Below are 138,642 nucleotides of genomic sequence, written 5' to 3'. Positions count from 1 at the left end.
GAGTTAGGAAGATCTCGCTGCCTTACCTTTCCTCCATCCTCAGAGATAAAGGGCATTTGCTTTGTGTCTCCAAGGGCCTTAGCCTGAGTGTGTTTCTTGCCCATCCCTTGTGGCAAGCCGGAAGCAAAACTATCCCCATGCTTCTCCACTATCAAATGACTGCAGGGCACTGAATTTTCACCCAAACTTTAGGGTTCCGGTCCTTTAGTCTTTTAACTCCAGAGTAGTGTTTTGCATCTGTTCTGGAGTGGCTGTGGATTACTTCACTTCAAGCCTGTTGACAACCTTGGAGGATCTTGGAGGATGCCACCATCTGCCTTCCCCAGCCTCTGTCAGAAGCTTCCGAGGGGAGGTAATGGGAAAGGGCTTACAAGTGAGTCCTTCAAGATTCGGCAAGAGAAACTCTGCCGAGTTAAATAGAGTAAGTTCTCTACTTTCCAGTTATACTTGCACATGCGTGTGCATTAAACAGATGTCAGCCTGTAACACATGCCACAGATTCAAGTTGAATCACAGATCTTAAAATTATCAAACATCTAGAAGAAAACACAGGCAGAATAAAATTCAAGTATAGTTGGATCAGGCAAAGATCTTAAAATACATCATACTGAAAGCACAGTCCGTAAAATTAATCATTGATAAATTTGACACTAAAATGAAAACCTCTGTCTTCCAAGAGACACCATTCAGGAATGAGAGGACACCACATGAGAGGAGGAGACAGAACATGTGCATGGCAGAGATGATAAAGGACTTGTATACAGAATGCAGAGATTATTCAAAAACACAACAGTAAGAAAACAAGCACCAAAGTGACAACAAAAACTGTAAGTGCAAATAACCAAGTGTAATCAAACCTTACAAAACTGGGAGGCAAGCACAGGCAAAGAAATTTATTATAAGAATCACTAGGCGCCTGCCAATTGTTAACAAGATGCCACTATGCCTCTCTTAGAAATGCTATCATGCTGATCATTCCAAGCTATGGTGAAGACATGGGATAAGAAGGACCCCTTACAGGCTGTGGGGATAAATATAAAATAGTGTGATTGTTTTGGAAATTCGTTTGACAGTTTCTCAAAGTGCTAAGCGTACATTCACACGACTTAGCCACTGTGACCCAAGACATTTCCTCAAGCAGACGAAAGCGTGTCTGTGACAAAGACAGGTACACAAACATGATTAACAGTTTTATCTGTAACAATTGTCCTTTGACAGGAGAATGGACAACCAAGGTGAAGCATGCTCATGCAAGGTGAAGCAGGGCCATGCAAGGTGAAGCAGGGCCATGCAAGGTGAAGCATGCTCATGCAAGGTGAAGCATGCTCATGCAAGGTGAAGCACAGCCATGCAAGGTGAAGCATGGCATTCCACTGAGTAACAGAAAGGAGTGAACATGTGCATATCTCAAAATAACTGCTCTGGGTGGAGAAAGCTTATCAGTATAGAGTGTGCCTTTCATTGTTACATTTGTAGACGCTATTAGAAAATGTCACTTAGTTTTAGAGACCGAAGTCAGACCTGTGCTCGCACATGCTAGGCAAGTGGGTGTCACCACACCAGCTCCTCAGGCCCAAAGTTAGAAGTTCCGTAACTAAACAAGTGAAGATGTTTGATTTGTGTCTACAGATTCCAAGGCTTCATCCTGACATTTTCATACATATGTGTCACATGCTCTGCTCACTGTGAAAATATTTTATAGATGTGGACTATTGCTAAGGCAGAAATTTAATATTTGTACTAGAAAACTGGGGAAAACAAAAGTTAATGAACTGATGTAGTGAGGAGCTGCAGGCAGGCCTGCTTTTCATCCCGCCCGGCTCCCGGCCGCCTGGCTAGCTTATGCCCCGGAATAACAACACACAAACTGTATTCATTTAAACACTGCCTGGCCCATTAGTTACAGCCTCTTATTGTCTAATTCTCACATCTTGATTAACCCATTTCTAATAATCTGTGTAGCACCACGAAGTGGTGTCTTACCAGGAAAGATTCAGCATGTCTGACCTGGTGGCTGGCTTCATGGCGACTGTCCCAGAGAGGAGAGGCAGGGCAATTGCCCAAGGCATCTGCCTCACTCCCAGCATCCTGTTCTGTCTACTCCACCCACCTATGTTCTAACCTATCAAGCCAAGCAGTTTCTTTATTAATTAACCAATGAAACAGCAGATAGATAGAAACACTCCTACATCAAACTGATATCTAACTTACAAAGGAGACAAGGGAGACTAGAGAACATCCTACTGTAGAGTAGAGGGAGAGACAACAGCACGGAGTGGGAGTGAATACTTTACAACACTAGCATACATCAGGGAAAATACTCAGTTATGTTCACGTGTCAGTCGAGGAGTGAAATGGGAAAATCTCTACCAAGATTTGTCAAGGAAAGAAGGTGTGACCACAAATCAGATTAGAAAAAAAACAGACTTTAAGGAGACAAGTGTGGACAAATTTATGTGAATAAGTTTAAAGAATTAAGATAAAATAGGCAACAACTCAGAGACAATAGAAATAAAATACTGTTTAAGGATACATATAAAAACTCATATTTTAAAAAATTCATCACCTAATAAATTAGAAAAAAATTATCATCCAATGACTTAATAGGTTAGTCAGACTCTACCCCCCCCTTAGAAATTCCATAACCAGATATGCCTTTAAAAATATGAATTCTCATCTGGTGTGATGGTGCATACCTTTAATCCAGCACCCAGGAGGTAGAATGAGGTGGATCTCTGTCTCAACAATATCAAAATAAAAATAAATAATGCCAAAATAAAATAAACAGAGAGTACAACAGTCTTAAACAAAGTATTAAAGAAACGTATTCACGTGTAAGAGAAATCTCTCACAACTGAGTTCAGATCACGATGGTGAAGATGAATTACAACTGGAGAATTAACGTGACTCACTGCACGAGCAAATGAAAAAAAGTTATTTCTGTTAGATGCAGAGAACAAACTTGCTATGACTCAGCCCCATTCACAATCAAAGTTATTGGCTACCTAGACATAGAAGGAAATGTCCTTAAACTAACAATGGCATTCGTGCCTAGCTCTAGCCAACTTCAGCCTTAATGAAGAACGAGTAGACGAATTCCTATTATAATCAGAGTTGCGCTGAGATCTGCAGGTCCTGGCCAGGGCAGCAAGACAAGAAAACTAAACAGAAGGACAGAGTGGATGGAAGGAGAATAGAAAAAGAAAGGAAGGAGAAATCCTTGCCTTTGGGATAACACAACCCTGTGATAGAATCTGACAATTCAACTTATCAGATACTAAAGGATTTTCTTAGTTCAAAAACAACACACGGGTGTATATGCAATATTTACATATGGTTTTATTCACCGGCAGCACTGAGTAGAAGAGATATGTTTGGAAGGAGCTACCCCTTACCAAGTGTTCTATTACTCACGCCACAACAATTGCTGCATCAAACCTCAGCCAGTGAAATTCCTTTTGTTCATGTCCAAGCTCAACATGGTTCCAATTGTGGCAGAGTCATAAATTCGGTCCCCTCTCCTCTCCCATCTTATGGCTCCACCTTCCCCTAAGCATCTTGAAGTCCCCACATTCATCTGGCAGACAGGGAGGGGCTTGGGGGCAGAGAAACCTATCACACTCCCAGGGACCATGGCGATACCGAGACACCTAGACACAAGTTGAGCTCTCTACCCCTAGCTGAGCTGCCCTTTTTAGTACACTTCACACAGTGGAAGAGGCTTGGAGACTTGTGCTGGCTGGTGAACCACACTGTCCCTTACGAACTTTATGCACAGCGGGATTGTTTCTTTGGGGGTAAGGAGAACAGGATCTTGCTCAGGCTGACCAGGTACTACTACATAGCCCAAGCTGGTCTAGTACTTCAAACAATCCCTCTGCCTCAGCACATCTGTCAAAACAGAAAATATTTAATTTTATTGGTTAATTTAATTTAATTGGCAATAAGTATAACAAAGATAATACAAAGTATACATGTAAGTATAATAATACTTTCTTGGTGGCTGGGCATGGTGGTACAAGCCTGTAGTTGCAGTCCTAGGGCGGTGGATGCACGGGGATCAGAAATTAAAGGTCATCTTTGGCTGCAGAAGGAGTTTGAGGCCTGTCTGGAGTGTTTGTCTCTCAAACAAACAAACAAACAAACAAACAAAGTCCCCCTCCCCCCAAAGCCCCACCAAACCAGTTCACACCAGAGGAAGCCAAACAACAGCAGCAACAAAAAAAACTGTTGTTAGGAGCTAGCGACATAGATCAGTGTTGTAGTAACTGCCTGGCTTACACAAGGCCCTGGACCTGATCTCCCATCATCACATTAAAAAAGAAAGTCATTGAAAGGCACAGAAAAAGAAAAGATAAGCCACAGGCGGGAAAATGAAACAACCAACCATGTTAACCGACGATCCCTTCATTGTCCATACTTCCTGTGAAAGTCTAATCAAAACTGCATTCTTTTCATGGAGCCTGAGAAACCAGTGGTGGGATCCAGCTGGAAGACCCCAGGAGGAATGACTGCAGGTGCCTGGAAGAGGGATGGTTGGCGTTAAGCATCGTAATTACAGAATTCCTGATGGCACAGGGACAAGCACATAGTCACGTGGACATGACGTATTCCAGAAGTGTCATTGCAAGTCAGTGTGAAAGGACAGATATTTTTGGTTATTTGAAGGGAGAAAAATGAAATTCATTTTCTGCCCCATTAAAAGGTAATTTTTAGATGAATTAAAAATCCAAATATAAAAAAACAGGGCTTATAAATGTGCCAGGAGATTATCTATGTCACATTGAGACAGAACATAATTTTAAAATATTTTTAGATTTATTTGTTTTTATTTTATGTGCATGAGTGTTTTCTTGCACGTGTGTATGTGTACCATGTGTTTGTCTGGTGCCCAGGGAGGCTATGGAGGAGTTTAGGTTCCCCGAAACTGAAATTCAGAGCTTTGTGAACTACCATGTGTTGATGGGAACCAAACCTGGGTTAAGAGCAGCAAGTGCTCTTCACTGCTAAGACATCTCTCCAGTCCCAGGAAAGGAAATTTTTAAGCAAGGCCCAGAGAGCCCAAATTTCAGAGAACAACTAAGAATTTTGACTATATTCAAACTTAGCATTTACTTTGCCTGAAAAACTCAAAAGCAAAGCAAAACACACACCACATGTTGAATAAAAAATACTTAACCTGTAACCCCTGCCTAAAAGAACTACTATCCAGATTACAAAGGAAAAAACAAATACCACAACTGAACAAAAGATTAACAGAAAGGAACCCAACTGGAGAAATGGTCTCTTTCTGTTCACCAAAAAGCAAACTAAGACCACTGGGAGAGGATCTTCACACTGATCAGCAAAAATGTCTAATCCAACCCTACCAAGTGGGTGAGGACTTTAAAGGATCGCTTTTATCACAGCGGGGAAGGCACAGGTTAAAATCAATTATGTTTATACAGTCCCACAAAACCGGACTTCTACCCGTTTCTTGCCTAGCAATTTCCACTGTCAAGTAGGGAGCCCAAAAAAACTGGCCACAAAGAGAGAGGAGCGAAGAAGTTCCCAGACAAACCTGGAACCACCCCAGTGTTCACCAGCAGGGAAATGGATGTACTAACTGCAACTCATTTGTGGTACCTGCACCCATGGGAGTTAAAGCCAATTGTCTAGCCTGCTTATCAACACGGAGGAGCCCTATAAAAATGATGCTGAATGCAGGAAACTCTTGATTTTTACTTTTCTCCGTTGCTATGTCTTCCCCGGCAATCGGGTTATAATTCAGGCCACATACAACCTCTATCTGCCTCTGTCTCTCTCGTCTTTCTGCCTCCCCGCCTTTAATATATAAAAATCTTCCTATGGTGTCTCTCCATGTTATCGTGGACATTATTTTTTGCCCCCCCTTCTATCATCTGTTCAGTATTTTAGATTCAACTCTGTTCATTTCAAACTTCCCACCAAGGCTGAATCCCAAGCTCATCTCCCCTCCCTGTGTGGACCTGTCTGTGACAGGGACAGGCTTGTTGAAGGGGCGGCTAGGATCTGCTCAGATGCATTCTGCCACTGCGTTTATCACTTCCTCTTTGCACTTCAAGCCTTGCTCCCCTCTTCAGGCTCTGAATGTGCATGGCTTATTCTCCGCCCCACTCACCAAGGCCTTGGGAGGGCAAGAAACTTCTGAGTTTAGTCCCTTCTGGGTGGGGATAAAAGGTTGTCCCTGGCCTCATTCTGGGTCTGAGAGGCTTTGGCCAGTGTTGGTGGTACTGATGATATGGTGTCTCCAATAGTTGGTGCAGGAGGTTTTCTGGTCAGCCTTCCACTGCTACTCTGTAGCTGAGTTCAAGCCCCTCTGGGTCTCGGTGCTTTGACCGAAGGATGGAGGAGTCCTATCCCACAGGCAGAATCTGAAGCTTGATGGCAACAGCTCGCAGCACAGGTAGCATAGCACCTGGCACATAGCAAAAATGTTTCTTTTCATCCCTGCAGCGTCTTCGTGAGTGGCCACACCTGACAATTGCAGGGTCTGTCAACAGTGGGTGGGAGCCTCCATCCCTGGAAGGAACTGTGCAAGGCAGAGCAGAACTAGGGATGGAGCCAGAGGAGCAAGGACCACTTAAGCCTAAAGAAGGCACCGGCGGTCTCTAGTGTCTTCCCTGCTTGCAGGGCAAGTCCAGGGCAGGGAGTCCCAGGACCTGCATCCTGTGACGAGCCTTTGAACAAGATCATCAAGGGACCAAGGTGCTCAGCTACTGCCACGTCATAAGAGAGTTGGGTCCGGTGATGCCAGGTGGCTGGGGACTCCTGCCGGATCCCACTCGACATCTGATGTCTGCTCTCCTCTTGCTCATTGCAGTTTCTCTCACTCTTGTCCACCTTCCACCGTGATGATACCTTTTCCTTCCTGCCCACAAAGATGACAAGGTCTTTGCCATCCTGTGACACAGCTTGGCCTATTCATTTCTTCCTATGTATTTCTCCACCCTGCCTGGCCAGTGGTGATGATGTGACATCTCCATGGAAACAGATGTTGATCCCACAGTTGCTTAGCGATGTGCTGCAGAATGATGTAATCCAAGCTCTGGTTTCCTGGCGGAAGAGGGTTTTGACATTCTTTGATGTGTCTGTACTACCGGGGCCAGGATGAGTCGGCACTTCATCCCTCCCTTGCCTCAGCCCTTTTTATATAAGAGTAAAAAGCAAAAGGAACTAGAATTTACCTACTTGGGAGGAATAGCATTAGAGAGAGAGCAAAGTGTTAGGAGTCAGAGAACTGGGTTTGAAGCAGGGACAAGATGGGAAAGGTGACAATATTTCTCTACAGGATCACAGGATGGAGGTGCCGTGGAAACTGTCCAGTGGGGAGGCTGAAGCCAAACATGAAGGCTCTTCTTCTTCCTACTCCATCAACAACCATTTTGACAGCTATAGTGGGGGAAAACACTGCTCCCCACAGAGCCCCCACCATGTTTGGGAGGCCTGGGATAAGGATTCAGATACAATATCCAAGGGTACTCAACATTATAAAACAGGTCATCAGACAGTTAAAATTGTGGTAGTTGTGGTCGTATTCCCCTGAAACAGGTCTACACCACAATCCCCCAAACATGTAAATGAATTTTCCCCCAAATAAGGCTGCTACCTGACTGCCTTTCAGATGAAAAGGTTGTATTCTGGATGAGGCAGGGTGATCCATGAAATCTCAGGGTCCTGTTGTAATTTGAATGTGTGTGTCCCCTAGTACACTCCATGTGTTGAAAGCTTGTGGCCATCCTGGAAAATAGAAACTTTATAGAAGAAGCAGGGTCTGCTAGAGGGTTCTTATGTCCCTGGAAGTGCTGCCCTCGGGAGCATGGAGGTCCTGAAGTGAATTCTCACTAGAACCAGTTATAGAAACCTGCATTCGATCTCTAAATTGTCAGCTTTGCTGTTTGGTGGTGTGATTTTTTTTCCCCTTACATACATGTTCCTGTCACCTACCATGACATTTCCGCTAGAGCCATGGAATGGTGGTGCCATGCCCTGGAACCTCCAGAACTGTGAGCTCGACCATCCTCTTTGCTTATAAAGTCCAACTGTTCATTACAGTAACAAAAAGAAACTGATGTAGAGCCTTTCAACTGAGAGCTATATGTTGAAGAGAACGTTACAGCAATGAGAGTGGAGAGAGACTAGATAGTCCCCTAGCTTTAAAGATGGAAGGAGGCATTTAAGAAGGAACATAGCATGCCACTAGAAGATGGGAGAGTTAAGAAAATGGATTCTACCCCCAGGCATCCAGACAAAATTGTACCCTGCAGGACATCCAGGCTGGCTTCTGACCAAGGAATTCTAAGGCAATAAATAAATTTGTGTTATTTTATTCTTTATTTTTTTAAACAGGGAGTTGTTTCTTCCAAACAAAATAGTCATTCTCTACTGAGGTTCCAGAATAGCTGTGATCTGCAGGAAGATAGCTCTTCAGGCCTCTGCTTGAGACCAATAGCTACAGTGTAACTTCTAGTGTCCAGTTAAAGCCATTTGTTATTTTATTCTCCTAAGAGATCATGGTGTCTTGTTAAGTCCAAAGTGTGCAATAATAATAAATGGCACAAGCCTGTGGGAAGCCCATGGCAGTGCTACCCAATGGCTGGCCATCTGAGGGGTCTTTCTGCCTGCCTCAGTCAGATCTGGCCCCACCACCAAAGAAAACAAGACATGTCCTACCCCACGTTCCTCCTGCACTACACCCTGTAGTGAGGAGCTGCGGGCAGGCCTGCTTTTTGTCCCGCCAGGCTCCGGCATGCCCAACGTTGGGCGCCATTCTGTAGTGATGAGCTGTGGGCTGTGTTCCTGCCACCCAGCTCCCGGCCGCATGGCTAGCTTATGCCCCGAAATAACAACACACAAACTGTATTCATTTAAACACTGCCTGGCCCATTAGTTCCAGCCTCTTATTGTCTAATTCTCATATCTTGATTAACCCAATTTTAGTAACTTGTGTAGCACCACGAGAAGTGGCTTACTGGGAAGATTCTAGCCTGCATCCATCTCAGAGAGGAGTGTCATGGCGACTGCTTGAGGCATCTGCCTCACTTCCCTCTTCCCAGCATTCTGTTCTGTCTACTCCACCCACCTAAATCTTGCCCTATCAAAAAGCCAAGGCAGTTTTTTTATTGACCAACGAGAGTCCTCCATCAACACTCTTCAAAGTACAGAAAAGCTCAAATGAGACCAGCCCAGACTCGTACCATGTCGACAAATTCAACACTCCTATTAGCAGGAGAAATGGTGGGGGAGCTTTTCTGTGTCCCACAAGATGGCAGTTGGAGCCATTTTGGACTTTGAAATGCCCTTACTTGTTGACCCTACCCCCAACCAACAGGGTGGCCTTTGTCTACTCACAGAACTTTGTAGTGTCTAAGGATTCTGCAGGTCTGAGCACATTTTGCCTCCTCCAGGAAACCTTTCTGTGGGATGATGGTCTTGTACCCTGTAAAGATTTGTAACTTGTATTGGTTTAATAGAATTCTGATTGGCCAGTAGCCAGGCAGGAAGTATAGGTGAGTCGACCAGAACAGGAGAATTCTGGGAAAAGGAAAGGCTCAATCTGCAGTCGTCACCCAGATGCAGAGGAAGCAAGATGAGAATGCCTCACTGATAAAAGGTACTAAGACATGTGGCTAACACAGACAAGAATTATAGGTTAATTTACGATGTAAGAGTTAGTAAATAAGAAGCATAAGCTATTGGCCAAACAGTGTTGTAATTAATATAGCTTCTATGTAATTATTTTGGGTCCGAGAGGCCAGGAAACAAATAAGCAGCCTCTGCTTACACCTTTCTCAGTCAATATTGCCCACATTCAGCTTTTTCTGGCTACAAAGCTTTTACACAGTAGTTCCTGCTCAGTGTGGAGTGATATGTGAAGATAGTTTAATATATGCCCCTCTATTCACGAACTGTTTCATGCCTCTAGGCCACAAATTGGAGGTATATAGAGGCAAGCCCACTACCTCTGTTGGCCAGTGGTCATCAGCTGGTATGTTCACCAACCTGGAGGGCAGATTCCAGCTACACCTGGCATAGCTTGCTACCCAAGGCTTCCATTCCCTGCTAAGTGCAATGGCATTTTTGACTTCATGCTTTTAAACTTCCCCTGGGCTTCTTTCCTGGGACTGTTGGAGCACCCATGCATGGGCTCAGTCCGGTTGTAGCCTCTGGCACACTCTGGCAACACAAGAAACTGAAAGTCCAGTGACTCAGGCTGGAGAGATGGTTTAGCACTAAGAGCAGAGGACCTGAGTTCCATTCCTATCACCTATGTTGGAATGCTCTGGAGACCTGATGTTACTTTCTGACCTTTGCTGGCACCCACACACATGTGTGCACATGTGCTCCCCAAATACATAATTAAAAATAAAAATAAGTATTTAAAGTATGTGCATGTATCCCCATACATGTATTTTTTTTAAATCATAAAAATAAATCTTTAAAGTTCAGTGGCTCACGGGATTTGACCTTGAGAAGGCCCTTCTGGAGCCTCATCTGATCTCAATCTGGGGGGGTCTGTTAAAAGCTTTACTCTAATGGCTATACCTGCTTTTAGCTGCTGGTCTAGTGACTATGCAAATCCTCTGGACTTTGAGAGCCTGCTGAGCTCACTGCCTATCTGGACTCTCTCTTATTAGTGACCCTTATGTGACTGACATCCCTTTTCCAGAGACACCTACTGATCTACCTGCCTCAACATGCCTTGAGAAGGATTCCTCTGAACCTTTTGTATTTCTCCCTAGACAGATATCTCATCCAAGTTCAAAGACATGTTCATCCTCCAGCTGCCTCTTCACACTGGTTCCCAGCCTCCCTCTGAATCATCCCTATTGATCAGGTACTGAGACCTCGAATTGAGCCGGTCACGAAATTGAACATGAAATTGAACCTTTAGGAAATGGTGTCTGTGAGTGTCCTCCCACTGTGAGAGGCTGGATGAATCTGCTGTTTCTGGAACCATGTTCCGATCTCCTCTGGCCTCCCAAGCATAGAGAAAGACTCCATGTTTGTCCTCATGCAAAGGAGCCGCAGTCACTTCCCAGGTCTCCTACTCTGCTCCATGTTCTGAGCAGAGTTTTGAAGAGTATTGAGATGGCACATGTGGTGTGCAAAAAGAAAACAACCAAGTACGGTGGCCTGCAGGAATGGCAAGCACCTGCTAACTGAAAGATGCACACATCCCAAGAGCACCATAGCCAGCAAACAGCCTTCATTTCCAGGCCACTCAGGGTGTCACTGGTTGGGGACCACTTGCTAATTCATTCATGGCATTCCTGGGGACCATGCAATGCCACCATCTGGGAATTGGAAAAGATGGGAGTAGATGGTTGGGCCATCTCTCCATGTCCAGAGACAGATCTTCATGCTGTCCAGACGGTTGCTGAAGCATCGTCCATATAGTATGTCATGATGCCGTTGGGGAAGTTTGCTCCAGTCTGGAATCTTCTAAGTAACTTGGCACAATGATGCACCATGCATCAATTTTTATATTAAATTGTACCTTGTCACATTCTAGAGAGAGATTTTCTGTTTGTCTGCCCAAAGGGTGACATCAATTATAGATTATAAATAATTTCTTTCCCAAGTATCAAGACTTTTTCTTTTCCTTAGGAATATATTTCCTAACTTCAATGCTGTTTTGTGGGAGGTGAGGTCTTTAGTAGGAATGATTTTTGGTTCCTAAAGCTGCCCTGGTTTGCCTTTATGGCTTCCCTTCCAACAACTTGTCATATTTCAATGACCCTTATTCTTTTTTTTATTGTAAGTTGATGGAGGAGGGTCATCTGTCTATGTGTTAATTTTATTGGTTAATAAAGAAACTGCCTTGGTTTTTTTGATAGGGCAGAACTTAGATAGGCGGAGTAGACAGAACAAAATGCTAGGAAGAAGGGAAGTGAGGCAGACGCCATGCCTCTCCTCTCTGAGATGGACGCAGGTTAAGATCTTTCCTGATAAGCCACCACGTCGTGGTGCTACACAGATTACTAAGTATGGGTTAAAGCAATATGTGAGAATTAGCCAATAAGAGGCTGAAACTAATGGGCCAGGCAGTGTTTAAAAGAATACAGTTTCCGTATAATTATTTTGGGTAAAGCTAGCCAGTGGCCGGGGCCAGGCGGTGGGAAGCCGCCTGCAGCTCCCTTTACAGTAAATTTTTTTATTTGTTTTACATCCTGACCACATTTTCCTCTCCCCACCTCCCTCTGCCCATCCCATCCACTCTTCCTCATCCGTGTTCAGAAATGGGCAAGCCACCCATAGACACCAACAAAGCATGGCACATCAATTTGAGGTAGGACCAAGGCAACTCCTTCTGCATCAAGAGTGGGTGAGGCAACCCAGCATAGGGAATCAGTTCTCAAAAGCCAGCTAAAGCACCAGGGACAGGTCCTGATCTCACTGCTGGGCACCCCACAAACAGTTCAAGTGACACAATTGAATGACCCCTGTTCTTAAAGAATGTTTTCCCTCGATCTCTTTGGTTTAAGTTCTTAGGTGTTTCACCTTCAGGATGATTAGGGGAGGTCAAAGAACACACTTTCTCTAAGTCAAATCTGGACTGTACCAGTCTCCACCTCAGTACCCTTTCTAACATGCAGTCTGCCGGCTCTGCACAACCCCCCTGGATGAATATTCTAGTGAAGCAAGGGACCTGGAATCTGTGCTTCCCATAAGGTAACCAGGACTGGTTGTGCACTGTGGAGTCTAAGAACTACCACCCAGGGGGAAGAACAAGGGACACAGCCTGTCCCCATTCCCACACGGCTGCCTCTTCCTATACATCTCAGTTTACAGGTCAGCACTACAAGAATAGATGCTGGCTTTGGGTCTCTTGTGGTAGCTGTATGTTATGTGGGTTTCAGTCTCTTTTATGCCACACAGAAATTTGGTGGCTCTTCTGAAAGTGAGCTGCACTATCAGAGTTGTATTCCAAGGGAATGAGATATGACTAAGAAGATAAACTAAATTGGAAAAAAGGGTGCTTGAGAAATAGAAGCTTTCCCAATTTTCCACAGATACATACACACACACACACACACACACACACACCATAAAATATGATGACATTTCCATTATATACTGGGAACACCAAATAAAGCCTCCTAAGTCCTAAGGCTACATACAAATGCTGGCCTGCAGGGCCCGGCTCCCCAGGCCTGATCTGTTGTGTGTGTGTGTGGGGGGGTTATAGTGACCCAAATGGTACTCACTCTAGCACACCTGTAGCCTGCTGGTTGGAAGCCCCTAGATTCTGCCACAGCTGCAGCCGGAAACACTTTGTAGGCACACGGAGGAGGAAAGGCACCAGATACTGAGACCTAACAACTGATTTAAGGTAGGGAAAAGATCTGGGGTTCCTGCAAGAGACTTGGATCTCTCACTCACTCCTTTTCCAGTCCTGGCCAATCGCAAGACATCACCTGTCCCCACCCTATACCCAAAGGCCCATGGTTATAATATTTGCCCTCAGGTATGCAGGACAGGCAACTGCCTTTTTCCATATTACCCGTGCTCTTCTTAGTGACGGCTATTGAGTAGTCTGTTTCCCACCTCATCTTCTACCTGAGGTGGGGACGTAAGCTGTGCGGCTTGCTCCAGGCATGACTGGGCAGGACATAGGGGAGTGTTTATTTCTGGCTCTTCCACCCCAGACCTAACTCAGTGTTTCGAGTGTTTCTACAGTGCTCCAACACTCGGCTCATCTGTTCCATTTCCACTCAATTGCTCAGAGTCGGGCAGGCTTCTCCACTGCAGTTTAAGCAAGATGGTGTGCCTGCATGTGAACATCCCAGCCACTAGGTGGCAGAGAAAAACACGCTGACTCCTCCACAGACTCTGGTTTTGTTTTGGTCCAACAAATGACCACATTGCTTAGCTCCCTAGAACTTGTACCCCACAATCCATGTGCAAGTCTTTAAAGGCAGCAACAGGATAGAGCCGAGAGACAATCTCGCTTTAAACCCAAATGGATTAGGTTTTGTGTTTATTCAATTTTAGAAGGTCTTTTTAGAGTTGAAAAAAAGAAACTACTTTTTTTTTTTTGCAAATTTTACAGAAAACACAGACTATATAATTAAGGGATCCTGAAGATTGGGTCTCAGTGCTGTACCTTAAAATGTGCCTCAGCTTGTTAGGGACGATGGGTCACTGGTCCCTTCTGTTGGTGTCTTGCCTGGCACATACATATGCAAAAGAGCTCCCTCTCCTCACATCTGAAGACAACAGTCATCCCACGGCCCTTGAAGCCCTTTATAAATGTCAAGCTAATTATTAGATAATTAGATAATAGCTACAGTGTGGACCATCTGGGTGAGACATGCTACTGCTACCAAAATACGCTGAGGATGCCAAGTATCATGTTTGAAAAGATGGAGAAGCCCGGAAGAGGAAAGGCTGGTGGTGGGTGGTCTCTGTTAGGGAGGGAGATTCCTGAGAGGGGAGGGATGGAGGTAGGCAAATGGAGAGGCAAGGCTCTTCCCCAGAAAACAGCAGCTGAACATGTCAGTAAGCACATCTTAGTTCTTTAATTTAATATTCAAAACAAATTTATCAGGACTAATTTGTAATTAGCAGATAAACACCCAGGCAGAAATGCCTTGCTAATGGGAGGGGCTGTTCCCTGCTTTTAAACCTAGACCTTTTTGGTTCCTGTTTCCTATTCCTAACTGCCAGGAAGCCCTGGTTTTCCTGGGATGTTTTTAAAAACAATACATGAGGGGGCTCATAAGAGAGTCATGGATGAACTCACTCAGCCTCACCTCAGATGGAACCAGTGTGAGCTTCCCACTGTATCAAGTCCTTGAGTCTTGCTTTACATTTCTTGGACTCAAGACCTCCAAATAAGCCTCCTCTTTGAGTTTCCTGGTCTCCAAGTCTATTCTCAGAATGACTTTAAGGTACCAATGGGATGTTGCATTTAACCCGGCCCTGCACCAAGCAGATGTTACATTTGACCCTGTCCTGCACCAAGCAGATGTTACATTTGACCCTGCCCTGCACCAAGCAGATGTTACATTTGACCCTGCCCTGCACCAGTGTTGGTGTTGCTTTTGACCCAGTCCTGGGAAGGTGCCTCCAAGACTTTTTATTGCCACTCCGTGGGCCCAAGACAAAGTACTGGAGAGGAGCCGTGAGCATTTGTCGTCCACCTCGCCCCAGCCTCTGGAGTGAGGCTGACTAGGATATGCAAGCCCACTAGCCATAAAAACATCTGAAGCTTCTTCATCTGAGGCCAGACATGACCCTCAGCTTGGAGCAGCCCCAGGCTCCAGGCTTATCCCGAGATCTAGACCTGAAGTTGGAAGACCAACACCTTCCACTTCAGGGACTGGGCATGAGGTTCACAGCCACACTGTCGTGACATGTGTGGTACTGGGGAAAACCAAGGCGTGCGTGCGACCAACTCCTCTGAGACTCTGAGGTATGGGAAAAGTGGGTACTCTGGTTTCTTCTTTGAGGGGTCTTCTATGAAGCTGAGTTCCGAGGTGTTCAGAAACTGTTACCTGATTTTATTAGGCACCAGCTATGTACCATGTACTTCCCACTGTCCGGAAACAATGACTTTTAGTCATTTGTAACATGGTGAACCGGTGGGGGAAAATGAGGCTAGACGTCTTTCCAACTGTGTGTTTCGATTTAACCCTTGTTGTGTTCCCTTCACCATGATCCATCACCGTTCTCAGCCCAGACAGTGTGGTACAGCCACAGCTTCTGCAGGGACGCAGGACTCAGGTTTCTGGGCTCGCTTGTGGAGGAATTCGCTTCTGCCCCAGAGTAGTGTGGGGCTAGAACATTTCCATCAAAGACGACCTGGGAGAGCAATTCCAATATGGGAGCGGGAGATGGAATGACTTGATGTTCAGCATTCGTAATAAAAATAACATGGGATTTGTGTCCCCACACAGAGTGCTGCGTGTTCCACTCACAGTCCTGCCTAGAGGCTTCAGAAGGGTGAGCAGTGTCCAATTGCAACATCTGAGATTCAGAACCATCGATCAACGCCTGGCATGCTATTTCAGCCGGGTATCTTGAGTCATTACTTGGAAGCAGGCAAGGGGCTTGGACCTTGGTGACCCCCAGATGCATTCAAAACCTGGAAGGGCAGGAACGACCTGTCCATGCATTCATGTCGTCTCTGTTACACGTATGGTGCTAAGCATGCAGCAACATTCTAAGACCTCCCAATAGAGCACAGAGAGCACTGTCATCCTCATTTTACAAGTGGGTAAACTGAGGCACGGTAGGCCAAGTAATACTACACTAATATCCACATCATCAGCTCCAAAACGTGATTTGCTGAGTTTACATGGAAGAAAGAGTGTTGTAGAGTCAAGTGAAGGATCTTGAGCTGGGAAAAGCTGTGCATGGGTCCAATGTCACCCATCGGGTCTTCTGAAAGGGTAGCTGGGGTTTAGAATTAGGGAGATATAGCCATGGAAACTGTTGTATCAGTGATACAGGATCAAGGGGGAGGAGCATGAGCAGCTTATAGATGCTGGAAAAGGCAACGATACAGAGCCTTGGAGCCAGAAGGCTTATGGTTTTAACTTAGTGAGGCTGCATTTGGTTTCTGACTTCAGAACAATGAAGTGTGCTGTTTTAAGCCAATGGCAGTTTATGTCAGTCCCAGCATCTGTGAATCTAATACTCAAGGCATGATGTCTCTCAAGGCCACAGAGCTGGAGGGACAGAAATTGAAAGAGAACCCATGTCTTTCTGTTTCTAAAAAAAAAAAAAAATGTTACGGATTGATACTTATATTCCTTGAAAACCCCTAAGTCCCAGTGTAGCCATACCTGGAAATAGGCCTTGCAGGAAGAGCTCATGTTAAACGAGGCTCTAAGACTAGGGCTAGATCTGATAGGATTAGCGCCCCAGAAGAAAAGCTCCCAGAGTCTTTTCCTTCCTATACTATGTGTGGACAGAGCAAGAGGGTAGTAGTCTGCAAGCCAGGGAAAGAATTTGCTCTGGAAAGTGCTGGCATTTGACCTTGGGTTTCTAGCTTTTGGAACCATGAGATAAATTCTTACTGCTCAAGCCATTCAGTCTATGGTGCTTCATTATGGCAGCCTGACCGAACGGATCCAGATGTTAAGAAACATCTCGTGAGAGTTCAGAACCTGAAGCCAAAGGTATGATGGCCTGGGGAGGGGGTAGGAAAGGTGCCCCCCAAATCCCAGCACACAGGAGGGGAAGTGCACACAAAGTCCCAGCCACGGCCAAGAAACTACTTGCAACTGGTAGCTGCCGGGAGAAGGGGGATCATCCTCCTTCAGTGGAGTGGCACTGGGTATGTCAGGGCGGCTCCACGCTCAGGGTTGACCGTCTGCATTTTTTTTTGTGTGTGTGGCTTTTCTCTTTCCTTCCTCCCTTTGGGGTGGTTTGTGGAGAGTAAGAATATGAAGTTGAGTGGGTGTGGAGGTTATGAAAAAGGAAAATAACAACAAAAAGGAAAGAAGGAAGGAAGGAAGGAAGGGAGGGAGGAAGGAAGGAAGGAAGGAAGGAAGGAAGGAAGGAAGGAAGAAAGGAAGGAAGGAAGGAAAGAAGGAAAGAGGAAAGGAAGGACAGAGTCCCAGCCCCGGCTGGAGGGACAGATACTGAGCATAATGGTGAGGCCCTGGATAGCTGCTCTACCCAAAAGTCCCAGCTGTGTCGCTCAGAACTGCAGATGTCCCCGTTGCTTCCTCCAGGAGGACCCACATTTACTCCGAAGCTCCTCTTCCCAGGGGGACTAGGATCAGTGTTGCTCCCTGTGACTAAAGCTGGCTCAGATTCTTATTGATGGTAGGTTAGACGGCCATGCTGCTACTGGGAGTAGTTAGGGAGAAGGAGGCTTTCTTTGACCCCTGCCAGAGACAAAGTCTCCCTCTAACATCCCTGACCAGACTGTGTGATCATGGGTAACTTACTGAGTCACCTAGTCCTCAGTCTCTCCATTCATAAAACATGCAATGACAGCATCTCTTTCCTAGGGCTTTTGTCAGCATCAGAGAGGAAACTGTTCATCCTGACTTGATCTCCCAGCCTCTAGCCCTGGCAGATGCTTTCCGAGGCCACCTCTTCTACTCTGGGCCCATTTCCCTCATACTAAACCAGCAGTTACCTCCGCCCCTACTCCTACTCCTATAAACACAGCCAGGAAGCCCACCCTATAGGATGGTATACCCACATTCAGTGTTCTCCTAATTCAGTGGTTCTCAGCCTTCCTAATGCTGTGACCCTTTAATATAGTTCCTCATGTTGAGGTGACCCCCAACCACAAAATTATTTTCATTGCTACTTCATAACTATAACTTTGCTACTGTTATGAATCATAATGTAAATATCTGATAGGCAGAATATCTGATTAGTGTCCCCATGAAAGAATCATTCAAGCCCCCAAAAGGGTCATGACCCACAGCTTGAGAACTACTTTCCTAGTCCAACTTCTCTAGATACCCTCACGGACAAACCCAGAGATGTACCTCCTAGGCTATACACATTCAGCCATGTTGACAATGGAAACTATTATGTATATACACACAAGTACGTATATATACATATAAACAAATAGACAAATATATGTGTGCATGGACGTATACCCTTTTCTCTTGACTGCTGTAGTTACGTCCCTGGCACAGTTTTCTGCTGCTGAACAGAATATTCTCTGAGCATCGTTTAGGTTCAGTTGTGAACTCTTCAAGTCTAATCAACCTTGAAACCAAGCCATGTGATTTCTCCAACACTGTTCTGTTTTTGAAGACATTTTTTGACTCCTCAAATTCCTTTGCTTTTTCTGCATAAAAGTTTAGCATCATCTCGTCAATATTTATAAAAAATTTGCAGAGAGGTTTGCAAATACTCTAATTTTATTGGAACTAAATCAAATCCACATGTCAGTTTGGGGTGAACTGACATCTTAGCATTGGATCTTTTGACTCAATTCTTTTATGTCTTTCAGGAGTATTTTTAATTTTTACCATATGCATATTGTATATACTGCATAGGTTATGCTAATTATGTAAAGTGTTGAACGTTTGGTCTCCCTTCTCAGTCTGGCTAGGGACTCTGTCAACTCTACTCATTTTCTTTTCAAAGAACCAGACCCACCTTTCTTTCCTTCCTTCCCTCCCTTTCTTCCTTCCCTCCCTTTCTTCCTTCCTTTTCTCCTTTATTTTGAGACCATAACCCACTATAAACCCAAGCTTGCCTCAAGCTACAATCCTTCTGCCTCAGCCTCCTGGGTACTGGGATTACAGGTGTGTTCTGCCGTGCCCAGCTTCATCCTGTTTTTATTCTATTGCTTTTATTCCACTTTTTCTACTGTTTTTGTTGATTTTTGCCCTTTCCTTTCAGACTTCTGCCCTTCTTCCTGTCTTGGATTGTGTTTGTTCTTCTATTTCAGTCTCCTAAGGTGAAAAATTGGTCATTTATTTTCTGTCTTCTTCCTGGCTTCTTTAGAGCCACCCGTTCCCCTCAGAGTACTGTCTTAAAGGTCTCACATGAAGCTAAATATTCTGTGGGCTTTGTTTTCATCCACTTTAAATTATTTTCCAATTTCCTGTTACCTCCTCTTTGACCCGTTGGTTATTTAGAAGTGTCGTTTGAAACTTCCCAAATATTTGGGGATTTTTCAGATACTTTCTGGCTTTGGTCCCTAGTTTAACTCTGCTGTGGTCAGAGAACATATTTGGTGTTATTTAAATTCCTTTAAATGTGTTAGTATTTTTTCCGTGTTTTAAAGCCCTGGATCTGGTTTATTTTGGCAGTTGTTTCCATGTGCTTTTAAAAAAGTGAGTACCCCACTGTTGCTGGGGGTGGGGTGTTCTACAAGCATCCCTCAGATTAAGACGGTCTCTAGATCTCCTGTGTTTCTGGAGAATTCATTATTTCCAGAGGACCATGGCGGCTGTTAAGCACAATGTGGAGTTTCTATCTCCTTTTAGCTACGTCAGGTTTTCCTTTAGCTATTTCAAAGCACTGGCATTAATAGATGCATGGGAAGGATTGCTATCCTATTGGAGAATGACCCTACCATCCCTGGTTCTGTCGTCCTCCACTGCTAGTGATATACTTTCTCCTGAAGTTTATTTTTCTTGACATTAATGTGGGTGCTCCAGCTTACTTTCAAATGCTTTTACACAATATTTTTTATCAGTTTAGTTTGATCTATGCCTTTTTATTAAGAAATGGAATTTAATTTTATTTCTTACAATTATTTAATCTGGGGTTCAGTGGGTAAAGCGCTCATGGCTGTTTATATACCCAGCATCCACATAAAGAGCCAAGTATGACTTGTGCACATTTGTAACCCTGGTATTGGGGTGGAATGGGGCAGAGACAGGTAGATTCCAGGAACTTTCTGACTAGCCATTCTAGTAATTAGTAAGTTCCAGGTAGAGTGAAGAGGCCTTGTCTCCAAAGGGGTAGGGTTGGGTGGGACTACCTAGCCCTAAAGCTAGGCCTGCGAAGCTTCCTTTCTAGTTGTTGATCAGGGGAATCCAAGAGACTTTTTTTTCTTTTTCTTTTTTCTTTTTTTTTTTTTTTGGTTTTCAAGACAAGGTTTCTCTGTAGTTTTGGAACCTGTCCTGGAACTAGCTCTTGTAGACTTGGCTGGCCTCAAACTCACAGAGATCCACCTGCCTCTGCCTCCCGAGTGCTGGGATCAAAATTAAAATATAGCCTGTGGCCATTGCCCTTGGTTGTGTCCCAGAACTTGAAAGTAAGACTCCATTGCTGAAGACACCACACACGTCAGACATTGGGCTTGGAGGGAACCATCTGGAAATGACCCAGAAGTCTCCTCCTTGAGGACTAGTTCCACAAGGAGCTACTCAAACTTCCAAGATAGAAAAACAACTGCTGATTCCTCCCAGCTGTGATGCCCTAGAACCACAACAATGGCCAGATTGGCAAGATATCCTGAAAGGTGCATCAGTGGCTCTTACCTCTTGGAGTAACAAACAGCTGTCTAATGGACGTTAGGTTCACTCAGTAGGAGGGGATTTATGCCTGCCTCTGTAAATCTAGCCAGCTACCCATGGATGTTAAGGCTGTGAACCTAATGAAGTATTTATCACTGCCACTTCCCTAAACCAGCTATATTCTAAATACTCATCCTTAAACCCACAGATAGGTAGCTCTCACCTCTCAACAAAGAAAGTTCTTTTTGCCAAAGACAGGCTCCCTTACAGAAAGTCACAACTGATCAAAGTTCAAATAAAAAGCTGTGGGCTCACCAACCTCAACAATACATCTACAATGCAAACCCTATCCCTAAGACTTAATGAACATTTTAGAAGAGTCAGCCAGAAAGATGGTAAGAGCCAGAAGACCAGGATGTCTGGTTGTGAGATATGTTTTCTGTACATGACATGGAAGCTGTGCCCATGAAATCTCAACAATTCGGTTGCTTAAACAAGACCTGCACATTGGCAATACCACTTGACATGCCAAAGTAGGTGGGAGAAATCTCATAAGCTCTTACCCTTAGAAGAAGAGCTGTAGCCAATCCATGACTACTGAGAGGAGAGTCAGTCTTCTCTAGAGACAAGACCACCCCTGATAAGTTATCCAATCCCAAGCGTTCAGCCCTAAACACATATGCATGCAAATGAATGAATACACCACATGGATGATGCAGGCTATTTGTGCATGTGTATGTGTGCACACATGCACACCAATAATTGAAGGTCATGAATTTAAGAGGGAGTGAAGGGATATGGGAGGAGCTGCAAGGGGCAGAGGAAGGAAGTGATATAAATAGAGTACTTCATGCATGAAAGAAAAAATAAGATGGAGAGTGGTAGAGGAAGACACACAACTTCGACCTCTGGTTTCTACACATCTGGATATACATACATACACACACACACACACACACACACACACACACACACACACAAAGATCTCTCTCTCTCTGTCTGTCTTTCCATTTTCCTTTCTGTCTCTCTATCTGTCTCTCATTGTCTCTATCTGTCTGCCTCTCTCCAGTTTTGCAGTTGCATCTTTAAAGCAATTCTTTTCTTCTTATGTCTATCTGTGTGCTTGTGTGAATTCTTGTGTGCAGGTGCCATGGAAGACAGAAGGCGGCATCGGATCTCTTGGAGCTGGAATTGCAGATAGTTGTGAGCTGTCCAAAATGGGCACTGGGACTAAATTGGGTCTTCCAGAATAGCAGCAAACACTCTTAACCACTGAGCTACCTCTCTGGTCTGCCATGGCATCTTTTAATTATCATATGCATTCATTTGCTAGAACTGTCATCACTGCCACCGATGAGGTACCTTAAACAACATCACTTAGTTTTCTTAGTCCTAGAGGCCACAAGTTCAGAATAAAGATGCCAATGGCCAGCAAGTATTGCTTTTTCCCGAGATTCCTCTCTGTGATATGGAGATTAACGCTAGAATCTCATATAAGTTTATTTACCTCCAAAAGCCCTAAACACAGTCACATTCCAAGGTGATATTTCAGGAGTTCTCAACCCATGGGTTGTGACTCCCTGGGGTCGAATGACCTTTCCACAAGAGTCTAAGACCATTGGAAAACACAGATAATTACACCATGATTCATAACAGTAGCAAAGTTACAGTTGTGGCGTAGCAACGAAAGGAATTTTATGGTTAGGGATCACCACAACATGAGGAGCTGTATTAAAGGGCTGTAGCATTAGGAAGATCAAGAAACACTCATCTAGGTATTAGGGGTTCAGTATATAAATTCTGGAGCTTTGCAAATCAGTCCACAAGCCATAACATAATGATAGATACGTTTGAGTTAAAATCTGTGCTCCTGGCTCCTGGTACTAGTTTTATATGTTCCATTTCTTCAGTTCACATTTTTTTAGATTGAATATTTGTTATTATTCTCCGGTATCCCCACTATTGGGTTATTTATTTAATTTAAAATTTACTTTTATTTGTTGCCCTAAGTTTTAGAATATCTTCAGAAGTCATCCTCGTGCTTCACTTAAACGTGGGGCTCTCACCACAACGCAGTGCTGACTTCCACATCCTTTGGGCCGGTGCTGTCTTATGTTTCACTCCCATGGGCGCGGCAAGACCCAAGACATGGTGACTCCTTCAACCCTTTCCAGCAGTTTAAGATTCACCTCCGTGTTTGCCTTTTCTGTGCCCCTTGCGTTCTTTTGTTATTCTTGGCTTCGGCTTGTTATCATAAATTTTGTCCCCAAGAACGTTTTATTATTTCTCAGAGTGTCATTGTGCTGGCAACAGAGTCTTTCAGCTTTAATTTTCACAGGCGTAGCTTTTGCTGGACATTTGTGATGGAAAGGTCCCATGGCCTGGAGTGGAAATCTGGGTGGGCAGTCTCCACCCCTTCCCACATCCTCTTTCACAATTGTATAGATGTCATTCCGTGGCCATCTGGCTTGCTTAGACTTTGCAGACAAGTCCTCTGTGTCCTGTCTTTTGTTGTCTTTATGTTCTTTGTCATTTTCTGTCGATTTTCATGAGTTTGTTTGAGAATATTGATTTCAATTCTTTAAGTATAACGTGGTCAAATTTTCCCCTCTTCTTTCTCTTGCTCTTTTTCCTCTTTATCCTTCAACACCTTGTTTTCTTCTATCTTAGTTTGATAGATCTGTAAGGATTAGTATCGGTTACTAAGTTTTTCATTATCCATATAGAAATACACGCATAAATTATTTCTGTGTGCATGTGTGTGTGTGTGTGTGTGTCAGAGGACAACTTTGTGGAGTCTGTACTCTCCTGTCACCTTTACATGTGTATGAAGCTCAGGGCATCAGGCTTGGATAGCAAGCTCTTTACACGCTGAGCATCTCATTGCTCCCAGTCAACATGTCTTAAAATGTTCGCACTGCTTGCTCTTTCTGTCCACCTTCCAGTTCGATGTTTGGCCTTTGGACATTGTCCCCACTAGTTTTATTTCTGTTCTGTTTTCCTCTTTGCTTTTCAGTGTGAGTAATTTCTATTGCTCCGTCTTGATTCAGCATTTCCTCTGCTCCCTCAAGTCTGGTGATAAGACTTTTGGTGTCATTCCCTTTGTTTTCCATTTCTAGTCTTTCTACATGCCCCCACCCTCACCCCCCACTGCCTGCTGCCTACAGTTTGTATCTCTTTTCTTTTGTACCACCTGGAGCACACATATTGCCCACTTTTTTTTTTTGCTAAAAGTTTTAACACATTACCAATAGTTATTTTAAATTTCTTCTCTGATAGTTTAATATCTACTTAATTTTTAAGTTTAGTTCTATTGATGGATATGTCTGTCTGTCTGTCTGTCTGTCTTTCTATCACCATTCTTTTTATCTATCTATTATCATTTATCTATCATCTAGTTATCTATCATTTATCTATCTGTCATCTATCTATCTATTTATCATCTATCTATCTATCTATCTATCTATCATCTATCTATCTATCTATCTATCATCTATCTATCTATCTATCTATCTATCATCTATCTACCTACCTATCTGTCATCCATCCATCTATTTATCTATCAAGTTTATTTTTTCTTCATGGTGTGCTTTGTAACCGCGTTGCTGCTGTTGAAGGCTGAGCATCTTTTGTAGAACACTATGGACTGAAGTAAATACCGGGAGCGGCCAGACCTCCTTACATTTTACTGGACCTTCTTTATGGAGAGTTGAACACTCTCACCAGGAGTCAAGATGTGTTAAACTTTGTTGCTTCTATGGTTACCCCCAGTGCACCACAGATTTAATTTTTCTCACGTTGTCTTATTGGTCAGAAGACTTTTCTTAATGTCAGTTCTATCTCAGCTTTAGGGCCTTCCTTTGGCTTACAGACCAAGAAAATTGTTTGTGTCTTGTGGTTATTGTTGCTTTAGGTCTTTAAAAAAATCCTCTAAAATAGTTTGCTGCTACTCATTACTCAATGGATTTTAGGTGGGAGTTAGTGCTTGGGAAAAGAGAGACAGTTTGGTTGCTGTATTCTGGCTTCAGTCTTGAACAGAACTCTGGCAGTTTGTGGAGATATATCTCTCCTACATATGCAGATCTCTATCTGCATGTGTTTCAATTCTCAACCAGGGATGGAGGATTTTCCTTCTGCCCGCCCCCTTCCCCCAGCTGCAACAGGTGCCCAGCATGTTTTAAAGATTTAAAGTGTGTTGCCTTTCCCCAGTGACCTATTTTTCCCCAAAGGGTTAAAGGAGGGTCTTTTTAGAATTGCTTCAGCACTGCCCCTCTCTCCCAGATCTGAACTAGGAGAGAGGCTAGTGTGGGTCTTACCCACCCTATTGGCTCTTATGAGCACTTAAAGTGGTTCACAGAAGAGAGACAGCTGGGATTCAAGCCTGGGTCCTCTAGAAGAGCAGCCAGTGCTCTTGACCTTTGAGACATCTCTTCAGCCTCTCTTTCTAATTAAAATCAGGAGCCTGGGAGCTGGAGAGATGGCTCAACAGTTAAGAGCCCTTGTTCAGTTGCCAGCACCTCCATGGTGGCTCACAACCATCTGTAACTCTAGTTCCCGTGGAATCTGATGCCCTTTTCTGATATCCAGCATGCATATGGTGCACACACACACACACAAACAGGGGAAACACTAATACATATAAAATACATCTAAAAAGTAAGTTAAGGGCTTTTTTAATGGCTACAGAATATTCCATTATATGAACGTGCTATTTATTTGGAAACACACTGTAGTCGCCCGCTCTTGATGGCCATTTAGATTGGTTACTGGCCTTGACACTGTTTACAAATGGTGTTGAAAATCATTTACCTTATTACAGAGATTATGTGTGGCATATAAATCTACTCATGCTACTCTTGAACCTACATACAAGTGCATTTGTGTTGCAGTCATTGCCAAACTCACCTCAGCAGGGGCTGCACCCAGTTCAATTGCCCTCCACAGCACAGGAGAATTTGCCTGTTCTTGCCCTTTCAGCAGAGTAGAATGTCCTCCTCCACTGATTTAATAGAGCCGAAACAGTATCTCAGTGTGGATTTTATTTGTATTCATCTTACTAAGAGTTAAACCGGGCTTCCTGATGTAGGCTAAAGAAACACTGGCATTCACCCTTTGGTTCTTCAGAAGTTAGAGGGGCCTGGGATGGCTTTACAGAGCTTGGGAAAGACCCTCCCTGGGATCAAGCTTTCTCCAGCCCTCTACATTCTCTAGATTCAGACAAGAAGAGTGGGGCTACTGTGTGACGCTTTAGTGTGTGCAAAGTATTTCCATTACATTTTGTATTTATTGAATTTTATCGAACAATTTTGAAATTTTGAATATAAATTTAAGCACAGGCATTAAGGGGGAGACAGATAGTTGAAAAAGGGAGATTGCATATCCAAGATAAGAGTATGGAGAAAGAGAGCGAGAGAGACACACACACACAGAGAGAGAGAGAGAGAGAGAGAGAGAGAGAGAGAGAGAGAGAGAGAGAGAGAGAGACAGAGAGAGACAGAGAGACAAAGAGAGACAGAGACAGAGAGAGAGAAAGAGACAGAGAGAGAGAGAAAGACAGAGAGAGAGAGAGAAATAGAGAGAGAGAGAGGGAGAGAGAGAGAGATTCACCTCTGTTACATTGAAAACCCAGAAAATTACTGATAGACACAATGTCGCTTTGAATTACTTTGAAGGCTGATCAGGGATGAAGTCCCCTGCTGTATTCCTTCCTCCTGTAAGGGTCAGTCCCTTAGTGACCAGAGGGGTGAGCAGTTTTGGTGGAGATGGGTGAGGTTTTAGGAACTGAGTTAAGATACTTTTCCGGGGGATTTGAAGCATGGACTTCCTCATGGTCCAGTCTGAGCTTCCTGGACAGGCCAGCTCAGGGTAGATCTCTAGGGTACAGTGGAAGCTGAGTTAGTGTCTTCCTGGAAGGGGCTGCCCCTGGCTGACCAGGGCACACATTTGTGCTGTGGGCTAGGCAGAGGATGGCTCCAGACAATGCTTTGCTCTGAGGAGTGGGAGTTTCACTTTTATTTTATTTGTCCCATAAAGGAAAGGAGGAATCTGTGAGTAAGACGGCAGTGGAGGAGATGAGGGACCAGCACTGGGTCCCAGAGCAGAGATAAAGTGCCTGGACAGGAAGTCAGGGCGTTTGCATAAATCTGAGCAGGAGAGTCGAGCTCCCTGCTACACAGGGCTTGAACCAATTGAATTTTATTCTTCAGGGGCAGTTGGAGCCCCATTAATCTGTGGGTTACAAAATAAACACTAACTGCCCTGTTTGCAGAACCATCTGAGCAGCCTTCCCCTTCTCCCTCATCTGAACATCTCCCCTTAGTGCAGCGTGAGTTGGTATGAATGCAGGGTGGCCCCAGGTCAGTGTCTGCCTCCCCAGTCCTGTACCCTCACCTCTCTCAAGGCATTGAGCTTCAAGTCCAATGGTGCCTGTGCCTTGCATATCTCTTCTGTTCAAAGACAACATTGTAACTGTTAGTCTGTCCAAACCCTTTCTGCCTCTGTGCATCCAAATCATTATGGGCACAGAATATCTAGAAACTGCCTAGCAACGGCCCATACCAGCATGTCTTTCAGTGTGTCTTCTGAGGAGCTGCGGTCCCTCAGAGTTCCATATTTCCAGAGGCAGAGAGGGAAGAGAATGCTGGAGATCTTCGAGGGATGAAAACAGCAGCTATGGATGCTCTAGATTAGACATAGTGTCTTAGTAGTTCTATGGCTGCAAAGAGACACCGTGACCATGGCAGCTCTTATGAAGGAAAGCATTTAGTTGGGGCTGACTTGCAGTTTCAGAGGTTTAGTCCATTGTCATCACAGAAAGGAGCACGGCAGCATGCAGGTAGACACGGTGCTAGAGAAGTACCTGAGAGTTCTACTTCCAGATCCACAGGAAGCAGGAAGAGAGGAACACTGGGCCTGGCATGAACCCTTGAAACCCAAAGCCCACCCCAGCAACATTTGTCCAATAAAGTCACACCCACTCCAACAAGGTCATCCCTCCTAATCCTTTCAAATGATACCAGTCCCTGGTGAGACCAAGCATTCAAATCATGAGCCTGTGGGGGCCATTCTTATTCAAACTACTATACACAGCTGACTCCAATAGTTTCCTGGGAAACTATTGTTTCCTCATAAATGACCTTGGTCTTCATAGCTTTGTTTCAAAATAACACGATAGCTCTTCTCATTTGAGGTCCTAATTTCACATATGAGTATCCTGAGAGCCAGTCAGAGCACAGTGGGGAGAGAGCTGTGCCTTCTTCTCCAACAGGCAGTAAACCCACACACAGGTGTGAGGTTTTGCCCTAGGCCGCTTTCATGGGAAGAGAAAGGAAGGCAAGAGTGAGAGCAGCTATGATCACAAGTGGGCTTCAGCCTGACCAGCTGTCCCCAAAAGCCCCAGCGCAGACCCATGTTTGTACATGTGGCTAGCTGAGACATTCCCCAGGAACATTCAAGGCGAAGGGATTAGAGGCTGAGTTTCCAATGCAGTGGCTAAAGGGTTCAGTGGGTGAGGATGCTCAGCAGAGCACTGAATGGATTTCCCATAATCCATTTTGGCTTTTGGCAAAGATCATTTTGAGAATGGAAGTGGTTTTCTTGGGTTATTCAGGGGTCCAGTTTTCCCACGGCTGTGCCAAGCCTCTGACTGCTCCATGTCCTGCATGACGGGACATTTCCAGGAGCTGGTCCTTCTGCCTCACTACAGAAGTAGTGAAGGAGGATGCTATACTCACAGAGAAGACCGGCATGGTGAACAAGCAACCTGGCCAGCAGTCTTGGAGATGGGACTTGTTTGGTTCCTGGTTCTCCTTGTCAAGGGGTGCCTCCTATCAGAAATCCCTCTCATTCCTCATTAAGCCAAAGCACGTGAACACTGTTTGAGTAAAATGCTCCCTACATCTCGAGCATAGTTAAGAACCCAACAAACAGTCTTGTACTTGTTGCTCTGGTCCCGCCAGCATTTGTATTTGTGTTTGTGAAGCAGTATCGCCTATGAAGCAAAGCTCTGGTTCTGTGGCCCACGCTGCCATCTGGAGGTCATGGGGGGAAAGAAATAAAAACAACCGAAGATAAGAAAATGCGGGATGTTGATCACGCTAATAGACCCCGCGTAGTTATCTAGGCACGGGCCTGACGCTTGGCATGATTTGCCCCACTTAATGATTCAAGTCAGCCTGTCACTAACTGAAGTGACACTGCTCTGTCACTCTACGTATGGGGGCAGAGGCGTCACAGCCACCACTTAGTCTTTATGCCCATCTCAGGTGGAGAGCTGTCCTCTCCACTACTGAGATATAGCCCCATGAAGCCAGAGATGCTAAATACCTCCCCAGGACCACACAGCAAGTAAAAGACAGATCTAGGATTAGAACCAAAATTCATGTTTGTTCCTCGACATTGTACCTCCCCCAAGAAAAGCTTTGGATCCCGCCACAGCAGTGATTCTCAACCTGTGGGTCATGACCCCTTGGGAGGTTGAGTGACCCTTTCACAGGGGTCACCTAAGATCATCAGAAAACACAGATATTTACATTATAATTCATAACAGTGGCAAAATTACAGTTATGAAGTAGCAACAAAATTAGTTTTACAGTTGGGGTGGGGGGAGTCTCCACAACATGAGGAACTGTATTAAAAGGGTGGCAGCGTTAGGAAGGTTGAGAACCACAGCTCTTCAGACTCTGGGCTAACGTAGGCATCTGGCAGGAAAGACAGGTGTGGCCAAAAAGAGAGACACAAGTGAGATCAAATGTGTGGTAGAGGAAGCATCCGTGCCGGTCCTGGCCTCATGCTGCCCTCATTGCAGAGACTGGAGACTGACCTGTAGTGAACAGAAACTGATGGTAGATCACAGCCATGCTGTCCCCAATGCTATCCAAGTGTGATGCAAACACGCACTGGCATTCACAGCCCCACAGCAGCGCAGATTCAGAAGGCAAGTGAAGGAAGAAGCCTACCACCTCCGGGGCAGGTGGTTGGTGCGGGAGAATTGTCTGTATTCTGTCAATCATGGGTGAGGGGGTAGGCAAGGACTTGGTATTCTCTGGTGGCGTCTACTCCTTGATTCTTATACCTGTCCCCATCCCGAAGGCTTCTTGTGGGGGATGTGATGGAACCAGGTGTCCCCCTTGCTGTGGGGACATCTTGACTTGTAAGAGGATGATAACACACCATTCAGCTTCTGTGGATTACCCAGTGTTACAAAGACCAGGCAAGGCTGTTTGACAACATTGTCTTATATAATTCTCGTATTAACCTTCAGAGGTAATATCTCTCCAGATGTACACTGTAAAGAATACATTTTTCCCTGTAAGGTTTTAGGTTTATAGCGAAATTAAGCAGAAAGTGTAGACTTCCTTCCCATGTCCCCACAGCCTCCCTCAACATCAGCAGCTCCCACTAGAATGGTCCTTTTGAGGCAATGGATGGACCGATATTGACACCTCATTATCCCCCAAAGTTCATAGATTCTGTTGTGGTTCACCCTGGGGATTAGAGTCACGTGATAAGCAGTTGTATGTTTTAATGTCTATTTACAGAGGAGGGCAGCGGGGACCAGAAGTTATGATGTAGGTCACACAGTAGGAGGTGGCAGGGATCCCAGGCTGGATCTTCAGAATGTTATACCCAACGATGTGGCTTCCTGATGAGGGTCACCATGTGACAGGCCTAGGCTGGCTGCTGGACAAAGCTGCCACCTTGGAGGACCACAGTCTTGTGGGGTCACAGATGCACCTAATTTGGCTGTCTTTTGTAGTAAGTGGTCTTTTATTTGTGAGCCCACCGTCACTGGGGTTTCTCAAATGGAGCATGGACTGGAAGAAAGACAGAATCATTGGAAGGTTGGAGCTGGAAGCATTCCTGCAGTGACTCAGGACTCCTGATCCGATATCATAACTGTTGTGGGATATTTTACTCTTTTGACCTTTTTAGGGGGCCCGCCACCCAGCTCCCAAATAAATCACACATGGAGGCTTATTCTTAGTTATGAATGCCTGGCGTTAGCTTGGCTAATTTCTTGTCAACTTTCCTTAAATTATCCCAAATGCCTTTACCTCTGGGTTTTTCTCTTTCTCTACTTCTTTACTTTTTACCTTTCTTTACTTCTTTCTCTGTGACAGGCTGTGTAGCTGGGTGGCTAACCCCTGATGTCCTCCTCTTTTTCTCTTCCTGCTCATGCTTTTTCTCCTTTTATACTGTCTCCCTGCTAGCCCCGCCTATCCTTGTTCCTGCCTCGCTATTGGCTGTTCATCTCTTTATTCAGCCCATCAGGTATTTGAGACAGGCACAGCAACACAGCTTCACAGAGTTAAACAAATGCAGCAAAAACAAAAGTCACACACCTGAAAATAATATTATACAACACATAATATTGGTGGGTGTCTTTTTCTGTTGAGTTGCATCCCTGTCCCATAAGAAGGCTGTCTGGCCCTCATGTCCAAATACCTGGATGATTCGGGGCATAGGGTAAATATTCTTTCTTGCTCCTCTAGGGCATTTCTGGGTGCTCTGCCTCCTGGTGGGAAGTCTAGTCATTCACACCTGCAAGTGCTCACCCCATGTGGACTGGTCTGTGGGCAGCCAGCCTAGACTCGCCTTTTCTCAACATCTGTGCAGAGCAGTAGGAAGTGTGGCTTTGCAGCCGTCACCCATGCTCCACCATTACAGCTCCAAGCATGTGTCCTTAGTTGATAACTGTGGTATAAGTCTATGACGAGTGCTTAGGGATCAGAAAATACAGCATGATTCTTATTACTCCGCAGGTGTGTTCAGCAACACGCAGCCCTCATCCCTGAGCAAGATGCTCTCCCTCGGAGGTACCTCCCATCTAGAAAGTACGCCAGATGGGGCTGCCAGACAAAAGCCAGGGTGTCTCAAGGCCCAGTTCTTTTGTTTACCAGTCTGACAAAGAACAATCCGTTTTGCTTCCATTAGAGTTGTTACAACTTTACCATTCGTAAAACAACCACAGCCCCTACTGGATTCCCACTGCAGACACCAGCTATCGCTACCAGTCTCCGCACGAGGTGCCTGCCGTCTTCCCCTCCTAGAACCCATGGGTAATGCTTTACTTGCCTCTTCTAGCCCATTGGGGAGTGATGATCTTTCCTAGGGTGCAGCAGTGACTTGTGGGTGGGGCTAAATGCAGATTCCAGGCTTCCATCAGCACCCCAGGTCTATCTAGAGCAGGCCTAGAACACTCTTCACAAAGCTCCCCAGTGACTCTGGTTTGAGTGTCAAGTGCACCCTCAGGATGGCTGCCTCATGGTCTTTCTCTCCAAGGAGAGTCAAGTTAGGGCTGGGAGAATTGGGAAGGGAGGAATAAAGTCTTTTTCATTGGTTGCTCCAACTTTAAGAATGTTACCGCCCCAAATTCTTTATAGGCAGAGGCACTGCTGGCTGGGTGTAGCAACGCACACTCCAGATATCTGCACATATTCATATCATATCAGTTTAAACATCAGTTCAGCAGCTGTACGCTCACGTCAAGTTATTTCTCTTAGTTGTTAGTGTTTTTCCAAAGCTAGAATGGCTTGAAATAGCTAGTTCAAATATTTATAAACAAAGTCATGATAGATTCATGAGAGACATACAAAGCACAGGGCCTAGTGTTGCCTTGCAACCCTAAAGTCTGTCCTGTGATGCCGGACTTTGACACACCTGTGTACATGTCTCCTTTCCCTACTCATGCAATGCCCATCTTCATTACTAGAGGGAGCCAGTGAGACATTGCAAGGCTTAGCATAATAACCATTAGCTCATGGGAGTATCAGGTTCCAGCTCCAGTGAGTGTCTCCAGTACACATCAGAGAGCCTCCCTGGCTCCAACTTCATTCCCTTGAAGAAATCAACTGCATTTTATTTTGGTAATTGTATGTGGCATGAATTAGATTTCCCTCATTCAAGTTGCCAGTGTGACTTTTGTTCCCAACAGGGACTCTGACAAATACACAGCAGGTGTTTTGAAATGGCAGTACTGGCTCTCACCTTTGGAAGGTGATTTCATGACAGAAAGTGGCCACACACTGCCAGTAGCTATGGCGACTCTAGAATGTGTATCCTCAACCAGAGCCAATGACCGCTTCCTTCTGGGAGGGCTCTTATGGGTTCCTTCTATGCAGGACCTCTGCAGTAGTCTAGGGATAGACTTATCCCAGTTGTATCTGTTGATTTCTCACTGCAGCATCTGGCATGTGGGATGGAGGGAAGCCTTTCATGCAATATCTTCCCTTAATTACCCAGCTCTACGGTTCTGTTACACAGCCATATGGAGGTGGGTATGGACAGACATGATGATATAGGCAAAATCCAGGGTCCCCATGCTGGATTGCGGGTTACTCCTAACTGGTAAGAACTCTGTTTTATACACATTGGAGAATCTTGGGGAACAAGGGAAGGATTTAGGGGTCATGCCAAACTAATCGAAGAAACTGGTTAAACCCAGAATGAGGCACAGTTTCAAGACCTAGCCTACATTAGCCCCGTCGTGCTCACACTGTGAGGTAATGCTGTTGGGTTCAGCCATGGCTGGGACTGGACTCCTAGCAGCCTCCTTACTTGCTGGACAGAACAGTGGGGCCGGAGAGTAATTAGTAGAGATAGCCACTAGGTGTCACTGTCTCGCCAGCATCTGTCCAGGAAGCTAAGCTGGCTGATGGCCAGCTCCAGGTAGCTGGAAGGGGTTTGTCATTTTTATGTTCATGAACATCCAAGGCAGAGACACATCTGCCCCCACACTGTGGGGGCAAGAACACTGTTTGTCTTACTGTCCCGGACAGTGTTAGTCTCGGGCTGTTGCGGTGCCAGTTTTTTTTTTTTTGTTGTTGTTGTTTTGTTTTTGTTTGTTTTTTCTCTTATCGGCTGCCCTCAATGTGGACTGCTGATGAGACTATTAGGAACTGGCTTCTTAACACTGTCGTATGGAAGAGACCTTAGTCGTATGGAAGAGACCTTAGTCGTATGGAAGAGACCTTAGTCGTATGGAAGAGACCTTAGAGTCCTAATTTTTGAAGAAGAGGCCCAGAAGGAGAAAGCTGCTCCTCTAAGACATAGAGTTGAATAGGGAAAGAGTAAACCTGAGCCTTTGGCCGGGAGGTTCAGCTCAAGGCTCTGTCTACTCACCGTGTTCCCTGTTTTACACTCCGCTCTATCAACTGTGCTCTTAACATCCAATGAGGAAATGTTGTAGGCTGTGCTGTTTGTAACTGAACAGAACTGGACACGGGTATAGACGTAAGAGGCCCTAGCATGTGATCGACATACAGTGCATATATGAGGGGGCACCATGGCTAGGCAGCAGGTCACTGCCCCTCTCTTTGGTCAAGGGTGTTTTGCCAAGACCACCCACTCTTTCTGTAAAAGAAAAAGGGTTCAAAGATGATGCGGCAGTTTCATAGACAATCCCATACCAAACGGAAGTGGTATACACATGTTCAGGCCCAAGCAGGTCCTGAGGGCACACGCAATCACATGAAGATGTTGCCCAGACACCTGTGGTTTCTACTCCTGTTACTATGCCTTCTGCTCTAAATCACGCAGCTATAGCCTCATAGGGTGTGTTCTATGGTCAGTTGACTGAGACAGAGAAGACCGGGGCCTGGCTTACTGATGGTTCTGCACACTATGCAGGCACCACCCAGAAGTGGACAGCTGCAGCATTACCACCCTGTCTGGGACAACCCTGAAAGACGCCATTAAAGGGAAATCTTCACAGTGGGCAGAACTTTAGGAAGGTAGAAGAGTGGAAGCTGCAACTGTGACCACCAGGGGGCAATATTTCATCATGTTCTGCTTGATCAAGGACAGGTTTCCCAACACTGAAGACTCTAAGGGACCAGAGTGTTTTGATAATGTTCTGGGTGAAGAAAATGAAAAGGTCTATCAGTCTGGACTTGAAATCTGCCTCTCAAAGGTATCAACCCACCTGTCTCATCTTAATGGAGTTGGTACGTCTGTAAAACCAAAGAAGCGTCCGTGTGTTCATCTACCTTGCGTGGAGACATTCCGGGATCCAGAGTTATTCAGGCTTATACTCAGAGCATTTTGTGGTCTCAGATGGAGTGATATAGAGTTCCATGTATGCGGGCTACCCAAGTCTCAGGAGAGCAACCCAATGTGTCCAAACCCATTTGTAGATAATGACCACATGTCACAGTGTCAAAAGGTTGGACGCTGCTGCCCGAGGTTAGAGTTACTCCCGTCCGTGCACCCCCAAGCCAGTCTTCCTTTTCCTCCTCTGCCTTCTACCTGGTCTGCAAAACTGGGCCCCACTGCCCATTCCGCATCCGTCCTTTCTGATGCGGCCAGATCTGCTCTGCCGCAGCCGTGAGCCACCGTTGCACCCATTATTGACCATTCTGCTGGGATATTAAGCACTTTGGGCTTGGCTGGGCAACCATTAATCAACAACCTTGTCAGAGTGATGGATTCTGTTAGAATTATTGCTTAATTAGCTTGTTTAGGGCAAGAAAATCAACCAGGACATTAGTTCTCTGCAAGCCAGAAGGAAAGGGGAAAGAGTCTTGGTGTTAGGGACAGTCACACTCTCTGGGGTAGCAGCCTGTGTCTTGAGCAGGGTGGGGGTGGGGCCTCTGATCAGAGAGAACCTTATGCTTGAATTCACCGGACATTTCTGCCCCCTCTGGCTACTACAGCCGGGAGAGACACCCCATCCAGTGGCACTGAAGAGCAGGGGTTCCCGATGTGTCATTCAAGGGCCACATCCATTCCCCGGGAGGTTTTAAAATTCAGATTCCAAGGCCTGGGTTAGAATTTTCTTGATCAGAATCTTTGTTTTGTGGTGAAGACGAGTTATTCCAGATGGGTTTTGTTCACAATACAGTGCGGAAGCCTTGGCCTTGAAGGTTCGAGAGTTAAGTAAGTCTGGTGGGTGAGTGATGAGCAGATCCACATTTCTTTTTCACATGGGTGGGGGAGGGCTTCACCTGCAGCGTGCCTACAGCTTTCATGCATGTCTGTCTCCCTCCCTCATTCTGTCCTATTTCTTCCAGCATTGCTTATATTGCTCTTGCCTTGCTTCCTTGGCTTGACTAGCATTTTTTTTTCTTGAGTCTCCCTTCCAGGTCTTTCCACCCTCTGTTTCTCCTTCTTTCTCTCCGTCTTCCCTTCCCCCGGTGCAGGTGACTATCTCTTGGTACCAGGCACATTTTACACCCCTCTCCGTAGTCTTTCCAGCTAGAAGGGGCTGGAAGCCTGAAACTGACTTTGCAGAGAGTTCCAGATACATTTGCAGGCCCGCTGTTGAGATGCGCTTATGTGGTGTTTGGAAGGCAGAAGAGGAAGTCACATTACCCAGGGAAGCTGAGTTCCAGAAAGTAGCTGAAATTGTATACTCAGTGATTTGTTTATTTTGGGGGGGTGGGGAGAGGGACTCCTTTAGCTTGCTTCTCCCTAAAACAGAAATGAAGCTGAACTTTGTTCTCATCGCCTCCAGGTCCATGGATGATAAAGGCAGAGGCAGTTGCAGAGGCTTTGTCACCAGGGTACTGTGACAATCTGGCTGTGATTAGATGGGACACACGGGACTGTGAGTACCTGGAGTTCCTAGTGCATCACACCGTCCTTGCATCAGGGCCTTTCTTGACCTTTGAGGAGGGACACAAAGAACCCTGAGAAGGTACAGCAGCGATACACTTGAGCTGGCCTGTCCCCTGCTGGGAGACTGGGGTAAAGGATCACCCAACTCTGACACGAAGGGTCTATATGTCCTGTCATGGCCACTGTAGCCTCCCTGAGTCCTCTGGAGCTCTGTGTTGCTTTGTGTGTCAGCATTTCGATCAATTGACCAAATAACCTCTCCCCTTATATCTTGCTACTTTAATGAGAAAAATTAAAGCCTGGCTCCCAGATAGAGCCTCAAGGGGAGGAACCTGACCTGAACAGTTGTGGACACCAGTCTAGTCACTGCAAAAGAGGCTCAGTCAACCCCCATGGGCTGTTCACTGTTGACCCAATGGCTGTAAAATGAACTGTTCTTTCTTGGTTCCTCAAACACAAACAGACTCAGAAGGGGCTCGGGGCAACATGTGGCCAAGGCAGCCAAGAGTGCAGGTGTGCTGGACTATACAGATGTGCAGAAGAAGGTCCCATGCTTCAGTCTTCTGGGGTTTTCCCTTGTAGCAGAGCTTAAGTTGACCCCCGGGCCTGATATTTTTTCATGTTAAAGATCTTATGGAACAGGGCAATTCTGCCCATTAGCTATTTCATTCTAAATTCCATGCAGGAGCACGAAATGACCAAGAACACCCAGCAATGCGCACATTGGTTGCCTGTGTTATTTATGTCCTGGATGAGGTCACTTCCAAATGGTGACCTTGTTCTTGGCATGAGTATGTGTGTGATGGAGCAGTCCTGCCCACGCCATCTGTTTTCTAATGGGGTCCTTCTCACAAAGTCACACTCGGGAAGGCTTCCATCTCCCTGTCCTTCCCACACACACTTGCTGTTCCTATTGCCGTTTAAACCCAAAATGTCTCCCTGAAGCTCATGTGGTGAATGGATATTTGTTCTCCAGCAGGTGGCGTTGTTCTTGGAGGTTGTGGGCCCCTCGGGTGGTGGGGATGTAGCTGATAGGTGGGTTTCAAAGTTTATATAGCTTGGCTCTAGGTCTTAATATTTCTGCTTCTTAGTCCACTATGGTGTGAGGAACCTGTCTCACATGCTCCAATCACTGTGAACATTGTTATCCCTTTTCCACCACAGAAGATTAAAATCTCATGCTACACTACGCCAAAATAAATCTTTCTTTCCTGAGGTGGTTGTATCAGGTGTTCTGCCACACAGATGAGGAAAATAACCAATACTACCCCGCACTTGGGGATGCTTCCAGAGTTGAGCTCTTAGCCGACCTATACTCCAGAGTATGGTCTGGCCTGGTTATTTTCTGAAATGACCATGACCAAAATGACCCTTCTGAGAGACCCAAGGACCACACAGTGAACAAGGAGGAAGGCGCCTCCTTCACTGGCTGGACTGCCCTTTCCCCAGCTGTACTTTTAAAACCAGACCTAAGATTCTACTTTCACACCAAGAATCCCTTGTGGGAATACATTTTATTTAACCATTTAGCTGTGAAATAAGTAGCACATAGGTACAAAAAAATGTGATTACTGGCAGATGACACTGAACAGACCATTCCTGGGCCACCAGTCTTTTTCTTTTTTTTTTTCTTCAGGAAATGGATCCAGAGAGATGGCGGGAAGTGATGGAGTGGATTACAGGCTTCTTCCTTTATCACAGCAGACACGTCCCGCTTCGTTTTCCCGGAAATGGCTTCCGATGTCTGAAAGTGCCCGGATGATCTAGTAGCCTTGCGTTTATCAGAGCCTGACTCAGCTAGGAACTCGGCCCAGTCTCTTGCAAGGCATCTTTGACTCCATTTCAAATGCCAAGGTTTAACTGCAGACCCACCACAAAGGTTGGCACCGCTCCATGGAGGAGGAAGTCAGTTCCTTCAGTGGCCACCAGGAACTTGTCCTAGAGAAAGACATGGACACTTATAGGCAACAGGACCAAAGGGAACAAAGAAACTGTTCCTTTCTTCAAGTAACCTTGGAGGCCCAGCCCCATTCCCGCTGTGTGGACCAGTATAGCAAAGCAAGCCTGGGCGTTTCCTGCGAGAGTGACTGGCCTCTCACATGGTCCCCCCAACAGATGGGATGCTCTTCTCTTTAAAACCCCAGAAGCCTCTTTTCATCTGCTCTGCTCTGCTCTGCCTGCAGCTGGAATCCAAGCCACAGTTCACCTGGCTCCGTGCGTGCCTGCAGCACCATGACAGAATCTTGGAGTTAGCGGCTGTTTTGTCTTCCCCAGGGCAGACCAGAAAGGCAGCTCTGCCCTCGGCCCTCCGCGTGCCCCAGTCCGCTGGCTGTGGACTTCCGCAGATGAACGGCTTTTCTCAAGTGTACGTGGCTCACCGTGAGTGACAACCCTGCATAGCTATTTCTCCTGCAGCTAGAATTTGTCCCCGCCCACGGCAGCTAGGAGCCCCAGGTTTCCTTCCCATTTGGTCTCTTCTTTCAAGACCTAAACATTTGACTTTCAGGCTTCTTAGATTTATCTTCTACTAAGAATTCAATTTAACACATATAATTCGAAAACTCAATCATTACCACAAGCCATGAAGGAAAAGGGGCAGACGACTGTGTCCTTTCCTGTCCTCAATTCGCCTCAGACTTGCTTTGGAAGCGCCTCTCTCCATTTCTAAATACTCAGCTCAGACAGCCGCTCCCTCGCTTGTCAATTTTAAATGCCCATCGATTTCTGTGATGGAAGACGGGGCTGGGTGTTCCTCGCCCACTTTGATATTTCTATCTTCTCTTTCATTCTCCTAATATATTTATATTCTGCTTTTTGTTAAATCAATATTTAATTTCTACTTTATTACAATTATATATGTACTGTTCACCGCTGGGCGAAGAAATACTCTCGGATCACATTTCCTTTCTTCTGTAACTTTTTGTTCTTCCAGGAGTTACTAATTGCTTCATTTTTTGGGGGGTCTGGATAGTCTGTCATTATCTTAATAATTCTTCTTAAAGTCTCCAGCAGAATTTCAAAGCGTTTTGCAATGCGAAGCCATCCAAGGCACTATTATGGATCGCTCTTACCTCAGTTCACCCCTCTGCGTCTCCAGGGACGGCTTGCCCTCTGCACTGTGTCTAATTCCACTAACTGTACTTGTCTACTGGTGAAGCTCAAGAGTCCGGATTCCCACCCCTACCCCCCCACCCGACTCTGCTCTTGGAGGGTACATGTTCGTTTCTCTTAGTTCATTTCTCTTGCAAAGCCAGCTCAGAAAGCTAGATGCTGTGTTTTTTTTTTTTTTTTTTTTTTTTTTTTTTTTTTTTTTAGTAGGATCTGGAGGTCTCGTATTACCAGTGGGAAATCCAGACTCCTAACTCTTAATATGACCTACATGGGAGAGTTTGATCCAAACTTCGGATGGTCTCATCTGTTGTGCTGCCAGTCGTCAACCCAAAGTCTAGCCAGTCAGCTCAGAGGGATCTCTTGGTCTGAAGGTTAGGAGAGACGGATTTATTGGGGTAGAAGCAGACCCACTCTGAGGAACAGTTGGCAGCAATCAGCAAGATCAAGGTCATTGCTGCCCGGTTTTCACGTTCCCAGAGATTCAAGATTGCTGTACTGTGGAAAGCTGTACGAATGCTAACTTAGTTAGAAGGCGCCATATCTCCTGCTATATTGTCAGTACGTCAACATGGATGCAGATGGCATTAGCTAGGTAAGTTCTCAGCAAGACACGATTCACGGTGCGTTAAACCCCTAGACTCTGAAATCAATTGAGATCAACATGGCCTCCCTTGTCTCAGGGCACCACTAGCATTTCTGAGCTTGATAACTTAGCCTAAATGTCGCCTGCAAAGTGACAGTGGAGGTACATGCCTTCTTCAAAAACAAATGGGTTTGGGGGGAGAGCAGAGGAGTCTTTCCGCCTGGCTGTGCTTACTCACACCCTAATCTAAGTCAGAAATGAGTGGGGGGCCTGGAGATGAGGGAAGAACAGAGGAAAACATGATTCTAACAATGGTAGTACAAGCCAACCTATTCAACAAGTCTAAGGGTACATGAAAGGCTTCTTGTATAGTTTATAGAATGTGACCCAGAAACAGAATGGCCTGGCAACAGGATTTCATTTCTTCCTTCTCTGGGGAAGAAGCTCATTTAGTAAACATCATAAATCCTTTGCTTATTCCAGCAACAATATGGCTGAATAAACAAGACCTGAACAGTGGCTATACCAGTGGATGCACTAGCATGGAAGTGGAGACTTTCCAGGGAGGACTACAGGCAACCAGTGACTGATGAGGAAGGGGCAACTCTGCTCTCCTAGTAATGAGCTCCCTAGTCATTTATCCCTGAAATCATCCACTCACAAGCAACACTCAGCAGACTCAGCAGGTTATAGTTATATATTTGTGCATTTATATGTGCATAAATATTTGTAATTATAATAAAATAAGAAGCGCTCAATTTGAGAAGGAATGAAGAGGGGGCCATGGGAGGGATTAGAGGGAGGAGAGAAAAGTGGGAAAGAGATGTAATTATATTTTAATTAACATAAAATCTAGTGAAAGCACAATGTCTTTTGAAACCTGGGAAATGGTTACTGAGTGATTCTCTTTGCCCACAGTTTACGTTGTGCTGAGGTTGCCACAATTAAGATACAGGCAGGCTTAGCTTATGTCAAGGAATGTGGCCATTGAGCAAAGAGCTATAAGTGTATTAGCCAACTACAAACAGATCCTTAACGACTACGAACAGTTCCTTAACCTGATGGGTGGAATCTATTAAAAATTCAAAGTTAACTGGGACTATCACACCCCTTCTCAGGGGTCATCGTGGAAGAGAGAGCAGAAAGAATACAAAAGTTGGAGGTGGTGGAACACTATTATGAATCACTGTTTTCTAGACTCGACAGGGACGTTGTTCATACGAACTCACAGAAGCTACTATGCAAGGTCAAGGTAGACAAGATCTCAGCATGAAATGGGAGGTGGTCACAAAATCCTGCCCCTAGCTAAGGAGCTATTGGCAATTGGTGAGCGAGGGACTCTCTCAGTCTGCTGAGAGAGGGAGTGTCTGTTTTCTTCAGAGATGTGGCCCCTAAGAGGATAGTCAGGTTCCGGCAGGTGGTCTTATACCCAAGTACCTACAGACAGCACTAAGAAAAAAAGAGCACATTAACTTTGAAGGGGAAAGTGTCTTGGGGAGGCATAGGAGGAATTACAGGGGAGAAAATGGGGGATAGATCTGACCAAAACACATTATACGCATGTATAAATTTTTTCAAATAATAAAAAAGGAAAAATCCATCATGCACACAAATGTGCATGACTCTGGAATACTCATTTCTGAATGAAATTTAGATGCAATGTTTTCTGAATACTAAACAGACTGTCATCTAGACATGAACACAATACAGTTCAACCACTGCACACATAGCGGAAAAAGTACCATAGTAAAGTAGGAAAATTACAGACCTAGCTTTTAAATCCCCCCATACTGTTAACTAGTCTTGCAGCCCTGAGCAACATTCTCAATTATAAAATGGGGACACCATCATACACTATTTGTTGTAACATTAGAAATACTACATTCCCACTCCCCTAAAACAGTACCTTAAAATTTAACATCATATGGAATAGTAAAAGACTGGGCTTCTTTGCCAAGATCATGAACATAAGGATGTCTGGGGGTTTTGTTCATTTTTTTGTTTGTTTGTTTGTTTTTAAATTTCTGTTCAAAATTGTAATAGAAGTCCTATCCTGGATAATAAATCAAGGCCTTAAAAAAAATCCCCAAACCAAAAAAAAAAAAAAGAAAATGAAATCAAAACAAAAACCCAAAATGATAAACAGATACAATTTGGAAAGTAAAAAAATGAAACTACTTTCAGATATGATTTTATATCTTTAAAATCCAAAGGGACCCCTTTAAAACCAGAGCTAATGAGTGCGTTTATAAAGGGTATAAGATGTAAGATCAGTATACAAAACTCAACATATTGCTAAAAACTAGCAATGAATAGCTGAGAAGGGGTAAGAAACCAGTTTTGCTCACAATAGCATCCGAAGGAACACACAACTCAGGAATCAGTTAACACAGGCACACAAACCTTCCATACTGAAAACAGAAAGGCATCTCTAAGAGGAACTAAAGATTTAAAATTGAGGTGTGTTCTGTATCTACAAATTCAAAAACTCAATGTTGTGAATATGATATTTCCCAGTTAATTGAATACTTGCTGTGATCCCTCTCACTCCCACAACCCCAGGACAGGACTGCAAATATTAACTAAATCCTCACAGTAGGATGAGCTGATGTTCAAAGACAGCAGGATGGGAGTCTCTTTAGCCACGGGTGCAGAGAAACCCAGACGACCACATGTGAAAGAATAAAGCTAGACTCCCGTTATATTCAGGCAAAAATTACCTCAAAATAGTTCAAAAACCTAAATGACAAAGGATAAATTATAAAAATAAAAATGTTACAAGAGACTCAGGAGTAAACATTTGTGACTCAAGACTGGAGATCTGCACTCGGGAGGCAGAGGCAGGCGGATCTCTGTGAGTTCGAGACCAGCCTGGTCTACAAGAGCTAGTTCCAGGACAGGCTCCAAAGCCACAGAGAAACCCTGTCTCGAAAAACCAAAAAAAAAAAAAAAAAAAAAAAAAGACTGGAGATCTTGACAGCTGCCACCCAAAGTATAAGCAACCAAAGAAAAATGGGCAAGGGAGGACCTCATCAAACCTAGAATCTTGTGAACTCCAAATGATACCACCCCAAATTGAAAAGACAAAAACAAAGCAAAACCCCACAAAAATACAAAGTGGGGAGGATCTGGGAGGAACTGGGAGAGGGTAAATAGGATAAAATATATTAGGTGAAAACAATTTTTAGTTGAAAACTAAACAAAAATTAAAATTAAAAAATTGAAAAGATAACTTTAAAGAACAGGATAAAAGCTGACAGCATATATGATAAGGGACTAGGAACTAAAGGATGAAAATCACTCTTACAACGCAGTGTCAAGAAGATGTTCGTATATTATAATAATAATCAACTGCAAATTGCAGGAAGGATTTGAATAGAAGTCTCTAAAGAAAACATATGATTAACCTATAATCAATGGGAAAGAGACTCAGCATCATTTGATATCAAAGAAGTGTCAGTCAAACCCACAGTGAGGTACCAGTTCACACCCAGAGAGACAGACAACACCGAATGCTTCTTAAATTCTATCCACTGCTGGCAGCATCATAAGGCAGAGTTACCGTGTGATCCTAAGGCCCAATCCCTAGCTATATAGCCAAGTGCAGCGAAACACATCCACCTCGAGCCTGGCCTGCAAACACTCCCAATATGTTAATTAATGATAGTCTTCTCAAATAGGAATAACTTCAACATCTACCAGTTGCTGAATAATGAATCAAATATGGCATAGCACCAATGAACTCCTACTTAGAACTAAAGTGGAATGAAGACTAAGGCATGCTTCATTGTAGGTGAACCCTGAAAACATTGTGCAAAGTGAAAGACACAGTTACTAAGGGCCACTTGTTTCACGATTCCACTTGTATGAAATACCCAGAACAGGCCAATCCACAGAGTCATGATGTAGATTAGTGCTTTCCTAAGGCTAAAGGTTGGATGCGCCTGGGAAGCGACTGCTGGGTGAGCCTCACATTTCCTCATGTGGAGATGAAGGTCTCTAAAATGATATGACTGGAATGGTCCTGCAGGCCTGCAGTCATGCTAAAGCCACAGATGCAGCACTTTCGTGTGACGGTGTCTCCTCACGTAGCTCTGGCAGGCCTGGAACTCATGACGTAGCCCAGGCTGGATTGAAATGTACGGTCCTTCCACCTCTGCTTCCTGAACTTTAGATTTCTAGGTGTGTACCACCATGCCCAGCTTGAACTCCATACTTTAAGGGGGTAAACTTTATGCTGTGTATTGCATTTCTCTAAAAATGAAAATAACTGGGGGAAGGGTATGTGAGAAATTTTATGGGAGTTGACAGTCGGGCTACAGCAAGAAAGGGTAGGTGTTGCGCTACTAATAGCCAGGGCAGAGCAGATAGTAAGGCCTGAGAGCCAAGGCTGGGAATAACAGACCGTAGAAAGCAATGGTATTATCCGTGCGTGGTGTATGTAGATGAAGGACCAAGGTGTGGTCAGAGGGATGGGCAGGGGCACATAGTACATCGATCCAGGGATCGATGTTAAGGACTCTAGAATTACCTTGTATGGCAAGAGGAGGATATGTTGGAGGGTTTTTAACTTGGGGAATGCAGTAAATTAATTCGAACTTTAAAAGCATAGCTCTGGCTTCAGGAAATTGATTTGAGGGATATGAATGGATATAAAAAATAAGCTCAAAAACCAATGCAAAGTTCAGGGAGACAGATGATTTCTCAGAAATCCAGACAGGAGTGGTTTGAGGAGAGAGTAGGAAGCAGGTTGTGGAGACAATGAGTTCCTTTATGAAGTTTGGCTGTATTGGGAGGAGAGGGGTGTTAACAACCGGAAGGGATTGTGAGGTGGGAGAAATTCAAAGGATGCATGTGCTTGAATGAGGCAGAGAGGGAGAGAGTAGGAGAGAGGGAGAGAGAGAGAGAGAAAGAGAGAGAGAGAGAGAGAGAGAGAGAGAGAGAGAGAGAGAGGGAGAGGGAGAGGGAGAGAGAGAGAGAGCAGTTTAGTATTCAGAAAATAGAGGAGAAAATCGTTCAATCAGTTCCTTGCAAAGGTGATGGTAATGAGTCACGGAACACCCCCAGAGGGAGATGCTGTGTAACAGAAGAGGGGGAAGGAGGAGGGGGCGTTTCCAAAGCAGGTGGATTTGTACATTTTCAGGCAGAGCTGCTTCATCTTGCCACCTCCATTTCCTCATTGCAGCTCATGAGCCACGTGTGAAAGCATATGTGTGATATTGTGATGTCAGAGAGTGGCTATGGACAAGGAAGAGGGTCCACTCTCAGGGTCATGACGGGCATTAATGCAAGAGATAAATACATATGCATCTCCTATTATACTCCCTCCCTGTACATTCTTCAGAACAGGAAACTGGAAAAATTAGTGAAAAGAGAATTGGGACTCCCCAAAAGAGACAAGATAGAGAGAATTCCAAGACTTCAAAAGTTCAAGGATGTAGACCCAGTGTGCCAAATTAGCTTCAAGATATAATTAAAGAGTCATTCTTAGCATTAAAATCCATGCAGACAGTGACAGGCACAATAAAATTGGAAATGATCTGTTTTTAAAAGGAGCGAAAGGGGAATTCAATGCAGCTGAGTAAAATTGACTCTTGTCAATCTGTAATCACTAGTAACGATCAAATGTTCATCAGGAAACATTGATGCTCAAATATTATATCTTCATGCAGACACCTTTCTCGCGGTTTCTAGGCACACACATGATTCATAGGTTATACAAAGACCATGTTCAGAAACAACAACATTTCAGAGGGTGTGGGGGTGAATTTTGATTATCAACTTGATTGGAGTAAGAAACATCTATGGGATTAGTGGAGTGCACTTTTGGTGTTTCCAGAGAGGGTATTTCATAAAGAAATGACTGAGGGGGTAGGACATGTTCCGAATGTGTTGGGGAGGTACCATACCATGAACAGTCCCACACTGAATAAAAAAGGAAAAAAAGGGAAGAAAACCAGTTCTCATGGGATGTCCTTCTCTATGTGTGTTGCTTTTATTGGTTGATGAATAAAGGTCTTTTGGCCAATACCTTAGCAGAGTAAAGCTAGGTGGGAAATCTGAACAGAGATATATGGAGAGAGTAGGCAGAGTCAATGAGATGCCATGTAGCTGCTGAAGGAGGAAGGTGCCACATTAGCAGTAGGCCACAGCCTCATGGCGATATACAGATTAATAGAAATGGGTTAATTTAATATGTAAGAGCTGGGTAGGAATATGCCTAAGCCACTGGCCAAACAGTATTGTAATTGATGTAGTTCCTGTGTGATTATTTATGTCTGGGAGGCTGGGAAACAAAAAAGATCCATGTTTAGAATCAGTTGAGTATCCTGCCCATGGATGCAAAGCACCAGCCACCCTGAGTTCCCTTTACCATGCTTTCCCTACCATGACACACCATGTCCTTTCAAACAGAAACAAACTGTAGATGGAGGACTTTTTTTTTGGCTAGCTGGGTCCCACTGATGGGTTCTCTCCACCCATTGGGTCCCTGCAGTCGCTTATGAAATAATCACTCAGAGGCTAAATACTAAATATAATTGTTTGAGCAATGGCTTAGGGAGTTTTCTGGGTAGCTATAACTATAGACTAACCCATTTCTATTCATTTATATTTTACCATGAGGCTTGAGGGCTCGTGGCTTGTTACCTCACATCTTGCTGACCCAGTGGCTACATGGCATCTACTTGACTCCACCTTCTCCTCTCTGTATCTTTGTTTGGATTTTTCTGCCTAGCTATATTTTGCCTGTCTATGGACCGAAACAGCTTTATTCATCAACCAATGAAAGCAACACATATACAAAAGGATATCCCACATCAATGAACCTTTTCTTCTGTTAATTGCTGTTGTCAAGCATTTTGTCACAGCCACAAGTATATTGTAGAGAGGGCTTTGACCACAGTATTGTTCCATGAAGAACCAACAGCGATAACTAAGTAAGAGAGACTTTGGGTCAGGCAACACAAGTGTGTTGAAGGATCTCTAGGTCTGGAATGTCCAGTCTTTATTTCTACAGTGTTCTAGGAGGTAGAGTTTCTATGGAAGTGTGTTAGAAATTTCCAGAGACTTAGATGCTTGTCTCTAAATAAGGAATCTATAGACTTGAAGATTCCCAGAAAAATGGGAACATAAATTCATACTCTCGTCAGAATTTTAGAACACTCAGTCAGAATTCGGCTATGGCAGGACTGGGCGATGTGATAACAGACCTGTAACTCTAGTTTGTTCTATAGAAGTCAAGAAGAAATGGCAATGTGCTTGTTGATGAGCACAGACTAGAAGTGTCCATGCTGATGGCTACACATGTCCACTTCTGTCCCAAGCCAACCAGGCAATGGTAGAGCTGGGGTGGCCAGCTCTCCTTTTCCCCAAGGGCAAGTGCTGGCGTAGCTCGGCAGGGTTCCGTTTTCACCCCTTCTAGTCCCTGTCTGGGATGAGTCACCACCCTTTCTCTTTGGAACGTTAATTAAATGTTGTAAATCTCTCATTCATGACGTTCAGGCTGCGCTCTTCATGAATGTGTCCAGATAAAATCTGAGTGTTTGGCCTTGAAACCCAGGAGCGCTGATCAGCAAGGCCTTGGCTCATCAAATAAGCTTTCGGGCGTCTCTGAGAGGCTGTCCCCAGGAGTCTTATGTGTCGTTTAGAGAAGGGGGACAGTGTTCAGAGGAAGATGAAAGGACTCTACTGCTCCCATGTCTTACCTGGTCCAGAGGGCGTGGCTGGACTCCTCACCTCAGCCATACATGACCAGGTTCATCCACTGAGAAATAAGCATCGTCATTAGAATGGCTGTCTCTCTTTCTCTCCCCTCCCTTCTATCTGGTGTGTACGTCTTCATGTATGGAGATTCATGTATATGTAAATTATGTGTTTGGGGGCAGATGTTGCTGCCAGGTGTCTTCCTTACTTTTTGAAATGGAGTCTCTCATTGAACCCAGAGTTTACCAATTGGGTGAGGCTAGCTGGCCAGCAAACTCCTCAGATCCCCCTGTCTCCACCTCTCCAGGGCTCTGGGATTGTAGGCATGCACTACCATGCCTGGCTTCTTCTTTTTTTTTTTTTTTTGGTTTTTCGAGACAGGGTTTCTCTGCAGCTTTTTTGGAGCCTGTCCTGGAACTAGCTCTTGTAGACCAGGCTGTCCTCGAACTCACAGAGATCCGCCTGCCTCTGCCTCCCGAGTGCTGGGATTAAAGGCGTGCGCCACCACCGCCCGGCCATGCCTGGCTTCTTATGTGGGTGCTAGGGTTCTAAACTCAGGTCCTCATGCTTGTGTGGTAAGTACTCACTGACTGAGCCCCAACCCTGTGTAACCAATTCTTAAAGCTGGCTCATTTCACGTGGATCAGGGCAAAGATATACCCCTTCCTTAGAAGGTCACAGTTCAGTATCAACAATGCCTTTTCCCAGCTCACTCTACCCTCAGTGTTCTGCCATAACACGTCTTTCTTCTACTTTCTAGGTAACTCCTCTACGATCCTCCACTCTACCAACGGAGCAATTGAAGGGCATATATTATTTTCTAAATAGCCCAGCAGGGAGATGTGTATGGGGCTTGACCAGCTGACTGGTTAGATGGCTCTAAAATTCAGGCTTAATGTACAGTGAGCTTGGTGGGCTGTTCTTTACTTCTCTCTTGGATTTATGACTCCCACATAATCCTCTGCTTTATTAAGCTATTGGAAAAAAATAAAATCTCTCTGCCAAGATCCTAAAGCAGCCTGGCAGCCTGCAATATATAAAGGCAGTAATTGGAGGCAGCTCCCATCCTCCCCCCACCCCCAGCCTGGCTGGCCTTTGACGGACTATTCAATACCCTGGGGAGAAAAATGTCCCTTGGAACTGGATCAGGAGATTGTAGCCTGGGACTGTGCCTGGCTCTGGGAGGGGAAGGTGCCTCACCTCCATTTCTGTCAGGTAGACTCCTTTGCCATCCCTGGAGAGGTTTCGGAATGCCTCTAGGATAGAGGTAGAAAGGTTTTGATCGGCTGAGAGGAGATGGAAAGTCTTCACTGTCCCCAGTGGGTGATTAACTCTGTTCTCCTGTTTCATGTAGCTCTATGCCGTGGGGGTGGCTTAAGGGTCTCCCATCAGGACAGTTGTGATTATCCTCCTCTCTCCCCTTCCAGATTCCATGTACCTCGACCCCTTCCACTTTGTCTTGTGTGTGTGTGTGGGGGGGGTGTTTGTTGTTTTGGTTTTTAAAACAGGGTTTCTCTGTGTAGACCTAGCTGTCCTAGAACTCACCTTGTAGACCAGGCTAGCCCTGAAGTCACAGAGATCCACTTGCCTCTGCCTCCCAGAGTGCTGAAATTAGAGGGGTGTGCCGCCACACCCAGTAGACTGATTTTTCTAAATGAGCACAGCTAGGGGTCTCCCCAATCTACTTCCGGCTTTGCTTTTACCCTTCTCAAGGTTCTACTCTGTCAGTCTTTCCTCGGAGCCTTGGGCTTTCCAGAAGGAACCATGGCTGTGGAGGATGCAGGGCTGTTTCTGGACCCCACACTACCATTCCCTCATTCCTAGCAGCTGTTTGGAACTGCACTGTAGCTTGGGACTTCGCACAGAACAAAAGCTATTCTGCTGAAAAGTGTGGGACCCTCTGGCCTCCATCTTTGGAGTTCTGTGGCTTGAAGAAAGACCTTCTGCTCCCAGGTATTCACTTGGGTGAAATTCTTTCACTAGGGACTGAAATCCTTCACTGCATAACTAAAGAGTAGATTTGATTCTAAACACAACCTGGAGAAAGAGGGGCAGGGTGACTTAACTGAACCTTGTTCCCGAGTCAGAGCCTGAATAGGACGAGGAGGTTAAAAGAGAGTTGGGATTGTAGGGACAGAAAAGAGTGTGGAAGGGAGGGTGAGGACATGGATGATGGCACTTTTATTGGTTATCGGAGGCTGGTACCCTCTGGAATTTCCAGGTCCTTGTGTCCAGGAATTGAAACAAACAAACAGAAATAGATAGACATGTGGAGAAAAGCAGAGGCAGAGACCCTTTAGTTGAGAAAGAAAACATGCCTGTCATGGTCGGTGTTAACTGACAACTATGACAGAATCTAGAATCACCAGGAGAAATGGGCCTCTGGAGGATTACCTTGACTGTATTCACTGAGCTGGGAAGACCACCGTGGGTGGCACCATCCCCTGGCTGGGATCCCGGACTGTGTAAGTAGAGAAAGGGCATGCATTTGCCGCTTTTGTTCCAGTTATGGCTGTGATATAACCAGTGTCTTCAAATTCTGGCTAACCTGTCTTCCCTGACTCTAACCTGCGACTATGAGCCAGAAAACAAAACAAAACAAATAAACCAAAACAAAACCTCATTTCCCTCAAGTTGCTTTGGTCAGAGTATTTTATCATAGCAACAGTGAAGGAAAGGAAGACAACTTCCAAGAGAGGAAGCAGGCCAGAACTTGGAGGAAGGTTAGAATCTCAATGGCATGGTGTTAGGAGGGTGGTAGGGCATGCTGTGTCATTTGCATAGCACCAGGTACCACACAAATTTGCATGCTATGGGCTTTTTGTTTTCTTTTCCCTTTGAGAATGTACTGTCCGTTCTGTTGGCTTTGGTTGGGGAGGGTCCCAGTCTTTCTCTTGACCAGCTGGTTTCTCAGATGTGTTAACCTCACAGCAGCCGTGTCGGGGGCTTGCAGACCTCAGTCTCTACCCTAATTCTCACCACTACGGACAGTCTCACTCTTAGATCTGGGAGTCTCAGGCAGGACACCAGCCTGCCTACTCCTGAGTCTTCACCCAGGTCCTGGGATGTCAATGCTTTCCTGGCTATCTGTTGAGCTCATGGGTCACTGGGAAGGTCTACAGAAAGCCCCCAGGGTCACTCACTTGCCATGGTTTCCAGCCGTATCAGGAAGCAGACGAGGCTGGGGAAGCTGACTCGACCAGCGTTGTCGCTGTACCGGAGTGTCATGAGACTCAGCAGCTCGTTGCCGATGAAGATTCCTGAAAGGAAGTCTGGGATGGAAAGGAGAGTCGGTGAGCTAAGCGGACACTGGAGATGGGGTGGTCCTCTGCTTCACAAGGGTCAACAAACCTGTCACGAGGGTCTAGCAGCCTTCTACCACATCCCCTGATCAGTCCAGTAGGTCAGCCAGTGCCCCCTCACTCAGGCCCTGGCCTTTTTCTCCTGATCGCTGGCTGCTGTGTCCTAGTGTCGCAAGCCTGCAGCTCGGCTAGAGGCCAGCTCAAGGAACTCAAGACACTGACACGTTGTCTTTTCCAATAATTAGATAATCCCCATGCAGCATGGAGCTGCCAGGACACCTAAGGGCTGAAGTCCAACCCTGCCTCTGCCAGGTTTCTCTCTTCTGGTGATCAATTAAACTGTCTTCCAGCTAGATGGCATGACTCCCTGTAAGCCCCGTATAGTGGTGCTGCTAATGTAGGCAGGTGTGGTCTCCCTGAAAGATGGAGGTTCAGTTCTATGGTGCCCATCCAAGGAAAGGCTGGGACACAAAAGGGAGACCACAACTCAGAAGGCTGCCTCGACTGGGCAGAAGATAAGCCTCTTGCCCTTGTCATCTTGCATCTCTAGTTATAAGCTCCAGGGAGTTGCCAGCCACACAGGTGACAAGTGCAGAGTGGCCAACAGTTATCGCTCTGGTGAGCAGGCAGACACTTGAAATCTATGCAGGGATGAGCTTGGTGGCTCATGGGCCACATGTAGTTAGAGTCACACTTGACTTCTTCAGTAAAGGTGATAACATAGGAACCAAATGCCTTCAGTTGGGGCTTGAGTTTTCCTGACAGCAACCTACCTAACCTCTGAGCTTCTGAGCTGAACTGGAAGTGGTCCCCACTTCACCCCCTTGTTTTATTCTGGGTCAGTTAGGCTGTTTTGGTGATTCTGTCTTTAATTGGTTCTGTAATGGTGCTCCAAGTGTGGCCCTATGTCAGTCAGAAATTAATCCCTGGAACTTGCTGGAAATGGAGGGAAAGCTGCGCCTTCCTAGTTCTCACAAACCTGGCAGGGCACTGTGGGGCAGCTCAGCTGAGTCTCTCAGCTTTCTGCTATGCTGAAGACCCACGACACTGGGACGCACAGTGACTGTCATAATTAAGGGGAGGAGCTCTGCTCAAATGGAGAGCCGTGTCTTGCATTTCTACCCCTTTCTGTACCAGGAGTGTGAAAAGAAGAATTATGGAGGCGCTTTTTCCAGAGTTAACCTGGGGGAACACGAGTCTACGGTTTATTAAGGAAGGTGGCCATTTTCTTACATAACCTTTGTGTGATCTGTCTTCCTCACACGCATGGAAGAAGCAATGTTTCCTGCCCTTCCCAGTTTGCGGCCAACTGGAGACAGTGGAATGAGACGATGCGAACAGTTTGTGGTGACCTATGAAGCACTCTGCACCCTAAAGTGTTGTTATCATTGACCCAGGCCGGAAAGCTCAAGCTCGGTGTAATTTAGCCATGAACTTTATGTGAAGAGAGAGAAGTGAGAGCCCCAGCCTGCTGTGGATATTTAACCCCGACAGCCCAGACAGTGAGCTGGAAGCTGCTGGAAGATGAGCTCCATCCCTCGTAGCTCATCAGTCCTGTGGTCCTCCCCCACTCAGTAAGATCGGGTTGGAGGGAAATTGGTACAGGACTGCTCAGGCTACAGCGGGGCGGGAGGCGGGGCTCGTATCTGAGTTTAGAGTGTTGGGAACCTGTGAAGGTCAGTGTAGGGAGGGGAGGACCCACAGCTAGAGCTCTCCTTTCTCCCAGCTGCCCACCCTCACTGTGTCAGCCTTGCTGGGAATGCTGGGAATACAGGACTTCACGCATGCCCCACGGCCCCCGGTCATCCAGGAATCACAAGCCCCATGTTACCTGTACTCTCTATGACCTTCCACAGGTCTGAGCTCAGGAGAACTCCAGGGCTCCTCTGCATGTTCTGGAAAACATCCTGATGGGGGTGGGGGAGGGAAAGAAGCAAGAAGTCTGTGAGGACCCAGAGGAGGTGAATGGGAGAGGTTTTGTAAGTCTCTTCTCCATCCCCAGAAGACACCTTACTAACGTGTACAAGAAACCAGCTTACAAGAGAGATAGAGGGGAGCATGGGGCAAATGAGAATGGCCACATCCTTTAAGTCAGTTATTCTGGTCACATCTGGACCTGAAGCTTTCTCTTCTCACTCCAGACCCATGGGAAATTTGGCTCTCTTTGGGAAAGCACAGGCTTCTGTCTAGACCAGTAGTTCTCAGCTTCCTAAAGCTGCAACTCTTTAATACAGGTTTTATGTTGTGATGCCCCCAACCATAAAATTATTTTCATTGCTACTTCATAACTGTAATTTTCCTGCTGCTATGATCGTAATGTAACTGTTTTTGGAGACAGAAGTTTGCCAAAAGGGTCATGACCCATGGGCTGAGAATGGCAGCTCTACAGAGTTTGTGTCCAGCAGTTAAGTGCACAGATGGAACGGGTGATCATCTCTCCGAGCTGAAGAGCTGAAGAGCTTTCCAGTTCAGCTCTTGACCAACTAGGGAACTAATCTTCACCAAGTTACGTCACCTTTCTAGGCCTTGGTTTCCTCATCTGCAGTACAGGGCTATTGACAGTGCCTGCCTTCTAGGCTTGTTACAAGAAGCCAAGGAGCAAACACTGATAAAGTACAAATCATGAAATGCTTGTCGTTCACTAATACCTAAGTGTGCAGGCTCATCTATGAATCCTCTCACTTGCCCATTAGAGAGAGCTATATAGAAAAAACCAACAGCAGGTTGGGGCTGGGTCCTGGTCCCAGCATGGCTTTAGCAGCCACTGCTAGCCACTCTTGCTTATACTGGAGACGTTTCCTCTCTGCCGAGTGTTCATTGGAATCCTGGCCCACGGCACACCTCCTAGATGAGGTCTTGGATTAAGTGGGCAGCTGCCCAGGACTGAGCACAGAGCGCCTGGCTGGAGTCCATACACACTGCTGCCTCCTGGGAGCTTTTCCACGTCCAGAGAGCAAATCCCAGGTATGCAAGACAAGACCAGCTGGGGTGGGGAAAATAACTATAGGACGACAGCTTGAGAACCTCCCCCTGGGCTTATTTGGTTATTGATAGGTTTGAAGACAGACTTCAGGTGATTTCCATTACATTAGCTCATTCATTTAGTCGCTGATTAGCTAGGCCATTTATTGAGCAATTCTGAACACGGCTGTGTTATGCGCACTGTGGAGGTCTCTGGGGGAAAGATGAACATGAGGAAGACCCTGCCCTGGAGGACCCAGCCTTGTAAGGCTTAGGAGGAGCCTGTTGTTGTGGAATATTAACTGAAGATGGGTTACATTTGTTTATGCTGTGGAGCATTTGTTTAATGATGCAAAGATGTCTTACATCCTTTCGTGTTACATTTGTTTAACTCTATAACGCTGTGTTACTCTGCCTGTCTAAAACACCCGATTTATCTAGTAAAGAGCTGAATGGCCGATAGTTGGACAGGAGAGAGAAATAGACAGGGGTGACTGGCAGGGAGAATAAATAGGAGAGAGGGAGAAGGATGCTGGGAGTCAGACACAGAATAAGAAGGAAAGAAAAGACATACAGACCTAGAGAAAGGTAAAAGCCCAGAGGCAAAAGATAGACGGGGTAATTTAAGTTAAGAAAAGCTGGCTAGAAACAAGCCAAGCTAAGGCCGGCATTTCTATGTAATAGGTCTCCATGTATTTATTTGGAGACTGAGTAGTGAGCCCCCAAAGAGCGAAAGAGAAAAGACTAAAAATCAAACAACTTGTGCACCATTCTAGTGTCTGATGAGAAGCCCAATGGTCCACAGTCAGGGGTCAGGGGATGCATCTTGTCATAGTCACATAGGCGTACTTAATTCAGTCTTTCAAAATGTGCAGAGCTAGAGACATGATTAGACATATAAAATACTGGTGCTCTTTGTTTTGTAAAAGCAGCTTGTATGCAGGTATATGTGTATATTTATTTGTGCACTCATTTATTTATTTGACATAGGGCTGCTCTCTGTAGCCAAAGCTGGCTTCAAACTCAGACTCTTCCTGCTGCAGCTTCCTAATGCTGGGATTACAGATGTGCCCATCATGCCTGACCAGATTATACCTTTATTTAATGTGTATAGATGTGCCTATTACAGGACACTCGCTGGAACATATTAACTGGGTCTTAATGCTTTCCCTTTGGCAAGAGGCAAGACCATGGTTCCTTTTTTGAGTTTGCTTTTTCTCATTTATGTTTACTATCAGCAACAGGCACAACTTTTAAAATCAGGGAAAAGTTCAAAATATTAAGGTAGACAATGCGACCTGCTCTACAGGTATCGCATAGAAGATGAGGGGTCAGAGCAGACAGTAATTAGGTTATAGGGACTGGCAAGAAAGATTTGGCAGGGAAGGCATATCCAAAGCTTCCTGTATTTTTAGGGTGGATGAGCAATGGCCAGGCTTGGGGTATGGAGATGGGAGGGAGGAAGGGCAGGGCAGAGCAACAAAGGCATAGGGTTTATCAGGGACAGCAAGACATCTTAGAGTTGGATTTCAGAGGAAGTAGGATGTGTAAAGATGACGTCTTCTGGACTTAAAATTAGAAGCTCAACTCAAGAGGTCTGTGTGCTGCTTTGATGCATTCAGACTTTGTCCTGAAGACAATGGGAGGCCATGGGCCAACCATGTCTCTTTTGGTAGGTCCTCCCACAGATGCATTGGGATAAAAACAGATGGGTTCTGACTAATAAGTGTTTCAACACACACACACACACACACACACACACACACACACACACACACACACTCACCATGGCAATTCTAGACACTGCCCATGCTAACCTCTTTTCTCCGGCCTTCTAGAACATTCCTCATCCTGCCCCTCTGGCAGCACTTCAGCCTTTGGTTGCGTGTACGTCTCCCTAAGTAAAACGTGAGGTGACCTTGGGGATGGGCTGATGCTTCCTATCATTTCCTACCCCAGGGTGGGACACTCAATACGTATTTGCTCAGCTGGGTTAAATAAGAGCGTTAGTCATGCCATAGAGAGTGTGATCGTACTTGGCAGTGGATGAGGCGACTCCACAGTCTTGCAAACTCATACTGATCCAGTCGCCCGTTCACCTTCAGCTGGAGGAGTAGTTAAGCGCCAAACAGTCCAGAGGGCGGTGGAGAAGGGGAGCTGTTTGCTCCAGCAGCAAAGCCAGAGCCGCGTCATCCTTCAGCTAGTAACCCTGTGCCATGTTGGCCCCAGGCCAGCTGATTCCCACTCTATCTCAAGGTGACCTGGTTTAGATTTGTTTTTACTAAATAAGATGTGTTGTTAAAAAGGAAGGCATCCTGAGAAAGAGGCATCAATTTCAGTTTTATCCAGCGGACTAGGAGGACCCCCCCACCCCCACCACAGCATGGCCTTCACCAGTTGGGCTAGGTTCTCTGGCAGGAGAGGCTGAGGAGGAGCATGCAGGGGGCTTGCAAGGCAGAGGGAGTGTGGATGGGTAAATGTGCTGTCGCTGGGCCGGGTGTGTAGCTGGGATGCTCCCTATGGATTAATGCTTCCCCTTATAGTAAGCAGCGAATGCAGGAGAACTAATTGAACTATGAGAGCTAGCACCCTACCCTAGCTCTCAACCCCAGGGGAGGCCCCATTTGCACTTTCCCAGTACAAAACATAGGTCTTTTCTAGCCCTTTCTTTTCTTTCCCCGGCTAGGTACCCTGGCCACAGGGATGCAAGGGCCATTTGGATTCCTCTGTGCCTCTGGTGACTTCAGACCACAGTCAGCTAAGACAGGACTGATTTATGATTCCATCAAGGAGCCTTCTTGTTCTTCAATAGCTGGCTTCGCATTCACACTCGAGCCTTGTTAACAGTGTGAGGGGGGCAATCTGTCTCTCTCTGGAGACAGCCATAGCCTGTGGGGAAGCTGCCAGGCTTGGGATCCATCCTACATGGCCAGTGTCTCTGGGCCTGGATAAAGACAGCGGTCTGGTAGGGGAGAAAGTCCCCTTGGGGAGGGTGTTAAGGTGAGAGAGTTAAGCAGTTAAACTTTGATTCCTGGTCCTGTTCCTTGTGGCCATGGAACTGGGCTAGCCACTGAATTGCCTCAAGGCTACTGTCTACACGTGCAAAAAATGTCACGTGGGCCACAAGGGGGCGCCACTGCCGTGCACTGCAGACCAAGGAGGGCTGAGAGTTTTCAGTGGCTATCTTTTGAAATTGGGGGCCTTCTGAGTAAGGAATCCAAACAGTGAAGATTTCTCCAGTGTTGAAGGAAAGGGCAAAGGGAAAATAGTTCCAACTGGAGTATGCAGTACAGGAGGAGGTTAGAACAGAAAGCTTGGAAGCTAAAACTTCTATTTCAAATCCCTGTGTAGCTTTCAACGAGCTGTGGAAGCTGGGCAAAAGTACTTGACCTCTGCGGCCTCCGTGTCCTTCATTGTTGAATGGGATAACAGCTGTTGAGCCCCAAGGGCCGCTGCAAGCGTTACAAACGCACTTCCTGAGGAGTCCCAGCAGTCTGCTCAGCAGTGACTACGGCTGCCACAACAAGCTAGATTCTAGAGTAAGTCGGGAGAACAGGCACAGGATCCGTGTCATGACCTATGACTAGGCGCCCAGGGAAGCCCTCAGGCCAGGTGGGTTCCTAGGGTTGTGGGAGGGAGTGACAGCAAAGGATACATCCATCAGAGCCACGATGCTTTGGCACTGGTCCAAGGAGAACGTGTCCCCTGGAGACCCTGAGGAAAGAGAGGAAGTGCCATTGAGGGAGGCCACCTGGGTGGGGGACAGGGCTGGAGCCAGCGGGGCTCTGAGCTGACATACCTGTCAGGAACTCCTGGTTAAGAAGTTTCTGCAGTTGGGTGGCATCAATGTCCAGCCCCTGGTCCAAAACAGGAGAACAATGGGCGTGAGATGGGAATCGGGAGCCAAGAGATAAATCCACCTGACTCAGTAGCGGTTCTCTGAGTCCTGAGCCCCTCCTTTCCACAGCATGCCTACCTGTTCTTTGTCCCAAGCCTGTTCTGGGTTTTGGCCCTGCTGATAACCCACTCCCTGACATCCGCCACGATGGTCGGTCTTGACACTGGCCTCCTGGTATGGGCTCTGTCATGCTGCTCCCTTCCATTTATTATTAGACAGAAAGCATGCTTCTTCCTCCCTTTCTCACCGTAGCTGGCACAGGCAGATTGCCCCCCCCCCCCCATGGCAACCGCTGAGGTGTTTTCTCCATTTCCAGAGGGACCATGAGAAGATGTGATGCCTTTGAGTGTGCATGCGTGTGATAGTAGGAGCTAAACATGCTCAAAGTCTAGGCGGTAGGAACTGCTACCACGGGGCACCTTCCTTGGTCTTCTGGGTACTGAGGCTTTGCTAGATCAACAGCAGAAAGCAGCTGAAGTGGTGGGTAAGCAGGGTATTTTCTAGGCCTGATCTCGGGCGGAGGTCGTGACACTAGCCCTTCCCTGCAGACAGGCACTGGCTAGCCTGGTGGGCAGTGTCCTCGACAGCTGTTTTACAGAGAAGCATGGTTGCTGTACTTGGGGGAGCCAGCGCTAGAGTAAGGTTTCTCCTTGGTTAGACCTGGAGAGTGGCGTTCCATGGCTCAGAATGTGTCTCCAAGGGGTCTCCTGAGACCAGCTCCTCACAGCCTCCACACACTGTCCCTTTCTCCTCTTAGGGTCGGCGGTACCGCCTGCCCTCAAAGCAGAAGAAGTCCCATACCCTGTCCCTGTAAGGTCTCAGAGCGAGAAGCACAAGCCTCTAAGATGCCAGTGTCTCATGCTAGTCCCCAGGCTGTTCTTCTAACCTCATAGTTTGGGAACATCAGGGAAACTGGCTTGGTGTGCCCAACATCAATTGAGCTTTGTTTTTTTCCCCAAAGACTCTTGCACAGAAGTTGGTATGTAAGGAGGGACTTGCCTTCATGGAATTGCCCACTGACTGACAAGCTGAACAGACCATGGACCCCATCTGCTTCCTCCTCCATGTTACCCACCTGGGGCCCGCTCGGGCCAGGACTCTACATTCTATTGCCCACTGGGAGCATTCAAAAAACCTATGGCAGGGATGGCGACGATGGTTGCTCAGACAAGTTCCCCGAGAATTGCATGTATGAACTACGGGACCCTCAAAAGTTGGGGCTGGGGAACTTCCAAAGCTTAGTGAACTAGATGCTCGGGGAAGGTGCTGGGAGTTGGGAAAATGCTTGCCAATTGAGTTCATAAAGGATGGTGGTTAGGTTTGTTCTGTCGAATCTAGAGCTCAACTGCATGATCCCTTTCCGACAGGCAGGCCTAGTTATACCATCCCCACTGCCGTGGCTAGCGAAAGCAACTCGCAGCAACGGAGGCTGATCAATGTCTGTGCTAATGGAACTGGTTACGCCGGAGGGAGATGTCACAGGGAAGTGACAACACGTGCATGAGAAATGCTTTGCTTACAGATGTCTTGGGTGGCCACATCCTCTGAGCATAGCTTGCATGTTGTGTAGGATGCTGCCAGGGGGCCTTGAGCAGCAATGCCTGCCCAAGAGGTGACCTGGGCACAGTATTGGTGTCTTATTCTAATTCCAACCCACGCCCAATACCAGCTGCAGTCGCTCTAGGGGGAGCCAAACATTTGGCTATCTCTTGGAAAAGTCCTGATTAGGGAGTCTGTACCATCCTGTCATACGACAGATTTATATTTTTATTTTAGAGGTAAAGGTGCATGGGCCTGTGTGAAAATGTACCACCTGCCCTGGAAAAGCTCAGTCCCAGGCATCCTAATCAGGTCCCGCTGACCACTTCAGAGCAGCTAATCCAGGCTTGGGTGTCTGCTCCAGAGGAACTAATCTGTCTTAATTCAACCTGACAGAAATGATTGAGCACCCCCTCTGGGCCAAGGACGGTGATCGGCGCTTGGGGACGAGGAATGCATAGGAAGTCGCCTCTGCCTTTGGGAATTCACAGACAGGGCGCAGTGGTCTTCTGGGTCAGTCGTGTCTCAGTGAGATCTGGCCTGCATCCTGGGCAAACGCTGATGGGCTGCTCTTTGTGGTACTCACCCCTCACTCCAGCCACACTCTGATCCCTGACCCCCACTCCTCTGCCTGTGGGTCTAACCTGTGCCTGAGATACCACCATGCCGTTAGCCCTCTGAATACAGAAGCACGGGATGGCATCCTTCCTTCCTTCCCCAGCCTCTGCTTGGCTCACGATACACAAAATCATCTATATCACTTTCTGCTTCCCACACCGACACAGTTATTAATGGTAAAAGGCCCATCCCACGGAGCCACTGGCAGCTCTTTTATCCCGAGGAGTCAAGGAGTTCTTTATAACAGTTTATTAAACCATTAGGAAAGCCCCATGTGCACATAGGTGGCTTGGCAGGAAGAGAGCTGTTGGGGCTTTCTGAAGCTGGCCAGCTCCCGGGAGGAACAATGCCAGGTTTGGTGGGGTGGGGGGATGATGGCCGAGCCAGAGAAAGAAAGATTTCAAGGGCTGCTGCCAGCTGCTTGTCTGAAGGCTAAGCCACACTATATCCCTTATACACAGTCCATAATTGCCCTCTCCCTTCCTAAGCTCTCTGTTCCAATGGGATTCCACCCTCATGGGGACATTGCTTGTCCTACAGCTTGGCAGTCGGAGCCTCTGGGGCTGGTCCAAGGATAGAAAGTGGCTTTTACGGTCAAGTCCTTTTCACTCCGTGCATTCTGACAAGCAATTGGAGATGGCTCTGTCCCTGGAGGCCCTCCCCCACCTCTCCTGGTGAGTAAGGTCCATGGGTGTTAGACAACATACCTGATCCACGTATCTGTAGAAAATGCTGTTTTGGGATTCATTTTCTGAAAGACTTCCCTGGAGCAAAGGGAAAATTGTTATGTCAAATTTCCGGGGAAGAGACCACTCATGTGGTGCGGCCTTGTTTCAGTAAGAGCGGGCCTGATTGAAGGGTATAATTAGCCTCCCCTGAATCTAAGCATGATTCTTCACCTGGTGGTTGTAGTGGTTGGGGTGGGGGGTGGGGAAATCAAACTTGAAGGGGGTTTGAAAAGTAAAGTTTGCTAGAAGGAAGATACTTGAGTCTAGTCTGGTTTTGGGGGGGAGGCTGATCTTCTCTTCTGCCCTATTCCTTAGAGCTACCAGAAGCCTACCATTTTCCCTGGTCAATAGCAAGGGCAGGAAGGAGAAAGAAGCTCTTGGCGAGATGCGATGTAGCCAATATGGACAGCAGACAGGACCTGCACACCTACCTTAAGGGCTCTGAAGTTGAAACTGCTGCTCGGATTCCTAGAAAATCAGGGGACGAGTGAGACAAAAATGACCCGTACTGAATTCCCAGGAGTCTACGTGTGGAGGGCACCCAAAGGCACCTAACATCTCCAGTGAAGGTGGGCAGAAGGCAGTCATGGAAGGAGACACACAATGATCACATGTTCATTTGAGGTGGGTGTGGTCTGGTTTTCTAGCCACTGACTTGTTCACCCTCAGATGCTCACGGACAGTGATTTCTACTCCCAGGATGCAGAAGACCCTTCACTCATCCTCCACCTTGAACTGGCAGCGATGGCTACCTTTACATGTCCACTGTCAAGACCTCTCTATCTCCTGCCTCAGGCTCAAAGGGACAGGACTTGCTGGTCCCAGTCTTGACCCATGATTTACCATTTAAGATGCTGTAGAATCAGAATTTGCTTTTCAGGTCACTCTGACTTTCTGGTCTGCTACACGTTCTGGCCGTGTTTCAGACAAGTGAATGTAATACATGGTATGTTCGTTCCATGCATATGACTAACAATACTTATTGGCTAAGCTCTGGGCTCTGCCATGTCTGCTTCTCCTCATGCATGCTCTTCTCTTGAAGTTACTAATGTCTGTTTACCTCCAAGGACTAACTCCCAGTCCCTAGGGCCAGAAGCAGTTCCTCCACTCTCTCCTTTCGTGCAGTTTTGCATTGCTGTTGGGGTCAAGTTCTAGGTTCATGAACGTTCATTTCCCACTGTAGTGAGTGTCTCAAGAGCAAGGCTCATACAGTGTCCTCGGCACACCACGTTCTGCATGTGACACACAGAGCGCTGCTCATAAAGACTAAAACACTCAGGACCCCAGGGCTTCTATACCTGTCCTTGTCTGGCATTTTGAGGAATATTCGGAGCAGGAATTTGACTTCTTTGCGGTGTACCGAGGGAACCACTACATAGGTCCCGGGGCTCAGATGGAATGACTTTGTGAAGTTGCACTTGGAGACATAGTCTATGCCCTGGGCAGCATTTCTAAATGGGGAGAAAAATGCAGGTGGCAGTCTTTCCTGGAACTTCTGGAACTAGAAGAAACAAGATTATTGTGAGAAAGCTCTTCCCAGGCATGAAACCCAGCCCCAGGGGCAGGCCGCTGCCTTCTAGACCCTTCTCTGCTCACCTGACCAGCATTTACAAGTCCTGGGAAAGGAGTCAGTGATGACTCCGATCCAAAATTAAACAAACAAACAAACAACTCATTAGTAGCTTATCTACCACGTGGATCCCACCTGTAGTCTGTGGGGCACACGGATCCCCAGTACATCCCAGGATAGCCAGGGATGTGGCTCAACACTTGTGTAGATGATAAGATCATGTTGTGATGTCAAAAGGTTGGACTTAACAGATTCCAGACGCTGCAGTGGATGCACACAAATCTGACAGGTAATTTTATCTCACTAATCTAATGGCATCCTGGAGTTCCAGTTTTCTTTCTTATTTATGTGCAAAGAAGACGGGGAAATTAGTGACAGTGTCCCAGTGTTGAATTCCTTCTGGGGTCCCCACAGTTGGTCTCCTCTAAGCCTTTAATCACATGCTCTGGGCTGCCATAGGACAGCAGGGTTGAATTTCCTTCTCTCCCTCTCTTTCATCTCTTCAGCAGAGCCTCGGGATTCCTTCTCATTGAAAAATAATGGGTCTCAATCATTTTCCTTTTATTTCAAATTTTCTTACAGATATAACAATAAATATAGAGCAATTCCTATTACCAGATGTCACATACATATTATATAATAAAAAACCCCTTACTAAACAAATTTTCCTACAACATGTGAGCATGGTGATTCCATTTAGAATGGTTATACAGCATGAAATGGTTATTGATGGACTCTGCCTTGGGGGACGAGCAGGGGGAATGCAGAAGTTTCTGTCCAGGGATAGAGATAAGACTAGGCTAGGCAAGAGGTAGGCCACTGTCCCAGGTTATAGCAGAGGGCAGGTGGACCCTCCAAGGCATTTTTGCTGTTCTTTACACCAGCCCTTGTAGGTTTGGGGACCTGGTCTTCCTAGGTCCTTTGACAGAGGTAATGGACGATAGGGCCAGTCTACCAAAAGGGCAGCTCTGCATCCCCGTTCAGAGAGCAGTCTTGCTCCGTGGCAATGAGAAGTTTGACTAGGGAGTGATAGAGACCTTGGTGTAGTGTGCAGAGGAGCCTGTTTCGTGAGAATTCTTGTCTGGGAAGGTACAGAACTGGCCCTGTTATTCTCCTGGTGGGGCTTGCACCCTTTTCTTACCCAAGTTCCCATTGTGTTCTATGTCCTCCAGCTCAGGGAACTGGAACTCTGATCCATTCCATCCACTGAAGACCTGCCCTCAGAACCTGTCGAGGTGTCCTTTTATGGCCGGGGTACCAGGAACCAGAGTTAGATTCTAAGCCCCAGCTTTGTGGCTGGGCTGTGGCTAAGGAACACACCTCTTTGCTGCCAACTTTTGTATTTTGGAGCTCTGGGAGATGCTACTCTAGATACTGTCTACATCTTGGGACCTTGTAACAGCCTTGGGGTGGGACACTGTTACCATTTGTAGGCTCTGGCCACATCTTGACCCTGGCCTGTGCATCATACCATCTTCTTGGCAGCAGAGGAAGGTTACTGCTGAGTTCACAGTCATGGCACAGTTTGTGCCTGTGAGGTCAGGCCCTCTAAAGTCCATTGTCCCTTCCCATCCTTGCTATTGCCTTCAGATCTTTTATCAATACATAACCAGGTCAGGTTATTGGATAAAATAAGAAGAGGTAGAGGGTATGCCTTGAAGCTCTATGTAGTCAGCAAGCATCAGCTTGTGGTAGATTTGGGGACTAATTTAAGAGTCTAAAGGTCCTCCCTGGGTACCCCTTACTACTGCCCTCATCTTAAATGCACAGGAACCCACTGGACCACGCTTCTCTATGAGGACCAAATGCTTCAGGATGTTTTCACAGTTGCAGCCCCTCTTGGACGTTAAAGACAAAATCCTGATGGGGTCTAATCCATATACCAATACGATAAATCCTACCCTAGGTTGTTGACCTGTCTGACAGCTGATTCAAGATACAACAAGAGCGGATTTGTGGACTTGGGGCATGTGGAGATCCCAGTGTGTGGAGAGGCATAATAGTTTACCAAGGGACAGCGTCAGAAGTGTGGGAAGTCAGTGAGGACAGCAGGAACCATACCTGGGGGTCTACCTGTGGAAGAGAGGGAAAAAGGCTTCAGGAAGACACAATGGAAAGACAACTGGGTCTCTCATCCTGGCTCAGGGCAAATGCTACTTCTTGTGTGGCCAGCCTGTCTGACATACAGAATATGTGTCAGGCGTGGGGATAGATGCGTGCCCAGGGTGTGGAAACCTATACTCTTGTAGGGAACAGCAAAGGGTAGGAAACTAAAGAAGAAAGAATATATCTAAGAGGAGGCAGCATGCCCTTTATGTATTAGGGGACAATATGGTTATTGTTCATAGTTATGATGGTAATATAGGAGGAAGGGGGAGGACACTGGCAGGACCAGAGATAAGACATAATCTCAGTCAAGTGCAGGTTTCCCAAAGTCAGGTACAAATCCCTCAATATAGAGCACACCAAAGAGAAGTCAACTTTGACCTCCCCAACTGTAAACATGTTAGGAGTTTGTTCTGTGGCTACTCCCCTCCCCTTGTAGGGAATGTATGTGTGCATCTGGGCTACAGGGTGGTTATGCTCTGCTCTTTACATCTGGTAGAAGGAAGCACCAAGGATAGAGTTCTGTTTTTATGACCCGCTACAATTTTCAAAGTCCTTTTGTGCGATAATATAGCTATTCAGTGCAGTCCTTTGGGCAGATGCTTGGGTCCTGTTCCATGTGTGAGAAAGGAAGGCTAGGAAGGCAAGACACAGAGCAGGGAACAGGGCGAGCTGCATTCTTTCCTTTGCAGAGAAGCCCCACTTCCCATCAATCACGGTCCTTCCTAGTTAGTCTGGGTTGGGATTCCTTTCTAGTGGGAGCTGGGGTTCTACACATGCAGACTAACTACTTTGTGGGTGTGATTAGAGGCATTTTAGCCATAGATACTGGGAGGGAGGTGTCAAACCCTGGCCTGTGGGAGGACCTTTGGGGAATGAGGATGAAATAGCATGTACCCTTATCATTTTTCTTTTCTTTTTTTTTAGATTTATTTATTATGTATACAACATTCTGCATGCAATCCTACAGGCCAGAAGAGAATACCAGATCTCATTATAGATGACTGTGAGCCACCATGTGGTTGCTGGGAATGGAACTCAGGACCTTTGGAAGAGCAGTCAGTGCTCGTAACCTCTGAGCCTCTCTCCAGCCCTTCTTGTCATTTTTCTTTGTCCTGACTTTTCCTGCTTGCTCACACACCACTGGTATCCAGTCAATGTAAGACAGAATAGTGTGCCCACAGCTGCTGGGGAGGGGGGTGGGTTACAGGCTCACACTAACTAAGCTTGGAGCCCCCATTTCAGCTGCATCAGCATTATCATCAGCCCTGGGGACTGCCATAAGCCTGGATGCTGGCAAACTCTTTGTTTCTGGCTGAAATGCAAAAAACAAAGTTTTTTTTTTAAGATGAAAAAGATGTATATGAATGAGTGTTTGCCAGCATATATGGGTAAGTGCCAAGTGTAAGTCCAGTGCCCAAGAAGGAAGAAGGCATTAAAAACCCTGGCACTGGAGTTACAGACAGTTGTGTGTTACCATGTGGGTACTAGGAACCCAACCTAGTTCCTCTACAAGAGCAGCAAGCACTCTTAACCCCCGAGCAATCTTTCCAGCCCCCCAAAAGTCTTATGATGAGAGCTAGACCAGCTTTTGGCCTTTAACTCAATCAGGACCCTGGGAGGACCATTGAGACCTCAGGATGCCTGTGGAAGCCTCTGATCTGCCTGTACTTTTGTTAAGTGTCAGCTGAGAGATAACGCATCTCTGTACAAAGGAGAGAAAGGTGGAGTTGATTACAACCTCACAACAGCTCCTGAACCGTAAGCATGTTTGCCCATTGGTTGTGGGTGGAGTCATTGAGAAAAAGCTCAAAAGGTAGGCGAGAGCTGAACCAGATAGCGGCACAGCTGGACAGGAGCCTACAGACTGGCCTATATGACTACTTCTAAGAGACTGATTATAAGTTACACCTGCTTCTTCCTACCTCTTCTGTTTAATTCCTCAACAGTCAAGTATCGGCATGAGCCGGTATGCATGTATGGTGAGGTGACTGGAATGGAGATAAAAAGGACACCCAAGTGGAAACACCAGGTCACAAATCTCCTGCATCCAAAGCCTGGAGCCAGGGATATTTGGCTCTTTTAGGTATTACAGCAGAAGCACACATGCTTCCTCCCACCAGAGTGGAGGCAAGTGCTGGACAGCGATTCAAATGATGCCTCTGTATTATTGCATCCTTAGAAAATGCCCTTTGCTAGTCTTGGCAGGCCTGAGGCAACTCAAGTATTGTGCAGAATCCCAACAACGTCTTCTGTAGGGGCTTCGACTCTTGAAGACTTAAGTAAAAGAGGGTAGGGATAAGCAAGAGTTCTGAACTGTGTTCAGAGAGTAGAGCCCAACAGGCTCTCTTCCAAGACCAGAATCCTTGTTTCTCTTGTTGCTTTGGGTACCATGAGAAAAGCTGAGAACCCTGGGCCTGAGCCTATCCTATAGGTGCTGTGAACAAACATGACCCGTCACCTCCAGGTGCTGGAAAGATGATGGTTCTTCTCTGAGCCTGGACTTCGTATCTATGAAAGTGGGAATATCCATGGTTTTGAGACACGAAATGAGAAGCCATTTGTGACTCTACAATGCCACATCCGTGAGGCCTTCTCACCAGCAAGAGCCACAACTGTTAGCGGGACAGTTCTCTAAGAGCAGAGGAGGCAGGAAACGTGTCTGGCCACAAATGGACTGAGACCCATGTCTTTGAAATTTGCTTTGTCTCAGTGAGCAACTGGAGTTGTTTGGGAGACTAATCCCAACTCTTGCTCAGTGTGGCAATAGACTTCTGAGCTCTGTGGTACTCATTAAAGGTGACAGGTGTGTCTAACTGCAAGCTTGAAGGGCATCTGGTGCCCAGTCCCAGCTTCACCCTTAACTCTGGCAAGTCATTTCACATCCCTGTGCCATCGTTTCTTCAGATCTAGTGGGGTGGGACCACTGGCATCACAGAGATCATAATCCCTCACTCTTCCTTTGGGATGCTTTGAATTTCTTGGGAGAAGAGATAGCCAAGCCATTAGATTTTCTTTTTTTTCTTTGTAGTTTTTTTCTTTTAATTAAGTTCATAGTTATCTAGTGTTTTGTGTGTGGTGTGTGTGTATGTGTGTGTGTGTGTGTGTGTGTGTGGTGTGTGTGTATGTGTGTGTGTATGTGTGTGTGTGTGTATGTGTGTGTGTATGTGTGTGTGTATGTGTGTGTGTGTGTATGTGTGTGTGTGTGGTGTGTGTATGTATGTGTGTGTATGTGTGTATGTGTGTGTGTGTATGTGTGTGTGTGTGCATGTGTGTGTGTGTGGTGTGTGTATGTATGTGTGTGTGTGTATGTGTGTATGTGTGTGTGTGTATGTGTGTGTGTGTATGTGTGTATGTGTGTGTGTGTGTATGTGTGTGTGTGTGGTGTGTGTGTGTGTATGTGTGTGTGTGGTGTGTGTGTGTATGTGTGTGTGTGTGTGTCTGTGTGTGTGTGGTGTGTGTGTGGTGTGTTTGTGTGTGTCTGTGTGTGTGTGTGTGTGTGGTGTGTGTGTCTGTGTGTGTGTGTGTGTGTGTGTGTGTGTGTGTGTGTATGTGTGCTGGCGTGGGGGGAGTGATTGAAATGCAGTGGAGGAGAGGACTCTGGGATGAAGGGAAAACCTGACTTTGGATGAGCATCCAAACAGGGCTTGATTGTCGACCACTGAACTGTAGCTGGACTTTGGTCTAGACATAAGAGGACAAAGAATTCACCTATTGGATTTAAGTGTGTATGTGTGTTTAATTTTAATCAATGATTTATATTTAATCAATGATTTTGAAAAATGACCCAAGTAGGCAGCCTCTAAAGAACTTGTTAAAATGCAGGCCATTCGACTTTGCACCTAAGATTCTGATTCAGGAGGTCTGGGACTGTCTCAAGAATCTGCATAATTAGAAATCTGGTCTTGGACTCGAGCACTTCTTGAGGTCCAGGCATATCTCTGAAGCACACCTGGGAAAGCTGTACCACACAGGTGGCACATGGTCAGATGCTGGAGGGGTAGCTCAGGGTTGAGAGCAAATGCTGCTTTGGCAGAATTCTCTCTCCAGCATCTGCATAGTGCAGCTCCCAGCTGCTTGGGACCCTAGCTCCAGAGGGATCCGGCCCTCTTCTAGACTCCATGGATATCTGAACTCACATGTGTACATACCCACACATACATACATAACAGAAAACTATTTAAAAATAGTCAAGTCTAATTCTCCTGTGGTTAAAATTTTTTCTTAAAAATTTAGAGCTGGACACATGCATGCTACAGAGCCTCTGGGCTTTTGTTACTAAATCTTCCAGCTTGGCCAGTGTCTCTATCTAGTTCCAAGTATACACAGTATCCATAAAGAGCAAGTCCCCAAACAGACTGCATACCTTGAACACCTGGAACTGTAGTGGAAATATATCCTCTTCTGTCTTCAAGCTTTGTGATGTGATTGTGAAGGCCACAACAACATTGTTGCCGTCCGTGGGCTCTTGAACACCAAAGAGATACTGAGGATCCCTCCCTTGTCCTCCTGGAAGAGAATGAGCCATTACTAGTGCTCAGAAACACCCCTAAGGGTCCCAGTGCCGTGTTTTATGGAGTTGGGCTTTAAGCTCTGTTTGGAAAGCTAAGATCTTGGTCTGTCATAGCCACAGTCAGTAGTTGTGAAACTAAGTTCTTAATATTCTGAACCTCAGTCTCTTTCTCTTAAAAACAGAGAGGGGAGTATTATCCCTACTTGAGCAAAAATGTCTCCTAAACAATAAATTCGGCCCCGTGTATTTTGTTCTACTGTGAGACAGGGTCTCTCAGTGACCCAGAACTTTTCAGCAGGCTAGGCCTAGCCAGTGAGCCCCAAGGATGCGCCTGTCTTCTCCTCCCCTAGTATTGGGATTATAAGAGCCCTACATCATGGCCAGCTATAAGGGCTATTTATATGTAAAATTACAGAATCTCCAAGTATGCATGCACTTATTACACTGGCAATAACCATGAGAGCCTTGAATTGCATCAAATCACCAAGCACCCGTGAAGAAAGCAGAAAACAGGTGGTTGGGTGGTCGTTACAGTGCTCTGTATATATAACCCAAGCACACTTAGCCAAGACAGAGTAAGAGGAAGGCTCTTGGAAACTATTAGACTCAAGTGCATGAGTCAGGGCAGGGCAGTCAGGATATAGATGAGCGGATATTCTTCAGAAGGCATGGGTCGCCACCCGTGAGCTTTGGAGGATGGGTAGGAAGACACAGAATATGACCATGGCCATGGTCTTCCTATGAGTACTGAATAAAATGCTCTCAACAGCGTACAGCAGGCGCTCCATCACCCACTTCCTTCCTTTGCTTCCTTGTAAGGTGGCACTATAAATGGCTTTACCGTGTAAGTCTGGTTAGTTCACTGATGCACGCTGTATCCAGGGGAAAGGGCTTTTGTGGCACTGCTTTGGGAGGTGAATAAGTGAGAACACCTCAGCAGTTGCACACAGTCTGCCCGTGGCCTCCTTGATGACAAGGCTCTCTGAGTGGAGCGACCAGAAGAGCCCGGAGATCAGAAATGAAGTACACCTTAAAGTCTGGGGTCATTCAAGGAAACCTTTCTGGACAGGCAAGTGTACACACACGCTCTTCGCACAAGATGCGTTTGCAGCCTCATTGATGGAGGATGTACTGTCTCTCTCAGACCCTACGCCTCAGGAAACAGTTTCAGCCACCAGTGTCACAAACAGGGAACATGACGGACAGTGAAGGGTCATGACAGAGGTGCCCGCCACCAGCTAACTCCTGAGCCGGGCAGGACTATTCACCCTGTGTCTGGATAGTGGTCTGTGGGTTCAAGGGAACGAGCAGGGGTTACTATTGATACTTTTTTACAGTTGTGGAGTCTGAGGACAGAGAAAACAGTGATATTCTCAGGCCCAAAACTAGTGCGTGGAAATGATCCTTTAACTAGGCTCTGAATTCCTTTCTCATGCTCTTTCCACAGCCTTTCCTCCTGGTCTTGTTTATTGGAGAGCAGAGAGCCAGATTTCTACCCTGGATGTGGACGGAACTGAGTAGCAGGACCTGTAGGGTGTGAAAGCCCGGAGAGGTGACCACCCTGCCCACCCCTACTAGCTGCTCCTGTGCTTGGAGAAGCCCTGGTTGTCCCTTGAAGCTAAGGCCTTTGCTTTCTTCATCAGGCTAGTGATTCAACTAGACGGAAGAGTCAGAGAAAAGCTTGGGCAGAGCTAGGGTTGACAGCTGCTTGTCTAGTAGAATGACCACCTGCCATGTTTCCTGAGATCACTTGGTTCTTGAACATCATCTGGCGCCATCTCTCATTGGGTGTGACTCCGTGGTCCAGGGCGATGGGGATCTGGTTACAGATGAATAGGCATGAGAAGTTCTCTTGGAAATCTTGACATGACATCCTGTGGGAAGCAGACACACAGCCCCAGTCACCTCTGGCTGTGCTCCTGGGCTTGGCTTTCCACCACTTCACTGTGTCTCTCCAGTCAGCAGAAGTGCCCAGGTGCTGACCTGCCAGAGGCCTGTCTAAAGACCAAGGTCTGTCTCTGGCACATCCGGTGCCATGAGCTTCTGTCCTGAGACTCTCCTCCCAAAACAGAGATACTGGGAAAGATGTGCCCTTCTACTGACGCTGGTCTCTCTGAGTCTTGGCAACACAGACCAAGGCTTTCTTTTATTTCACATGTGCTAAATTCCTTCGCTTTTAATTATTTAAGTTTGTTTTCATACGATATACTTTGGCCGTGTTCCTACCTCTTCTTCAAATCCTCTGCACTGCCCTACCCACCCAACATCATGTCCTTTCTCGTTCTCAAAGAAAGAACAAAACAAAAAATGAAAATCAAAAAAGACAATAAAAAAAACACAATAAAACCCAAAACAAACATGCCCCAAATATGAGTCTGTTGGTTTACTCCTTCTCAGCCTGGGACCTGCCCTGGAGTGTGGTTGACATGCCCAGTGATACTCCACTGTGAAAATAAACATTCCCTTTCCTGGCAGGTATTAATTGGTTAGGGGTGGGACTTGGTGCACTTCCTTTTCTCAGCATTGGGATCTCGTCTGATTTGAACCTGTGTTGGGCTTGCCCATGCTGTCATAGTTAGGTTTTCTGTCTCCTTTTTCCTGTTCTCCAGGAGCACCAGAAGCCCCAGCCAGTCTTACTCTAAAGAGCTGTCCTGCTGTTTCTCTTTGTTTTCATATACACATGCTACATCTCACTAAAACATGCCACTGAGTAAACCAGAGACCCCTCCAGGAAATGGCCATCTTCTCTAAGATGTGCACATGAGGCATAGCATGTGTTTTCAAGATATGGAGTCTTGAATAGTTTCTAGCCAAGGACAATGAGAGCCCTCCTAGGGCCAGGCTAGAAGATTCACCTCCAGTTACTCTTTTGGAAGAGTCCTGCCAAAGCAAACTGAAGCTGCTGAGCCCCTATTTGATGGAAGACAGAGGTGACAATCATGTTTCCAAATTCAAACCTCTGAGAAACTACCTTTTTACCATCAAAATGTCCAGGAGATCCCAGTGTCTCATCTCCAAGATGACCTTCACACCAAAGAGAGGAAACACAGCTACCTGTCATTCAAAATGGTTGCAACACAGATTTCCATCCTCACAAAAGTTAAAGGGAAGCAGCTGGGAGGGAGGGGCTTGGGCAATGAATCCTTCAAACGGCTTTAAAGAAGGGTAAGTACCAAAACTCGCCGTTGTCCTTGTTCTCATACAGCTGGCTCTTCCGCGGGTCTAGGGTTTCCTCCCACTCCTGGGACCTGGTATGGAGAGAAAGACCACAGAATGAGACCTCTCTCACATCACTGCAAGAGGCCCATGGTGACCTCACATCACCTGTCCCCTTATGTTAAACTCTAGATGTCACCTATGAGAGAGAATACCCGACATCTAGGGATTTGGCTTTTCCCTCTCAGTATATTCTCTAGTTCTGTTCACTTCCTTGATGCTAGCATGTTTTCGGTCTTCTTTATGGCCAAATAAAACTCCCCTGTGTGTATATACCACACTTTGTTTACCAGCGTATCTGTTGGTAGCTGCCTAGGCTGGTTCCATAAGCTAACAATGGAGAGGGGAGGGAGGACATGAGATGGTAATAAAGTGGGGAAATGATCAAAATACATCTTATCCATATTTAAAGATGCCAGATTTTGTATAATTGATGTACACAAATAAAAACTACCTATCTTCTTCTTCCACTTCCTCCTATTACTGAACTGGAACACAAGAGCCTTTGCTGTCTCTGCTTGACAGCTATCAAATATTATTCATTTACGGACTCTGTCTCCTAGACCCATCTCACAGATGCACTGGTCCCCCTCCTTCTTTGGTTACCCCAGTTCAGCCTACGCTTTCCTTTCTTGCGGACATATAGTTGTTCTCCCTGAACATTCTCCCACCCAGTTTTCCTACCCACTCTCCATGCCGTGATCAAAGTGAGCCCCCCAAAGCAGGAGCTTGATCATGTCACTTCCCTGCTTAAAACATGCTGGTCACCTCCAGTTGCCGCCAGGGCAAAGTTCAAACCCCTCACTAAAACCGTGGCCCCTGCCAACCTCTCAGGGTTTAACTGATCTGCTCCTGCCCCACCCCCACCTTTGAACATCCTGTTCCACAATGCCTTCATTTCCTTAAAGAGGATTTTCCTCCTCCCCACCCCCCCCCCCGCCACCTCCCCACATGCATCCCTGGCTTTCATCATGATGCTCTTGCATCAGGACCACTTCTATCAATGCTGACCCGCTACCTCTCAGTATCTGTTCACCTACTGGGTACTCTGCATGAGAAGCCTGGCTAAAGTTCACTTGCTTCATACTGACACCTGGCCCTTCCTTTGGACTCTCATAGAGCTAGTCCTCTGCATAGCTATTGTTCCGTTGCTTTTTCTTTCTTTCTCTTTTTTAGATGCCAAGTGCCCAGCCGGAGAGCAGTGACTTTGCTTTCCATGATACCATCCCAGGGATCTAACAGACACATACTCCATGCAATGACTTCTCTCATTTTTGCTTAGTTAACTAAACTACAGAGATGATGTGTTCCAGAAGCCAGATCTGGGCTGTAAAGGGAAAGAGACCCTTCTAGGCATGAGGCAACAGCTGTTCTTCCTTCAGCCTGTGCTTCAAAGCAGAGGCAAGCTCCACAGGCTACAGGCCCCAGAGGCACAACAATTTAATGAGATCTTTCCCACAAAGGAGCCTGAATGGAGAGCCAGGGTCACCTCTGTGTCAGGACAGCAAGGCAGAGACCACCACCCCTGGCTTCCTGCTGTTGGCTGAAGCAGTCAGATGTGTTATTGTAAAATGGCAATTTTATAATTAAGCGATAATTACATTTTCTGCAGTGTGTAAGGGAAAATAAATGTAGTGTAAATCAATACGCTATTGATTCATGCAAGTTTGCCTTTAAGTGTGTGCGACTGAAATTTCAATTATGGCTGAGATTAGACCATCCGGCTCTCACCATCCGTCTCCATTCCTAAGGAGTCGGGGAGAAATCGACCACCTGCATAGAGACAGTGATTATGCAGTCCCCACCACTTCCTTCCAGCCTGGCTCTGGCGAGAGGGGGCTGACACTCAGCCAGGGGACTTGATACTACAGGGGGATATTGCTCTGTACACCTCACACTCCTGTTTAGGGGCTCCATCCGTGCTCATTTCCTGTAGGGCTTTAATCCAGGATTCAGGCCCAATCTGTCCTCCCTTGCTTCCTCTGCTGTAGTCCAGCCATTTCCTGACTTGGAAGACTGACCCTACATAGTTCCTCTTCTGAAGCACACTTATGCCTTTGCCACAGGACACCTCCCGTGCATGGCCATCGGTCATGCTTTCCCCGAGTATGCCCACCCAGAGGACCTTTTTTCGTCTCTGAGCTCCGATGTCCCTTGTGGCCTTCCCTGGCCATGGAAAACACACAAGAAATATTAACCATTTCGAGTTTATTCTCTGCCCTCACCCCAGGGAACCTAATGTCAAAGGTCCAAAATATCCTTTGGGCCACATTCAGCAGTTTGGGTTGCTGGGCATGGAGAGCTGGGGGCAGCTAGAGGTTACTTGGATTTACTTTGGGAAAAGTAAGAGATAATCCAGATCAGCTCGCACAAGCATGCAGTCTTAGCCGCCCTAGAAGCTGAGATGAAAGGTAGCAAGTTCAAGGCTTGAGTGATTCAAACCTAGACCAAGCAGTAAAGCAGGGCCCTGCCTCGAACAGATAATCAGGAAGGCTGAGAGCATAGTGAAGAGGTTGAGAGCTTGCCTGGCATGCATGAGCCCCATGTTTAATCCCCAGAATGGAAGGAAGAAGAGAAATATAGTTTTGAGGAAAGAGGCAAGAGACAAAAAAAAAAAAAAAAAGGGACAGTAAGGGAGGCATTGTAAGGCGGTGTTGATGCATAGATGGACACGTTCTTAAGTCCATTTCCCTTCTCCCAAGCTCCAGGGAGCAGCAGAGGTTCCAGCCACACTTACTCTACAGACCTGTCCTCATGTTTCTCTTCTTCCTTTATCCTTCCCCTTTTCCTTCCTTTCTCCTCCCCTCCTTTCCTTTCTCTACTTCCCCTTCCTTCCCTCCTTCTTTCCCTCCTTCCCTCCCTTCGTCCCTTCCTTCCTTCCTTTTTTTTCTTTTTCCTCCTCTTCCCCCCTCTACCACACATTTATCTTACACTATTTGCTAAGTGCCCACCCACGAGGCCAGGGACACACCAGCTCTGGCGCCCACAAGCGAATCAAGGAGTCTTGCCTCAGCTTGGCCCTGGGAGTCCAACTGGGGTGTGGGCAGCTTGTCCAGCAACACTGGCTGTCTGTACGTGGCTTCCAGAACTGTTGTGAACATCTACCCTATTGATTTTCACTACTTGTTGGGCCCTGTTCTGTTTCCCTGACACATTGCATTTCCTTTCTGATCGTGCTTCCATCCCCAACTGGCAAGGAAGCTGTAGCCACCCGGCTGTGATGTGATGCCTTTTGCAGGTCTGCACAGGTCCTGAGTGATATGCGGCAGACCAATCCCCACTGGCCACTGAGAGAAGCAAATAACGTATTGCTGCCCCTCAGTCCTCTCACCTCCCTTTCAGTCACCAAGGCACTGGGGACTGAGGGGGGAGGAAGAGAAAACAATGAGCGGGACAAAAGAAAGACAAATATTGAATGTTCTCTCTCATATGTGGAGCCTGGATATTGAATTGTTCACGACAAGCAGCAGGGTGCCAGAGGTCAGGCTATGGGAGCTGAGAAGGGCCATTCCAGCACCTGGATGAAGTTTCTGAGTACCCAGGTGCTCATCGGGATGTTGGAGATATAGCTACTCAGCAACCCCCATCATGAGCAAGGTGTACTGCAGGCATGAGGGTCCGCGGAGTCCAGGTCAAGCATCAGGGGTGAGCATCTGATCTGCTCAGTAAAGAGACCACTCAGAGGATTGTCTCAGCTCCTCAGCTCTACCTGGCATGGAGCCTCCTCCACTCTGATCTTGTGGCATCATTGGCATCTGAATCCAAAGAAGCCCTCCAGGAAGGATGCTTTTATTCTCTACTTGTCTTTTCCCAAGAGGGGGAAGCTTGGCTCCCATCCTGCCTCTTTACCCTCTTTGCTAATCTTGGGTATGTGAGATCTTTTGAGAGACAGCCATTGGGCCTTCCTATTTGTGCATGTATCACAGCACCTATCTAACACAGTGCACAGCTTGTCATGTGCACATAACAGGTGTCTAATAGACGCCTGGAAAATGACTCCTGAGAGTGTAAGAACACCCACAGCCATAACCAGTGATGAACTGGCCAGGCCCGCAGTGAAGACTGCAGAGGGCTGACCGGCCCCTGCCCGGATGTTCAGTGAAGAATCCGCCCCTGCCCATGTTTCCATCACTTATACCCATCTCTCCAGCGTCCTTTCCATTCTGTGTTGCCCCAGGGATTCCAAAGGCGGATGATTTCTTCCCAGCCCTTCTGGTACCGAATCTGTAAGGAAGAACAGGAAACAACAGTTAGGGGTCTCTGGCAGAAGTCAGCAGACAGCTGAAGTATGAACGCAGCTCCTTTTTCTTGTTTCTTTTCTTTTTTTTTTTTTTTACCTCCCAGGACTAATTTAACTTCTGACCTCATTTGGCTGCAGCCAGGAGAAAAATGAAAAGAAGAAAAAAAATCAATGTCTCTCTTGCTGCCTGCATGGAGCTGGAATGAGAGAGGGAGAGAGAAGCGGGGAGGGGGGATGGGGATGAAAATGATCCTTGTTTTGCACTCAGCCCCCAGCAGGTGCACGGGTAGCTCCATCATGTTGGGTGCTGTCTCTGGGAGCTGGATGAAGTCAGGTTTAACTGCAGACACCTAGTAGAGGCTGATTCATTCAGCTGTAGGGGAGAGAGCTTTGTGGTCCTCTGCTGCTTCTAATCCCCCTCACAGAACTCATCTCCATCCCACCTTACAGCCTGCATCTATGCCAGCAACTTAAGGGGCTGCGGTACAGTCTTGTGAGCGAGGAGGCTGATGTGAAGAAGACAAGGCCATCCTTGGAGCTGGGATAGCCAAGGCTAGCCTTCTTCATTCCCCATCTTGACCCTGACCAGACACCCCAGTCTATGAGAAGGTGACCTCTTATAGACTGAACCTCCCTTCATCTTCACCCCTACATCCGACACGCAGGGTTTCACTTGTGCTGTTGTGTTAGAGGGTAGGGACTGTGGGTGTGTTACAACAGATAGCAACAAAAAATCCAGCCCACACTTCCTGGAGCCCAGAGCCCTCAGCCTGGAAAGAGGGACTGAAGCATGACTGAGTTGTAGCTTGGATATTGATCCTTGCTAATGTTGTCTACAGAGATGGAAGGCCCAGGGAAAGAGAGAGCTGCCCACCGACTTTATGGCAGAGGCAGCGGAGAATCTCAACAGCCTATCACTGGACAAGGAGAAACTGTGCCGAGGCCCCTGTTAGATTACTCTAGTTCTCTGGAGTGGGCATTTCTATAGTTCCTTCTTGCAGAGGAAATAACAGAATCAGAGAGGTAAGTAAAATTTCCCAAGACCATTAAGTAAGCAAGCAGCAGGCAGAGGGGAGAATTCCAATCCTCGCTGCTGTAGGTCTCTGAGGTCTGACTCTAAATTTTGGAATTAGACATGAAAAAGACTCCTTGATGTGGCTGTGAGCTTGGCCTCAGATATAACCCTTGAATTGCCTTGCTCAGGCCCTCATGATCACTCACAGGTAGGCTCTAAAACATGGTACAGAGCCTGGATCTTGGCTTGGGAACGGTCTTTTTTTTTTTTTTTGTCTCTTTCCAGGTCTGCCCTGTCTCTTACCAGCATGCACTATGAGGTTTGCAGTTCCTCCAGAGGGCAGAGGCTCCTGGCATAAGCCCAGGCTCTCATCCTCTCTGACCTACCCTGAGCCTCCCCTCAGCTGCCAGCATCCGCTGGTACCCACAAGGCAGGGTCACCTTGTTTGCCACAGAACCTAATGAGCACTCCTTTTGGTGCCTGGTGGAGTCAGGGGCTCAGTTGGGCCTAGGGAGGAGGAGTAGCCAGTGATTCAGAAGGGCTGAGAGCAGGGCTAAATGAGGCATGCAGATAAACACTCACCCCTTGGCCCAGGGGAGTTGCCAGCAGAGCTAGGTGCATAATAAAAAATGCCAATTTCATTTATCTTCCTGTCTGTGTCCTGCCTGGAGGGAGGATGAGCAGATTAAAAAGTGTACTACATTTACAGGCTGGGTTAATCTTAGCGCTCATGGCTCAGAGTTATAGCCTCATCCCTCTCCAGGGGGAGGGAGTCTCTAGCAAAGTCATATCCCTGAGCCCTTGTGTTCTTTATGACCCTGCTCAGTTGCTAGCTATGTGGGTTGTGGCCAGGGGCACAGAGGTCACAGTCAAAGCTAAGGCCATGGATACGGATGGGAACGGAGTGGCTCATGGCTTCACTGCTCCCAACCATCCTTTTGACCTTGGCCGGCCTTCTCAGCAAAGGTGTCATTGGGCAAGTGGTAGCCCAGTATATCTGTCCTAAACAGCAGCTTCATAGATGTATTTTCTTGAACGAATACTAGTTCCATTGACTATTTATAGCTCGACTCCAGAAAATGTGGTTTGGTTGATGAAAAGCAAGTAGCCCTGAAGAAGGAGCTCTTAGAGCCTTTAAACTGTGAGTGCACACCGCATCTGAGAGAGGCAGAAATAGGGAGAGGCCCTCTCCAGACGTATTCACTCCACAGAACATCTCCTGGAGGTATATTCTGTGATGTGGCATCTGCTCAGAAAAGCAGGGCAGGGCTATCCACGCCGTCTAACTTTGCTCACCTGCCATCCCGGGTCAGGCACTCAGTTCAGACCGTTCTCATTCCGTGCTCACCACAGATAATCGCTAACTGATGACAATTCTCTTTCTCCAGTTCCGTAAGAGAAATCAAAATCTTGCCAACATAGAAACCCAGCCGGCATAGTTACCACGGCCACATGAGATAAAATCTACTTGCAACCCCGAGACTTGTCCACAGCTGGGCGAGTAGGGCTGTGGGAAATGGAGTCTCGACACATGGCCAGTGTGATGATGGTATTGACTGTCTACACTGACAAATCGTGGAAGAGGCTGGGAGAGTAGAACAGAGGGTCTGGCGAACAGCTCTGACAACTGGAGTCGGCAGCCACCATGACCTTGCTCATGGAAATGCCTTCTAGGCTGCTCTCATATATTTTGTAACAGGGGAATAGCGATGCCATCTTCTCAGGCCAAGGGCAAATGTGTTCATTCATGCATGCAATTGCATTCATCCACTCAACAAGCATTTATTAGTTGCCAACCGTCTTCAATATATTGATGCTCCATTTTGGAGGCAGGCAAGGGACATAATGAGGTCCCACATGCTGTGAACTAGGACTCGAAAGAGTAGGGTAACTGGATTGAAGGTGGTGGATGGGAAAGACAGATCGGCACAGGAGAGTTTGAGAAGGCTCCCGAGGGTACTTGGCACTCTGCATTCCTTAGGTTACTGGCACCTGTGAGAGATCTGCCCTGGAGTTTGGAACTCTGTCTCTTCGGTGATAGAAGCCGGGTTTGACTTCCAGAGGAGTGGGACATACAGTGACAGAGAGTGCTGGGGGAAACCCTTGAGAAGTCCTTGTACAGCTGGTTGGTGACTGCCAATGCAAATTGGGGAGGCCAGGCACCAGGCAGCTAGGCCAAAGCTAGCCATCTCTGTGAGTCTCAGACAGAGCCCTCTCCCATCTGCTCTCAGCTTCTTCATTTCAGAATGGAGGAGCTGGACTTCCATAGCATTTTCTAGATGGATCGTACTTTATCCCGAAGCCCCACATACTTTTGTTCATTTGTAGTCAGTACTATAGCCCGCCCTCTTTCTCGTGGAGTTAAGTTGCACCTGAATAGATAGGCATGGCCACAAAGTGCACTTCCCAGTATCCTTTGGGTCACTGTATGGTTGGGAGATTAAATGCAGGCTAATGGACTGTGGGGGGCAGGCGGGTGGATCTCTTTTCTCATTCTTGTCCACGATGGAGAGCAAAGGGTGGCCCCTGACCTCTCTCTTTTCCCAAGCTAGAAGACAATGGCACCATGTATCTTGAACTTAGAGACAGGATCCCATGCTCTGGATGTCAGAGTTACCCACTGTGGTGGTTTGAAGGAGAATATAGTCCGCACAAGCTCATGTATTTGAATGACTGGTCCCTAGTTAGTGAATCCATTTGAGAAGGATTAGGAGATGTGGCCTTGTTGGAGGAAGTGTGCAACTGGTGGTGGGCTTTGAAGTTACAAAAGCCTACCCCAGGCCCAGGTGTTCTCTCTCTCTCTCTCTCTCTCTCTCTCTCTCTCTCTCTCTCTCTCTCTCTCTCTCTCTCTCACACACACACACACACACACACACACACACACACATACACACTCCTACCTGTGGATCAGGATATAAAGGTCTCAGCTACCGATCTAGCACCCTGCCTGTCTGATTCCCACCATGGCGATTATGGTCTAACCCTCTAAAACTGAAGCCATCCCCAGTTAAATGATTCCCAAGAGTTGTCTTGGTCATGATGTCTCTTCACAGCAATAGAACAATGGTTAAGACACCCACTGACCCAGGAGCACGCCTGTTTACCCGCGAGAGAACTAAATGCTATCTTGTTTGAACGCATGTAGTTTAGAGGGCCCTTGTTTGGTTAGTACATCACAAATGACCTGAGTTTCAGGGTAAAGTGTTCCACAGAGTCAACTGGGCGATTCATCGTACCTCCCTTTGGAGTAAATCCCCTATCTAACTAGATACCCATCTCTGTGATTACTTCACAGAGAGCAAAGACTTAAGGGGAGAAGGGTCTTGGGGGAGAAGGGCCAGAGGCACCATAACTTTGGGGAAGGGATGGAGACTGCTGGAGGAGGGAGTTGGGGTAGGCTGAGGGAAAGAAATACTCCCGTCAGCTCTTGGGCTTGCTGCAGTCATCTGACCCCGACTCTTGCTTAGAGGATCCCAGGGGACAGACACCAGGTTGGTAGTTTAGCCTCACCTGCTCAGCTCCCGTCACTGTGTAGGCGTGCTGGCTCACCAGTCCGTTCTCCATCACCTCGGACTCATCTGTCAACTGCACAAGAATAGACAGAGTGCTTTGGGGAAACAGAAAAATACATTCAGGCAGCAACTTAGCTAGTGAGCTACCCACCCTCAGCAGGAAGTGTGTGTGTGTGTGTGTGTGTGTGTGTGTGTGTGTGTGTAAAACCCTTCATAGGAGTATGAGTATGGAGAGTACTGGTTGGGAGTTCCCAATGTTTCATGCCCAGAAACTACCTACTCTACTAACTATGAAACTTATGGGGTTCTGGGAATATGGGCCGCTTGCTCCTCTGACCATTTGTCATGAGCAAGACACAGCATAACACGTGCCAACAGGGTCTCCCACCCTCCAACAACACCCCCACACCCAGAAGAAACAGTGTGACTTAGCCAGTGTTTGAGAGTAGAGGAAGTGTCATGTAAACAGGGAGTCAGGCATCTTAGAATAGACTCAAATAAGTTGGAGGTCATGCAGGCTATGAGACCTGCTACTCCTCTGGCTGGTGAGAACTTGGGCTTTTTATAAATATAAAGAAAACACAAGGGAGATACACACAGCTACAGTTACCTTTTCCGACACCTCAAAAGACTTCTGGTCACCCTGGCCCCCATGCTGCTCTTGGCCATAAGAAAGCAGTATGTTAGGATTTGGGGATCAACTCCATTACAGTTATACACAGTGCCCCCTTGCCATGTGACTCTGAAACCTCACTTAATCTCTCTGAGCTCATTTCCTCTCCTCTGATATGATTTTGGAATCCCTATCTCCTCCCTACTTAAGGACTCTGGATGGACACTCCCAGCTGAAGAAAAACTTCTTGGGTACCAAGGAAGCCACCATCTACTCACCCCCTTCGGGGTGGCGCAGGCCACCATTGAGCCTGCCTTGACTGCAGTCTTCACTGCCATCAGTAGGTTGGAAGGGGAGGAGTGCAGGTTGACGATGGTGACTACGCCTCCTGTGAGGTCCACCAGGGCATCAGGAAGGTAACCGTAGTGGATCCGGGAATAGGAGCCAAGCAGCCTGGGAGGGGGAGGTCAGGTTAGCCCTGAAGCAGGAGATGGTACCTCAACCCTGAGCATGACCCCCTAGAGAGGGACTTCTCTATCCGCTGTGGCCCCAGGAGGAGGGAAGGCTGGGGCGAGCCAGTCCCTAGAAAACACTGAATGCTATTTTGATGACAATCTTTGTTGCTGCCTCCTTGGTCAGAAGACACAGTAAACACCAACATGTGCAGGGCCACCCTAGGTGCATACTTGAAGAAGACCAAGACCTCACCCCCACCCTCAAAGGACTCACCATTAACACCCCTAAGTACAGCCTGGCAACAAGCAGCCTTTGTTCTCCCTGAGCTCTTGTTTATAATGCTACCCATCTCCCTGGGAGGGAGAGAGACTTTAGTGAAGGTGGCATAGGAAGAGGTGGGCATACATACCCTCAGATCTCTCCCACCCCGCAGCGTTTGCCTGCTCCTTACGCTCCTGCACCTCAGAAATACCTGGCCTCATTGTCTCAGCTTTGCTTCCTTCCTGGTTTTGCTTCAGACTCCAGTGTTTGAACCCTGTTTATCACCCCTGGCTGTGTGCGGGCAGGATTTGACTTAGCCTCTCCGAGCCCTCTTTAGGACCCCATCACACACTATCGAGGTACCGTCCTTGGCTCCCCTCACAAGCTTTCAGTGCCTGGAAGGAAATGAGCTTTCTCAGGCTCCCTTTGCCTGTTCGAGGAGAGGACATTTACAAATGTCACTGAGTTAAGTGAATGTTGGCAGCACAGAGAGAGAGAGCGCCTCTGGCCAAGGCCAGCATTGTGAGGCATGGTGATCTGTGTGTCCTCCTTCTCCGTGCTCGAGATCAGTCTGTCCTTCACACCAGTGCTTGGCATCAAGACATAATCGCTTTAGAAAGGACTGTCAATGATCACAAATCAAACTCTTTGACCTAGTTGGGTCTCTATTTCCTACAGGAAAAAAGTAACCATGGGAGACGGAAGACAGACTGACCCCGGGCCTAGGGCCCTTGACTCTGGGTTAAGGTTCATGTGGGTAAAGGAAGTGCCAAGGGTATTTCAGGGAGAGAAAAATCAAATTGGAGAGGCTCCCAGAGCCAGCAGAGCAGTGGTTCTCAACCTTCCTAATTCTATGACACCTTAATATAGTTCCTTATGTTGTGCTGACCTCCAACCATAAACGTATTTTCATTGCTACTTCATAACTGTAACTTTGCTACTGTTATGAATTGTTATGTAAACATCTGGTATGCAGAATCTCTGATATGTGACACCCCGTGAAAGGATCATTGATATCCCCCCTCAAGGGGTCACATCCCATGTGTTGAGAACCTCTGCAGTGGAGCATGGTAGACCCAGCAGGGTGGACGAGAGTGTTGGGGTAAGCCTGTGATCTCTGGGAAAGGGGGCACTGAAACAATCACACTGGTATTGCTAAAACTGGGGCCATAAAGTCAGCCGCTCAGTGGGGTTACTGAACTATAGCCATGGCAAGACACGAAAGATAGGAGAAGGAGGCCCGCCGGCTGTCTCCTGAAGGCAGGAGCTGCCCTCCCCTCCGTCCCTGCCAGACCCCATGCATCTGAACCCTACGGGCAAGCAGATGCAGAGCCTTGCACGGGCGATGGCCAGGGCTCTTGCCATGACTCTTTGTTTCCTCTGCTTCTATAAAATCAAATGGGAGTCTGGGCCTGGGTCCACTCTCACCGCTGCCGGTAACAAGGCATTTGGTCTTGGAGGTGACCCTTCTCCGTTTCGTTCTTGGGATTTCCACTAGACACAGCAGGATGGACTAGGTCAGAATGGGGCCCCAAACACTCCTCTCTCATCCTATTTCTGCCTTGGTCGCTCTCCTCCTCAACCCACATTGAATTCCAGCAAATTCATGTTGGTAAACATGTGTTAAACAGCCACTGTGTCCCAGGCACGCATGCCGTGGGTTGCTTAGAAAAACCTCTTGTTACAGAAACCTAAGGATCCACAGACCAAAAGGGCAAGTCTACAGGGACACTCATGTGACATTTACCCACATTGTTTAAAATGAGTGCTGATATTATCCCCTCCCTGGCCTCCCTGTGACCCCAGGTTCTGATTGACTTTAAATTATTTATCTCCACGGTGTTTGCTCAGTCAGTGACACAGGTTCCCTTTGATCAGGGTTATGCCCACTCAGGTCTGACGACTTGACTCTTGCTATTTACCAAGGACGGCAAAGTTAAGAAGGACCATTGCAAAGTCTATTAGTGCTTCACTGCCCCGGTCCTCATGCCTGTACCAAGGCTCCCTCCCAGCTCTCAGCAGGACCCATGAATGTGGTTGTTCCAGGAAAGCAGCTGGGGTTTTGAGTCCTCCTCACTGATGTTCCCCATCTCAATGGCTCTGGGCTACATCTCAGGTCTGTCACCCACGATAGTCTGCTGTCACCACAGAGGTACCACTAACAATGGAAGAGCTCCCTGTCCAAGCTGCCACTGTCAGCACTCCTCCTCATGTATTCCGGAACCTTCTCCCAACTCAGTGTCTGTCCTTGGTGCTTACAAAGCCTGTCCCAGTAGCTGTTGGATGTTTTGACAGGGAGTTGAGTTGGGTCTCTTCTTTATAGATGCAGGCTTACAGATCCTGCTGAGACTTCAGGAACATGGTAACTATTCTTAGCCCTAGCTGCTGATGGGAAATGGAGAGAGAGAGAGAGAGAGAGAGAGAGAGAGAGAGAGAGAGAGAGAGAGAGAGAGAGAGAGAGAGAGAGAGAGAGAGAGAGAACAGTGCCCACCACATCTATCACTATGCCTTGTTACCTGAACCCAGGAATTCTGGGTGAGCCTGTCCTTATCCCTCTGTTTGAGCCTCATCTTGAGAAAGTGACTATCCCCCATTCTGTGACGGAACAGAAGAATCCAGACGTCTAACCTGAGCCTGACAGCAAGGAGGCTGGGATGCTGCAGTTCTGGCCCACAGAGACACCGCCCTGGCTGACGCGCGGCCTGCCAGATCTTGTCCCCATCTCTTCAATCTCCAAATCAGATTGCTCTGCCTGACACTTGACCGATCTGATTAATTTACTTCAGGACTCCCCAGCACAGTGACACATGGGAATTGGGAGTCTACCTGTCCACTGGGCTATGTCTATGCCCTCAGAGGGAGCATGGCCCCTGCCATTGACAGCTATCCTCTCCATGTTTGTGTGGGTGGTCCCAACACAACATTTCTTTCTGTAGAAACAACAGCTGGGAGGACAGCTTGGTCTTGACTTCTCTGTGACCTTGGGCAAATGATGGGAACCCTCTGAGCTTTAGTCTTCTCCTCTCTCCCAGGAGGGAGTGCTCCATGCCCACAGAGGCCTCTCCGAGCGCCCTAGCTCTGAAATGCTGGCATTCACTTCTGCATCCTGTAGCTTTCCCCTCCATGTGGGTGGGTGGGTGGGTGGGGGCAAAGGTTTTGACGAGTTTTAATCGTCCAAAACGTTTTATCCCCAGCTAGATTTCTTTAGGCGGGAGTATGTCGGATTTGGGCTTAGTCTCCCTTTTCTTCTCAGGCTGAATGATTGCTTTAGGTCAGCTGTTAACAAAATGGGGTCAAAGTCATCATTTCCGTCCTCAAGCTTTCTAATTCTCCCGGGCTCTCTCTTTTTACATAAGGGGGAAAAATGAGGCCCAGAAGTGATAAGGGTGGGATCTAGCTAGGAAAGATAATGGCAATGTTTGTGTAAGTAGCTTAGGAGTGAATTAACCTCCCAGAACGCCCGCTCTGGTTCAACAGCTCTGCCTGTTATCTCGACTTCTTTCTCCAGTGTGAGCACACAGCTCTTCCAGACAAAAGAAGCGAGAAACAACTTTAGTTTTTCCATATCTTGCCTTTCAAAGAGAAAAAGAAAGAAAGAACGCACACAGATGGGTCTGGAGGAACCTCTTAATCTAGATTGTGAATCCAGCCAGGCTGACACCCTGCTACATGGAGCCCCTCCCACTGTAGATGGTCATCCCAGGAGGTGGCCAAGCAATTCAACTGCTTGCATCTGTTGTCTTGTGTTGGATGCTCACCTTATTCGTGTGTGAAGAAGGAGCCTTCCAGCCCTATGTCCCTTTCCCCCCAAGGATGTGGACTGTATCATGGTCTTTCTCCTGTGAGCTCTGACTGACTTCCTCCTCCCCCTCTGAAGTGTTGTTCTCTCTGTCTTTGCCCATGCATCCCTCTGGGGGAAACAAGTCTCACCCACAGCTCTTAATTACAGGGTTCTATGGCCGCTGAGCCCTGACCATGGTTGAGAAGGTCAACGGGGACCCAGTGTAAGCCTGGCCAGTTAGAATGCCAGTCTCTGCAACGGGAACCTCATACAGAGCAGGAGATAGGGTCAGAGGAGCAGACTGAAGCCCGGGAGAGAATAGGAGCAAGGCCACAAGGCCAGGTCTGCTAGGAGGAGCCAGAAGGCAGACTATCCTGAGGAAGACGTCAGCAGAGATGAGACAGGGAGTCAGATAAGCCACTGGGTTTTTCCTCCCTCCAACCATTTCAGGATGCAGAGCATGCAACGTTTCTTCCTTGTGTGTTCTTGTAAAATGCATGCTACAGTGACTCTAACATCCATGCCCACAGCGGCTTCATAGTTTACTGCATGTTTCTTGCCCCATTTGTTCTGAGCCCACCCCCCCAAGAATCAGCCTGGGCCTAGATTGCATTTGTGGCTTCTGACTGCTGTGTGGCTGTCCATGAGTAACTGTGCATCCTGGCTTGGGTATCTCACACCCCATCCACAGTGCCATTGGGAATAGCCCAGACCAGTCCTCTTAGAGCCCCTCTAGGAGTGTCCACATGGGGTGTGATATATACTTATGAGAAATCTAAGAGTTCAAGTGGCCCTTAGAAGGCTGTTTCAGGGCGTGTCCGTCAAGGCTGTTTCCTAGATTCCCCACAGTCACTTGGCCTTACCTAGCTTTTGTAGTCTGAGAGCATAGATGGGTACTGTCTGACTTTTAAAAATTTTTAAAAATTTGCATTTTCTTTCTTTTTTGGTTGTAGAAAGCCTGAACCTCTCTCAGGCATTGTAAGAGTCTTTTGGAACAGTGTCTTGTTCTATATAGATGTGTGTGTGTGTGTGTACATATCATTATACATATTCACTCGATCCAGACTGCTCAAGGGTCTGAGGCAGTGCCAAACACAGTGCCTGGCATATGGTAAAATGTTCAGTGGGCATCTGTTGAACAAGTAACCCTTAAAGCCCAAGGAAAACAAGCAAGGTTGGGTGCATACAAGTTCTGAACTTGTCAGGACCAGAAGGTGGTCCCTGAACATCCTGTGTGGACCACAAGAGAAGGAGAAAGTCCGGCTTGTCTACCATTCCCCCATCCAAATGAGATCTCAAAGGAGCCATACAGGACCCTCTCGGTTCCTGAACCACAGTTTGAAGTGTTTCCCCCAAGCTTTCATCTGTCTGCCTCTCACTGCCTCTCCCCTCTGTAGAGTCCTACCCATCCTTCTGTCCTTCCATCCTTCTTCCATCCTACCCATCCTTCCATCCTACCCATCCTTCCATCCTACCCATCCTTCCATCCTACCCATCCTTCCATCCTACCCATCCTTCTGTCCTTCCATCCTTCCATCCTACCCATCCTTCTATCCTACCCATCCTTCCTTGCTCAAATGTCATGTCTTCCAGCAACCTTAGTCTGGCTCTCTATAGACCAGGGAGTCAGGATCATTTCTTCATCTTTAGCACATCAGAGTGTGCACAGGATGATAGCCAGTCCAGTTCTTTGAGTCTGTAGCCTTTGCACCCACTATGAAACCAACCATGGAATGAAAGTCGTTGGAAACAAATGTTGTCAGTAATGAGCATGTGCAAATATCCCTCGTCATTGTTTCCTAAATAATAAAGTCTAATAACTATTTGCATAGGATTTATATCATGTTAGGAATTATATTGTAATATATGTATAGATGATTTAGAGCATACAGGATGTGTGTAGTTTATATGTAAATACTATTTCATTTTATATAAGGATCCTCAAATTCATGGCTTCTAATATCTGTGGGAAGATCCTTGAGCCACTCTTCTTCAGATACCAAGGACAACTATATTTCATCTAGATTCTAATTGTTAACCTTACATGAGTCCAGATGTCTAGTCCACACCTCACTACGTGTCTGTGGGTCCCTTCTGATGGCCCCAGTACCAAAACCTTGAATTTGGCGATTGTTTACAGAGATTGTTTTCCTGGGTGACAAGGGCCCTGATGCTCAAATGGACAGTGTTGATTTGTTTTGAGACAAAGTCTGATTATGTAGCCTTGGCATCCCTGGTCCTCACTGGGTAGACTAAGCTGGTTACAAAAACCCACCTGCCTCAGTTTCCCATCTCTGTATCAAAAGTATGATTTCACCACACCCAGGACATTGCTTGCTTTCAGAACAGATACTGTAAACTTCAGGGCCGGCTGGCAGGAGGCATCTGTGAGGGCAAGACACTAGGCAAGCAGAGCCTGCACTGAAACCGGGCGGAGAGGTTCACTCATACTTACTTGGCATAGGCTTTCTCCATCAGGCAGGGCCAAAATTCCTGGTTGCCTCTGCGAGGATGCACAAAGAGGAAGTTCTTGCCTATGACAGGCAATCGGTCATCAACCACCACTTCCATCCACTGGCCACACTGCCAGAACTGGAAGAAAGAGGAGGCTATGTCTTAGTACAGCCAGGGCAGCGGGGAGTTTCTGTAGCTTGCTGACCTAAGCCAAAACATTATTTTTGGAACTTGATTTTCCATGACCCAATAACAAACTCAATCCAGAACAATAGCACAACCCGAGGGGCATGTGCATGTCCTCTTCAATGGCAAGAGGAATAAAGGAGGTACCAATCATGAAAACAAGGCCGTTAGTTCAGAGAAATCCAGGCAGGGAAGAAGGATGTGTGGGGGTCTACTTCGGCTTTGCAATTAACTATAGCCTTATTTTGACAAATCTTTTGTGAGCTTCAAACAGACACAGGAGTGTCCAGATCTTTCTTGCACACACAGGGCAGCAGGGGAAGCATATGTTAACGAGAAGAACGGCAGGTGCAGGGCTGTGGCAGGGCAGGCCAGTTGACCTGGAGCAGAGGGCTCTAGGAAGAAAGCATGACAGGCATATTGAAAATGCACCTCAAACGATGAAGACAGAACGGGCAAACGCCTCGAGGCAGAATGATGTGGCTGGCTCAGGAGGACTGAGCCGTGACAGCCTGACTCTGGCCCTTCTGTCCTCATGTCACACTGGCTTTGCTCTTACAATAGAGAAATGGAACTGGCTGGTGCTCTTACTGCTAAGAGTACAAATGAGCCAGATGTTCCTCTCCAAAGCAGACTGCTTTCATCTTCAGTATTCAACTCTGAATGGTTCACTCGGGGACGTTGGAAAATGAGGCACATTCATCCCAAAGGTAGCCTTTTAAGTTCCTTTGTTGGTTTCCACTGGGCTGGATGGAACAGCAGGACCTCGGGTTTAGGGCTGAACTGGATGGAGGTAAGTCTCCTCCAGCTGGGCTTGCTAAAGTGGGGTGGATGTGAGCTCTCATCCAAGCCACCCACTCCACAGCTGGATATCTCAGGGTTGTCACACCCACCTGAGGACACACTGTCAGAGCAGAGGTGGAGTCAAAGACTGGGATGTCAATGCAAACAGGGAAAGGATGCTCTCACGGTCATTCATGAGCCAGGGCACTGGAGCCGGCTTGGACACAGCTGGATAATGTAGGCAGGGAATTTCAGGAAACAGGGCTGCTATTGAGAACCATCGAGGAAAGCGAGTCACATTCAAACTTTGGCCTTAGTTGGGTAAGCAGAGAGAGGGTAGCGTCCAGTTGATAGAACTGAACTTTGGTTTTATCTCTTACTATGTAATAACAGTTAGTAGGCAAGACACTTACTTAACCCTGACCCCACCTCCAGTCTGTCAAGTGATGGTAAAGATAAAAGAACTACATAGGAAGATAAAACTGAGAGCAGATGAGACAGCAAGAGAGAAAGAGTGGTCTTGAGCCGCTGTGATCTACGGAATCGTACGGCTTCCTTATTCAGCAACCAGGATGGTGTCATGACAAACGAGAGGGCCCTGGGACAAGGGAACTATGATAACCAGTTTTGTCTTAGAAATCACTTCATCTCATTCTTCTCTCGCTAGTAAGACTGACCAAGCATACTTTCTCTATGCGAGGAGAACTCCAGATAAGATTGCTGTTGCTAGAGATCAAGAATACACACACACTTAGAGCATATGTGTATATAACTATGTAAAACATGATGAGCTTTCATTATTATTCTATGTACTTAAATAAGCCTTGATACATATACATACACAATATAAAGACAAAATATAAAGGAAGCTGACTGATAGTCAGAAATATGGCCATGTCCTATTTCTTGGGGGAAGAGGACAGGCATACGGACAGTGTTTAAACCCTTCAAAAACCATGTAGGTGCCATTTTGCCAATGTTATGCGCCTGACAGGGAAATAAGAATTTTTCTGGGCAAAGCATCTGATGTGCCTGGGCACTGTGTGTTTTCTAGAAGTAGAGTCCAAGTTCAGAGTGGTAGAAAGAGACCTACAGAAATCAGCACTATAGCTGATACTGGGGAGTTTTTACTACATTCTTTTGTTTGTGCATGCATATGTGTGTGTGTGTATGTGTGTGTGTTCACGTGCATGTATGCATGTGTGTGTGCACATGTGTGTGTATGAATGTGAGTGTGTGCATACATGTGAGTGTGTGCATGTGTGTGTGCCTGAGTGTGTGTGTGTGTGTGCCTGAGTGTGTGTGTGTGTGTGTGTGTGTGTGTGTGTAGGTGTCCACAGAGGCCAGAAAATGGTATCAGTTCCTCAGGAGCTAGAGTTGTGGGTAGTTGTGGGCAGAATCCATTCAATGTGGATGCCAGGAACTGAACTCAAGTCCTCTGTAAGGATAGTATGTGCTGTCAACTGCTGAGTCATTGCTCCAGCCTCCAAGAGTAATTTTTACATGGTGCACATCTGAATGTACTCTAGAGAAATTTCTGAACTCCAAGGAGAGATAGATACTTAGAAACTTGAAGTTTGACAGCGCATGCTACATGTAATGTTGGCTGACACTGGACTTTTCTACGTCAATGAAGATACTAAGACAGTGGGACAATGGGAATTTCGAGGTAAAGGAACATGGCAGGATATCCCAGAAAAAACCAGGATGGTCTTCAGTGAGAGCAGATAAAGTCTCAAGTAGTTTCAGAAAATTATGCAAGAAATTACTTCTAGGGGCTGGAGAGATGGCTCAGCAGTTAAGAGCATTGCCTGCTCTTCCAAAGGTCCTGAGTTGAATTCCCAGCAACCACATGGTGGCTCACAACCATCTGTAAAGGGGTCTGGTGCCCTCTTCTGGCCTGCAGGTGTACACACAGACAGAATATTGTATACATAATAAATAAATATTTTTTTTAAAAAAGAAATTACTTCTATCTGATAAAGTTAAATAGAACAAAATCTCAGGGTAAGAAGAAATGAGGGTGGAAGAGACTGTCAAAAACTGATTGTTGAAGTTATTACTATGCATTTTGATGATGTTCATTATTGTAATAATAATAGATTAATGTGATTATTGCTAAACTTACAAAATCACAAAATGATAATAGAGGATGGTGCTAGATTTACCTAATACTTGAGAATTGTATATTTTACAAATAATCGCCTTGTATTATTTCAAATGAATAAAGATATTGAAAAATAAAAAAATGATTGTTGAATCTTTCTTACAAAAAAAAATCACTCCTAACAGTGAAAGTGAGACCAATAATTAAGTCAAAAACAAAGACGTAAGAGGGTGTGTCTGTGCTCCTGATGCGGCACATGTTGAGCTCAGAGGACTACCTGCTGGAATTGGTTTTCTCCTTCTACCACATAGATCCTGGTTTTGACCATAGATCATCGGGCTTGGTTGGCCCAAACCTGTTGAAACATCTTGCTGGCTTACAGATAACAAGATATTAAGTGAACTATCAGAATCTCAGGAGCAGCTTTAAGACATTATATTGGGAAACACTCTTTCTGGTAAAGCATAAATATTAGTAAGTAACTCCGGTTATCTGCGGGTATAAGAACAAACGTCTAGAGTGTTGTCAGGGATTGTGCTGATTTAGTAAAGTAGTGGTTGCAGGTTCTCTTTCATGAGAAATGACTTCTATAGCAAGGATCGTTAGCAAGATTCCCAGTACCAGAAATGTTTTCCTTCTTGTTGCGAGGGTTTCATTATAATTAGCCGTTGGTTACCCACCAAGATTTGTGTACCACTACTGCACCCTCAGGGTTGTTGGGTTATGGTCCTTGCTGTGGTTCCTAGGCATCATAGCTAGGTAGGAGTGTTGGTGGCCTCCCTCATTTGGAAGCTTGCACGGGGCCTTCTAGTACATACATGTTCTCATACATGTGGGTAACGTTAATTGGATGGAGCAGGTTATGTTTAGGTACATATGTATGCATATACACATACATATTATGTATATAATAACAATTAATAAAAAAGATGCCATGAGTTTGGCAGAGAGAAAGAAGGGATATATGGAAGGGTTGGAGGGAGAAAAGAAAAAGGAAGAAATGTTGTATTTATATTATCTCAAAAACAAAAAGCAAAAAAAGAAATAACTCCAAGAGAAACAAGCGATACAAACCAACTAATAGTTACTGGCTACACTAGAAGAGTTAAAGAAGTCATATTATCGTTTGCCATTTTATCTTTTATTATGTCACTTAGTGGTGATGTGATCACTAGGGGATAGTTCCCAGGGTTGCTGAGGTGATGACCTCAGACAGTTAAACACAGGAAGAAGACTCCGGATGGGAACAGCTCTGCTCTGTGTAACAGCTGGCATGTACCGAGATGGTCCCTTAGACCTGGATCCATTTCTGGCACACATCCGTAGTTTCTTCTTAGACATAAAATTTGCCCCTTTTTCTGTTTATTCTGCATTATAATTTTGATTAAACCTGTGGCTATTTTTGGGGTGATGATCTACTGGGCTTCTGTGGTTAGGTTGTTCATTACTGCCTTTATACAAGCAATATGTTATTTTAAAGAAGTCATATTTTAAAAAGAGGTGGAGTGAGGTAATATAACTACTGTCTGGCTTACTTTCCTCTTTGTCTACTTTGCTGAATGTTTGATTAGCAAACATTACTCAAATTATTTCAAATAACCAAGGGTGTAGCAGTTCTCTTTACAAAGATAGTATACCTCAACCATGATTAGAAAGTAACACAGCGCAGAAAATGCCTTCAGATATAACGTAGGCACTGACATTCTAATGAAACTCTTAGCAAACTGAAGTTGGTGGCATCAGGAAAGTCCCTTCCTAAAATCCAGAGGAGGACAGAACTGACTCTTGTCACTCTGAGTCAAAGGGTATGATAAGACAAAAGGACAAAGTAACAACTAAGGGCATTCAAAGAGGAGAAGCAGCTCCAGCAGCTTGAAGATCATATCATTAAGTAACTAAAATAATCCAGATTTAACCATCGAAAAATAAAGGAGAACTAGAGATAGAATTCGGTAAGGTAGCCAGAGAGTTTCCTATGGAATAGGTGGCTGTTTTTCTCTTTTTCCTCAACATCTACTTGGAAAGTGGGGAAGGAGAGCCAAAAGAGCTTCGCAGTGGCTATACAGTTGTAAAATATTTGAGAATAAATTTACCAAGAAGGGTACAGCACCAATGTGAAAACGCAACTGTAACATTTTATGGGCAGTCATAAAATCAGTTCTGAATAAATAGAAAGATATACCGTGTTTCTGGAAAGGAATAATTAAAACAATAAAAATGTAATTTTTCCAAATTAATACATAAATTGCACGCTGTTCCATTCTACATCACAGTGGCTTTTCTGTTTAATTAGACAAAATTATTTTAAAATTCCCATGGGAGAGAAATGCGCAAGGATTAGCAAGGTGTTTGAGAGAAGAAAAATGAATAATGAAGCAGAACACATCCTCCCAGATGCTGCAATCCCTGATACTCATGCCACTAATATCATGGCATGGTGCAGGAATAAGAGGCGAGAACTTAGTGGCTGTTACCTTTAGGGTTCTAGGTCAGTGGTTTTTTCATTACTTGTCACGCACCCCTCAAAATATGCCCAAAGGACCCCTTAACGTCCTAGTCCTACCATTTCTATTTCCATGCAAACATTCCCCCCCCCCACTTCTCTATGTGTGACTGGGCCATAAATGAAAGGCAGAACCCTGTTTTGGAGGAAAAAGGGTTAACTGACATACAGATGTCACTTCCTGCTCAGGCTTCCAGGCCGTGACTCACAAGAGTCCCCCATCATGGAAGGAACAGATTTGTGTACTTACCCGGAACCGGAAGATCCCAGCATACTGGTGTGAGTAGCTTTGGTCCATTAGGATCTTCTGCAGACACTGCGGGTTCTGGGTCAGGGAGCCCAGTGCTGCCAGGAACCAGCAGTCTCCTGGTAGGGGATAAAGTCATAACGGAAACTGGTTTGTGCTGGGAAATCCCACCCCAGGAATTCTACAGAGTTAGCAAATCTTCCTACCAATAGAGTGTCCGTTGGAAATCTTTGAGACTAGAACATTTTCAAATTATTTTAAAATCAAACTGTTTTCACCTACATAATCAATTATTGTCAGAATGAGACTAAAATTTAAATATGAATTCCTTTATGCTTCATGTCTCTCTCATATACTCAGACTTAAGCTTAAGGCCTAGTTTTCACACCTGCGTTTAGACTGTGACCTGTCGAGTGAGATCAGGTATGTAATCTTCTTCTTGAGATTCTGGGCACTACTCAAAGCAATTTAGAGTTTGGAACAGTTAAGATTTTGGGGTTTGGATCTAAAGAGATCCAACCTATGCTGAAGTTTTGCCCCCTGAGGAAGGAAAATTGGGAAAAGGATTTACCGAGCCAGTTCCAAGCAAGATGGAGAAGAGGATCCAGTGTTGGTGATGTAGGTATTGGGGGGAAGGATGGGTAAGTCTGGTAAGGAAGGCCAGGGAAGCCCCAGCTAGGCTTTGACAATGAAGGGGTTCTGCTTGCTCCTGGAATCCTTTTCCTATAGTTGCCCATGGCTGACATCCAGTAATCTTTTTTAACAACTGAACAGAGTCAGCAATGGTACTTTATATAACTTCAGAAAATGCACCTGTATTTTTCTTTGCTAATGTTTGCCCTGCCCCTTTCTATGCAGGGGTCTCTCTAATCCACGCAGGAGTTTTCTCTGCTTTCCCTTGATGGATGAGTGGCCTTGACCTTCTCCGGGCACTGTGCTCAGAGCAGCAATCACAAAGAGACCCTCAGAGGGGCCCTTTCTCTAGGTAGTGGAGACTCTAGTGGGCAGATTACAGGCTGCTGGTTGGCTAGGTGTCTATGAACTTAGCTTAAGACTATAATTTCCCATGTGAATACCAAGTTGAAAGGCTGGCATGGAAGCTGTAATGTTCTTACCTGCTTTTCCTTGCTGGATGTCAAATCTGCTTGCCCCTTCCAGGATGAAGTGAGGGGGCTCCTCTGATAAATCCTTACAAAAGACAAAGAAAGGTTATGAGCTTCTCTCGTTCCTCTTTGCCTCGGTGTGGTACCCACAGCATCATTCACTTTGCCTTTGAGGGACAGAGGTTAATTCTTAAATAGGTGCCTAAAATATGAATTAGGACACTTCCTTTGTTCTTTAGGTTTTATGGCTCTTGGGAAAGCAGGTGTTAAAGGGGTATATATGTAGCTGACAAGACAGGCAATAAATGCACAAAGAAACTACACAAGGAAACGTCATAAATAAGGCCTGAAGATCTTTATATCAAATAGTCAGCCTGTCTGTTCCCAACAAGCCTGTGTTTTATTAGACAGTTATAAACAAATAAAAGTGAATAGGATCCATTCGTCAGAGGAGACTTTGAGAAATATCAGGACTACACTTTCTCTGAGTGAAGCTTTTTCTGGGAAATGGCTGTCTTAGTTAGGGTTTCTGATGCTGCAATGAAACACCGTGACCAAAAAGCAAGTTGGGGAGGACAAGGTTTATTTGGCTTACACTTCCACATTGCTCTTCATAACTGAAGAAAGTCAGGGCAGGAACTCAAACAGGGCAAAAACCTGGAGGCAGGAGCTGATGCAGAGGCCATGAAGGGGTGCTGCTTACTGGCTTGCTTCCCCGGCTTGCTCAGCCCACCTTCTTATAGAACCCAGGACCAGCAGCCCAGAGATGGCCCCACCCACCATGGGCTGGGCCCTCCCCCATGATCACTAAGTAAGAAAATGCCTGTAGTTGGATCTCATGGAGGCATTTCCTCAACTGAGGCTCCTTCTTCTCTGATGACTCCAGCTTGTGTCAAGTCAACACAAAACCGGCCAGTACAACAGCATCCCTCAGAACTCAGCTCGGCTACTCCCAGCTCTGGATTCTAGTTCACTCGCCTGTTACACAGGACACAAGCTTCGGATTACTCAGCTCATTGCCCACCCCTCACCTACTCACAGACTGAGTCTGGAAACCTCTCTCTATCCCTGGCATCTAGCCCCCACACACTTAAGCTGCCACAGAAGAGAAATGCAGCAATGCCAAGACATGACGTCATCAGGGTGACGTTGGAGAACCCTCAGAAGATGTGAATGTTATAAGAACCCCTAAGGGGGTCTCTGGACACTTTTGGGACATCAACCCTCTACATTTGTTTCCTTTAAGGAGGCCTTGATTTTATTCCCTGTAATCTCTGTGTGGCTCTTCTGTTGTATATACTTGCATAATCTGCTAACTGCTCCACCGTTGTTTCCCAGAGAGAAGGGCCCTAGCAGCCACAAAAGGACAGAGATGTATACCACAGACAATCCTGCCAGCCTGTCATGTGCTGCCTGAGTTTCCTGGTGAGAACATGAACTGGGCACAAGCAAAGGTGCGTGCTCTCAAGCACAGCTGTCTTCCTACCAGCCCTCACTCGCCTTCTTGGCTGTGAATTGACCCCATCAGATGCAGGAGAGGCACAGTTTGGCTCTCCAGTGGGGCCCTCTGTTAGAACCATAGCCAGGGTGCAATTGGAGATCTTCCCAGTTCACACAAGTAGGAAAAACTGCTCTGAGGGGCCATGGTCCTGGGCACTGGCTGTGCAGCTGCTTTTAAAGCAATGTGGGTACACTTCATTCTCCATGGTTTGTCCCTCTTTCTACTGGGAAAAGGAACTAGAAGTCTCAAAGGAGGTCTGCTCTGAATGAAGACATTCAGTTCTGATGCTCTACCCGTAGGAACTGGGGGAGATAGTTCAGTGGTAGAGTCCTTACCTTTTTTTTTTTTTTATAACTTATTTAACTTTATTTCATGTGCGTTGGTGTGAAGGTGTCAGATTCCCTGGGACTGGAGTTACAGACAGTTATGAGCTGCCATGTGGGTGCTGGGAACTGAACCCGGATCCTCTGAAAGAGGAGCCAGTGCTCTTAACCTCTGAGCCATCTCTCCAGCCCCACGTCCTTACCTTTCAAACAAGCATGATGGCCTTAGTTTGGTCCCCAGACCCCGTATTAAAGACCTGCTCAACGGGAGGGAAGCCATGCTTGGTACCTGAAACTCAGCCACCTACGCGGGGCATCATGGATCTTGGAGGAGAATCTACAAACACCACTTCAGTAAACGAGCATAATCCCTACTTACAGTCTAAATATCTTTCTACTCATGGATAAGTACAGTTCTCACCACTAAGCAAAGAAACTTCTCATTTCAACAAATGGAGACCATTACAGAAACCCACAACTGGTCAAAATGCAGAAAACAAGAGTTCTCGTGGTGCCCAGTCCCAATGGATACATCTTCTACAACACAATTCCTGCACCTAAGGCTCAGGGATCATCGAGGAAGAGGGGGTGGGAAGATTGCAAGAGCCAGAGGAACCAGAAGTTTGCTGTGAGATTGTGTCTCCTAGAATTCCAGAGAAGCTACACCCGTGAAGTCTCCTCAACATGGCTCCCTAAACATAAGGTACCAATAGGCATGCTAACATGGAAGGGAAGACCTATGAGGTCTCCACACTAGACAGAAAACTACAGGCAGCCAAGGGATATTGAGAACAAGGGAAATAGTCCTCCTCAGGCAACAGCACCCAAATTGGTTATTCAGCACTGAATGATCAGCACTGAGATCATGTGCATGTAAGTAACATTATATGGACTGAGTAGGTTGTATTTATATTTTAAGAGTGTGTGTGCATGTGTATGTATGCAGCAACAATTAAAGAAAAAGAGGTCATGAGTTTGAGAGGGAGCAAGGGGAGGAGGTACATAGGAGAGGCTAGAGGGGGCAAAGGGAAGGAGGGAATGATGTAATTATACTTTCAAAAACTAAAAATAAATAAATAAATAAAAGTGTATATATAATGTCAGGAGTGGTGTAAGTACACTTATAAGCCCAGCACTCAGGAGGCAGAGACAAGCAGATACCCGGGGCTTGCCCACCAACTAACCTAGCCTGCTTTGCAAATTGCAGGGAAGTGAGAGACCTCATTTCAAAAATCAAGGTGGATGGTACCTTAAGAAAGAGGACAGCTGAAACTGCCCTTTGGCTTCTGTGTGTACCTTTATTCCTGTGACTCATACACATACATGCACACATGCCTGCACATGTAACAGGGGAAGGTGGAGACCATGGAGGATTGGACCAGGAACATGGCCAATCCTGTGGTTAACGTCATCCACTGTTCAGCTCCTTGGCAGTTGCCCTGTTGGCTTTGCTCCTGTGACTTGCTCAGGAGGGTGTTGTGTCTGGAGGGTCCCTGCAGACAGCCTGCAGATGGAATCTTGCCCTGACATGTCTCCCCAGGTGACCTGGAGACCTTGAACACTTTCTTCTTCTTTACTGTAGCTCAGTGTCCTCATGTGTAACATGGGGACAAAAGGGTAGGAAAAAAAAAGCTAAGAGAATCAAACTCTGAAGCCCAGTGATGGCCACCATTTACAAACCTCCCACTGAGCTGTAGATGCTGCCCTTCTAGGCTATTCCCTGCAGGCTCAAAACAGACTCACATAGCAGGATGAGTCCTTCCATTTGCAAATGAGGAAGGATGTGGAACACTTTAATACAGCCTCTGACAGGGTGTGTGTTCGATAATTATTGATTCCTTTCTCTGGTGTGACAGCTGCAAAATTAAAATGGCTATGCTCATAGACAAACCCGTAGGCTCGAATGCATTCATTATTAAACAAGACAGAATCAAACATAAATTAAGCAGTCAATTCATAGATAATAGAAAGGAAAGGACAAAAATGGGAGGAAGGAAGAGATAAAGAAAACAACCTGTAAGTTATAAAATAAGCCAGAAACCACAGCAAGAATAATAAGGTAAATAAATTGTTCTGCTCTGGATAGCAGCTTTACATAGAATCGACCTTTGATAAATATGGTAGAGAAACCCAAATACAATTAAAAAATAAAAATAGGTTTTAGAAATATAAATGCATAGCTCAAAATTTTATGCTGATCAATTAAAATACTAATAATGATAAAATGACTTAAATTAGTAACAAATCAATAATCTTGGCCATTGTTTTTAAGATTTCAAAGACTATCGCCCTAGTATATCTATGTATGTAATTTTCCTGTGAATTCTCTCAAACTTTCAGGGGGTAAACAAGTCTTGTTTCATTTACAGTTTCGGTGTTAAGAGAAAAAAAAGAGCCTGACTGCCAATTAAGAAGCCAGTGAGTTCTCTGTACAACCAGAGAGTAAAGACAATACACAAATGCATACACATATGCACACACGCATACAAGTACACACATGTTGACATCATAAACCAGACTGACTTAGACTAACTTATTATCACTGAGAAGGAAGTTCTACAGGAAAAATGCAAGAATATTTTCATTTCAGGATCCTTAACAGCAGAAAAAAGCACTTCCATGGGCCCAGAGGAGGAAAATTTATACTCTTTTGCTCAATGCTATGAAGGCATTTGATGAACACACAAACTTTTACCAAAATAATGGAAGTTATAAGCAAAACAGAACAGCTACAGACAGAATAGACCTGACATCAGTAGCCAACACCATGTTTGTAAGGAAACAGTGGAACTGACTGTATCAGCGGTGGGCACAGCATCTCCAGCTCCTGTCCCCCAAGGGTCTGCCCCGCGCCTTACGCTGGGCTTTGGAACCTCCACCCTCAACCAGAGAGGGAATGTGGGAAGAGTGTGTGGCAATCAGAAACCTTTCAGATCGCTCATCTGGCTTCCCCCCAAAAGGCCCACACGTAACGTGTGTCACTGTGGCTGAGGAGGAGCAAGTTTGAGGCCTTGGAAAGTCCTGGATTAGTAGGTGGATTTGGCAAACCTGGTCAGTGGGGACATTATCACAATAAGATCCTAGAAGAGACCTGTGCTGAACTCCCAGCAGAGGGTGACTCAGAATCAGCTGGCAGCCTTGTAGATCCAAAGGCTGTGGAGCCCCACCTCCCACACCTGTGCCTCAGGAGGTCAGCCAGAGGTAGCATTTAAGAATGACAATAATCCGGAGGTGACTCTGAGGCCTATGGGGCAAGGAACCAGGCTCTGACAGGTTCAGTGCTATGTCCCAGGTCAGTTTGCCTCCATGGGTCTCTCTTCCCCTCTCAACACCCCAGTAGTGAGAGTCTCTCCCAGCTTGAAGTATTTGACTCTGTGAGACAGACGGAGACTCTGAGGGCTTGGAAATGTTAGGTATGCCAAAGGAAGCTGTAGCAGTTAAACTGAGACGTCAGTTTAACTGGATCATTTATTTGGTAAATATTTTATCTGGGCGTGTCTGTCAGAGAAGGGGTGGGTTGATTGGTATCTGAATCTGTGGACTCAGTAAAGCAGCCTGCCCTCCCCGGTGTGGGCAGGAACATCCGATCCTATCTAGCTCATTAGGTACCTGACTATAACAAAGGGGAAAAAGAATTCACCTGCCCTCAGCTTGATCTGAAAAAATGGTCTCCTGGTCTCAGACTAGGAACCTGTGGTTTCCCTGGCTCTCAGGCCACCGACTTAAGGCTTTCTTATGTCTCTAGGTGGCAGACTGCAAGTCATGATGTTACTTACAACTACAAGAACCCAAAATCTTGGAACAAATTTCTTTTACTAAATACATCAGTAGGTTATAGATAGGTATATTGGATTAATATATGAGCACCTGTTATCAAATGGATGTTGAGAAATCCATTGATAATATGTAATTATACATCAGTGCTATGTAGATATGAATATACAAACATACATGTGTTATAGATTTTGTCAGGTATTTGGAAAAATCTGAATAATACACAAGCCATCACTATTCCTCAAACTAAGTAACTGTCAAATTAAGTAATTATAGTCACTTAAGTCTAGGCTATAGATCCTTTTCTCCAGGCCAAGTCTGGCTTACTCTTCATTTTATTAGCAATATCAGAAACCCATGTAATGCAAATCTTGGGAAACATCATCTGCAGGGGCAACACAGAAACCACTCCTCTTGATCACCTCTGGAGATGTCACCCTGTCTGTGGACATTTGCATCACCATGTTTCTTTGACGACTGATTATGAATTTCTCACACAAAGTGCTGGTCTTGAATAATGTCTACTAGTTACCTTTTGCAAGCCGTGACTAAAACACCTGGGGAACATTTAGAAAAGGAAGGGTTTATTTCAGAACGCCATTTGGGGTGGGGGTTGGCTCATTGGCGCCCTTAGTTGTAACATGGTGTTGTGGTAAGATGGTGTGTTGGAGGAGACTGTTCACAGAATAGTAGACAGGAAGTAGAGAACAGCCAAAGGACTGGAGACCAGGTATAAGTTTCAAAGGCTTGCCTGTCAACGGCTTACTTCCTCCTACTAAGCCCTAATGTTTCTAGAGCCACCCAAAATGCTGCCACCAACTGAGACTAAGTGTCAGCACCCAAGTCTGTGGAAACATTTCATATTCAGTTGGTAACAATTAGACTCGTCATTTTGTCGCTCAGCCCTTCCAGATGGTGATGAGGCTTTGGCTCGGACAGGTGGCAATAGAATTGCTTCCCTGTTTTTCTGAGAGAATTCTGATGTGTTGTCATCAAAGATTTTCCCGCTCGATGGCAACTGGCTGTTGGCACAGCTACTTTCAGTACCTTCTGGGAACTGTTAAACGATAGAACATCTTTACAATCTACCCCATATTCAGATCTCTATCTTTTTCCCTCTTCTTTTTACGAACAAGACATTATGGTGAATCACTTCTAGTGAGTGAAAGTTCCCATTGGAAACTATTCTGACTACACAAGTTATTTCCTCGGTAGGCAAATCCGTGGCTCTGGAGTGACCACAGACTGGGTCCACAATAAAGCTGTGAACTGAGCTCCAAGTACCTATTAGATAACATGCTTTAGACATACCGTCCCGTTCTTTGGGGAGTAGATTATTTTGTTTTCCCTGAATAGGGTCAAAGATGACATTCCAGTTCCTTGGTCTCTCCACATTGGTGATGATGTGAGGATCCATCGCCCTCAGTTCTGTGCTGTCCCTTACGGCAGCTGCAGTTATACATGTTGATTTAGACCCAGCAGTTATCAACCTGTGGGTCTAACCTCTTTGGGGGTTGCATATCAGATACCTTGCATATCAGATATTTACATTATGATTCATAACAGTAGCAAAATTACAGATTATGAAGTGGCAATGGAGTCATTTTACGGTTGGAAGTCAGCACAACACGAGGAACTGCATTAAAGGGTGGCAGCCTTAGGAGGGTCGAGAACCACTGATTTAGACTTAACATTAAAAGTTCCATCTCCCTGACACAATGATCATGTTTCAAGTACTCAGCAGACACATTTGACTGGTGCCCATGGCAGTGAATGGAGAGAGTGAACACACCTCTGTCATTGCTGGAGGGGCTGCAGGGCACTGCTGATCTATTTAGTGAGCATAATGACAGCATCTACCTTACAGGATGGCGAGGGCAATTAACTGACAAATTGCATGTAAGCACTTGGTATAATGCCTCAACTATGTACATACTCAGTAAGTGGGATTTATTACTATTATCCACAGAATAAAAGTTCACCTAAAAGGGGGCCATCTAAGTATCAAGTTTAATTAGAGAATACATTATATATATATACACACACACACACACACCCATGTTTAACTCTTGCATTATCTCTTACTGAGAGCAGAGGTTACAGGAAGCATCAAGAATGATGAATCCTCAAGGACATTCCCTACAAGGTCACAGGCTACTGCAGAGCCCAAGTCGAAGTGAGGAGCGGGCTTGGATGTTGCTTAAAGAGAAGCAGAAAGAGTCAGGCTGTGAGAAACATCCCCCTTCAACAATATCCCGGCAGGAAAAAACACACTGGATTCATTGTTAGAGAAAAACACACTGGATTCATTGTTAGAGAAAAACACACTGGATTCATTGTTAGAGAAAAACACACTGGATTCATTGTTAGAGGGAAGGAGAAGAGAGAAGAGGACACGCAAGGGTTAATCCTGACTCTCAACTTGGTGGGATTTAGGGCCACCTGGGAAACAAACCTGTGGGCATACCTGTGAGGAATTTTCTAGAGCATGTTAATTCTAGTGGGAATTAACAACGTGGATGGAGTCATTACATGGGCAAGGGGTCTGGACTCAATATCAAGAGGAAAGGGGTCTGAGCATGAACACGATCTCTGCTTCCTGACTGTGGACACAGCGCAATCAGCCACCTTCCGTTCCTGCTGCCACGCCTTCCTAACCATGATGGGCAATACCCTTAAACTGCCGGTTGGAAGAAGCTCTTCCTTCCCTAAGCTGCTCATGCCAGGATTTTGGACCATCAACCAGAAAAATAACTAAGGCAGCAGGGGAAGGGAAGGAGGGAGAGAGAAGACCCATGGGACATGAAACAACTTTTCTGTGCTAGGCCGAGAGAACTGAGCCTGGGTCTCAGGCCCCTGACTTGTAGGTTATTGTTGAATCTACTGAGCTGGGATGGGTACTCCAGGACGAATAATATCCATGGCGGTTTAGCAGTTACCCAGAATACGGAATTTCCCCATTGTCTAGAACAGGCTAGAATATGGAGATGGCCTGTGGAGCCTTGGAGCAGCAGGTGAGCCAAAAAGACCCATGGAGAAGCATCAAGCAGGTTGTAAGCGGGGGAGCCTTGACTGTGAAAGCAGAGATGGAATACAGGCCATGAGAAGACGTGTACTTTGCACATCCCTTCCCAGTAGCCACTTAGCCCCTTGCACATCCCTTCCCAGCAGCCACTTAGCCCCTCGTAGTTTTCTCTGACCTACATTCCTCCTTGGAAACATTTGCTGATTTTGTCTGCAGGTTGAAACTGAAATTCTTGGACTGTGAAAGTCTAAGAGCATTGATGGACTTGAGAAATAATAGGCAGCGCTTAGTAAGTACTTACAATGTGCTAGATACTAAGCATCTCAACAAGTTCCTCCTTAAAAATAATTGTATGTAGTATGCTACAGGTCCAGACTTTATCTCTATTATTTTTCACCTATGAAATGGAACAAAGAGATTGTCTAAGAACAGGAAATGACTTTACAGAAGAGTTGACCATACATATGAGGTTGGAGAGTCTAATGGTGCATTAAATATCTGGGATGACCAACAGTCAAGAATATAATATGTAACATGAGTTCATGATGACACCTTATAGGGGACAATATATTGTGAAGTCAGGCATTTAGGTCTTGAGCTGTCTAGTTGTGTGACCTCAGACTGATTGTTCTACTCTGTTTCTGTTTTTATCTGCAGAATGGGATTAATGGTTGTTCCTCACAATAGTTTAAAAATTATTCAAAGAGCTGAAAACTATAACGCTATGGCCATCTTGGCTTCATTATGAGGCCCGGGCCAGACTGGTTGTCTTCTGTCAAGACTCTGCATATCAAGCTGCAGTGGGCAGAGATGTCACAGTAGTAAGGGGTTTCCTCTTTGCTAGCCTATGTGAGAAACTGATGGTCAACAAAAGAGTTCTCTTTTGTACGTATGAGCTTGAAACCTAAAAAAAGTCATTTGAAGTCACCCACTCATTCATTCCTTTATTCTTCCCAAATCCTAACAACCCCTCACTAGCCATGCAAGTTCATGTGGGTAAAAGCATAGCATGTGGCCTTGGGAGTCTTGATATAATTCCTGGGCCCTTCTCTCTCTGATCATGCCTTCTCAGTCAAGCATATCATTGGGCTGAACCTGTTTTCTTTCTTGTAACATTAAAAAATATATATAAAGGCTACAAGTAAGATAAGCTACATGGGAAGCTTTAGAAGGCATTCTATAAATAAAAATATTGCTAAATTTGGAAAGGAATACTTTAAGACATACGATACTTGAAAGTATATGAAATAATGAAATGAACAATGACCGTTAATAGAATATGGGTGAGTCCCTAGGTGTGAAGCATGATGGGAAAAATGGATCCAACTTCTAGCTTCCTTAACTTTGGATTTCTGGTTTAATTCTGTGTGAGTCATTTCTACTTGCCTCAGTTTCTCCTTGCTCCCCAAAGACATTACAAGCTGCGATGTTGATGGGATTAGGTAATTAGGTTCACTCCACCCTTTCTAAATAGGAATGTTGTTAAATTCTCAAAACTATAAGGTCTCACACAGACTGCTCAGCACCTTGGGAGGGAAGCAAAAATACTTTTCTAAATGAATTTCATCTTTTAAAAACAATAGAGGACGAAAAATGACTCCTCAGAATTTCTTTAGAGTTGTCTACCTCCTTAGGTAAAGAGGTAAGGAGAGAGCTGTAACTAAGGTCCTGCTGGCGAGGGCTGATTGAATCAACCACATAAGACTACATACATTAGTGCACCCAGCTTTCCTGAACTAGCACTGAAACTCCGCCTGGTTCCCATTGGCCCTCTCCTTCCCCAGAGATAGAACCATTCGGGCCTAGACAAGAAGTTTTCTCTTCTGAACTTGTATTTGGAGTTCTCTTTCCCATGTGCAGAACTGAATTACATAGTCTTGGATAAGGTGCACACTGTGGCATCTCCCAACCTCTTCCCAGCATCACCAGAAAACACAGTTCTGCAAAGCTGGTCTGGTGTTACCCACTGTGCCCAGTACAGTGCTTGTCATATAAGCTGTGCTTGAAAACTGTTCTCACAATCCACTGACAGACTCTGTACTATTTTCTTATTTCAGACTATACTGGCGGGTTTGGCAGTGTGAGTAGGGCACACCAGGCATCCCAAAGCATTTCCTGTTTAGCCCCTTTGCACTCATACGAGTCCTGATGAGATCATGAGAGACTTCAGCCCACTGAGATGTTTCCCACAGAGCTTCATGCTGTAAGGTTGAGATAGTTCTTGAAACCAGCAGGGCTCACCCTACTGCAAGGTAGAGTTAGTGGCCATCACTGGAGTCAGAGCCATGGGAACGCTGCCCTGCACTCCTGCTCTGATGTCACAAGGAATGTCTGGAGTCCTTTCACAAGACTGAGAATGTGATTATGAGAGAGAGGCAAAGCAATTATTTAAATTCATTTTATAGTACAAATGACTGACATGATATATTCCTTTTGAGTAAATTCTAGTAGGGAAGAAGAAAGGAACATAAAGACACTGACACTTGAAGAGAATAAAAGGTGACAGACTGATAGATGGGCTCAATTAAAGAGGTGGAGAGACCCCGGGGACCAACTAGCACAGCATCCCAATCCATGACATGCCATTTTTCTGGTCACAGGACCGAGATGTTTTAATCTGCTGATGAGGTCATTATTAGAACTGAGTTAGAAGCAATGGTCCAGGCTCCGGCTCTGAGCACAGAGCCTTCCCATTCCTTGGACTGAATAAAAGACCACAGCACAGAAACCAGATAGTCTTACTTTCTTCCTATTTGGTTTGAGGCTGGATGGCCCTCTCTTGGCTAGGAGACACCATGGCCCACAGCTCCCAATGTGTAGCGCTTGCTCTGCTGCATTCCCAGGTGGGGCTCACTCACCTGTGGCCGCTTCCACTCCAGTTTTGAAAGGTGTTTCCCCTTGAGCAGCTTCTGGCCTATGGAAGATGCCTCCGCAGGGAATGTATCATCTAGAAACAGCTGACCCCTGCTCAGGCATCGATCCCGTAAGGACCTGAAGTCCTGATTCTTGAACTTGACCACCGAGGTCTCTGTTAGAGACTCTGGGTTACGCTCCATGACTATCTCTAGAGAGATGTCTGAAGTCCGTTCTTCCTGGTGAGAAAAAGAAAAACGATTAGCACCAGAAGATTTTGATGCCTTCACTTTCATAAGATCTGAGACTCAGATCTCTGCTGTCCCTGGGCTTAGAGACCCTGGGTGGGTCAGCCTTGACTAAAATTCAACATTCCTTCTTCCTGGTTACAGTCAACTTGGTGTACTAAATTAGCATCTCCGTGTGTTCTTGTGTGCACCAGAGACTAGGAGGGAATTTATCCCTTTAATGAACATGTATTGGGCAGTGACCTTGTGCCAGGCACTCTTCTGAACATCGGCAATCTGAAGATAAATACATCATGATCTTTATCCCCCAGGGGCTCATTACCAAGTGAGAAAGATGGATTAGACATTTCAACAAGCAGCTAGCATTCAACAGACACGACTCAACAGAAAATGTGTACAAAGTCCATGGCTGTAAAGAGGGAGCACTGTGACTGTCGGACAGCGTAGGAGGATGTGTCCGTAGCTGGTGACATTTGAATCAATCCTTAAAGGAAGAAGAATCTACCAGATGGAGAAATGGTGGGTAATGTTTTAAGTGTCTGTAGCTGCCCTGAGTAGCAAGTGCACCACAGAGGTCCCGGAAGCTGGGCTTGTGAAGTCATAGGGTCTGGGAGAACAGGAAGTGACTTGAAGGGTTTTGTGGGGTTGGGATTGGAATAGTTAAGTATTATGGAAAAATGGCTACGAAGGCAGATTGTTTTGTCTGTTTGGAGTTTTGACAGCCACCTGCAAGCGTTCGTGTGTGTGTGTGTGTGTGTGTGTGTGTGTGTGTGTGTGTATGTGTGTGTAGGATGTGTCCTGATCATATCTGTAGATAGGATGGTGACGTGAGAATGCACGCAGACTGGAAAAGCCCCACACATCTGCCCTCAGGGAAGAGCGGCAGAGCATCATTGTCAAGGATGGCAGGAAGTAGACAAACCTCAGGGCCATTTTATAGGTGGAGCCTGTCAGATGAGATGATGAACTGAACAAGGAGGAGATGGGGGGTAGCATGGTGAATGGCCATGGGTTTTAAAGTTTGCTTTGTACTTTTCCCACCTACCTTTTGGGTCTACAATACTGAAATAACTCCCATGTCTATGAACATATCTTTCTACCTACATGGGTCAGTTGTACCAAACTTAGAGGGTTTGTTATGATATGAAATAAGATTTGACCCAACTAAGAAGCTGGTATACGGTGTCATTCATTAAATGCCAGTGTCCAACTTCCTTAATACGTTGTCAACAAAGGTTTAGGATTCTTGTCCAGGAAGCCATACAGGTGTACCTGATGGATTTCAACAACATATACACCCCGTCCACCATTTGTGAAGCTAGCCTGGATCGCGGTTCAAAATTTATCTTAGTAGCGGGGCATGAAAACCCCATGCAGGTCTTAAAGTCCTGCTATTGGAGCTTCTTTGGCAAAGGTCTACGTAGGCGGCACATAAAGTCCGAATGCCCATTATTTGCCGCCCACTACTGCTTCATAATGAAGAAATCAAGTGGCAAAGAGTAAGGGAACGTGGGGGAAGTAACTCATAAGGGATTAACGCGAACTGGCAGTCAAGACTTGTGAATCCCAGAAAAACATATGCAAACTTAAAATAACTTCGCAATTATCTTGCAGTTACTTGGTAGTGGTATGTGGCAAATTACTGAGATAGTGCAAATTCACAGGAAGAATATCGCCAGTTATGTGCCACCGTACGAGCACATGCAGAGGGAAATTGTACTTACACTTTCTCCCAGATAAGTTAGGAATAATTTACATTGGCATTATTCGACTGAGCTCTATAAAACTGGCATTGTTATGGATCAAAAATAATTAAATATAATCAGATCCATATAGTATAACCTGAGGTAAAATAGTGGTTAAATACAGACTACTTGTTTGTTTTCACCTAGCAAGATATATTTATTTCTTCAATTTTATTCCTTGGGAAACAAAACCTAAGCTATTCTGTACAGCTTTCTGCCTGCCGTTATTGAAGGAGGTTATTCAGAGAGCCCACAACAAATTAAATAGTAGTGACAGAGCTGGAGTAGCAGCAAGCTATCATTCAAGAACAGGAAAACAGTGATAGAAATTGCTTGTCAGTTCTAGACAATGGCAATGACACCTGGTAATGAAGAGTTAGGAAATTGTGGGTTTGCCAACTCTGCGTGCTCAGGGCCCAGGGAACCAACACAGCATTACCTAGCCTCCTGCCTCTCCATCAAATGTTGAATGGGAGTATGTGAAAAACTCTAGCAATGACCTAATTTTAGCTTAATGAAAACCACACTATAGTTACCCTTAAAAACACAGTTATGTGATTGCTAGTAAGGAGCCCGTAATTACATGTAAAAATTAAAGTTTAAAGGATTTTGTTTCATTTGTTTGTCAGAATCATTTAGAGGTCTTACAAGTGGGGAATGAGTCCCTGGCCCATTCTAGGGCACTCCCATTGCCCGCTATGGGCTAGTGAGTTGGCCAGACTTTAGGCATGCCCATTCAAGAGTTACCGTCTTATTCGTAAGATGGAGATAACTTTCCATACATAATAGGGTCATTCTGAGACTGAGAAGAAACTATGCCTGTAGAATGCATAGCACCATAACTAGTAAACAGAAAGTGGTCAATAGGTAATCGTTTTTAGTCCAATGACCACTATCATTTGAGTATAAATGGGTTCTGTGGTGGCCTGGCATCTTCTAAGACAAGAACTTCCGTGTGTTCAAGGGTAGGCTAGGACCACAGAGGCCGGAAAGTCTCTTGCTCTTTGTTCTTCACTGTTTGCTCATTCCTGTCTAGGCCCAGGAGGGAAGTGCAAAACTCTGAGGGCAGGGGTGGATGATGTCTGCTGCTGGAGGAGGTAGGATACTCCAGGGAAGGATATTTTTCTTTTCAATTTTCAATCCTGCTTCTTTCGAACAATTTTTTATTATTTGAGAGCTACATACATATTCACCACCCGTCTTCTCCTCTATCTCCCTACTCACTCAATTTCCTGTCCTCATTGTCTTCTGTTTTTAAACCCACTGAGTCTGACTTGTGCCGCCCAAGTCCACTTGGGCATAGGGCCGTCTCCTGCAGCATGGTTGACCAATTGGAGGCTCCACCCATAATAAATACGGCCTCTCCCTTTCTCAGGGGCTATCAAATTACCCGTGGTACCTCAGTAGGGGTTGGGGCTTCGTGTCCACCTCTTAGGGAGAATCTTGATGGATAACAGAAAGACAGACAGGGAGGTTTATTCAGCTACCACAGACATACTGTGTACACACACACACACACACACACCACACACACACACACACACACACACACACATGTGCCTCACACCTACCATGTCTTCTCCTACCCGAGTTGCTCATCTGCAGAACTTGATGATATGTGGCTATTATGTGCCCCAGGAAGGACCACTTGTCTCTTTGGAGGGGGCTTTGAGGTTTCTTTCCTTTCCTACTTGCCTCATGTTCTCACTGACATGAGAAAGAAAAAACAGAAGAGAGGGAAGCCCTACCTGATGCTCAGGTTAAAGTCTGGCTGGCTGCTGGGTCTCTCTTGAGGTACACCAAGAAAAATGCCATAGGAAGGTATGATAATGGCAGAATAGGAAGAGACTGAGAAACTGGATGAGTTAATGGGTCAGGCTTTAGGAAAAGTAGTGGTAGGGGCTATGAAGCTGCCCCTTCTGCTGACTTTTACATCTATGAAACAGACTGAATCCAGTCTTCTCTACACTCCTCTGCTGAGGGAAAAAAACTGTCTTAGTCGGCTTCTGCTGCCTAACAAAACACACCTCCCCACCCCAAAACTCAGCCTACTAGCAACCAATTTTATTGATTCCATCTGGAGGCTAAAAGCAAGTCCTGATTTTGTGTTCTCACTTCCTGTTTATACAAAATTACAGCCTTTTGTATGTTGTCTATATTCTTAACATAAACGAGTTTTTTATGATTACATCTCTAGATGTAGTCATACCAGAGACTGTTTCCTTCATACCAGTCTGGGTAGGGATGGAGGGAACTCAGCTCAATCTGGAGGCTCACTCACTCCAGTTTGACCCCACAGCTCTCCTGGTACTGATTACATATTCTAAGAAGTTTGCCGATCCAAGGCAATTGGGGAATAATAATTAGGGCTTTGGAGTATAGGGGAATGGATGTCAGTGGACATGAGGAAGATCGGCTGGTCAGCATCTAGCAGTACTAAGAACAGAATTCTTTGAATGATGGGAAGATGGAAAGGTCCCTTTAATGTAAGAGCACTGATACTTGTTGACACACACAACAACATGGATAAATCACAAAAGTCATTGTGCCAGGTGAAGGCATCGAGGCGAAAGGAGCACCCACCACACAAGTACATTTAACTAATGGAATTGTGACAGAAAATGGTGAGTGGCCATCCATAAATCAAGGGAGAAGAATGAATGCATTACAACCTTTGAGGGTGACACTGGTACTCATCTTGAGTGTGGTGAGGACATCACACACATGGACACCTTCCAATTCCATCAACATTTGTAAAATAGGTACAGTTATGTGCTAGTTGTACCCAAGGTTGCTAAAATTGGGTGCTGTACATAGCTTATATATAATATTTATCTTTCCCTTTCCTTCCCATCTCACACATTACCCTACAACTTACACGACCCTCTTTCCATTGATATTAAAAGTTCTCTTTGCTTTAATGAGAAGTTATGCCATAAATATACTTGGGCAGACCTCGCCCTAATATCTCCAGGTTGGGTCTCCTGGAGTGGAAGTTCTGAGTGTAGAATATGGACCACACAGTCCAAGTCAGCTATCTTATTCTTCAAGGAAATCTCCACCGCTGTATCTCCTGAGTGAGCCTGGTATTGGCAAGTTTCTCATTAGTATCCATCTAGTGTGAGCAAATAGCAACTCGTTGTGGTCTTAATTTGTTTCCCTGATTAGTAGTAAGATTGAGCATTTTTCAATATGTTTCTTCTCCATTCCTGCTCCCTCCCTTGAGAAATGAATATTCATATCTTATGCACATTTATCTGCTGGCTTGTCCTTCTCTTATTGATTTGTAGGACTTCTTTATCTGCTTGAGATATTCATCTCTGGTTGGGTTTATATGTTGCAAGTATCGTCCCCCAGCTTGTGGCTCTCTCTTCTTTCACAGTGCCATTTGAAGAACATGACTGTCTTCTAATTTACATACACATATTAAAATATCAGTTTAAACTTTACAAACGAAGCCAAATGCTAACAGTTGTGGGTATTTAATAAAAGAGACTGTGTGAGCTTATCTCCTTCTTTTTTCTTTGTTTAAAGTTGATTTTTAATTAACACTACAATTTTTATGATTTAAGAATTTTTATAGCTCTATGGCAACTTTAACAAGTCTGATAGAAAAAAAATTGAAATAGTCTTGCAAGGGACATTTTGAGTATTTTAGTAAATAATGCTGGGGAAGTGTGTGAGTGTGTGTGTGGGGGGTAGGTGTTCCTATCTTTTTTTTAAAGATTTATTAATTTGTTATGTATATAGCATTCTGTCTGTCTGTATGCCTGCACACCAGAAGAGGGCACCAGATTTCATCCTAGATGGTTGTGTACCACCATGTGGTTGCTGGGAATTGAACTCAGGACCTCTGGAAGAGCAGCCAGTGCTCTTAACCTCTGAGCCATCTCTCCAGCCTCGGGGTGTTCCTATCTTTAAAACCATTTTTTTTAACTAAAGATCTCATCTTATTTTGCACATGTAAGATTAGCTTGGGCAGTCTGTGCATCCTGCCAGACAGGAGCACTGTGCAATGAGGCATAGAGAGGCAGAACGTAGCACAGTAAACAAAATTCATAGTGTACATTTTGACCCAGAGATACAGATAAGCGAGTCTGGATTATCTGGTCATCACCATACTGTAATGGGCATTGAATCATGTTTCTTGCCCTGCTCTTCTCTGTGTTTCTGCCTCAATCACCAAAGTCAAGGGTTGAGATTTAAATGAATCCTTTGCAACTTTCTGATCATGTTTAATAATAGAAATAAAGGCCAGCTATCACCCAAGAGCTGACAGAATCGAAGTTCTAAGTGACCTCAGAACTGAGAGGATGAATTGTCACCCAGACTGCCCCAAAGCTGTCTTTGCATATGAATGCTAACTGTCCACATTCAAGGGGAACAGGATCGAAGTTAGCACTTCATTTTGGAAATACTCTGGGCACTTGACCATGTTCCAATAAATATATGGGCAACACAAATTGGACTTGTATTTTTTCCTTCTTCTTTTTTTTTGTGTGGGGGAATATGAGGGTGGGGGATGGTCCTGAGAGTACTGGGAAGCAAGTTTGATTGGGATGTATTGGATGAAATTCCTAAATAATCAATAAAAATATTATGTTGGGGGAAAAAAGAAAATACTCTAAATATCTAACTTCTTGCTTTAAATGAAGCAAAACTATGTTTGGATTCTGAGCAGCTTCAAAGACAATGTGTTGCTCTAGATGGAGTGGCTCTAGCCTTGTATATTTAGCAACTCTTGGCCTACTGGGGTGTTGAATGTGTAGCCTCAGTACTAAGGGCTGCATTCCAAGGGGCTCATAGCCCTCTTTCTCACTTGTGTTCAAACAGGGGTGGGATTTGGCTAGGGAAGCAAGCACTCCACTTGTAGGCAGGCTTTTTGACTTGTTATACCCGCCTGAAGCAGTGAGTGACTTTCTTGAATTTTTCCAAGCAAGATATACAGGCTGGAGGAAGTCCAGCCAAGCAGGCAAGGAGCCTAGAGACCAGGATCAGTATCTAAAAAAGTTTCCTGGGAGGGAAGGCACAGAAATGTCGTTGTTTCCAGCCACTGTCTCTGGGTTCCCAAGCTGTTCAGAACATGGCTGATTTGGGAAGGCAGAAGTCTGACTATCTCTGGACTCTGAATAGCTACCGAGTTCTTGGCCTCTCTGGTGTGAGACAGCCATTGTTGGACTAAGCTGGCAATATCATGCAAGCCAGTCTAATAAGCCTGACTTTAATGTATATTCTTTCTCTTGCTTCTGTCACCCTAGAGAACTCCGACTAACACACCATCGCACATACAACACAGGAATCGCTAGGCACATGTGGCCCTTGAGCTCTCAGTGTAAGGCAAGTGACTGACTTTTAATTTGATTCCATTTTATTACATTTACATTTAAATTGCACTTAACTGTACCCACCTATGTGCAACTAGTAGCTGCCTTATCGGGCAGCACCAAGGAAAAGAGCTACTAATGACACGAAATGCCATGGAACAAGGAAGAACATGACAGAATTTCACTCAGACTCATCAAGCAGAGGAGGATGACGGCCAAAAGATGCAGAAGAATTTTTGCAGCCTGCAGATCTCTTTCAACTTTGGCCTGCTGGGCTCTCTCCACTCAATTACTTTTCTCCAGCATCCAATTTTCCTACCACGGGCTCACTCAGTCACTTTCTCCAATGTCAGGCCCAGGGAAGCAGTTCCCTGAGGCCTTAGGGTGACAGGTGCCTGAGCAGTCTAGGTGTTCCTGCCTCCAGGAAGTCCTTGGACTATTCTAGCCACAAAGGGTAGGTGCGTTTGCATTTTTTCCCAAGTCAGCTAAAAAACAGGAAGGACTGTTCAATTGTTGCTTGCCCAGGAGTGATGCACACAGCCCTCTCCTGGCTCGTGTTTCTCAGAACAATGGAAATAAATCTGATGTAATGTAGCAGAACACGACAAGGGACGGCTCTCCCCTTAACAAATACTCATTTGAAATGGTGCCCAAACCCCGCGCAAGGAGCGATCTATTTCCCACAACAGTGTTACAGCAAAACCCATTACTAATTCCACAACTCAAATTAAAACTAACAGAGCTTGAAGGCTGGGGCTGACACTCTCTCTGCTGACAAGGAACAAGGAAGGGTGGGGGAAGGGGCCTGCTCACTCTCATGTGTATGTGTTTAATTACACTGTTTAACACATGGAGAATAATTTAGTTACCGGAGTGGAGAAAATAAGGCACTTAACTGCTCTCTGGCGGAAAAACACCCGGTGCAAACCACTTTTAGCTATATGCCACCTTGACACACCTCAGAGCTTTAGGGAGAGAGAAAGAGAAAGGGATGGAGGGAAGAAGAGAGAGAGGCCAATCAGACAGAGCTAGAGAGAGGGAGAACTGGGGACAGAGAAGGATGGGGGACAGTAAAGAGGGGAGGATGGGAGGGAAAGAGGAATGGGAAGCAAAGGCAAGTGGAGAGAGAAGCAGAAGGGGAAGTGAGACAGGAAGAGAGAAAGAGGCCCTTGAATGCAGGCTTATCTGCCATAGTGGAAGGCACCAAGCTGTTGTTTTCAAGAGTGCTTGAGGGAGACGGAGCCAGTGTGAGACTTTACACTGATGGCAGTCTCAGAGATGGAACTGAACTCCTAGGTCAGTCTTGATCCTGAGTTATCTTCATGCTTCAGACACCTCAAGGAGTTCCCCAGCCCTTTAAGGTCTAAAGCCATGTATGCGTGTGGGGGGAGGGGGTTATGTCTCCCAGAAAGGCAGATCTCAGAGGAAGACTCTCGTAGTCTCTTTTCCTGCTGCTGTGTAAATAGTTTGACAAAAGCAGCTCAGGAGAGAAGGGGGCTGTTAGCTCATAGCTCAAGGTACAGTCTGTCACAACACGGAAGCCAAGATAGCAGCAGACTGGAGAAGCAAGGCACATGCATGTACTTGGTTTGCTCTTCCCACTTCTACAGTGTATGACTCTCCTGCTGGGGAATTGTGCCACCCACAGTTAAATGGGCCTTCCCTTATCAATTAATGTCATCAAGGTCTGCCCAGGACCGTATCTCTTAGTTTATTGGAGGTCCAGTCACGCTAACAGACAAGATGTATCATCATGAAGATTGTAGTGTGCTCCCTTTGCAGAGCAGGAAACTGAGACTCAAAGTCAAGTGGGAGAAACTGGGCAACACTCGTGGGCTTCTGGACTATGCCTGGCTTCAGGGCTGGTAATCAGGCCTGAAGTAACGCATGGTGCCAGTTCCTTCCCCCTTCTGCTTAATCAGGACTGAAAGGAATGGGAGTAGCAAGTGTCTGCCATCCTCCGACGTTATCTCTAACCCACCAACTGGCCATGGGAGGGAGAGACGTGAATGAAGCCTCTCTCCATGCTCAGATTTAGAAGCAGCAAAGCCTCTCAGCTCTGTAGCCGGTGCCAGAGGAGTGAGTGCTCAGAACAGAATTATCCATTGCCTGCCATTGACTGGGCTGAGCCTCGATGCCAGCTGCCAAGGAGATGGACAGCATGGTATGAAAGCACAGAGTGTGGAAGATGCTTCTGTGGGTCAGCGAACATGGCAACCACACCATCCTCTTCCCCACGGCCCCGGCACATGAATGCAGCCTCCCTGCCTCCAGGCCTTCCAGCCTCAGGAAGCTGATAGGTCTTAACCAATGGGAACATCTAAGGAAATCACAGATCAGAGAGGATCTGTGTAGGTTCTCTGATCTCAGCTATATTACTGGCTCCTCTAGCCTCAGTTCCTCCCTTTGGAAGACTAAGAAAATTGGATTTTCTTATCCAAGTTTCTTTTTCCCCCTCTTTTAAATGTATGCTTTGTATTTCTGGCACTAAGACAATGCACAGGCTCTTATGTACTCCAAATATTACTAGGCAGTAAGGTTGAGATCCTTTTTACTGTGTTTAAGTTCATGTCCCACCAAGAAAGGACATTTGTCTTGACATCTCTCCTCTCTCCAAAGGTCTCTGATGAATATGACTGTATTGTAAAATGTACCTAATAAGCTCTTGGGTAGACTGTTAGCTGTGTTCAACCAACCAGGTAGAATATTCTTTCTGGATTCTACGGCTAGATGTATCCCGGAGACACTGTACAGTATCTGTCATGTTCCTAGATGTCTGGGCATAGATTTTAGTTTTACCCATGAAGAAAGCTTGTGCTTCACACCCAACCTTAGCTAATTCTGATTTTCTCTTAAGCACATCATGAAGACTTAAGAAGTTGGTGTTGGGCATGTGCCACACTAGAATCCTGGGTCATGATGAGTGAGCTTCTGTGTTAGAACCAAGTTTGCTCAGAAGGACCCTCCGTACTTCTGTTCACTTCCCAAAGGCCAAATCAGACACCACCAGGTTCAGAGTCTTTCCTCCTGTCCTTTTCTAAAAATTATGGAGGTTAAAGTCACATTTGGATGATCCTTTTATTCTTAAAGGATCACCTTTCAGCCTTTCTTCTTAGTCTCTCATTGACAGGAAACAAAGAAAAGTAGATTAGAGAAGCAGACAAAGGCAGGGAGAACACACAGAGAAAAAGAGTGGCATAGAGACCTGGACGGCAAGGAAGCCAGAGATAGCCACTCCATGGGAAAGGGACTATGGAAAGGAGATCTATGGCATGCAGTGACAAGATGCAGGGAGGGACAGAATCTCTAGCTCATGGTACTGGAGCTTGGTAATGCCAGAATTCCCGCCTCTCCACAATGAGCGTTCAAGTACAGCCAGAAAACATGCAATTGCTGTGACCCGTCTCTAGATGGAGCTCTTGAAGATCGTCCCCACTCCTCTATCTCTGCTTCTGGCTTCAACATGGTAGAGGAGAAAGGTCAGCAGAGTTAGCCAGTATGGATGCCTTCCAAGTTGACTTGACCTACTAACTTTTGGCCTGGCTATCTTGGGCATCTGAGGTCAATATTAGCCTCACAAATGTATGGCAGAGCCCTGGACTGGAAGCCCCGCCCAACTCTGACTCTATCAGCATAGTTTGGGAGTGGTGGGGATGAAGAGGAGGAGTAAGCAGTATCAACAGCCAAGGAACACTTAGATTAAGGGGACCATTCCCTTTTCCTGAGAAGCAGTCTGGGACATCTAATGATGGTCTCAGGTTCTAAAGCCAAGTTTCCAAGTAGGTAAGGTCAATATCTCTGTGGTCAGGGACAGGGTGTGGACCAGTAGGAGGACTAAAGTCTTCAGAAAACAAGACCTCTATATTAAATGTGTCAAAGAGCAGTACGAAAGAGAATGGGCTTGGAACACAGGTCTGTGTATATACATATGAGTGTGAATGTATTAATAAGTGAGGGAGGCAGAGATGAGCAAGCACAGAAGGATGACTTAGCCCGTGAGGCCTTCTGTATGCCTTTCTGCATCCATTCACATTTCCCAGACTTTAGATTTCCAAGTAGGCCCAGATAGCTTGTGAGAGAACTGTGTCTAAGAAGGAAAGACAATAACAGAAAGAAAGGAACCGCTTAAGATGCTGCAGGTAAAGAGCTGGAGGGCTGGTATGGACAGACCAGGTCCCATGGATACAGACAGGCATGAAAGCCTTTCTCTGAGAAGAGGTGGGGATGCTGTCAAGGCTTCTCCTCTTGCTTGAACCAACTTTCAGAATACCTGAGGTTGACAGATGGGGACCCTGTGCCCATGTGGGGAAAGCAACCACACCGAATGGGCAAATACGGTTCATGCACAGGCCAGAGAGAGACACTGGTACTAGAATAGGGCCAGTCCTGAAATTATCCATGTGCCCAGCAGCCCAACAGATCGTCCGGACATCTGTGATATTATACAGTATTTTTCTCATGTATGAATCCACCAGATGGGCAGCTAGTGGGACAAACTGACTTTGTACTATACCAGCTCTTTAAAAAGTTGGATACATTGATGGATGTAAGCAATAAATATAGGTTTAAACAAAAGAAGACAATTAGATTGTCTCTGAGGCAATGCAGAAGCTGCATGAATTGGTTCACAGCTGCTTTTGAACATATCATGATCAGAATAGGCTAGAAGGTTCTCACACACCTCACATGCAACTGTCTTCAGCATTAAGATGAGAAACCAGACTTTGCTGAATTTTCTCAGCTATTTACTGGGAGATTCAACTTTGCAGGCTGATAAACTTTCTACATACTCCTTGAAGTCTCATTATATCAAAGAAATTTTCTGCAAAAAAAAATCTACAGAAAAGAAAAAAATACAGAACATAGTAAAGTCTCTTGAGAATCCAGGGATCAAGGCACAGGGAGATCAAGGCCTGCTCACAACTGCCATGGTCAAAAGCAGTGTTTCCCATTGGGCATTCAGTAGAGGAGGGGGTGGTGGGTTCAATGCCTTTCTTCTGGCCTTTTATAGCCTTTATATGCAGATTTTAATCATGACCCTCAGAGTAAAGGAAAGGCAGAAACCAAGGAACTTCCACTACAGCTTTCAGAAGTCCTATACTGTTTTGTCTTTCAGCTTCGTCTGTCTTTCAGGTGTCTTAGTCTCCTTTTCTTTCTTTTTTCTTCCTTCCTTCCCTCCTCCCTACCTTCCTCTCTCTTTCCCCCCCTTCCGTCATTCCTCCCTATCTCTTTCCTTTCTTCCTTTCCTTTCTCTTCTTTCTTGTTTGTTGTTATTTACTTGCTGTTTTTTACTCTACATTCTGTGTTTTAGGCAACACTTTTCAAGAAGAAGAGATGGAGCTGAGCATTTGCTCAGCTGGCAGAGTGCTTACCCACCACGCGCAATGTCCTGGGTGAAATTAGTGTGGCGGTGCTTCCTGTAATCCCAGCAATCAGGATGTGTAGGAGGATCAGAAATTCAAGGCCACCTTCAAGTACATAACAAGACCCTGAGCTGCACAAGAGTCTGTCTCAAGGTGGGAGGCAGAGTCACGAGCATGGCAGAGAAACCACACTCTACTCTGGGCTCCTTATGACCCTGTCTGTCTTCTGCCCCTTCTACCATGTGAAGTTTCAGAACTTTGGTATGCACACCAGATGGCTTCTTACAAACACTCGAGACACAGTTGGGCCAGCCAATCTGAAACCCTGATGGTTCTCTCAGGGGTGGAAGAGGTGACCCCTCGAAAATTACATTGGGCCAAGAAAATTGCTAATTAGTAAAACACTAATTAGTAAATGCTAAAATGATTATTTGGTCTCAGGTTCTTTTAGCCTCACCTATCTTTTGGGGCTCCTAGTCTCCCCCACCTTCCTCTTTCTTTCCTACTTACTTTTCTGTTTATTTGTCTGCTTTTTGTTTGGTTTGGTCTGGAGACCTCTCATGCAGCCCAGGCTGGCCTCACGGTCACAATCTCAAATGGAGATGGCACATCTCCAGCCTGCACCTCTATGCCTACTGTGAATAGTTGCCATTAACTATACTGTTGGCAGAGGGTTTAGCCACCCAGCAGATGGGCTTCTGGGGGCTAGCTATGGGGTATTATCTTGACTATCTTGATTGAAGTAAGAAGACCCACTCGCTGTGGGTGAAACTGTTCTCCAGGCAGAGGATCTAGACTGCACAAGAGTCGCGAAAGCAAGCTAAATACTAATATGCGTGTATTCATTGCTGCCGTCTGTAGGCTGTAGATATAATATGAGTCACTGCCTCACGTTCTTCTGTTGTGGCTTCTTCTACGGCGATGGCCTGCAATCTTGAACTGTGGTCTGAAATAGATCCTTTGCCACTGTAGCTGCTCTTGCCAGAGTATTTTCTCACAGCGGCAACAAAAAGACACCCAGCCTCTCAGTGTCCTTTTCTACCCCACACAAGGAAACACCTTTGCTAACCGCTCCAGGCCTCGGATGAGGTACCGACCCTCAAAGGCTAAATAGAGGTTTCTCGGCGTGGGGGCAATAAACCAGAAAACACAGCCAGGAGTGCAGGAGAGTAAGTTCATTCAAACAAGGAAAGCGAGGAGCCAGAATGTGCATCACTATTCCTCTTGTCTCTATGCAGTGGCAAGATGTACAGCCAGTTCGGAGCTAAGCCATATCTCTGTGTAAAGAGAGGCCAGATGGGTGACTCTCTATCGTTTCCCATCATTCTCTGATGACTTCCCATTTCCTTCACTCTTGCTTCCCTGGAAGCTCCTACTACGTTAGTACAGAAACACTTTATCTTTGCTGGTAGCCGTCTAACAGGGAGCCCAGGATAAAGTATCATCACCAATAAGGACACAACTTTCTTGAACAATAACCACATTCCATATACTGCTAAGCCATTGTACTTCCCCTCTCAGTGAACTTTTCAATCTCAGGAGGGACATACTGTGGCTACCCCATCTTAGTGAGGAGGAAACTGGGACACTTCCAAAAGATGAGGTAGTTAAGGATACAAAATTTTCCCTCGGTGCCAGTGAGGTGGTCATTTCGTTGTGCATTGCCTCGTGGCACCTTCTCTTCTAAGGCGTTTGCCTAAGAGGGTCACCAAACACAGCCAAGGATCCAGGGAGCAAAACAAGACCCGACTGACCTCTAGCTCTGTTATTGCATTAGCAGAGCTTAACAGTCACCTTCTCCATCTATAAACTGGGGGTAATGAACTTATGCTACCCATCACACCTGCCCATTACATAAGCAGCACATTATTGTATTCCAGCACTTGGCAGAGTAATAAACATGCTCTCATATCGTTACCAGGTCTCCCTCCCCGTAGAAAACAGTGGAGTCAAGCTGAGTACACGGTAGGGAAGTTCAAGAAAGTACTCGGACTGAAGATCCACTCAGTGCCTCTGGGGGTAGACAGAGGTCTTACCTGCCATTTGTGATCCCACTGTAAGCCCAAAGGGAAATAAGCCTTTGTTCTAATCTGGGAAGCTTTGGGTTGACCTACCCAACTGGAAATGTCAGCCTGACCACAACATCACCTCTCAAAGACAGGATAACTTAGCAACCACAGAGGCACTCATGTGCCTGTGACATCGCAGAGGTCATGGAAGCCACTGAATCTCTGCAGTGCCGGTGACCTGTCTTTTGCTTGGATTTTTTTCAACTTCATTCTTGTAGTTATTATTCCAGATTGTCAGAAAACAGTGTCCAGGCTCCATGCTGCCTTTTGTGAATATATAGTAAATACCTGTTCTACCAGAGCAATGGGTCAGTGGATATAGAAGTCACAATTACTGGGCAAGGTATGTGGCTCAGTTGGTAAAGTGCTTGCCATACAAGCTAGAGGACCCAACTTTTATGCTCAGTACCTATGCAGAAAGCTGGGCATGCTGGCACACACTTCACCCAGCAGAGATTAGAGATGGGCAGGTCCCTGGAGCTCACTGGCCAGTGGTTCTAGCAGGAGTACTGGGCCTTGGGTCTCAGTGACCCTGATTCACAAAACAAAGTAGGCAACTTCTGGAGCAGCACCCAAGGTTCGTCTCTGGCTTCTGTATGTGGGTGCGCGCATGCACGCATGCACACACACAAACACATGTCCCAAGGTTTGTCTCTGGCTTTTGTATGTGGGTGCACACACGCGCGCGCGCACGCACACATGCATGTTTATACACATAATAAATAAGTAAATAAATAAGGTGGATAACGTCTGAGAAATGACACCAAAGTCACCATCTGAACTTCACACACCTAAGTACATATATGCATATATACCTGCACACACACACACACACACACACACACAAACACACACACACACACACACACACACACACAAAGATAGAGAAAAAGGAAATCATGATTCCTGTCATCAAAGTGTTTCTATGGTCAACAGTGACATCAAGGTTGTGGCCTTGATGTCACTAAAGGTGACTAAGTGATCAAGACCCTTATTTTTTGTGAACTGGGGCAAAATTGTGATAAGCTTTTCTACAGAACTCAACTTGTGTTTGCCTCTGATACTTTTTTTTTAAAATTAAAAATAGGTATTTTTAAATACAATACATTCTGATCATGATTTCCCCTCTCTCCACCTCTTCCCTCTGAAAGCATCTATGTCCTTTGACCAGGTACATAAGAAAGGCACGGTTTTCAGAGCCCCTGTATCCCGCATCACAGCCCTGTACAGGACCCAGAACTGGCATCCGTAGGAAGGTTTCCGGGGAAACACACAGGCTCACTGATTGCAGGAGGGTTATCTAGGTGTAGTCAGAGAGGCCTCTGCTCGCACCTCACCTGTGTCCTCTGCGGGGGCATCCAGTAGAGTGGTGCTGTGGGCAGTATTCCCGCAGGAAGCCCACAGGGATGGGTCAGTCACACAGGCTGGGCAGCAGCAGTCTGGAGGGTTGGAGAGTGGCAGAGGGGATGATGGAGGAGAGCGTTGTCGCTTTGGAGAAATTACAAGCAAACCGGCAGTGCAGGGCAGGTTAGGCTTACCTCTTCCCCTCGGGTGCTTCCTTATATGGGTACAGCAGGCACCACAGCCCCACCTTAGTTAAACAGTAATTCCAACCTTGGCCCGGAGAGACAGAGACGGACACACACAGAGAGGTGACTAAGCTTTCAACAGTGAGATCTCCCTGATCCCCTCCATCCCTACCGGACTCTACCTCACTTCTAACACACTAGCTCCTGATTTCTCATCTGCCTCATTTGGATTTTCCTTGTTTTCAGGTGCTTCCGTGGCTTCATCTTTACATGGTTTCTGGGCCTGGGTGATTTTTACAAAGCCAGGGAAGCATCAGGCCTCATCGTCATCCAGGAAGCTCAAGTACCTTGTCTTCCCTGCCAGGTGTGATCCCTCGATGCAAGTCACATCACATGTTCCTTCAGCTGAAGGGCACATTTTCTTTTGACAAATAAATTTCAGAATACATTAACCCCTGGGCCTGGCAAGACCCGCAAATGGACTCCGCATCATCTCTGCCTAATGGAGTGTGGGGAAATGGATGGGGCCCGTGACGCCCATGCCTCCGGGTTGCAGAACCCTGATACTGCGGTTCAGCCTGGGTTATAGGAGGAGATGGAAAAACAGCCAGAGCAGGACAAATGGGGAAACCACTAGAAGCTAACATAAACAGTTTGTTCTCAAACTGAGAGGGTGGGAAGAAAGAGATTTAGGACATGGAAGGAAGAATCTGACCACTTGAGAGATGCGGCTTAGACCACCCATGGAGACAGGGTAGTAAGTGGGTGAGCTGGGAGGGGAGGTCACTGACTTGACTTAAAGTGGGTTTTAATCCATCCTTACAAGTTCTACCACACCTGGGGAAGACCCTTCCTTTTTAAGTCTTCGCTTACCTATCTGTGAAGAGTCTTGCTTGTTTATTCAAACTATTAGAACTTTCACTATAAATACAACAAACAGAACACGTTCTATAACTATGACAAAATGTGCATAAATATGCATGTCTGTGGTACATTCCCCATATAATTTTACTAACTAAATATATGGTCAAAAACATTTGAAAACCATCACACCAGAAAAAAAAAAATAGTGAGAAAACATTTTGAAAGCCCCGCCCACACGATCCTATATTAAGATCATGCCTCTAGGAAAATAATTGAGCGTTTTTTGCTGGCTTACTGATGATGGTTTTGTCTTCTCTCATCTCATGAAATATTTTTCCTTCTAAAAGCAAGAGTCCTTGTCCTTACGGTTGTCACCGGAGGACTGAGTTCAAAGGGAACTGTCTCCAGAAGGAGCGTTTGATATCAGGAGGAAAGTCCCTTTTGCTGACGGTTTGAGCTGTAAGAATAGACAGTGACCGCAAGGGAAGGGCTGCTTGCTGGTTTCTTAGTCTTCTCCTTTCTTTTCCTGTATGCTCCCTAGCAGCCAGCTCCCAGGGATCTGTGTTTCTAGAGAATTCTACCCTGAAACTATAAAGTGCATGACGCTTCACTATAAAATCTTAACAGGACTTCCTGCTGTGGAAGAATGTGTCAGACTTCTCGCCGTGTGGAATGGAGTCCATTGGTCCCCCAAATGGGATAATCACCCATTTCTCATGTGTGGTGGCAACTGTGTCACGGAGGCCTCCTAAAGCACCTTCCACCCCTGTCACAGTTTGTGTGTAATGGCCACACAGATCCTGTGGTGGCCCAAGCCTGCACTTCTGGAGTTACTTCCCCAGTGCTGATCCTGGGTGAAGAATCTGTGTTTTCCAGAGCCCGTGACAACTCCTACCTTCTCCCTACAGTGGCTTGGCTGTCTCTGCCATGGCTGCCCCACGCTCGTGCTTGTGACATCTCTTGCTCCATGTCCTGTAGGAACCATAGAGGGCAGGCTTATTTTCTTCTAGTGTTTGGAACCAGAAGAAAACCAGACACAGACTGGGATTAGTAGCTACACTCTGTACTTTGCCCAGGCTACAAACCTTGGGTTAGCCTTCCTTCCCAAGGAAAGCCTGCTTTCCCGAAAGCTTATTAGCTTACCCAGGTGCCTCCAGCCAGGTCTCAACATGCCTACTCTTGAGTTTATGAGGCAAAGCCTTTCCTAGCTTCCTCTCCTGGCTTCTTATCTTTTTCCCCTGTGCTGGGCTTTCCCTTTCTGCCCCTTCATCATTCTGGCACAAACCACTGGCCCCTATGCTCCCCTGTTTGTCAGGCTCAGACTTAAGACACAGCTGTGGACTTTGCTACTTTTGACTGCTTTAATGAGAGAGACATACGTAACTGACAGTCACAGGGAAGCCACATAGTGTGACTTGATATGAGTGTTGTGTAGACACTAACACCTTCAGTGAGGTTCCCAACAGGGAAGACTCCTTGAGCTAAGAATCACGGGAGGCCTCTCTCTCCTGTGTTGAGGATGCAGGAGAGCTTGTGGAGGGATGGGCATAGTGAAGTTTGTGCCGACAAAGCAGGGAGGTAAGAAAGCAAAAATCCTGTGCCCACTTGGTGACTTTTCTCCAAATGAAACCCAGGATACCAGCTCCCAGGTTAAGAAACAGTAATGTGGGGGCTGGGCATGGTGATGGACTCCTTTAATCCCAGGATGTGGACATGCAGAGGTGGGTGGATCTCTGTGAGTTCAAGACCAGCCTGGTCTACATACCAGGACAGCCAACCTATATAATAGAGAGACCCTGTTTAAAAAAAAGGAAAGAAGGAAGGAAGGAAGAAAGAAGAAAGAAAAAAGGAATGAAAGGAATAAGAGAGATAGAATACTATGAATACCCAGAAATCTGCTGGGCAGACTGATTCTTCAGGGCACCTTAAGGTAAAATGCCCTTTGTCTGGTTGGTTCTGATAAACCCTATTCTGTTTTCCTTTATAAGAAAACAACAACGTTGATTTAGAGGATTAAAAATGTCTATGTAAAACCATGACAAAGGGCACCATTTGACAGGATAAACAGTTCTACAAAGCACTTGCCACACAGCTAACAGGATCATCTAACAAATTTCACGTGGGTGGAAACAACCAAGTCAAAAACAGTGAGCTGATTATTGTTAGTGCTGAAACGTATGAAGAGACCGAGATCAGCCCGCTAGACTTACTGCAGACCCAAGCCAGGCCGAGTCTGTTCCACTCTGAATTCTTACTGTGCCCTGCAGGACATGACCCCTGCCACGCGAGTCTCATTTGCATGCCCAGTGGAGCAGGAGTGAGAGCATGTACCAATGTCTGGAGAGTGGAAGTGTCAGGCACAGAAGAGTCCAGAGAAGGTTTTCAGATGGTGTGGCAGCTCTTACTTCCCCTGTGTCTTTCTACACACATGCACAGAGACTTCAGGATTTCTCATTATTCCAGTCTGCAGCTACACTTGAGACATGCCAACTCAGGATTCACAGTGGATTGCTCTGCCTCAGAGCCTTCTCTCTGGAAAGACCTCCTCCATGTTTCTGGTGAGTCCTGAGCATCTTCTAGGTATTCACAGAGCATGTTCTCTGACCTCTCAGGTGCTAGAGAAGGCCCACTGTGCCCAGGGTGAAGGTCTGTGACCCACTTATTGTCTCTAATGCTAGTTCTTCCTCTTTCAAACGGCTTCTGGAACCTTCTTCCCCACAAACACTCCTGCATTGATATGTCTCTGAGGGGTGGGGTGGGGGACCATATTAAGACCCTAAACTTGCTCTCAGTATTACCACTCTTTTTATGTGTTTCTCACATACATCCTTCCCTTGATATTTTAAACCAACCGTAGATTATAATATTGCTCTATGTCTCACCCTGCTCACATAAAACCCAATCGCAAACATACTTCTATACCACTGTCTGATCTTTTAGCCGAGCATTTGTAGTTAATATTAAGCCTCTGTGCAGTTACTTGGGGGTGGCTTGCAGGACAGAAACTTCCACCTACATGTTTTAGTTTCTAACTTTTAAAACCATCTGAAAGTAGATGAAGCTTTACTGTTTATCTATATTGTCCCCTCTATCACAAAACAATATTCAAACATTGAAGTACTACTTCGTTGTTAGGAGTCGTTAGGACTATGGTGGTCCCCAGCTATAGGATATATTGTCATCTCCCCTTGCTTGTGGGGGAAGAGGAGATATATATATATATATATATATATATATATATATATATATATATACATACCAGTGACATATATTCACGCAATGTTCAGGAAAATACCACAAAAATAGGATGTTAATTTGAGAGAAAGTGCAAGGGAGAGTATGTGTGTATACATAGTATATACATATATATGTGCATATATATACATATATAAGTATGTGAATTTGAGAAAACAAGAGAGAGTCACATAAAAAGGAGGCAAAGGGAAGGGAGAAGATGATATATTTTAATTTATTACAATTACATTATAAATTACACTGTATTATAATTACGTTATATAATTATATTTTATTATACTCTGATCACACTTAATTTTAAAACATTAATTAAAAAACAGGAATGTCCTGCCCTCAACTCTGATTCTTGCCACACTGACTCTATTCCTGGAAAATGCTGATTTCTGCACGTGACCCTTTATCGGTCCTCATATAAATAAATGCCCCTACTGATGGGCAAGGTGACACTTAAGATATTAAAATATCTGCCTCCCTGATAGCGTCCTCCATAAAATCTATCTCCTCTCTCCCCAAAACTCATCTTTGGGCATTGATTTTTCCACGCTTCAAGCTTCCTGCCTCATGTTTGGTGACACTAACTCATCTTGCATTTCTGAACATTTAAATCATTTCTGAATGTTATCCACTACAAATCCCGATGGCGTAACTCTTCCTAAATGGTGTTGATGGATTTCTTATTTCACTCCTCAAAGTGAAGGCTCTGGGTTAAGAGTTATGAACACAATGAATGATTTTGATTTCTTCGTAAAATTAATGTGTGTGTGTGTGTGTGTGTGTGTGTGTGTGAGCACGTGCGTGTGCAGGTATAGTATAATCCATGTGTAGAGGTCAGAGTAACCCTTTAGGAGTTTTTTTTCCTCCCTTTTCACCTCAATAGTCCAAGGCAGCAAGTCCTTTAACCCACTGAGCCATTTCACTGTTCCAAGATTTTGGTTTCTGTAGTCTTTTAAAAGACTACACCCTCCTAGCACTGCACACGGGACATTCTTTTATCCTTAGGGTTTTTCTGATATAGCTCTGTATGGGTGGTGTATGCACATGTATATATTCATGTTGTATGTGTGTGGACAGTGTGTGCAGGTCCACATACACATGTGCATGTGTGTACATGTGTGCATGTGTGTGTATGTGTGTGTTCACATTTGGGAATGTTGATAGCAGGGCTCTTCATCAATAATCTCCACCTTGTCCATTGAGGCAGGGCCTCTAAGTTGAACCCAGAGTTTTCCAATATGGCTGTTGTAACCTACTAGAGCTTGCTCCAGGAATCCCTGTAGATACTCATCTGCTATTTACATTTATGTAGGTAATCTTAACTGGAGAGTCTTAACTCCTGTCCTCATGTTTGTACGGTACCTGCTTTACCCACTGAAGCATTTATTCACCCCCATTTGGGAGTGTGTTCACATGTATATGTTCATGTTGTATGTGTGTCATTGTAAATTGGACTTTTACAGGTTTCCGTAGAAAGGGGAGAGAAGGCACTGGACAGTGGAGACGTGAACTACAAGATGTGAAGGAAGCTTCAAGTGCTCACACAGCCAGTACCGCTTCCTCAGCCTCATCTCCTCCGTGCTCCATGGCCTGTTCCCGGCTATGGGCAGCCTTGACTATCCCTGGGAGTGACTTGTGTTTCCACGCCACATGGCTTTTATTATGTTGCTCCTCTGTAGAAAGTTTGTCACCACACCTCTCCTGCCCAGTCTAGCCCAAACCACCTTCCAAAACATTGTTCAAGCATTCTGTCTCTTCTTACCATGGGGCAGGAGCAAATCTTCCATACATTTTAGCAATCTCCACTACTATCATTATTTCTTTATGGCATTCTGTGTAGGAGTCTTGGTTAAATATATTTCCTATGGCATATATCATTTTATTTAATCCTACTATCTCTAGAGAGAGGTGTAGTGAGGAGCTGCAGGCAGGCCTGCTTTTCGTCCCACCTGGCTCCCAGCCGCCTGACTAGCTTAGCCCCAGAAATAACAACACACAAACTGTATTCATTTAAACACTGCCTGGCCCATTAGTTCCAGCCTCTTATTGTCTAATTCTCACATCTTGATTAACCCATTTCTAATAATCTGTGTAGCACCACGAAGTGGTGTCTTACCTGGAAAGATTCAGCATGTCTGACCTGGTGGCTGGCTTCATGGCAACTGTCCCAGAGAGGAGAGACAGGGCAATTGCCTGAGGCATCCGCCTCACTCCCGGCATCCTGTTCTGTCTACTCCACCCACCTATGTTCTAACCTATCAGGCCAAGCAGTTTCTTTATTAATTAACCAATGAAACAGCAGATAGATAGAAACACTCCTACATCAGAGAGGTACTGTTGCCCTCATTTTTACACACACAACACACACACACAACACACACACACACACACACACACACACACATGCACACATGCACCAGTGTATATTTTAAAGGTAAAATCACTTCCTCAGGATCCCAGATGTAAATAGTCAATCATGATTTGAACTCAGCCCACTCTTACTTCAAAGCCTGCAGGAACCTATGCTCTGTGGAATTTTCCCAGTCTCCTCTGTACCTCGCCATCATTTTCTCTCTCACGTAGGCTATTAGGCACTTGCTCATTTTGCAATGAGTCTATGAGCTACTTACAAGGCATGGATAATATATCTTCCATATCTCAAACTCCTAGCAAATCCATGGCCTACAGTAGGCACACAGTAAATCTGTGCAGCATGAAACGCAGTCCCTAAATCAAGGGGCTTATTCGGGTGTTGGTGAGGTAGACCATCCATTTATCTTGGGCTGTAACAATTATTTCACCCAGGCAAACGTAGTGCAAGTTGCAGTCCTCAGAGTAGAGTCTGGAAGTGACATGGACACCTCAGAAGTACTCCCCGAAGGCAGAGGGAGAGGTTAGCTGACCTCCAGAATGATGGATCCCGGGGATCCTCATATTCTCCACAAAGTAGAGGTATTGCCGTGTTCTTAGACTGAGAGACGTAGAAGGTAGACCTGATATTATGTTTAATGGGAAGTTATAAGTATTCAAGTTTTCAAGTCTGTCTCTCCTGGTCTTGACATATCTGTGAGAGGCGGGGCAAGTTTGTCAACTCTTATCCTGGGTCCTCATCAAGTATGATGGGACTACCAAAGTCAAAGGTGGGGAAAGTGGTGTCAAGTTCATCCTACATATGATGGCTACTCTGTAATACAAGATTTAGTGTCGGGACGGTGGAAGTTGGGAGAACCAAGTTAGTACAGAAGCTATGACCCTTAGTGTGTAAACCAAGATCACGCCTGGGAAGGGTACAAGCGGTGACCCAGGACTATGACAATGGCCAGGGCAGGAAGGTCCTGAGTGAAAGAGAGATGGAGCTAGGTGTGAGGGAGACACAGACATGTCCCATGCTCGCATAAGCTTGTTGTTTTCACACAGGGGTCAGATGAATATTTGTATCACCTTGATAAGGGGACACAGTTGGGTAAGTGTACACAAGTCTCTTAATATCTATTTTTGTCCTTGTTAGCGCCATCTTCGATTCCACGAAGACAATCATCAGACAATGGGCCGAGCCTGAAGGTAAAGGACAGAGTAGTGCTCGGCTGCAGAGCGGCCTCCGAACAGAGCAATCAGGCCTCATTCATCTCCTTCTCAGCTCATTATGTCAGCCTTTATTATACAAAGCTGCCAATTCCATGGCACAGTGACAGAAAAATATTTGGAACAAATCATGAGATATGTTTACCACACCGGGCAGCAGGAAAGAAATGAGCAAAAAAGGAATTTGCTGAAGAATATTCTCAGCCTTAGGTGTTCACTGACTAGATCATACATTTGCTTAGGAATGAGCAGCTCTGGCTCTTGAGTGTGCTTTGGAAAATGCAGTGTGCTCTGGGCAACACAGTAGCAGGACGTTACTATTATTATTATTATTATTATTATTATTATTATTGGCACGGGAGGCAAATGTTTGCATGTTGGTAAATAGCACACAGGGGAAAGATGCCTGGCAGTGGCCTCTGAGCCACAGCTCTCAAAATCCTGACGGGGAGATTTACTTGGGGAGTTTGATAAGGAATGTAGCTCCCTCAAACCTCACCCTACAGATTTTTGTTTATGTTTGGGTTGGGATCAGAGAAAACACAGGTTTAATTAGCATCTCAGAAGCTCCTGCCTTAAGAATCCTTGTGCTTCCCTCACTTCTGACTAGTTAGCTACTAGTTAGATTACCACATGCATATGTACACCCTTTGAGAGAGACACAGATACGTCTAGAGAAGTGGTTCTCAACCTGTGGGTTGCGACCCCTTTGGGGGGATCAAATGATCCTTCCACTGGGGTCACCTAAAACCATCAGAAAACACAGATATTTATATTACAATTCATAATAATAGCAAAATTATGGTTATGAAGAAGCAATGAAAATAATTTTAAGGTTGGGGGTCACCATGACATGAGGAACTGTATTAAAGGGTTCGCAGCATTAGAAAGGTTGGGAACCACTGCCTTGGAGGCTCATCTGGCCTTCCGTAGACTGTGAGACAGGGCTGCTCCTGTGAGTACTACCCAGAACGTTATCTTGCTGGTAAGTTCAGAGTCTGATCACCCAGAGGTCAGAGCAAATCTGTGGAGATATCAGTGGATTGTTGTTTTTCATTGCCTCTTGTTCTCCAGAGACAAATTTCCCAGTCGGGGCTGGGCCTTAGATCTCTGAGGGAATTTTGAAAGATGTTTATGCTTGAGCTGTGCCCTGGAGCAGTCAACAGGATCACAGTAGCAGAAGGAGGGCGCTCCTGTCCACAAGGGATGTGCAGTGAGGGCTAAGAACCGCAGGCTTTTTCCTTTCTTTAACCTTCCAGGTTCTTTCTCTCTGGTTCCAAACTGCAGAGACTTCTCTGAGAATTCAGCATTGGAACCACATGACGTGGCTGTCCACCCTGTTAACCATACCACTGAACCCTGTAGTTCTTTCTCAGGGCCCCTAAGCCCTCTACTTCTCCACTTTCATAGACAAAATGTTCTTCTCCAGCACTGAGTCCCTAAATGAAGACGCTGGTTGGAGCAGTCCCCAAGGGAAGCTACACATGTCTACAGCCCTTCCATCCATCCATAAGTGATTGGTGATCCAATGGTCTTAATCAAGGCCTGTGAGCCAAACTGTGAGGGAGTTCATGCACAGGTTTATGGGGAAGCACTGCTGGGCAGCATGGGTGCCTGTGAGAGACTGCAGGCAGGAATATAGGGTGGCACAGATAGATGAGAGCAGAAGTCATCAGTAGGTTCTTGGAGCAAAGCCTTCGGCATGGGCAATTCATGCAGCTCCTAGGAGCATACCTACTCGGAGGCCAAAAGCAGAGGGTCTCCCACAGGGACTGGTAATTTACTGCTGGCTGGTCTTGGGAAGGGCTTTGACCTTTGATAGATTAGGCAACTCTCTTCAGTTAGAGGAACCTGAGGCAATGCCCAGAGAAAGAGTCCCTGGAAACTCAGGTAAACGTGCTGAGTAGGTGGAGAACTACGTGCCTAAATCTTTAATCCCAATTTACCTGCCATCCACCCCATCATCCATGACACTAGCCATGCCTCCAGGTGGTGTGTGTGTGAGGCGGGGGGAGCTTGCAATATGAGACTGACTAGCTATCTTAGGGAAGTGGGTGCCCTTGTGAGGGAACCTAGAAATGTAAAATACCTTGGGCCTGGATTGAAATGCTAGCATAGCTACTTCCTAGATTTAAGGTTATAGTCAAGTCAGTTAAACCTCTTAGTCTCAGATGACTTATTTTTAACATGGGGTCATAAAGGAGTTCAATGAAAAGTTGATAAGGTCTGACGTTTCTGGTACAGGCAATATCTGGTACACGGGGTGTATACCTTCAGTCTCTACCATGAGTGGGCATTCCCTCTCTGGTCTCTATTTTTCCATATGACTACAGGACCCTTGGACAGCACTGAGCCATTTCTCTTCAGTTCACACAATGCCCTGGTAGCTGAGAATCTGAGAGCTTTGGTAATGATGCCTGTACTGGGAGTACTGTTCACATTCGATCCTGGACAGAAATCTCCGATTTCTACATTTCTTACTGCAACATAAAGAAGTCCCTTGGCCTGTTTTCCTTTAAAAAGCAGGGAGACGTGTGAGAAGAGAGAAGGGTTACAACGTCGCACGAGAATTCCAACCACCACCATCTTCCTGGGTCTGAGGAAGTCTGTTGGGGTTTCCAAGTCAGTGTGGAGGACTAACTCTGAGAGGGAGGGGCATAAGTCTCCCAAGTATGATCCATTAAGAGGCTGACAAGTAACTGGCATTGGAGGGATGCTGTGAGTTTACCGAGTACAAAGTAAAAGCAGTACTCAATATCACACATTCAATATGACTCCAACTCTGCCATATAATGGCTTAGAAAAATTCTAGAAGCACCAAGTGTCAAGATGTCACCATAATTTCCTCTTTATAGTAAGATTGCGGCTGATTTTTTTTTTCCTCTCTGCCTTCTTTACCCGTCTCTACCATTGTACATTTCCTCACAATAAGCAGGGAGTTGGGTACAACCAAAAAGAAAGGATGTTCTCAGCAGGGGAACTCTCAAGCCATTCTTCCTACAAGCTTCTCCCTAGATGACGTTGTCGTGTAGTGAAGAATGTAAAGATGAGCATCCTTACCGCTCACCAGAGTTAAAGTGCCTGTGTGCAGAGATGGAAGCAAAATACACACTCGTGCTAATCCCCGTTCTGAGCCAGGATACTGGGTGTTTTCTGGGGGCCGCACTGTCAGTCGAGGGCTGCCCGCTGCGTGGGGTGGATTTCCCAGTCGCGCAGGATAATTTTATCAACAAGGACAGCATTTGCAGTTCTGCGTGAGTGGCTCTCCTGGTGTGACAAAGAGAGGAGGCAGCCGCTCGGGGACGCGGGCTGAGAAGGCTGGCAAAGATGTCACGGGGGAGTTGAAGCTGTGTTTGGCGTAGGGAGGCACAGAGAGGCAGGGCGTCACAGAAGGAGGTTTAATGGGTGCTGTCTGTCTTTACAATGGCTGCTGTGGTAGCTGTCCCGCTCTTAAAGTTTCTTGGTCCTTGTCTTGGGACTTTGGGGGCAAGTGCTATCTATGTTCCTAATTCCATGTATTTTTCTTGTGCACATTCCTGTGGTGTGAGCACATGCATATAGAAACCAGGGGGTGATCTCAGTTGGTATTCTTCAAGAACTGTCCACTTTTCGAGGGGAGGGTTTCTTGTTGACTTTGTGGTTCATTAGGTTAGGTAGGGTAGCTGATGAGTGAGCCCCAAGAATATGCCTCTTTCTGCCTCCCCAGGATTATAACTAGAGTCACATACTACCACCACACCCAACTTCCTATGTGCATTCTGGGTATCAAACTCTGGTCTTTATTCCTTTTCAGCAAGCACTTCTCTGGCTGCTTTATCATGCCAGCTCTCAAGTGTCATTCCTGTGTTTAATCCACTGTTGGCGGAACCCTTAGTAGAAAGTTGGGCCATTTTCATAAATAATAGCAACCATTTTCAGCTTGGGTAACTTGAGGGGTGGAGGACATTCTGAGCTTCGCTTGTCCTACACTTAAAAAAATCCAGAGAGACTCATGGAAAGCCTGGATCTGCCTGTCTGAATCAGAACCAAATTCTAAGCTACAGGTTGTTGAGGCAAGTTCTGGGTTGAATTCAACAGTCCACCTCTTCCCCCACCTAAACAACTAAAACCATCCACTGTAGTCTTAACCACAGTGGCATAGCACGGGACACCACTGAGGGAAGGGGTCTTTGCAGAGTAACCAAGTCAAAATGAAGTTACCAGACAGTGCAACATGATTGGCATGTCAAGAGACGGCTGTCACAGATGCAGGGACAAGTTGACAAAATGTCCTGTAGCGGATGATATAGTGTCATTGCAAATCCCTATTAGAAAGCTAGGAGTGGAGCCTGGAACCCCCGTTCTAGAGACTTCAGAGGGAGCAGGGGCTGTCAAAGCTTCACCTCAGATTTCTGGCCTCCGAAAGTTTGAGGCAATAAATGTTTGCTGCTTAACCCCCTCACTCTGGAACTTTCTTCCAGGCAGTCAGGAGATTAACATTGATTTCTCAGAGGAGGGATGTCTACTTTTGGCTCTCCTGGGGAGGAAATTTCTCGATTCCAGGTCGTGCTACATACTCATTCCTAACTGGGACTGGAAAAGACACAGATAAACCAGGTCCTTCAGAAACTGAGATATCTTCACGATCTCGGGGTTCCCCACACCCTGGCCTTGATTATCAGGATCTACAGTTTCCCTGCCCAGGCTGTGTCATTAGAGAGGTTGGGGTCTCCCTTCTCTGCCCCGTGCTCTCTCTTATTTGACAGGAAGGAAATGTAGTGTTTCATTTTTCTCAAGTCATAAAAAGATATAAACAGCTATCGGTAGTACCAAGACGACAAGACCGTGGTTTGAAACAACTAGAGAAGAGCAGACCACCCCAACTAGAGAAGACAAGACCAAACGGCTGCCTCCGGATATGGAGAACAACTCAGTCCAGGATATGACCCCAAAATAGGTTTGGCCATTATTTTCTATTGCTTCTTGAATTTCAAAGATACATGTTATTCTGAGACCAGAATAAGCCCTCAAGTATCATTAACCAAGGAATCAAAGCAGGCGTGCTGGGCTCAGTGTCAGGGATAGACTGGGAAAGAGCAGAGGAGGGTAGAATGTCAAACAGAAACAATATAATTTCTGTCTCCATTTCAACTGCGTGTCTCAAAAGTCTTTCCCTTTAACCTGGAAGTTTTTCTTATTAGCAGGAAACAAAAGACAGAGACTGTCAAAGTTGCTTCCTGGCCAGGACAAATCTTGTACAAGAGCCTTCAGGCCTCATTTTGCATTCCCTCCTTCTTCAGTGTGCATGGCACATCTGTACAGACTGTGGTTCACAACGCAGTGAGGGAACCTTGGAAAAGAAATTGCCTTTCCCCCAGACGTCTCTCTTTTCAGGAAAATATCCTGAAATTCTAAGCCGCTGATACATTGCCAAGCATAGTGATTTAGCTGGCAAAATGCCGTAACATGAATGTGGGAAAAATTAGTTTTGAAGATTGAAAAGCAACGTGAAACTTAGACGTTTATCCCCACAGAGAGGTACCTGTGGGAGAGACAGGGTAGAATTCTCATAGCCTCCTCCTAAGCCCAGATGGAGGGTTCTGGCATGTACAATGGCAGATGGCATAGATTAATCATTTTAAAATATGATTTTTCATCTTTTCTCAATCAGTGGAGCTGTTTCTTCACATCTTAATTGGAAGCACAAATTTAAAATATTTTTTTTAAAAGTGAGTTGCTCCAGCTTAAAATTGGGCAAATGACTCAAACATTCTCCCCTAGAAGGTGAAGAAATGACCAATCAACACACGAAAAGATCATTATCATCAAAAGGCATCGGAGACATGGGAACCCAAACTGTGATGAAATACCCGCTCTGTGATAACTCAGACAACAACAGCAGAGAAAAGAGTGTTGTCAATGATGCTCTGCTGGACGGCATGGAGGATGCGAATGGCTCAGTAGAACAAAACCAGAAACACCTTGTGCAGAGATATATAACCTTGCAGTTCCACTTTTGGGTAGATACACAGAAGAAGTGAGAGCTGGAACTCAAACAGATATTTGAGTAGCTACAGCTGATAATAGCATGATTTACATCACTCAAATATGAAAGCAATTGTAGTGTCCATTGATGGCTAAAATGTGCTCTATATACACAATTGAACACTTACGCTGTTAAAAGGTGGGGAATCGTGATGTGTGTTAGCATGTGGATGAGTCTTGGAGGCATATGTTAAATGGATAAGCCAGTCATGAAAAGGACAAACACTGTAGGACTCTACAAAGATGGCCAGACTCCTGTCATGTGGATACATAAAACCGCAATAACATGAGTGTATATTATACACGTAGAACAATAGTAATAATGATAAAGAGCTTCTCTGAATTTTTTGTTTACTTATTTTGCATGCATGTATGGTGTGTATGCATGTGTGTGGTGTGTATGTATGTGTGTGGTGTGTATGCATGTGTGTGGTATGTATGCATGTGTGTGGTGTGTATGCATGTGTGTGTGGTGTGTATGCATGTGTGTGGTGTGTATGCGTGTGTGTGGTGTATATGCATGTGTGGTGTGTATGCATGTGTGTGGTGTGTATGCATGTGTGTGGTGTGTATGCATGTGTGTGGTGTGTATGTATGTGTGTGGTGTGTATGCATGTGTGGTGTGTATGTATGTGTGTGGTGTGTATGCATGTGTGTGGTATGTATGCATGTGTGTGGTGTGTATGCATGTGTGTGTGGTGTGTATGCATGTGTGTGGTGTGTATGCGTGTGTGTGGTGTATATGCATGTGTGGTGTGTATGCATGTGTGTGGTGTGTATGCATGTGTGTGGTGTGTATGCATGTGTGTGGTGTGTATGCATGTGTGTGGTGTGTATGCATGTATGTGCCGTGTATGCATGTGTGTGGTGTGTATACATGTGGGTAGGAGTGTGTGTTCCATTTGTTATATGTAGAAGACAACTCACAGGCGCTGTCTTCTCCTTCCACTATGTGAATCCCAAGGATCAAATTCAGCAAGTGCTCAATGAATCATTTCTCTGGACCCTTTGTTTGGATTTTTACAAAAATCTGTTTTTCTGTACTGGGGCTTCCAAAAAAAGGTTTTCCCTGCTGCACCTCTCCCCTAGACACAGTCTTTCAAGAACCTCAGAAGAATCTGAAAGAAATCAGGACTATGGCTGACAGATGTCTGACCTTAAGATCCTGAGAGTCATCCTATACTGACCATGGACAGCCAAAATCCTCAGCAGAGCTCTCCTGCCTGGGGCAAGTACCTGTCTGTGAGCTGCCATTAAACCATGTCAGGAGTTCCTGGTCCCTACCCTGTCCCCTCTCCAATGTCAGTTACTAAATTCAATATTTTGCTTTTCCAAGTTATAAAACAATATAAACAACCATAAGGAAGCAAAGCCCCATTCTTAGGAATTCATTCTGTAGAAACTGGGAGATGGCTCAGTGATTAAAAACACTTGTTTTTTTTAGAAAGTGTGGGTTTGATCCCCAACCCTCAGAGCAGCTAACAATGATTTATAACTCTAGTCCAAGGGTATCTGAAGTGGGTACAACACATACATGGTGCACAGACATTCAGGTGGCAAAATGCACATACACAGAAATA

General features: G+C 45.7%; 1 protein-coding gene and 1 non-coding gene across 2 annotated transcripts; both read right to left on the bottom strand.

Moving 5' to 3' along the window:
* Nucleotides 1-8,369: 8,369 nt before the first annotated feature.
* LOC119808576 lies at nucleotides 8,370-8,505 on the bottom strand. Its single transcript, XR_005284499.1, has one exon. It is a non-coding gene; the product is annotated as a small nucleolar RNA SNORA2/SNORA34 family (small nucleolar RNA).
* Nucleotides 8,506-48,984: 40,479 nt separating this feature from the next.
* Capn13 (calpain 13) lies at nucleotides 48,985-107,268 on the bottom strand. Its single transcript, XM_038319358.2, has 20 exons — nucleotides 107,071-107,268; nucleotides 95,602-95,674; nucleotides 94,490-94,605; nucleotides 88,662-88,798; nucleotides 81,987-82,161; nucleotides 81,094-81,168; nucleotides 76,467-76,552; nucleotides 72,286-72,360; nucleotides 70,841-70,986; nucleotides 68,966-69,108; nucleotides 64,555-64,566; nucleotides 62,222-62,424; nucleotides 61,355-61,391; nucleotides 60,903-60,959; nucleotides 57,940-57,997; nucleotides 57,796-57,854; nucleotides 56,177-56,245; nucleotides 53,011-53,086; nucleotides 51,021-51,149; nucleotides 48,985-49,133 (listed from the first exon to the last, which is right to left on the bottom strand). The coding sequence occupies exons 1-20, from the start codon at nucleotides 107,266-107,268 to the stop codon at nucleotides 48,985-48,987; spliced, it is 2,073 nt and encodes a 690-aa protein (XP_038175286.2).
* Between the last annotated feature and the right edge of the window lie 31,374 nt (nucleotides 107,269-138,642).

This window comes from Arvicola amphibius, chromosome 2 (genome assembly GCF_903992535.2).
Source record: "Arvicola amphibius chromosome 2, mArvAmp1.2, whole genome shotgun sequence".
Taxonomy (NCBI): Eukaryota; Metazoa; Chordata; class Mammalia; order Rodentia; family Cricetidae; genus Arvicola; species Arvicola amphibius.
This window is presented reverse-complemented; position numbering and strand designations above follow the sequence as displayed.

Coding starts and splice junctions, on each gene's coding strand:
- Capn13 (XM_038319358.2), bottom strand. CDS start 107,268: ATGGAGCGTAACCCAGAGTCTCTAACAGAGACCTCGGTGGTCAAGTTC. Junction 76,553..81,093: donor CAGTGACGGGAGCTGAGCAG/GTGAGGCTAAAC, acceptor TCTTCCTTACAG/ATTCGGTACCAGAAGGGCTG. Junction 57,855..57,939: donor TAACCAGGAGTTCCTGACAG/GTATGTCAGCTC, acceptor CTCTTTCCTCAG/GGTCTCCAGGGGACACGTTC.